The sequence below is a fragment of the Electrophorus electricus genome, chromosome 1 (assembly GCF_041902795.1).
Source record: "Electrophorus electricus isolate QZ-2024a chromosome 1, ASM4190279v1, whole genome shotgun sequence".
NCBI lineage: Eukaryota > Metazoa > Chordata > Actinopteri > Gymnotiformes > Gymnotidae > Electrophorus > Electrophorus electricus.
In genome coordinates, this window is record NC_137497.1 from 12,164,411 (window position 1) to 12,278,720 (window position 114,310).

Below are 114,310 nucleotides of genomic sequence, written 5' to 3' on the forward strand. Positions count from 1 at the left end.
AAAAGCACAGTGGAAAAAATATTATTTCTTAATAAAAGTGAATAAAGTCACCACAGTATTCATAAGCATAACCATTTTTCCCATCTTTGAAAAACACTGCAACAGTCTTAAAAACATCTCAACATAAACATCTCATGTCCTATTTGGTTTATTTAAACATTGACTGAAATCAACCTGTTTTTTGACACTAGTAGACCTCCAAAACCATTACCTACACATCAAAAACAGATTAGATGAATGAATGAACCACACAAAATCATATTAAGGTGTTTTTATTTCTATTGTTGGCAGTGACTATTCCCATGCTGTCACTGGTGCAAAACAGCCAAGAGATCCATCACAAATAGTTGAAATGACAATAAAGGTTTAGCCAGCAGGGGGGTTTGTGTGCACATGAAGCCTCCAGATATGAACCTTTTTTTGAACCAATTGGATGGAAAGCTTCAAGGATTCATCTGGCAATCACTACAAAAACAAACAAAAATGTTTTAAAAAATAGAATTTAGCATTTACAAGTTACAAGTTCAATAAAAGAAAATCAGCAATCATAAATTCTCCAAAATAAGTCAACATCAAAACTCCACTCTTGAAATTTCCTTTGGAAACTAATACAAGGAAAAACAGGAAATTGGGTGATGTCACTTCCTGTCTTTAAGCAGGACAATTCCCCATAAAGCTCCCCTTCAAAGACAACATGGAAGACTCTCCACAAAAAAGTCACAGGTAAGTTCATTTTTTCTTAATATACTTTTGTTTTACCTACTTTGTTAAAATATACCAACTTTTCTGTGTTAATCCTGTGTTTTAATTTACATACATATATATACACACAGCATATGTGCATTTCAAACCCACAGTCCATGAACACACTGTGGTGGAGGGTAACTATCACAAGACATTACACTCATACTGTGTGCATCTGTGCCTGTATCACTCCACCACACAGAAAACAGCATGAAAAACCTTTCCCAGTTTCCAAAGATTTCCAACTTTAATGTGTTGATTTGTACAGAGACTTCTACATGTGTAACTTGTAGAACAGCGTGTATCATATGTACAGAAATAAACTGCAGCTGAAGAGTCCTTTAGCATCATTTATTGTGCATGTGTTTTTTTTGGGGACTTCTCACTGGTGCTCACAATTTATTATTACATGGGTAGTACACACACACACACACACACACACACACACACACACACACGCGCACACACATACTAACAAGCAATTTTTACATGTTTATATGTCATCAAAGGTACAGAGATATTATTGTTTATTTAATGTTTCTTTTGAAAATGTTAGTTTGCTAATCGCAATGTCATGAAATCTTGTATCCTGTGTAAAAACCCCAGCTGCTGTGGTTGCTATGGTGACAGCGATGCTTGTTAATGTTAGCGCAGATCTTTTCGACATGTTATTATGTTGTTTTTTGTTGTTGTGATTTTCTATCTTTCATTGGTTAAATGATAGAATATGGGTTTTCTGGTTAAGTTTCACTTTCTAAATGTTTACTCGATTTGTAATCAACTCGTTATTTTTAGTATTTTAACATGCTGTTTGTAGTGGTTGATCATTCCTGTTCATATTTGTTATTATGACATTAGGCTACTTACGTTATTTATGTGACCTACAGGACATTGTTGTGCTGCGCTTAACATTACACAGCACAATATAGCAACTTAGATTTCCAGATGAAATTTTTTTTTTACTAACGGACCTTGAGGGGAGGAGAGTCTGCCAGTCTCTCTCTCTCACATGCACACACACGCACGCAATTTCATTTTTCCATGTTTTTACAGTAAAGGTTCACAGACCCAGTACTGCCGCTTGCCTCGTGATGTTAACAGTGCCAGAACAAAACGCAGCATCACAGCGAGTAGACAGAATTGTCGGGGTACACAAGCTGGCTTGGTATTGTGAAACAGTGCGGTTGTGCACAGCTGGATCTCTTGAGTTGTCGCGTATTTGTTCACTGAACGTATGGATGGACAGGTAGCTAGCTCACGTTAGTTGTAGGAACTAAGCACAGCTTAGCTTGCTCTAGCTAGAAGTGTCCAATACAGCGATACGCTGTATAATGATCCCATAAAGTAAACTTCATATCATTTTAAGCAACGGATCATCCAGCATATTGCAGAGAGGAAGAGCATGTTAAAGCAATGAAAAAAAGAAAGCAAAAACATGAAGGCATTGTGTAAGGCATTGTTTTATCGCTTCGACAAGAGCTTAATCGGGTGATTGTGTCTGTAGCCACGCTGTCGATGTATTGCATAAAGGCGCATTTTTCGCCGCTTTCATCGCTTACGGCCATACCACTCTGAACACGCCCGATCTCGTCCGATCTCGGAAGCTAAGCAGGGTCGGGCCTGGTTAGTACTTGGATGGGAGACCGCCTGGGAATACCAGGTGCTGTAAGCTTTTCTTCTTAGCTATGTTTCTTTTCATTTTTGCCTCTTTTCACGTACAACGTGGCTTCATTTCTTTAGGGTTTTATTTTATGCTTTCTTTCTTGCTTTTAGGTTTAGAACTGTAGCATTTTGGAGCTTAGTAAGTGCACCGGGTTCTCATAAACGTATGTATGTTTGTCTTATCAATTTCACCAAAACAACTCCATGTTTCTTTACTTTTACATCTTTCTCTTACCTTCATGTATTATGCCGTTTGTGTGTGCGAACACTTTCGGAGCAATTATCTAGGTGCGTTGGACCGCACGCCACTCAAAGCTTTTATTAACGGAACTGGAGGTTGGTTGCGTCGAGTTCAACTCCGTCCAATCATTTTGGGATTAGAACATGGTTTTACTCTTGAATCCCTTTCGACATTATATGTGCTATGTACATTTTAATGGGTGTTGTTTTGGGAAGGGATAGACTAATTTTAGTTACTGCAGCCTTTCTTTCGTTTGCTAACTATATTCATTCTGTTCCTTCTACCAGGGGAGCCAAGTCTGTCTCTCACTCATACATACACACACACACACACACACACACACACACACACACACACACATTAACAAGCAGTTGATTTTTTACATGTTTATATATCATCACAGGTACAGAGATATTATTTTTTATTTTATGTTTCTTTTGAAAATGTTAGTTTGCTAATCGCAATGTAATGAAATCTTGTATCCTGTGGAAAAGCACAGTGGAAAAAATATTATTTCTTAATAAAAGTGAATAAAGTCACCACAGTATTCATAAGCATAACCATTTTTCCCATCTTTGAAAAACACTGCAACAGTCTTAAAAACATCTCAACATAAACATCTCATGTCCTATTTGGTTTATTTAAACATTGACTGAAATCAACCTGTTTTTTGACACTAGTAGACCTCCAAAACCATTACCTACACATCAAAAACAGATTAGATGAATGAATGAACCACACAAAATCATATTAAGGTGTTTTTATTTCTATTGTTGGCAGTGACTATTCCCATGCTGTCACTGGTGCAAAACAGCCAAGAGATCCATCACAAATAGTTGAAATGACAATAAAGGTTTAGCCAGCAGGGGGGTTTGTGTGCACATGAAGCCTCCAGATATGAACCTTTTTTTGAACCAATTGGATGGAAAGCTTCAAGGATTCATCTGGCAATCACTACAAAAACAAACAAAAATGTTTTAAAAAATAGAATTTAGCATTTACAAGTTACAAGTTCAATAAAAGAAAATCAGCAATCATAAATTCTCCAAAATAAGTCAACATCAAAACTCCACTCTTGAAATTTCCTTTGGAAACTAATACAAGGAAAAACAGGAAATTGGGTGATGTCACTTCCTGTCTTTAAGCAGGACAATTCCCCATAAAGCTCCCCTTCAAAGACAACATGGAAGACTCTCCACAAAAAAGTCACAGGTAAGTTCATTTTTTCTTAATATACTTTTGTTTTACCTACTTTGTTAAAATATACCAACTTTTCTGTGTTAATCCTGTGTTTTAATTTACATACATATATAAATATATATACACACAGCATATGTGCATTTCAAACCCACAGTCCATGAACACACTGTGGTGGAGGGTAACTATCACAAGACATTACACTCATACTGTGTGCATCTGTGCCTGTATCACTCCACCACACAGAAAACAGCATGAAAAACCTTTCCCAGTTTCCAAAGATTTCCAACTTTAATGTGTTGATTTGTACAGAGACTTCTACATGTGTAACTTGTAGAACAGCGTGTATCATATGTACAGAAATAAACTGCAGCTGAAGAGTCCTTTAGCATCATTTATTGTGCATGTGTTTTTTTTGGGGACTTCTCACTGGTGCTCACAATTTATTATTACATGGGTAGTACACACACACACACACACACACACACACACACACACGCGCACACACATACTAACAAGCAATTTTTACATGTTTATATGTCATCAAAGGTACAGAGATATTATTGTTTATTTAATGTTTCTTTTGAAAATGTTAGTTTGCTAATCGCAATGTCATGAAATCTTGTATCCTGTGTAAAAACCCCAGCTGCTGTGGTTGCTATGGTGACAGCGATGCTTGTTAATGTTAGCGCAGATCTTTTCGACATGTTATTATGTTGTTTTTTGTTGTTGTGATTTTCTATCTTTCATTGGTTAAATGATAGAATATGGGTTTTCTGGTTAAGTTTCACTTTCTAAATGTTTACTCGATTTGTAATCAACTCGTTATTTTTAGTATTTTAACATGCTGTTTGTAGTGGTTGATCATTCCTGTTCATATTTGTTATTATGACATTAGGCTACTTACGTTATTTATGTGACCTACAGGACATTGTTGTGCTGCGCTTAACATTACACAGCACAATATAGCAACTTAGATTTCCAGATGAAATTTTTTTTTTACTAACGGACCTTGAGGGGAGGAGAGTCTGCCAGTCTCTCTCTCTCTCACATGCACACACACGCACGCAATTTCATTTTTCCATGTTTTTACAGTAAAGGTTCACAGACCCAGTACTGCCGCTTGCCTCGTGATGTTAACAGTGCCAGAACAAAACGCAGCATCACAGCGAGTAGACAGAATTGTCGGGGTACACAAGCTGGCTTGGTATTGTGAAACAGTGCGGTTGTGCACAGCTGGATCTCTTGAGTTGTCGCGTATTTGTTCACTGAACGTATGGATGGACAGGTAGCTAGCTCACGTTAGTTGTAGGAACTAAGCACAGCTTAGCTTGCTCTAGCTAGAAGTGTCCAATACAGCGATACGCTGTATAATGATCCCATAAAGTAAACTTCATATCATTTTAAGCAACGGATCATCCAGCATATTGCAGAGAGGAAGAGCATGTTAAAGCAATGAAAAAAAGAAAGCAAAAACATGAAGGCATTGTGTAAGGCATTGTTTTATCGCTTCGACAAGAGCTTAATCGGGTGATTGTGTCTGTAGCCACGCTGTCGATGTATTGCATAAAGGCGCATTTTTCGCCGCTTTCATCGCTTACGGCCATACCACTCTGAACACGCCCGATCTCGTCCGATCTCGGAAGCTAAGCAGGGTCGGGCCTGGTTAGTACTTGGATGGGAGACCGCCTGGGAATACCAGGTGCTGTAAGCTTTTCTTCTTAGCTATGTTTCTTTTCATTTTTGCCTCTTTTCACGTACAACGTGGCTTCATTTCTTTAGGGTTTTATTTTATGCTTTCTTTCTTGCTTTTAGGTTTAGAACTGTAGCATTTTGGAGCTTAGTAAGTGCACCGGGTTCTCATAAACGTATGTATGTTTGTCTTATCAATTTCACCAAAACAACTCCATGTTTCTTTACTTTTACATCTTTCTCTTACCTTCATGTATTATGCCGTTTGTGTGTGCGAACACTTTCGGAGCAATTATCTAGGTGCGTTGGACCGCACGCCACTCAAAGCTTTTATTAACGGAACTGGAGGTTGGTTGCGTCGAGTTCAACTCCGTCCAATCATTTTGGGATTAGAACATGGTTTTACTCTTGAATCCCTTTCGACATTATATGTGCTATGTACATTTTAATGGGTGTTGTTTTGGGAAGGGATAGACTAATTTTAGTTACTGCAGCCTTTCTTTCGTTTGCTAACTATATTCATTCTGTTCCTTCTACCAGGGGAGCCAAGTCTGTCTCTCACTCATACATACACACACACACACACACACACACACACACACACACACACACACACACACACACACACACACACACACACACACACACACATTAACAAGCAGTTGATTTTTTACATGTTTATATATCATCACAGGTACAGAGATATTATTTTTTATTTTATGTTTCTTTTGAAAATGTTAGTTTGCTAATCGCAATGTAATGAAATCTTGTATCCTGTGGAAAAGCACAGTGGAAAAAATATTATTTCTTAATAAAAGTGAATAAAGTCACCACAGTATTCATAAGCATAACCATTTTTCCCATCTTTGAAAAACACTGCAACAGTCTTAAAAACATCTCAACATAAACATCTCATGTCCTATTTGGTTTATTTAAACATTGACTGAAATCAACCTGTTTTTTGACACTAGTAGACCTCCAAAACCATTACCTACACATCAAAAACAGATTAGATGAATGAATGAACCACACAAAATCATATTAAGGTGTTTTTATTTCTATTGTTGGCAGTGACTATTCCCATGCTGTCACTGGTGCAAAACAGCCAAGAGATCCATCACAAATAGTTGAAATGACAATAAAGGTTTAGCCAGCAGGGGGGTTTGTGTGCACATGAAGCCTCCAGATATGAACCTTTTTTTGAACCAATTGGATGGAAAGCTTCAAGGATTCATCTGGCAATCACTACAAAAACAAACAAAAATGTTTTAAAAAATAGAATTTAGCATTTACAAGTTACAAGTTCAATAAAAGAAAATCAGCAATCATAAATTCTCCAAAATAAGTCAACATCAAAACTCCACTCTTGAAATTTCCTTTGGAAACTAATACAAGGAAAAACAGGAAATTGGGTGATGTCACTTCCTGTCTTTAAGCAGGACAATTCCCCATAAAGCTCCCCTTCAAAGACAACATGGAAGACTCTCCACAAAAAAGTCACAGGTAAGTTCATTTTTTCTTAATATACTTTTGTTTTACCTACTTTGTTAAAATATACCAACTTTTCTGTGTTAATCCTGTGTTTTAATTTACATACATATATAAATATATATACACACAGCATATGTGCATTTCAAACCCACAGTCCATGAACACACTGTGGTGGAGGGTAACTATCACAAGACATTACACTCATACTGTGTGCATCTGTGCCTGTATCACTCCACCACACAGAAAACAGCATGAAAAACCTTTCCCAGTTTCCAAAGATTTCCAACTTTAATGTGTTGATTTGTACAGAGACTTCTACATGTGTAACTTGTAGAACAGCGTGTATCATATGTACAGAAATAAACTGCAGCTGAAGAGTCCTTTAGCATCATTTATTGTGCATGTGTTTTTTTTGGGGACTTCTCACTGGTGCTCACAATTTATTATTACATGGGTAGTACACACACACACACACACACACACACACACACACACGCGCACACACATACTAACAAGCAATTTTTACATGTTTATATGTCATCAAAGGTACAGAGATATTATTGTTTATTTAATGTTTCTTTTGAAAATGTTAGTTTGCTAATCGCAATGTCATGAAATCTTGTATCCTGTGTAAAAACCCCAGCTGCTGTGGTTGCTATGGTGACAGCGATGCTTGTTAATGTTAGCGCAGATCTTTTCGACATGTTATTATGTTGTTTTTTGTTGTTGTGATTTTCTATCTTTCATTGGTTAAATGATAGAATATGGGTTTTCTGGTTAAGTTTCACTTTCTAAATGTTTACTCGATTTGTAATCAACTCGTTATTTTTAGTATTTTAACATGCTGTTTGTAGTGGTTGATCATTCCTGTTCATATTTGTTATTATGACATTAGGCTACTTACGTTATTTATGTGACCTACAGGACATTGTTGTGCTGCGCTTAACATTACACAGCACAATATAGCAACTTAGATTTCCAGATGAAATTTTTTTTTTACTAACGGACCTTGAGGGGAGGAGAGTCTGCCAGTCTCTCTCTCTCTCACATGCACACACACGCACGCAATTTCATTTTTCCATGTTTTTACAGTAAAGGTTCACAGACCCAGTACTGCCGCTTGCCTCGTGATGTTAACAGTGCCAGAACAAAACGCAGCATCACAGCGAGTAGACAGAATTGTCGGGGTACACAAGCTGGCTTGGTATTGTGAAACAGTGCGGTTGTGCACAGCTGGATCTCTTGAGTTGTCGCGTATTTGTTCACTGAACGTATGGATGGACAGGTAGCTAGCTCACGTTAGTTGTAGGAACTAAGCACAGCTTAGCTTGCTCTAGCTAGAAGTGTCCAATACAGCGATACGCTGTATAATGATCCCATAAAGTAAACTTCATATCATTTTAAGCAACGGATCATCCAGCATATTGCAGAGAGGAAGAGCATGTTAAAGCAATGAAAAAAAGAAAGCAAAAACATGAAGGCATTGTGTAAGGCATTGTTTTATCGCTTCGACAAGAGCTTAATCGGGTGATTGTGTCTGTAGCCACGCTGTCGATGTATTGCATAAAGGCGCATTTTTCGCCGCTTTCATCGCTTACGGCCATACCACTCTGAACACGCCCGATCTCGTCCGATCTCGGAAGCTAAGCAGGGTCGGGCCTGGTTAGTACTTGGATGGGAGACCGCCTGGGAATACCAGGTGCTGTAAGCTTTTCTTCTTAGCTATGTTTCTTTTCATTTTTGCCTCTTTTCACGTACAACGTGGCTTCATTTCTTTAGGGTTTTATTTTATGCTTTCTTTCTTGCTTTTAGGTTTAGAACTGTAGCATTTTGGAGCTTAGTAAGTGCACCGGGTTCTCATAAACGTATGTATGTTTGTCTTATCAATTTCACCAAAACAACTCCATGTTTCTTTACTTTTACATCTTTCTCTTACCTTCATGTATTATGCCGTTTGTGTGTGCGAACACTTTCGGAGCAATTATCTAGGTGCGTTGGACCGCACGCCACTCAAAGCTTTTATTAACGGAACTGGAGGTTGGTTGCGTCGAGTTCAACTCCGTCCAATCATTTTGGGATTAGAACATGGTTTTACTCTTGAATCCCTTTCGACATTATATGTGCTATGTACATTTTAATGGGTGTTGTTTTGGGAAGGGATAGACTAATTTTAGTTACTGCAGCCTTTCTTTCGTTTGCTAACTATATTCATTCTGTTCCTTCTACCAGGGGAGCCAAGTCTGTCTCTCACTCATACATACACACACACACACACACACACACACACACACACACACACACACACACACACACACACACACACACACATTAACAAGCAGTTGATTTTTTACATGTTTATATATCATCACAGGTACAGAGATATTATTTTTTATTTTATGTTTCTTTTGAAAATGTTAGTTTGCTAATCGCAATGTAATGAAATCTTGTATCCTGTGGAAAAGCACAGTGGAAAAAATATTATTTCTTAATAAAAGTGAATAAAGTCACCACAGTATTCATAAGCATAACCATTTTTCCCATCTTTGAAAAACACTGCAACAGTCTTAAAAACATCTCAACATAAACATCTCATGTCCTATTTGGTTTATTTAAACATTGACTGAAATCAACCTGTTTTTTGACACTAGTAGACCTCCAAAACCATTACCTACACATCAAAAACAGATTAGATGAATGAATGAACCACACAAAATCATATTAAGGTGTTTTTATTTCTATTGTTGGCAGTGACTATTCCCATGCTGTCACTGGTGCAAAACAGCCAAGAGATCCATCACAAATAGTTGAAATGACAATAAAGGTTTAGCCAGCAGGGGGGTTTGTGTGCACATGAAGCCTCCAGATATGAACCTTTTTTTGAACCAATTGGATGGAAAGCTTCAAGGATTCATCTGGCAATCACTACAAAAACAAACAAAAATGTTTTAAAAAATAGAATTTAGCATTTACAAGTTACAAGTTCAATAAAAGAAAATCAGCAATCATAAATTCTCCAAAATAAGTCAACATCAAAACTCCACTCTTGAAATTTCCTTTGGAAACTAATACAAGGAAAAACAGGAAATTGGGTGATGTCACTTCCTGTCTTTAAGCAGGACAATTCCCCATAAAGCTCCCCTTCAAAGACAACATGGAAGACTCTCCACAAAAAAGTCACAGGTAAGTTCATTTTTTCTTAATATACTTTTGTTTTACCTACTTTGTTAAAATATACCAACTTTTCTGTGTTAATCCTGTGTTTTAATTTACATACATATATAAATATATATACACACAGCATATGTGCATTTCAAACCCACAGTCCATGAACACACTGTGGTGGAGGGTAACTATCACAAGACATTACACTCATACTGTGTGCATCTGTGCCTGTATCACTCCACCACACAGAAAACAGCATGAAAAACCTTTCCCAGTTTCCAAAGATTTCCAACTTTAATGTGTTGATTTGTACAGAGACTTCTACATGTGTAACTTGTAGAACAGCGTGTATCATATGTACAGAAATAAACTGCAGCTGAAGAGTCCTTTAGCATCATTTATTGTGCATGTGTTTTTTTTGGGGACTTCTCACTGGTGCTCACAATTTATTATTACATGGGTAGTACACACACACACACACACACACACACACACACACACGCGCACACACATACTAACAAGCAATTTTTACATGTTTATATGTCATCAAAGGTACAGAGATATTATTGTTTATTTAATGTTTCTTTTGAAAATGTTAGTTTGCTAATCGCAATGTCATGAAATCTTGTATCCTGTGTAAAAACCCCAGCTGCTGTGGTTGCTATGGTGACAGCGATGCTTGTTAATGTTAGCGCAGATCTTTTCGACATGTTATTATGTTGTTTTTTGTTGTTGTGATTTTCTATCTTTCATTGGTTAAATGATAGAATATGGGTTTTCTGGTTAAGTTTCACTTTCTAAATGTTTACTCGATTTGTAATCAACTCGTTATTTTTAGTATTTTAACATGCTGTTTGTAGTGGTTGATCATTCCTGTTCATATTTGTTATTATGACATTAGGCTACTTACGTTATTTATGTGACCTACAGGACATTGTTGTGCTGCGCTTAACATTACACAGCACAATATAGCAACTTAGATTTCCAGATGAAATTTTTTTTTTACTAACGGACCTTGAGGGGAGGAGAGTCTGCCAGTCTCTCTCTCTCTCACATGCACACACACGCACGCAATTTCATTTTTCCATGTTTTTACAGTAAAGGTTCACAGACCCAGTACTGCCGCTTGCCTCGTGATGTTAACAGTGCCAGAACAAAACGCAGCATCACAGCGAGTAGACAGAATTGTCGGGGTACACAAGCTGGCTTGGTATTGTGAAACAGTGCGGTTGTGCACAGCTGGATCTCTTGAGTTGTCGCGTATTTGTTCACTGAACGTATGGATGGACAGGTAGCTAGCTCACGTTAGTTGTAGGAACTAAGCACAGCTTAGCTTGCTCTAGCTAGAAGTGTCCAATACAGCGATACGCTGTATAATGATCCCATAAAGTAAACTTCATATCATTTTAAGCAACGGATCATCCAGCATATTGCAGAGAGGAAGAGCATGTTAAAGCAATGAAAAAAAGAAAGCAAAAACATGAAGGCATTGTGTAAGGCATTGTTTTATCGCTTCGACAAGAGCTTAATCGGGTGATTGTGTCTGTAGCCACGCTGTCGATGTATTGCATAAAGGCGCATTTTTCGCCGCTTTCATCGCTTACGGCCATACCACTCTGAACACGCCCGATCTCGTCCGATCTCGGAAGCTAAGCAGGGTCGGGCCTGGTTAGTACTTGGATGGGAGACCGCCTGGGAATACCAGGTGCTGTAAGCTTTTCTTCTTAGCTATGTTTCTTTTCATTTTTGCCTCTTTTCACGTACAACGTGGCTTCATTTCTTTAGGGTTTTATTTTATGCTTTCTTTCTTGCTTTTAGGTTTAGAACTGTAGCATTTTGGAGCTTAGTAAGTGCACCGGGTTCTCATAAACGTATGTATGTTTGTCTTATCAATTTCACCAAAACAACTCCATGTTTCTTTACTTTTACATCTTTCTCTTACCTTCATGTATTATGCCGTTTGTGTGTGCGAACACTTTCGGAGCAATTATCTAGGTGCGTTGGACCGCACGCCACTCAAAGCTTTTATTAACGGAACTGGAGGTTGGTTGCGTCGAGTTCAACTCCGTCCAATCATTTTGGGATTAGAACATGGTTTTACTCTTGAATCCCTTTCGACATGATATGTGCTATGTACATTTTAATGGGTGTTGTTTTGGGAAGGGATAGACTAATTTTAGTTACTGCAGCCTTTCTTTCGTTTGCTAACTATATTCATTCTGTTCCTTCTACCAGGGGAGCCAAGTCTGTCTCTCACTCATACATACACACACACACACACACACACACACACACACACATTAACAAGCAATTGATTTTTTACATGTTTATATATCATCACAGGTACAGAGATATTATTTTTTATTTTATGTTTCTTTTGAAAATGTTAGTTTGCTAATCGCAATGTAATGAAATCTTGTATCCTGTGGAAAAGCACAGTGGAAAAAATATTATTTCTTAATAAAAGTGAATAAAGTCACCACAGTATTCATAAGCATAACCATTTTTCCCATCTTTGAAAAACACTGCAACAGTCTTAAAAACATCTCAACATAAACATCTCATGTCCTATTTGGTTTATTTAAACATTGACTGAAATCAACCTGTTTTTTGACACTAGTAGACCTCCAAAACCATTACCTACACATCAAAAACAGATTAGATGAATGAATGAACCACACAAAATCATATTAAGGTGTTTTTATTTCTATTGTTGGCAGTGACTATTCCCATGCTGTCACTGGTGCAAAACAGCCAAGAGATCCATCACAAATAGTTGAAATGACAATAAAGGTTTAGCCAGCAGGGGGGTTTGTGTGCACATGAAGCCTCCAGATATGAACCTTTTTTTGAACCAATTGGATGGAAAGCTTCAAGGATTCATCTGGCAATCACTACAAAAACAAACAAAAATGTTTTAAAAAATAGAATTTAGCATTTACAAGTTACAAGTTCAATAAAAGAAAATCAGCAATCATAAATTCTCCAAAATAAGTCAACATCAAAACTCCACTCTTGAAATTTCCTTTGGAAACTAATACAAGGAAAAACAGGAAATTGGGTGATGTCACTTCCTGTCTTTAAGCAGGACAATTCCCCATAAAGCTCCCCTTCAAAGACAACATGGAAGACTCTCCACAAAAAAGTCACAGGTAAGTTCATTTTTTCTTAATATACTTTTGTTTTACCTACTTTGTTAAAATATACCAACTTTTCTGTGTTAATCCTGTGTTTTAATTTACATACATATATAAATATATATACACACAGCATATGTGCATTTCAAACCCACAGTCCATGAACACACTGTGGTGGAGGGTAACTATCACAAGACATTACACTCATACTGTGTGCATCTGTGCCTGTATCACTCCACCACACAGAAAACAGCATGAAAAACCTTTCCCAGTTTCCAAAGATTTCCAACTTTAATGTGTTGATTTGTACAGAGACTTCTACATGTGTAACTTGTAGAACAGCGTGTATCATATGTACAGAAATAAACTGCAGCTGAAGAGTCCTTTAGCATCATTTATTGTGCATGTGTTTTTTTTGGGGACTTCTCACTGGTGCTCACAATTTATTATTACATGGGTAGTACACACACACACACACGCGCACACACATACTAACAAGCAATTTTTACATGTTTATATGTCATCAAAGGTACAGAGATATTATTGTTTATTTAATGTTTCTTTTGAAAATGTTAGTTTGCTAATCGCAATGTCATGAAATCTTGTATCCTGTGTAAAAACCCCAGCTGCTGTGGTTGCTATGGTGACAGCGATGCTTGTTAATGTTAGCGCAGATCTTTTCGACATGTTATTATGTTGTTTTTTGTTGTTGTGATTTTCTATCTTTCATTGGTTAAATGATAGAATATGGGTTTTCTGGTTAAGTTTCACTTTCTAAATGTTTACTCGATTTGTAATCAACTCGTTATTTTTAGTATTTTAACATGCTGTTTGTAGTGGTTGATCATTCCTGTTCATATTTGTTATTATGACATTAGGCTACTTACGTTATTTATGTGACCTACAGGACATTGTTGTGCTGCGCTTAACATTACACAGCACAATATAGCAACTTAGATTTCCAGATGAAATTTTTTTTTTACTAACGGACCTTGAGGGGAGGAGAGTCTGCCAGTCTCTCTCTCTCTCACATGCACACACACGCACGCAATTTCATTTTTCCATGTTTTTACAGTAAAGGTTCACAGACCCAGTACTGCCGCTTGCCTCGTGATGTTAACAGTGCCAGAACAAAACGCAGCATCACAGCGAGTAGACAGAATTGTCGGGGTACACAAGCTGGCTTGGTATTGTGAAACAGTGCGGTTGTGCACAGCTGGATCTCTTGAGTTGTCGCGTATTTGTTCACTGAACGTATGGATGGACAGGTAGCTAGCTCACGTTAGTTGTAGGAACTAAGCACAGCTTAGCTTGCTCTAGCTAGAAGTGTCCAATACAGCGATACGCTGTATAATGATCCCATAAAGTAAACTTCATATCATTTTAAGCAACGGATCATCCAGCATATTGCAGAGAGGAAGAGCATGTTAAAGCAATGAAAAAAAGAAAGCAAAAACATGAAGGCATTGTGTAAGGCATTGTTTTATCGCTTCGACAAGAGCTTAATCGGGTGATTGTGTCTGTAGCCACGCTGTCGATGTATTGCATAAAGGCGCATTTTTCGCCGCTTTCATCGCTTACGGCCATACCACTCTGAACACGCCCGATCTCGTCCGATCTCGGAAGCTAAGCAGGGTCGGGCCTGGTTAGTACTTGGATGGGAGACCGCCTGGGAATACCAGGTGCTGTAAGCTTTTCTTCTTAGCTATGTTTCTTTTCATTTTTGCCTCTTTTCACGTACAACGTGGCTTCATTTCTTTAGGGTTTTATTTTATGCTTTCTTTCTTGCTTTTAGGTTTAGAACTGTAGCATTTTGGAGCTTAGTAAGTGCACCGGGTTCTCATAAACGTATGTATGTTTGTCTTATCAATTTCACCAAAACAACTCCATGTTTCTTTACTTTTACATCTTTCTCTTACCTTCATGTATTATGCCGTTTGTGTGTGCGAACACTTTCGGAGCAATTATCTAGGTGCGTTGGACCGCACGCCACTCAAAGCTTTTATTAACGGAACTGGAGGTTGGTTGCGTCGAGTTCAACTCCGTCCAATCATTTTGGGATTAGAACATGGTTTTACTCTTGAATCCCTTTCGACATTATATGTGCTATGTACATTTTAATGGGTGTTGTTTTGGGAAGGGATAGACTAATTTTAGTTACTGCAGCCTTTCTTTCGTTTGCTAACTATATTCATTCTGTTCCTTCTACCAGGGGAGCCAAGTCTGTCTCTCACTCATACATACACACACACACACACACACACACACACACACACACACACACACACACACACACACACACACACACACATTAACAAGCAGTTGATTTTTTACATGTTTATATATCATCACAGGTACAGAGATATTATTTTTTATTTTATGTTTCTTTTGAAAATGTTAGTTTGCTAATCGCAATGTAATGAAATCTTGTATCCTGTGGAAAAGCACAGTGGAAAAAATATTATTTCTTAATAAAAGTGAATAAAGTCACCACAGTATTCATAAGCATAACCATTTTTCCCATCTTTGAAAAACACTGCAACAGTCTTAAAAACATCTCAACATAAACATCTCATGTCCTATTTGGTTTATTTAAACATTGACTGAAATCAACCTGTTTTTTGACACTAGTAGACCTCCAAAACCATTACCTACACATCAAAAACAGATTAGATGAATGAATGAACCACACAAAATCATATTAAGGTGTTTTTATTTCTATTGTTGGCAGTGACTATTCCCATGCTGTCACTGGTGCAAAACAGCCAAGAGATCCATCACAAATAGTTGAAATGACAATAAAGGTTTAGCCAGCAGGGGGGTTTGTGTGCACATGAAGCCTCCAGATATGAACCTTTTTTTGAACCAATTGGATGGAAAGCTTCAAGGATTCATCTGGCAATCACTACAAAAACAAACAAAAATGTTTTAAAAAATAGAATTTAGCATTTACAAGTTACAAGTTCAATAAAAGAAAATCAGCAATCATAAATTCTCCAAAATAAGTCAACATCAAAACTCCACTCTTGAAATTTCCTTTGGAAACTAATACAAGGAAAAACAGGAAATTGGGTGATGTCACTTCCTGTCTTTAAGCAGGACAATTCCCCATAAAGCTCCCCTTCAAAGACAACATGGAAGACTCTCCACAAAAAAGTCACAGGTAAGTTCATTTTTTCTTAATATACTTTTGTTTTACCTACTTTGTTAAAATATACCAACTTTTCTGTGTTAATCCTGTGTTTTAATTTACATACATATATAAATATATATACACACAGCATATGTGCATTTCAAACCCACAGTCCATGAACACACTGTGGTGGAGGGTAACTATCACAAGACATTACACTCATACTGTGTGCATCTGTGCCTGTATCACTCCACCACACAGAAAACAGCATGAAAAACCTTTCCCAGTTTCCAAAGATTTCCAACTTTAATGTGTTGATTTGTACAGAGACTTCTACATGTGTAACTTGTAGAACAGCGTGTATCATATGTACAGAAATAAACTGCAGCTGAAGAGTCCTTTAGCATCATTTATTGTGCATGTGTTTTTTTTGGGGACTTCTCACTGGTGCTCACAATTTATTATTACATGGGTAGTACACACACACACACACACACACACACACGCGCACACACATACTAACAAGCAATTTTTACATGTTTATATGTCATCAAAGGTACAGAGATATTATTGTTTATTTAATGTTTCTTTTGAAAATGTTAGTTTGCTAATCGCAATGTCATGAAATCTTGTATCCTGTGTAAAAACCCCAGCTGCTGTGGTTGCTATGGTGACAGCGATGCTTGTTAATGTTAGCGCAGATCTTTTCGACATGTTATTATGTTGTTTTTTGTTGTTGTGATTTTCTATCTTTCATTGGTTAAATGATAGAATATGGGTTTTCTGGTTAAGTTTCACTTTCTAAATGTTTACTCGATTTGTAATCAACTCGTTATTTTTAGTATTTTAACATGCTGTTTGTAGTGGTTGATCATTCCTGTTCATATTTGTTATTATGACATTAGGCTACTTACGTTATTTATGTGACCTACAGGACATTGTTGTGCTGCGCTTAACATTACACAGCACAATATAGCAACTTAGATTTCCAGATGAAATTTTTTTTTTACTAACGGACCTTGAGGGGAGGAGAGTCTGCCAGTCTCTCTCTCTCTCACATGCACACACACGCACGCAATTTCATTTTTCCATGTTTTTACAGTAAAGGTTCACAGACCCAGTACTGCCGCTTGCCTCGTGATGTTAACAGTGCCAGAACAAAACGCAGCATCACAGCGAGTAGACAGAATTGTCGGGGTACACAAGCTGGCTTGGTATTGTGAAACAGTGCGGTTGTGCACAGCTGGATCTCTTGAGTTGTCGCGTATTTGTTCACTGAACGTATGGATGGACAGGTAGCTAGCTCACGTTAGTTGTAGGAACTAAGCACAGCTTAGCTTGCTCTAGCTAGAAGTGTTGTCCAATACAGCGATACGCTGTATAATGATCCCATAAAGTAAACTTCATATCATTTTAAGCAACGGATCATCCAGCATATTGCAGAGAGGAAGAGCATGTTAAAGCAATGAAAAAAAGAAAGCAAAAACATGAAGGCATTGTGTAAGGCATTGTTTTATCGCTTCGACAAGAGCTTAATCGGGTGATTGTGTCTGTAGCCACGCTGTCGATGTATTGCATAAAGGCGCATTTTTCGCCGCTTTCATCGCTTACGGCCATACCACTCTGAACACGCCCGATCTCGTCCGATCTCGGAAGCTAAGCAGGGTCGGGCCTGGTTAGTACTTGGATGGGAGACCGCCTGGGAATACCAGGTGCTGTAAGCTTTTCTTCTTAGCTATGTTTCTTTTCATTTTTGCCTCTTTTCACGTACAACGTGGCTTCATTTCTTTAGGGTTTTATTTTATGCTTTCTTTCTTGCTTTTAGGTTTAGAACTGTAGCATTTTGGAGCTTAGTAAGTGCACCGGGTTCTCATAAACGTATGTATGTTTGTCTTATCAATTTCACCAAAACAACTCCATGTTTCTTTACTTTTACATCTTTCTCTTACCTTCATGTATTATGCCGTTTGTGTGTGCGAACACTTTCGGAGCAATTATCTAGGTGCGTTGGACCGCACGCCACTCAAAGCTTTTATTAACGGAACTGGAGGTTGGTTGCGTCGAGTTCAACTCCGTCCAATCATTTTGGGATTAGAACATGGTTTTACTCTTGAATCCCTTTCGACATTATATGTGCTATGTACATTTTAATGGGTGTTGTTTTGGGAAGGGATAGACTAATTTTAGTTACTGCAGCCTTTCTTTCGTTTGCTAACTATATTCATTCTGTTCCTTCTACCAGGGGAGCCAAGTCTGTCTCTCACTCATACATACACACACACACACACACACACACACACACACACATTAACAAGCAATTGATTTTTTACATGTTTATATATCATCACAGGTACAGAGATATTATTTTTTATTTTATGTTTCTTTTGAAAATGTTAGTTTGCTAATCGCAATGTAATGAAATCTTGTATCCTGTGGAAAAGCACAGTGGAAAAAATATTATTTCTTAATAAAAGTGAATAAAGTCACCACAGTATTCATAAGCATAACCATTTTTCCCATCTTTGAAAAACACTGCAACAGTCTTAAAAACATCTCAACATAAACATCTCATGTCCTATTTGGTTTATTTAAACATTGACTGAAATCAACCTGTTTTTTGACACTAGTAGACCTCCAAAACCATTACCTACACATCAAAAACAGATTAGATGAATGAATGAACCACACAAAATCATATTAAGGTGTTTTTATTTCTATTGTTGGCAGTGACTATTCCCATGCTGTCACTGGTGCAAAACAGCCAAGAGATCCATCACAAATAGTTGAAATGACAATAAAGGTTTAGCCAGCAGGGGGGTTTGTGTGCACATGAAGCCTCCAGATATGAACCTTTTTTTGAACCAATTGGATGGAAAGCTTCAAGGATTCATCTGGCAATCACTACAAAAACAAACAAAAATGTTTTAAAAAATAGAATTTAGCATTTACAAGTTACAAGTTCAATAAAAGAAAATCAGCAATCATAAATTCTCCAAAATAAGTCAACATCAAAACTCCACTCTTGAAATTTCCTTTGGAAACTAATACAAGGAAAAACAGGAAATTGGGTGATGTCACTTCCTGTCTTTAAGCAGGACAATTCCCCATAAAGCTCCCCTTCAAAGACAACATGGAAGACTCTCCACAAAAAAGTCACAGGTAAGTTCATTTTTTCTTAATATACTTTTGTTTTACCTACTTTGTTAAAATATACCAACTTTTCTGTGTTAATCCTGTGTTTTAATTTACATACATATATAAATATATATACACACAGCATATGTGCATTTCAAACCCACAGTCCATGAACACACTGTGGTGGAGGGTAACTATCACAAGACATTACACTCATACTGTGTGCATCTGTGCCTGTATCACTCCACCACACAGAAAACAGCATGAAAAACCTTTCCCAGTTTCCAAAGATTTCCAACTTTAATGTGTTGATTTGTACAGAGACTTCTACATGTGTAACTTGTAGAACAGCGTGTATCATATGTACAGAAATAAACTGCAGCTGAAGAGTCCTTTAGCATCATTTATTGTGCATGTGTTTTTTTTGGGGACTTCTCACTGGTGCTCACAATTTATTATTACATGGGTAGTACACACACACACACACGCGCACACACATACTAACAAGCAATTTTTACATGTTTATATGTCATCAAAGGTACAGAGATATTATTGTTTATTTAATGTTTCTTTTGAAAATGTTAGTTTGCTAATCGCAATGTCATGAAATCTTGTATCCTGTGTAAAAACCCCAGCTGCTGTGGTTGCTATGGTGACAGCGATGCTTGTTAATGTTAGCGCAGATCTTTTCGACATGTTATTATGTTGTTTTTTGTTGTTGTGATTTTCTATCTTTCATTGGTTAAATGATAGAATATGGGTTTTCTGGTTAAGTTTCACTTTCTAAATGTTTACTCGATTTGTAATCAACTCGTTATTTTTAGTATTTTAACATGCTGTTTGTAGTGGTTGATCATTCCTGTTCATATTTGTTATTATGACATTAGGCTACTTACGTTATTTATGTGACCTACAGGACATTGTTGTGCTGCGCTTAACATTACACAGCACAATATAGCAACTTAGATTTCCAGATGAAATTTTTTTTTTACTAACGGACCTTGAGGGGAGGAGAGTCTGCCAGTCTCTCTCTCTCTCACATGCACACACACGCACGCAATTTCATTTTTCCATGTTTTTACAGTAAAGGTTCACAGACCCAGTACTGCCGCTTGCCTCGTGATGTTAACAGTGCCAGAACAAAACGCAGCATCACAGCGAGTAGACAGAATTGTCGGGGTACACAAGCTGGCTTGGTATTGTGAAACAGTGCGGTTGTGCACAGCTGGATCTCTTGAGTTGTCGCGTATTTGTTCACTGAACGTATGGATGGACAGGTAGCTAGCTCACGTTAGTTGTAGGAACTAAGCACAGCTTAGCTTGCTCTAGCTAGAAGTGTCCAATACAGCGATACGCTGTATAATGATCCCATAAAGTAAACTTCATATCATTTTAAGCAACGGATCATCCAGCATATTGCAGAGAGGAAGAGCATGTTAAAGCAATGAAAAAAAGAAAGCAAAAACATGAAGGCATTGTGTAAGGCATTGTTTTATCGCTTCGACAAGAGCTTAATCGGGTGATTGTGTCTGTAGCCACGCTGTCGATGTATTGCATAAAGGCGCATTTTTCGCCGCTTTCATCGCTTACGGCCATACCACTCTGAACACGCCCGATCTCGTCCGATCTCGGAAGCTAAGCAGGGTCGGGCCTGGTTAGTACTTGGATGGGAGACCGCCTGGGAATACCAGGTGCTGTAAGCTTTTCTTCTTAGCTATGTTTCTTTTCATTTTTGCCTCTTTTCACGTACAACGTGGCTTCATTTCTTTAGGGTTTTATTTTATGCTTTCTTTCTTGCTTTTAGGTTTAGAACTGTAGCATTTTGGAGCTTAGTAAGTGCACCGGGTTCTCATAAACGTATGTATGTTTGTCTTATCAATTTCACCAAAACAACTCCATGTTTCTTTACTTTTACATCTTTCTCTTACCTTCATGTATTATGCCGTTTGTGTGTGCGAACACTTTCGGAGCAATTATCTAGGTGCGTTGGACCGCACGCCACTCAAAGCTTTTATTAACGGAACTGGAGGTTGGTTGCGTCGAGTTCAACTCCGTCCAATCATTTTGGGATTAGAACATGGTTTTACTCTTGAATCCCTTTCGACATTATATGTGCTATGTACATTTTAATGGGTGTTGTTTTGGGAAGGGATAGACTAATTTTAGTTACTGCAGCCTTTCTTTCGTTTGCTAACTATATTCATTCTGTTCCTTCTACCAGGGGAGCCAAGTCTGTCTCTCACTCATACATACACACACACACACACACACACACACACACACACACACACACACACACACACACACACACACACACACACATTAACAAGCAGTTGATTTTTTACATGTTTATATATCATCACAGGTACAGAGATATTATTTTTTATTTTATGTTTCTTTTGAAAATGTTAGTTTGCTAATCGCAATGTAATGAAATCTTGTATCCTGTGGAAAAGCACAGTGGAAAAAATATTATTTCTTAATAAAAGTGAATAAAGTCACCACAGTATTCATAAGCATAACCATTTTTCCCATCTTTGAAAAACACTGCAACAGTCTTAAAAACATCTCAACATAAACATCTCATGTCCTATTTGGTTTATTTAAACATTGACTGAAATCAACCTGTTTTTTGACACTAGTAGACCTCCAAAACCATTACCTACACATCAAAAACAGATTAGATGAATGAATGAACCACACAAAATCATATTAAGGTGTTTTTATTTCTATTGTTGGCAGTGACTATTCCCATGCTGTCACTGGTGCAAAACAGCCAAGAGATCCATCACAAATAGTTGAAATGACAATAAAGGTTTAGCCAGCAGGGGGGTTTGTGTGCACATGAAGCCTCCAGATATGAACCTTTTTTTGAACCAATTGGATGGAAAGCTTCAAGGATTCATCTGGCAATCACTACAAAAACAAACAAAAATGTTTTAAAAAATAGAATTTAGCATTTACAAGTTACAAGTTCAATAAAAGAAAATCAGCAATCATAAATTCTCCAAAATAAGTCAACATCAAAACTCCACTCTTGAAATTTCCTTTGGAAACTAATACAAGGAAAAACAGGAAATTGGGTGATGTCACTTCCTGTCTTTAAGCAGGACAATTCCCCATAAAGCTCCCCTTCAAAGACAACATGGAAGACTCTCCACAAAAAAGTCACAGGTAAGTTCATTTTTTCTTAATATACTTTTGTTTTACCTACTTTGTTAAAATATACCAACTTTTCTGTGTTAATCCTGTGTTTTAATTTACATACATATATATACACACAGCATATGTGCATTTCAAACCCACAGTCCATGAACACACTGTGGTGGAGGGTAACTATCACAAGACATTACACTCATACTGTGTGCATCTGTGCCTGTATCACTCCACCACACAGAAAACAGCATGAAAAACCTTTCCCAGTTTCCAAAGATTTCCAACTTTAATGTGTTGATTTGTACAGAGACTTCTACATGTGTAACTTGTAGAACAGCGTGTATCATATGTACAGAAATAAACTGCAGCTGAAGAGTCCTTTAGCATCATTTATTGTGCATGTGTTTTTTTTGGGGACTTCTCACTGGTGCTCACAATTTATTATTACATGGGTAGTACACACACACACACACACACACACACACACACGCGCACACACATACTAACAAGCAATTTTTACATGTTTATATGTCATCAAAGGTACAGAGATATTATTGTTTATTTAATGTTTCTTTTGAAAATGTTAGTTTGCTAATCGCAATGTCATGAAATCTTGTATCCTGTGTAAAAACCCCAGCTGCTGTGGTTGCTATGGTGACAGCGATGCTTGTTAATGTTAGCGCAGATCTTTTCGACATGTTATTATGTTGTTTTTTGTTGTTGTGATTTTCTATCTTTCATTGGTTAAATGATAGAATATGGGTTTTCTGGTTAAGTTTCACTTTCTAAATGTTTACTCGATTTGTAATCAACTCGTTATTTTTAGTATTTTAACATGCTGTTTGTAGTGGTTGATCATTCCTGTTCATATTTGTTATTATGACATTAGGCTACTTACGTTATTTATGTGACCTACAGGACATTGTTGTGCTGCGCTTAACATTACACAGCACAATATAGCAACTTAGATTTCCAGATGAAATTTTTTTTTTACTAACGGACCTTGAGGGGAGGAGAGTCTGCCAGTCTCTCTCTCTCTCACATGCACACACACGCACGCAATTTCATTTTTCCATGTTTTTACAGTAAAGGTTCACAGACCCAGTACTGCCGCTTGCCTCGTGATGTTAACAGTGCCAGAACAAAACGCAGCATCACAGCGAGTAGACAGAATTGTCGGGGTACACAAGCTGGCTTGGTATTGTGAAACAGTGCGGTTGTGCACAGCTGGATCTCTTGAGTTGTCGCGTATTTGTTCACTGAACGTATGGATGGACAGGTAGCTAGCTCACGTTAGTTGTAGGAACTAAGCACAGCTTAGCTTGCTCTAGCTAGAAGTGTCCAATACAGCGATACGCTGTATAATGATCCCATAAAGTAAACTTCATATCATTTTAAGCAACGGATCATCCAGCATATTGCAGAGAGGAAGAGCATGTTAAAGCAATGAAAAAAAGAAAGCAAAAACATGAAGGCATTGTGTAAGGCATTGTTTTATCGCTTCGACAAGAGCTTAATCGGGTGATTGTGTCTGTAGCCACGCTGTCGATGTATTGCATAAAGGCGCATTTTTCGCCGCTTTCATCGCTTACGGCCATACCACTCTGAACACGCCCGATCTCGTCCGATCTCGGAAGCTAAGCAGGGTCGGGCCTGGTTAGTACTTGGATGGGAGACCGCCTGGGAATACCAGGTGCTGTAAGCTTTTCTTCTTAGCTATGTTTCTTTTCATTTTTGCCTCTTTTCACGTACAACGTGGCTTCATTTCTTTAGGGTTTTATTTTATGCTTTCTTTCTTGCTTTTAGGTTTAGAACTGTAGCATTTTGGAGCTTAGTAAGTGCACCGGGTTCTCATAAACGTATGTATGTTTGTCTTATCAATTTCACCAAAACAACTCCATGTTTCTTTACTTTTACATCTTTCTCTTACCTTCATGTATTATGCCGTTTGTGTGTGCGAACACTTTCGGAGCAATTATCTAGGTGCGTTGGACCGCACGCCACTCAAAGCTTTTATTAACGGAACTGGAGGTTGGTTGCGTCGAGTTCAACTCCGTCCAATCATTTTGGGATTAGAACATGGTTTTACTCTTGAATCCCTTTCGACATTATATGTGCTATGTACATTTTAATGGGTGTTGTTTTGGGAAGGGATAGACTAATTTTAGTTACTGCAGCCTTTCTTTCGTTTGCTAACTATATTCATTCTGTTCCTTCTACCAGGGGAGCCAAGTCTGTCTCTCACTCATACATACACACACACACACACACACACACACACACACACATTAACAAGCAATTGATTTTTTACATGTTTATATATCATCACAGGTACAGAGATATTATTTTTTATTTTATGTTTCTTTTGAAAATGTTAGTTTGCTAATCGCAATGTAATGAAATCTTGTATCCTGTGGAAAAGCACAGTGGAAAAAATATTATTTCTTAATAAAAGTGAATAAAGTCACCACAGTATTCATAAGCATAACCATTTTTCCCATCTTTGAAAAACACTGCAACAGTCTTAAAAACATCTCAACATAAACATCTCATGTCCTATTTGGTTTATTTAAACATTGACTGAAATCAACCTGTTTTTTGACACTAGTAGACCTCCAAAACCATTACCTACACATCAAAAACAGATTAGATGAATGAATGAACCACACAAAATCATATTAAGGTGTTTTTATTTCTATTGTTGGCAGTGACTATTCCCATGCTGTCACTGGTGCAAAACAGCCAAGAGATCCATCACAAATAGTTGAAATGACAATAAAGGTTTAGCCAGCAGGGGGGTTTGTGTGCACATGAAGCCTCCAGATATGAACCTTTTTTTGAACCAATTGGATGGAAAGCTTCAAGGATTCATCTGGCAATCACTACAAAAACAAACAAAAATGTTTTAAAAAATAGAATTTAGCATTTACAAGTTACAAGTTCAATAAAAGAAAATCAGCAATCATAAATTCTCCAAAATAAGTCAACATCAAAACTCCACTCTTGAAATTTCCTTTGGAAACTAATACAAGGAAAAACAGGAAATTGGGTGATGTCACTTCCTGTCTTTAAGCAGGACAATTCCCCATAAAGCTCCCCTTCAAAGACAACATGGAAGACTCTCCACAAAAAAGTCACAGGTAAGTTCATTTTTTCTTAATATACTTTTGTTTTACCTACTTTGTTAAAATATACCAACTTTTCTGTGTTAATCCTGTGTTTTAATTTACATACATATATAAATATATATACACACAGCATATGTGCATTTCAAACCCACAGTCCATGAACACACTGTGGTGGAGGGTAACTATCACAAGACATTACACTCATACTGTGTGCATCTGTGCCTGTATCACTCCACCACACAGAAAACAGCATGAAAAACCTTTCCCAGTTTCCAAAGATTTCCAACTTTAATGTGTTGATTTGTACAGAGACTTCTACATGTGTAACTTGTAGAACAGCGTGTATCATATGTACAGAAATAAACTGCAGCTGAAGAGTCCTTTAGCATCATTTATTGTGCATGTGTTTTTTTTGGGGACTTCTCACTGGTGCTCACAATTTATTATTACATGGGTAGTACACACACACACACACGCGCACACACATACTAACAAGCAATTTTTACATGTTTATATGTCATCAAAGGTACAGAGATATTATTGTTTATTTAATGTTTCTTTTGAAAATGTTAGTTTGCTAATCGCAATGTCATGAAATCTTGTATCCTGTGTAAAAACCCCAGCTGCTGTGGTTGCTATGGTGACAGCGATGCTTGTTAATGTTAGCGCAGATCTTTTCGACATGTTATGTTGTTTTTTGTTGTTGTGATTTTCTATCTTTCATTGGTTAAATGATAGAATATGGGTTTTCTGGTTAAGTTTCACTTTCTAAATGTTTACTCGATTTGTAATCAACTCGTTATTTTTAGTATTTTAACATGCTGTTTGTAGTGGTTGATCATTCCTGTTCATATTTGTTATTATGACATTAGGCTACTTACGTTATTTATGTGACCTACAGGACATTGTTGTGCTGCGCTTAACATTACACAGCACAATATAGCAACTTAGATTTCCAGATGAAATTTTTTTTTTACTAACGGACCTTGAGGGGAGGAGAGTCTGCCAGTCTCTCTCTCTCTCACATGCACACACACGCACGCAATTTCATTTTTCCATGTTTTTACAGTAAAGGTTCACAGACCCAGTACTGCCGCTTGCCTCGTGATGTTAACAGTGCCAGAACAAAACGCAGCATCACAGCGAGTAGACAGAATTGTCGGGGTACACAAGCTGGCTTGGTATTGTGAAACAGTGCGGTTGTGCACAGCTGGATCTCTTGAGTTGTCGCGTATTTGTTCACTGAACGTATGGATGGACAGGTAGCTAGCTCACGTTAGTTGTAGGAACTAAGCACAGCTTAGCTTGCTCTAGCTAGAAGTGTCCAATACAGCGATACGCTGTATAATGATCCCATAAAGTAAACTTCATATCATTTTAAGCAACGGATCATCCAGCATATTGCAGAGAGGAAGAGCATGTTAAAGCAATGAAAAAAAGAAAGCAAAAACATGAAGGCATTGTGTAAGGCATTGTTTTATCGCTTCGACAAGAGCTTAATCGGGTGATTGTGTCTGTAGCCACGCTGTCGATGTATTGCATAAAGGCGCATTTTTCGCCGCTTTCATCGCTTACGGCCATACCACTCTGAACACGCCCGATCTCGTCCGATCTCGGAAGCTAAGCAGGGTCGGGCCTGGTTAGTACTTGGATGGGAGACCGCCTGGGAATACCAGGTGCTGTAAGCTTTTCTTCTTAGCTATGTTTCTTTTCATTTTTGCCTCTTTTCACGTACAACGTGGCTTCATTTCTTTAGGGTTTTATTTTATGCTTTCTTTCTTGCTTTTAGGTTTAGAACTGTAGCATTTTGGAGCTTAGTAAGTGCACCGGGTTCTCATAAACGTATGTATGTTTGTCTTATCAATTTCACCAAAACAACTCCATGTTTCTTTACTTTTACATCTTTCTCTTACCTTCATGTATTATGCCGTTTGTGTGTGCGAACACTTTCGGAGCAATTATCTAGGTGCGTTGGACCGCACGCCACTCAAAGCTTTTATTAACGGAACTGGAGGTTGGTTGCGTCGAGTTCAACTCCGTCCAATCATTTTGGGATTAGAACATGGTTTTACTCTTGAATCCCTTTCGACATTATATGTGCTATGTACATTTTAATGGGTGTTGTTTTGGGAAGGGATAGACTAATTTTAGTTACTGCAGCCTTTCTTTCGTTTGCTAACTATATTCATTCTGTTCCTTCTACCAGGGGAGCCAAGTCTGTCTCTCACTCATACATACATACACACACACACACACACACACACACACACACACACACACACACACACACACACACACACACATTAACAAGCAGTTGATTTTTTACATGTTTATATATCATCACAGGTACAGAGATATTATTTTTTATTTTATGTTTCTTTTGAAAATGTTAGTTTGCTAATCGCAATGTAATGAAATCTTGTATCCTGTGGAAAAGCACAGTGGAAAAAATATTATTTCTTAATAAAAGTGAATAAAGTCACCACAGTATTCATAAGCATAACCATTTTCCCATCTTTGAAAAACACTGCAACAGTCTTAAAAACATCTCAACATAAACATCTCATGTCCTATTTGGTTTATTTAAACATTGACTGAAATCAACCTGTTTTTTGACACTAGTAGACCTCCAAAACCATTACCTACACATCAAAAACAGATTAGATGAATGAATGAACCACACAAAATCATATTAAGGTGTTTTTATTTCTATTGTTGGCAGTGACTATTCCCATGCTGTCACTGGTGCAAAACAGCCAAGAGATCCATCACAAATAGTTGAAATGACAATAAAGGTTTAGCCAGCAGGGGGGTTTGTGTGCACATGAAGCCTCCAGATATGAACCTTTTTTTGAACCAATTGGATGGAAAGCTTCAAGGATTCATCTGGCAATCACTACAAAAACAAACAAAAATGTTTTAAAAAATAGAATTTAGCATTTACAAGTTACAAGTTCAATAAAAGAAAATCAGCAATCATAAATTCTCCAAAATAAGTCAACATCAAAACTCCACTCTTGAAATTTCCTTTGGAAACTAATACAAGGAAAAACAGGAAATTGGGTGATGTCACTTCCTGTCTTTAAGCAGGACAATTCCCCATAAAGCTCCCCTTCAAAGACAACATGGAAGACTCTCCACAAAAAAGTCACAGGTAAGTTCATTTTTTCTTAATATACTTTTGTTTTACCTACTTTGTTAAAATATACCAACTTTTCTGTGTTAATCCTGTGTTTTAATTTACATACATATATAAATATATATACACACAGCATATGTGCATTTCAAACCCACAGTCCATGAACACACTGTGGTGGAGGGTAACTATCACAAGACATTACACTCATACTGTGTGCATCTGCGCCTGTATCACTCCACCACACAGAAAACAGCATGAAAAACCTTTCCCAGTTTCCAAAGATTTCCAACGTTAATGTGTTGATTTGTACAGAGACTTCTACATGTGTAACTTGTAGAACAGCGTGTATCATATGTACAGAAATAAACTGCAGCTGAAGAGTCCTTTAGCATCATTTATTGTGCATGTGTTTTTTTTGGGGACTTCTCACTGGTGCTCACAATTTATTATTACATGGGTAGTACACACACACACACACACACACACACACACGCGCACACACATACTAACAAGCAATTTTTACATGTTTATATGTCATCAAAGGTACAGAGATATTATTGTTTATTTAATGTTTCTTTTGAAAATGTTAGTTTGCTAATCGCAATGTCATGAAATCTTGTATCCTGTGTAAAAACCCCAGCTGCTGTGGTTGCTATGGTGACAGCGATGCTTGTTAATGTTAGCGCAGATCTTTTCGACATGTTATTATGTTGTTTTTTGTTGTTGTGATTTTCTATCTTTCATTGGTTAAATGATAGAATATGGGTTTTCTGGTTAAGTTTCACTTTCTAAATGTTTACTCGATTTGTAATCAACTCGTTATTTTTAGTATTTTAACATGCTGTTTGTAGTGGTTGATCATTCCTGTTCATATTTGTTATTATGACATTAGGCTACTTACGTTATTTATGTGACCTACAGGACATTGTTGTGCTGCGCTTAACATTACACAGCACAATATAGCAACTTAGATTTCCAGATGAAATTTTTTTTTTACTAACGGACCTTGAGGGGAGGAGAGTCTGCCAGTCTCTCTCTCTCTCACATGCACACACACGCACGCAATTTCATTTTTCCATGTTTTTACAGTAAAGGTTCACAGACCCAGTACTGCCGCTTGCCTCGTGATGTTAACAGTGCCAGAACAAAACGCAGCATCACAGCGAGTAGACAGAATTGTCGGGGTACACAAGCTGGCTTGGTATTGTGAAACAGTGCGGTTGTGCACAGCTGGATCTCTTGAGTTGTCGCGTATTTGTTCACTGAACGTATGGATGGACAGGTAGCTAGCTCACGTTAGTTGTAGGAACTAAGCACAGCTTAGCTTGCTCTAGCTAGAAGTGTCCAATACAGCGATACGCTGTATAATGATCCCATAAAGTAAACTTCATATCATTTTAAGCAACGGATCATCCAGCATATTGCAGAGAGGAAGAGCATGTTAAAGCAATGAAAAAAAGAAAGCAAAAACATGAAGGCATTGTGTAAGGCATTGTTTTATCGCTTCGACAAGAGCTTAATCGGGTGATTGTGTCTGTAGCCACGCTGTCGATGTATTGCATAAAGGCGCATTTTTCGCCGCTTTCATCGCTTACGGCCATACCACTCTGAACACGCCCGATCTCGTCCGATCTCGGAAGCTAAGCAGGGTCGGGCCTGGTTAGTACTTGGATGGGAGACCGCCTGGGAATACCAGGTGCTGTAAGCTTTTCTTCTTAGCTATGTTTCTTTTCATTTTTGCCTCTTTTCACGTACAACGTGGCTTCATTTCTTTAGGGTTTTATTTTATGCTTTCTTTCTTGCTTTTAGGTTTAGAACTGTAGCATTTTGGAGCTTAGTAAGTGCACCGGGTTCTCATAAACGTATGTATGTTTGTCTTATCAATTTCACCAAAACAACTCCATGTTTCTTTACTTTTACATCTTTCTCTTACCTTCATGTATTATGCCGTTTGTGTGTGCGAACACTTTCGGAGCAATTATCTAGGTGCGTTGGACCGCACGCCACTCAAAGCTTTTATTAACGGAACTGGAGGTTGGTTGCGTCGAGTTCAACTCCGTCCAATCATTTTGGGATTAGAACATGGTTTTACTCTTGAATCCCTTTCGACATTATATGTGCTATGTACATTTTAATGGGTGTTGTTTTGGGAAGGGATAGACTAATTTTAGTTACTGCAGCCTTTCTTTCGTTTGCTAACTATATTCATTCTGTTCCTTCTACCAGGGGAGCCAAGTCTGTCTCTCACTCATACATACATACATACACACACACACACACACACACACACACACACACACACACACACACATTAACAAGCAGTTGATTTTTTACATGTTTATATATCATCACAGGTACAGAGATATTATTTTTTATTTTATGTTTCTTTTGAAAATGTTAGTTTGCTAATCGCAATGTAATGAAATCTTGTATCCTGTGGAAAAGCACAGTGGAAAAAATATTATTTCTTAATAAAAGTGAATAAAGTCACCACAGTATTCATAAGCATAACCATTTTCCCATCTTTGAAAAACACTGCAACAGTCTTAAAAACATCTCAACATAAACATCTCATGTCCTATTTGGTTTATTTAAACATTGACTGAAATCAACCTGTTTTTTGACACTAGTAGACCTCCAAAACCATTACCTACACATCAAAAACAGATTAGATGAATGAATGAACCACACAAAATCATATTAAGGTGTTTTTATTTCTATTGTTGGCAGTGACTATTCCCATGCTGTCACTGGTGCAAAACAGCCAAGAGATCCATCACAAATAGTTGAAATGACAATAAAGGTTTAGCCAGCAGGGGGGTTTGTGTGCACATGAAGCCTCCAGATATGAACCTTTTTTTGAACCAATTGGATGGAAAGCTTCAAGGATTCATCTGGCAATCACTACAAAAACAAACAAAAATGTTTTAAAAAATAGAATTTAGCATTTACAAGTTACAAGTTCAATAAAAGAAAATCAGCAATCATAAATTCTCCAAAATAAGTCAACATCAAAACTCCACTCTTGAAATTTCCTTTGGAAACTAATACAAGGAAAAACAGGAAATTGGGTGATGTCACTTCCTGTCTTTAAGCAGGACAATTCCCCATAAAGCTCCCCTTCAAAGACAACATGGAAGACTCTCCACAAAAAAGTCACAGGTAAGTTCATTTTTTCTTAATATACTTTTGTTTTACCTACTTTGTTAAAATATACCAACTTTTCTGTGTTAATCCTGTGTTTTAATTTACATACATATATAAATATATATACACACAGCATATGTGCATTTCAAACCCACAGTCCATGAACACACTGTGGTGGAGGGTAACTATCACAAGACATTACACTCATACTGTGTGCATCTGCGCCTGTATCACTCCACCACACAGAAAACAGCATGAAAAACCTTTCCCAGTTTCCAAAGATTTCCAACGTTAATGTGTTGATTTGTACAGAGACTTCTACATGTGTAACTTGTAGAACAGCGTGTATCATATGTACAGAAATAAACTGCAGCTGAAGAGTCCTTTAGCATCATTTATTGTGCATGTGTTTTTTTTGGGGACTTCTCACTGGTGCTCACAATTTATTATTACATGGGTAGTACACACACACACACACACACACACGCACACACATACTAACAAGCAATTTTTACATGTTTATATGTCATCAAAGGTACAGAGATATTATTGTTTATTTAATGTTTCTTTTGAAAATGTTAGTTTGCTAATCGCAATGTCATGAAATCTTGTATCCTGTGTAAAAACCCCAGCTGCTGTGGTTGCTATGGTGACAGCGATGCTTGTTAATGTTAGCGCAGATCTTTTCGACATGTTATTATGTTGTTTTTTGTTGTTGTGATTTTCTATCTTTCATTGGTTAAATGATAGAATATGGGTTTTCTGGTTAAGTTTCACTTTCTAAATGTTTACTCGATTTGTAATCAACTCGTTATTTTTAGTATTTTAACATGCTGTTTGTAGTGGTTGATCATTCCTGTTCATATTTGTTATTATGACATTAGGCTACTTACGTTATTTATGTGACCTACAGGACATTGTTGTGCTGCGCTTAACATTACACAGCACAATATAGCAACTTAGATTTCCAGATGAAATTTTTTTTTTACTAACGGACCTTGAGGGGAGGAGAGTCTGCCAGTCTCTCTCTCTCACATGCACACACACGCACGCAATTTCGTTTTTCCATGTTTTTACAGTAAAGGTTCACAGACCCAGTACTGCCGCTTGCCTCGTGATGTTAACAGTGCCAGAACAAAACGCAGCATCACAGCGAGTAGACAGAATTGTCGGGGTACACAAGCTGGCTTGGTATTGTGAAACAGTGCGGTTGTGCACAGCTGGATCTCTTGAGTTGTCGCGTATTTGTTCACTGAACGTATGGATGGACAGGTAGCTAGCTCACGTTAGTTGTAGGAACTAAGCACAGCTTAGCTTGCTCTAGCTAGAAGTGTCCAATACAGCGATACGCTGTATAATGATCCCATAAAGTAAACTTCATATCATTTTAAGCAACGGATCATCCAGCATATTGCAGAGAGGAAGAGCATGTTAAAGCAATGAAAAAAAGAAAGCAAAAACATGAAGGCATTGTGTAAGGCATTGTTTTATCGCTTCGACAAGAGCTTAATCGGGTGATTGTGTCTGTAGCCACGCTGTCGATGTATTGCATAAAGGCGCATTTTTCGCCGCTTTCATCGCTTACGGCCATACCACTCTGAACACGCCCGATCTCGTCCGATCTCGGAAGCTAAGCAGGGTCGGGCCTGGTTAGTACTTGGATGGGAGACCGCCTGGGAATACCAGGTGCTGTAAGCTTTTCTTCTTAGCTATGTTTCTTTTCATTTTTGCCTCTTTTCACGTACAACGTGGCTTCATTTCTTTAGGGTTTTATTTTATGCTTTCTTTCTTGCTTTTAGGTTTAGAACTGTAGCATTTTGGAGCTTAGTAAGTGCACCGGGTTCTCATAAACGTATGTATGTTTGTCTTATCAATTTCACCAAAACAACTCCATGTTTCTTTACTTTTACATCTTTCTCTTACCTTCATGTATTATGCCGTTTGTGTGTGCGAACACTTTCGGAGCAATTATCTAGGTGCGTTGGACCGCACGCCACTCAAAGCTTTTATTAACGGAACTGGAGGTTGGTTGCGTCGAGTTCAACTCCGTCCAATCATTTTGGGATTAGAACATGGTTTTACTCTTGAATCCCTTTCGACATTATATGTGCTATGTACATTTTAATGGGTGTTGTTTTGGGAAGGGATAGACTAATTTTAGTTACTGCAGCCTTTCTTTCGTTTGCTAACTATATTCATTCTGTTCCTTCTACCAGGGGAGCCAAGTCTGTCTCTCACTCATACATACATACACACACACACACACACACACACACACACACACACACACACACACATTAACAAGCAGTTGATTTTTTACATGTTTATATATCATCACAGGTACAGAGATATTATTTTTTATTTTATGTTTCTTTTGAAAATGTTAGTTTGCTAATCGCAATGTAATGAAATCTTGTATCCTGTGGAAAAGCACAGTGGAAAAAATATTATTTCTTAATAAAAGTGAATAAAGTCACCACAGTATTCATAAGCATAACCATTTTCCCATCTTTGAAAAACACTGCAACAGTCTTAAAAACATCTCAACATAAACATCTCATGTCCTATTTGGTTTATTTAAACATTGACTGAAATCAACCTGTTTTTTGACACTAGTAGACCTCCAAAACCATTACCTACACATCAAAAACAGATTAGATGAATGAATGAACCACACAAAATCATATTAAGGTGTTTTTATTTCTATTGTTGGCAGTGACTATTCCCATGCTGTCACTGGTGCAAAACAGCCAAGAGATCCATCACAAATAGTTGAAATGACAATAAAGGTTTAGCCAGCAGGGGGGTTTGTGTGCACATGAAGCCTCCAGATATGAACCTTTTTTTGAACCAATTGGATGGAAAGCTTCAAGGATTCATCTGGCAATCACTACAAAAACAAACAAAAATGTTTTAAAAAATAGAATTTAGCATTTACAAGTTACAAGTTCAATAAAAGAAAATCAGCAATCATAAATTCTCCAAAATAAGTCAACATCAAAACTCCACTCTTGAAATTTCCTTTGGAAACTAATACAAGGAAAAACAGGAAATTGGGTGATGTCACTTCCTGTCTTTAAGCAGGACAATTCCCCATAAAGCTCCCCTTCAAAGACAACATGGAAGACTCTCCACAAAAAAGTCACAGGTAAGTTCATTTTTTCTTAATATACTTTTGTTTTACCTACTTTGTTAAAATATACCAACTTTTCTGTGTTAATCCTGTGTTTTAATTTACATACATATATAAATATATATACACACAGCATATGTGCATTTCAAACCCACAGTCCATGAACACACTGTGGTGGAGGGTAACTATCACAAGACATTACACTCATACTGTGTGCATCTGCGCCTGTATCACTCCACCACACAGAAAACAGCATGAAAAACCTTTCCCAGTTTCCAAAGATTTCCAACGTTAATGTGTTGATTTGTACAGAGACTTCTACATGTGTAACTTGTAGAACAGCGTGTATCATATGTACAGAAATAAACTGCAGCTGAAGAGTCCTTTAGCATCATTTATTGTGCATGTGTTTTTTTTGGGGACTTCTCACTGGTGCTCACAATTTATTATTACATGGGTAGTACACACACACACACACACACACACGCACACACATACTAACAAGCAATTTTTACATGTTTATATGTCATCAAAGGTACAGAGATATTATTGTTTATTTAATGTTTCTTTTGAAAATGTTAGTTTGCTAATCGCAATGTCATGAAATCTTGTATCCTGTGTAAAAACCCCAGCTGCTGTGGTTGCTATGGTGACAGCGATGCTTGTTAATGTTAGCGCAGATCTTTTCGACATGTTATTATGTTGTTTTTTGTTGTTGTGATTTTCTATCTTTCATTGGTTAAATGATAGAATATGGGTTTTCTGGTTAAGTTTCACTTTCTAAATGTTTACTCGATTTGTAATCAACTCGTTATTTTTAGTATTTTAACATGCTGTTTGTAGTGGTTGATCATTCCTGTTCATATTTGTTATTATGACATTAGGCTACTTACGTTATTTATGTGACCTACAGGACATTGTTGTGCTGCGCTTAACATTACACAGCACAATATAGCAACTTAGATTTCCAGATGAAATTTTTTTTTTACTAACGGACCTTGAGGGGAGGAGAGTCTGCCAGTCTCTCTCTCTCTCACATGCACACACACGCACGCAATTTCATTTTTCCATGTTTTTACAGTAAAGGTTCACAGACCCAGTACTGCCGCTTGCCTCGTGATGTTAACAGTGCCAGAACAAAACGCAGCATCACAGCGAGTAGACAGAATTGTCGGGGTACACAAGCTGGCTTGGTATTGTGAAACAGTGCGGTTGTGCACAGCTGGATCTCTTGAGTTGTCGCGTATTTGTTCACTGAACGTATGGATGGACAGGTAGCTAGCTCACGTTAGTTGTAGGAACTAAGCACAGCTTAGCTTGCTCTAGCTAGAAGTGTCCAATACAGCGATACGCTGTATAATGATCCCATAAAGTAAACTTCATATCATTTTAAGCAACGGATCATCCAGCATATTGCAGAGAGGAAGAGCATGTTAAAGCAATGAAAAAAAGAAAGCAAAAACATGAAGGCATTGTGTAAGGCATTGTTTTATCGCTTCGACAAGAGCTTAATCGGGTGATTGTGTCTGTAGCCACGCTGTCGATGTATTGCATAAAGGCGCATTTTTCGCCGCTTTCATCGCTTACGGCCATACCACTCTGAACACGCCCGATCTCGTCCGATCTCGGAAGCTAAGCAGGGTCGGGCCTGGTTAGTACTTGGATGGGAGACCGCCTGGGAATACCAGGTGCTGTAAGCTTTTCTTCTTAGCTATGTTTCTTTTCATTTTTGCCTCTTTTCACGTACAACGTGGCTTCATTTCTTTAGGGTTTTATTTTATGCTTTCTTTCTTGCTTTTAGGTTTAGAACTGTAGCATTTTGGAGCTTAGTAAGTGCACCGGGTTCTCATAAACGTATGTATGTTTGTCTTATCAATTTCACCAAAACAACTCCATGTTTCTTTACTTTTACATCTTTCTCTTACCTTCATGTATTATGCCGTTTGTGTGTGCGAACACTTTCGGAGCAATTATCTAGGTGCGTTGGACCGCACGCCACTCAAAGCTTTTATTAACGGAACTGGAGGTTGGTTGCGTCGAGTTCAACTCCGTCCAATCATTTTGGGATTAGAACATGGTTTTACTCTTGAATCCCTTTCGACATTATATGTGCTATGTACATTTTAATGGGTGTTGTTTTGGGAAGGGATAGACTAATTTTAGTTACTGCAGCCTTTCTTTCGTTTGCTAACTATATTCATTCTGTTCCTTCTACCAGGGGAGCCAAGTCTGTCTCTCACTCATACATACATACACACACACACACACACACACACACACACACACACACACACACATTAACAAGCAGTTGATTTTTTACATGTTTATATATCATCACAGGTACAGAGATATTATTTTTTATTTTATGTTTCTTTTGAAAATGTTAGTTTGCTAATCGCAATGTAATGAAATCTTGTATCCTGTGGAAAAGCACAGTGGAAAAAATATTATTTCTTAATAAAAGTGAATAAAGTCACCACAGTATTCATAAGCATAACCATTTTCCCATCTTTGAAAAACACTGCAACAGTCTTAAAAACATCTCAACATAAACATCTCATGTCCTATTTGGTTTATTTAAACATTGACTGAAATCAACCTGTTTTTTGACACTAGTAGACCTCCAAAACCATTACCTACACATCAAAAACAGATTAGATGAATGAATGAACCACACAAAATCATATTAAGGTGTTTTTATTTCTATTGTTGGCAGTGACTATTCCCATGCTGTCACTGGTGCAAAACAGCCAAGAGATCCATCACAAATAGTTGAAATGACAATAAAGGTTTAGCCAGCAGGGGGGTTTGTGTGCACATGAAGCCTCCAGATATGAACCTTTTTTTGAACCAATTGGATGGAAAGCTTCAAGGATTCATCTGGCAATCACTACAAAAACAAACAAAAATGTTTTAAAAAATAGAATTTAGCATTTACAAGTTACAAGTTCAATAAAAGAAAATCAGCAATCATAAATTCTCCAAAATAAGTCAACATCAAAACTCCACTCTTGAAATTTCCTTTGGAAACTAATACAAGGAAAAACAGGAAATTGGGTGATGTCACTTCCTGTCTTTAAGCAGGACAATTCCCCATAAAGCTCCCCTTCAAAGACAACATGGAAGACTCTCCACAAAAAAGTCACAGGTAAGTTCATTTTTTCTTAATATACTTTTGTTTTACCTACTTTGTTAAAATATACCAACTTTTCTGTGTTAATCCTGTGTTTTAATTTACATACATATATAAATATATATACACACAGCATATGTGCATTTCAAACCCACAGTCCATGAACACACTGTGGTGGAGGGTAACTATCACAAGACATTACACTCATACTGTGTGCATCTGCGCCTGTATCACTCCACCACACAGAAAACAGCATGAAAAACCTTTCCCAGTTTCCAAAGATTTCCAACTTTAATGTGTTGATTTGTACAGAGACTTCTACATGTGTAACTTGTAGAACAGCGTGTATCATATGTACAGAAATAAACTGCAGCTGAAGAGTCCTTTAGCATCATTTATTGTGCATGTGTTTTTTTTGGGGACTTCTCACTGGTGCTCACAATTTATTATTACATGGGTAGTACACACACACACACACACACGCGCACACACATACTAACAAGCAATTTTTACATGTTTATATGTCATCAAAGGTACAGAGATATTATTGTTTATTTAATGTTTCTTTTGAAAATGTTAGTTTGCTAATCGCAATGTCATGAAATCTTGTATCCTGTGTAAAAACCCCAGCTGCTGTGGTTGCTATGGTGACAGCGATGCTTGTTAATGTTAGCGCAGATCTTTTCGACATGTTATTATGTTGTTTTTTGTTGTTGTGATTTTCTATCTTTCATTGGTTAAATGATAGAATATGGGTTTTCTGGTTAAGTTTCACTTTCTAAATGTTTACTCGATTTGTAATCAACTCGTTATTTTTAGTATTTTAACATGCTGTTTGTAGTGGTTGATCATTCCTGTTCATATTTGTTATTATGACATTAGGCTACTTACGTTATTTATGTGACCTACAGGACATTGTTGTGCTGCGCTTAACATTACACAGCACAATATAGCAACTTAGATTTCCAGATGAAATTTTTTTTTTACTAACGGACCTTGAGGGGAGGAGAGTCTGCCAGTCTCTCTCTCTCACATGCACACACACGCACGCAATTTCATTTTTCCATGTTTTTACAGTAAAGGTTCACAGACCCAGTACTGCCGCTTGCCTCGTGATGTTAACAGTGCCAGAACAAAACGCAGCATCACAGCGAGTAGACAGAATTGTCGGGGTACACAAGCTGGCTTGGTATTGTGAAACAGTGCGGTTGTGCACAGCTGGATCTCTTGAGTTGTCGCGTATTTGTTCACTGAACGTATGGATGGACAGGTAGCTAGCTCACGTTAGTTGTAGGAACTAAGCACAGCTTAGCTTGCTCTAGCTAGAAGTGTCCAATACAGCGATACGCTGTATAATGATCCCATAAACTAAACTTCATATCATTTTAAGCAACGGATCATCCAGCATATTGCAGAGAGGAAGAGCATGTTAAAGCAATGAAAAAAAGAAAGCAAAAACATGAAGGCATTGTGTAAGGCATTGTTTTATCGCTTCGACAAGAGCTTAATCGGGTGATTGTGTCTGTAGCCACGCTGTCGATGTATTGCATAAAGGCGCATTTTTCGCCGCTTTCATCGCTTACGGCCATACCACTCTGAACACGCCCGATCTCGTCCGATCTCGGAAGCTAAGCAGGGTCGGGCCTGGTTAGTACTTGGATGGGAGACCGCCTGGGAATACCAGGTGCTGTAAGCTTTTCTTCTTAGCTATGTTTCTTTTCATTTTTGCCTCTTTTCACGTACAACGTGGCTTCATTTCTTTAGGGTTTTATTTTATGCTTTCTTTCTTGCTTTTAGGTTTAGAACTGTAGCATTTTGGAGCTTAGTAAGTGCACCGGGTTCTCATAAACGTATGTATGTTTGTCTTATCAATTTCACCAAAACAACTCCATGTTTCTTTACTTTTACATCTTTCTCTTACCTTCATGTATTATGCCGTTTGTGTGTGCGAACACTTTCGGAGCAATTATCTAGGTGCGTTGGACCGCACGCCACTCAAAGCTTTTATTAACGGAACTGGAGGTTGGTTGCGTCGAGTTCAACTCCGTCCAATCATTTTGGGATTAGAACATGGTTTTACTCTTGAATCCCTTTCGACATTATATGTGCTATGTACATTTTAATGGGTGTTGTTTTGGGAAGGGATAGACTAATTTTAGTTACTGCAGCCTTTCTTTCGTTTGCTAACTATATTCATTCTGTTCCTTCTACCAGGGGAGCCAAGTCTGTCTCTCACTCATACATACATACACACACACACACACACACACACACACACACACACACACACACACACATTAACAAGCAGTTGATTTTTTACATGTTTATATATCATCACAGGTACAGAGATATTATTTTTTATTTTATGTTTCTTTTGAAAATGTTAGTTTGCTAATCGCAATGTAATGAAATCTTGTATCCTGTGGAAAAGCACAGTGGAAAAAATATTATTTCTTAATAAAAGTGAATAAAGTCACCACAGTATTCATAAGCATAACCATTTTCCCATCTTTGAAAAACACTGCAACAGTCTTAAAAACATCTCAACATAAACATCTCATGTCCTATTTGGTTTATTTAAACATTGACTGAAATCAACCTGTTTTTTGACACTAGTAGACCTCCAAAACCATTACCTACACATCAAAAACAGATTAGATGAATGAATGAACCACACAAAATCATATTAAGGTGTTTTTATTTCTATTGTTGGCAGTGACTATTCCCATGCTGTCACTGGTGCAAAACAGCCAAGAGATCCATCACAAATAGTTGAAATGACAATAAAGGTTTAGCCAGCAGGGGGGTTTGTGTGCACATGAAGCCTCCAGATATGAACCTTTTTTTGAACCAATTGGATGGAAAGCTTCAAGGATTCATCTGGCAATCACTACAAAAACAAACAAAAATGTTTTAAAAAATAGAATTTAGCATTTACAAGTTACAAGTTCAATAAAAGAAAATCAGCAATCATAAATTCTCCAAAATAAGTCAACATCAAAACTCCACTCTTGAAATTTCCTTTGGAAACTAATACAAGGAAAAACAGGAAATTGGGTGATGTCACTTCCTGTCTTTAAGCAGGACAATTCCCCATAAAGCTCCCCTTCAAAGACAACATGGAAGACTCTCCACAAAAAAGTCACAGGTAAGTTCATTTTTTCTTAATATACTTTTGTTTTACCTACTTTGTTAAAATATACCAACTTTTCTGTGTTAATCCTGTGTTTTAATTTACATACATATATAAATATATATACACACAGCATATGTGCATTTCAAACCCACAGTCCATGAACACACTGTGGTGGAGGGTAACTATCACAAGACATTACACTCATACTGTGTGCATCTGCGCCTGTATCACTCCACCACACAGAAAACAGCATGAAAAACCTTTCCCAGTTTCCAAAGATTTCCAACTTTAATGTGTTGATTTGTACAGAGACTTCTACATGTGTAACTTGTAGAACAGCGTGTATCATATGTACAGAAATAAACTGCAGCTGAAGAGTCCTTTAGCATCATTTATTGTGCATGTGTTTTTTTTGGGGACTTCTCACTGGTGCTCACAATTTATTATTACATGGGTAGTACACACACACACACACACACGCGCACACACATACTAACAAGCAATTTTTACATGTTTATATGTCATCAAAGGTACAGAGATATTATTGTTTATTTAATGTTTCTTTTGAAAATGTTAGTTTGCTAATCGCAATGTCATGAAATCTTGTATCCTGTGTAAAAACCCCAGCTGCTGTGGTTGCTATGGTGACAGCGATGCTTGTTAATGTTAGCGCAGATCTTTTCGACATGTTATTATGTTGTTTTTTGTTGTTGTGATTTTCTATCTTTCATTGGTTAAATGATAGAATATGGGTTTTCTGGTTAAGTTTCACTTTCTAAATGTTTACTCGATTTGTAATCAACTCGTTATTTTTAGTATTTTAACATGCTGTTTGTAGTGGTTGATCATTCCTGTTCATATTTGTTATTATGACATTAGGCTACTTACGTTATTTATGTGACCTACAGGACATTGTTGTGCTGCGCTTAACATTACACAGCACAATATAGCAACTTAGATTTCCAGATGAAATTTTTTTTTTACTAACGGACCTTGAGGGGAGGAGAGTCTGCCAGTCTCTCTCTCTCACATGCACACACACGCACGCAATTTCATTTTTCCATGTTTTTACAGTAAAGGTTCACAGACCCAGTACTGCCGCTTGCCTCGTGATGTTAACAGTGCCAGAACAAAACGCAGCATCACAGCGAGTAGACAGAATTGTCGGGGTACACAAGCTGGCTTGGTATTGTGAAACAGTGCGGTTGTGCACAGCTGGATCTCTTGAGTTGTCGCGTATTTGTTCACTGAACGTATGGATGGACAGGTAGCTAGCTCACGTTAGTTGTAGGAACTAAGCACAGCTTAGCTTGCTCTAGCTAGAAGTGTCCAATACAGCGATACGCTGTATAATGATCCCATAAAGTAAACTTCATATCATTTTAAGCAACGGATCATCCAGCATATTGCAGAGAGGAAGAGCATGTTAAAGCAATGAAAAAAAGAAAGCAAAAACATGAAGGCATTGTGTAAGGCATTGTTTTATCGCTTCGACAAGAGCTTAATCGGGTGATTGTGTCTGTAGCCACGCTGTCGATGTATTGCATAAAGGCGCATTTTTCGCCGCTTTCATCGCTTACGGCCATACCACTCTGAACACGCCCGATCTCGTCCGATCTCGGAAGCTAAGCAGGGTCGGGCCTGGTTAGTACTTGGATGGGAGACCGCCTGGGAATACCAGGTGCTGTAAGCTTTTCTTCTTAGCTATGTTTCTTTTCATTTTTGCCTCTTTTCACGTACAACGTGGCTTCATTTCTTTAGGGTTTTATTTTATGCTTTCTTTCTTGCTTTTAGGTTTAGAACTGTAGCATTTTGGAGCTTAGTAAGTGCACCGGGTTCTCATAAACGTATGTATGTTTGTCTTATCAATTTCACCAAAACAACTCCATGTTTCTTTACTTTTACATCTTTCTCTTACCTTCATGTATTATGCCGTTTGTGTGTGCGAACACTTTCGGAGCAATTATCTAGGTGCGTTGGACCGCACGCCACTCAAAGCTTTTATTAACGGAACTGGAGGTTGGTTGCGTCGAGTTCAACTCCGTCCAATCATTTTGGGATTAGAACATGGTTTTACTCTTGAATCCCTTTCGACATTATATGTGCTATGTACATTTTAATGGGTGTTGTTTTGGGAAGGGATAGACTAATTTTAGTTACTGCAGCCTTTCTTTCGTTTGCTAACTATATTCATTCTGTTCCTTCTACCAGGGGAGCCAAGTCTGTCTCTCACTCATACATACACACACACACACACACACACACACACACATTAACAAGCAATTGATTTTTTACATGTTTATATATCATCACAGGTACAGAGATATTATTTTTTATTTTATGTTTCTTTTGAAAATGTTAGTTTGCTAATCGCAATGTAATGAAATCTTGTATCCTGTGGAAAAGCACAGTGGAAAAAATATTATTTCTTAATAAAAGTGAATAAAGTCACCACAGTATTCATAAGCATAACCATTTTCCCATCTTTGAAAAACACTGCAACAGTCTTAAAAACATCTCAACATAAACATCTCATGTCCTATTTGGTTTATTTAAACATTGACTGAAATCAACCTGTTTTTTGACACTAGTAGACCTCCAAAACCATTACCTACACATCAAAAACAGATTAGATGAATGAATGAACCACACAAAATCATATTAAGGTGTTTTTATTTCTATTGTTGGCAGTGACTATTCCCATGCTGTCACTGGTGCAAAACAGCCAAGAGATCCATCACAAATAGTTGAAATGACAATAAAGGTTTAGCCAGCAGGGGGGTTTGTGTGCACATGAAGCCTCCAGATATGAACCTTTTTTTGAACCAATTGGATGGAAAGCTTCAAGGATTCATCTGGCAATCACTACAAAAACAAACAAAAATGTTTTAAAAAATAGAATTTAGCATTTACAAGTTACAAGTTCAATAAAAGAAAATCAGCAATCATAAATTCTCCAAAATAAGTCAACATCAAAACTCCACTCTTGAAATTTCCTTTGGAAACTAATACAAGGAAAAACAGGAAATTGGGTGATGTCACTTCCTGTCTTTAAGCAGGACAATTCCCCATAAAGCTCCCCTTCAAAGACAACATGGAAGACTCTCCACAAAAAAGTCACAGGTAAGTTCATTTTTTCTTAATATACTTTTGTTTTACCTACTTTGTTAAAATATACCAACTTTTCTGTGTTAATCCTGTGTTTTAATTTACATACATATATAAATATATATACACACAGCATATGTGCATTTCAAACCCACAGTCCATGAACACACTGTGGTGGAGGGTAACTATCACAAGACATTACACTCATACTGTGTGCATCTGCGCCTGTATCACTCCACCACACAGAAAACAGCATGAAAAACCTTTCCCAGTTTCCAAAGATTTCCAACTTTAATGTGTTGATTTGTACAGAGACTTCTACATGTGTAACTTGTAGAACAGCGTGTATCATATGTACAGAAATAAACTGCAGCTGAAGAGTCCTTTAGCATCATTTATTGTGCATGTGTTTTTTTTGGGGACTTCTCACTGGTGCTCACAATTTATTATTACATGGGTAGTACACACACACACACACACGCGCACACACATACTAACAAGCAATTTTTACATGTTTATATGTCATCAAAGGTACAGAGATATTATTGTTTATTTAATGTTTCTTTTGAAAATGTTAGTTTGCTAATCGCAATGTCATGAAATCTTGTATCCTGTGTAAAAACCCCAGCTGCTGTGGTTGCTATGGTGACAGCGATGCTTGTTAATGTTAGCGCAGATCTTTTCGACATGTTATTATGTTGTTTTTTGTTGTTGTGATTTTCTATCTTTCATTGGTTAAATGATAGAATATGGGTTTTCTGGTTAAGTTTCACTTTCTAAATGTTTACTCGATTTGTAATCAACTCGTTATTTTTAGTATTTTAACATGCTGTTTGTAGTGGTTGATCATTCCTGTTCATATTTGTTATTATGACATTAGGCTACTTACGTTATTTATGTGACCTACAGGACATTGTTGTGCTGCGCTTAACATTACACAGCACAATATAGCAACTTAGATTTCCAGATGAAATTTTTTTTTTACTAACGGACCTTGAGGGGAGGAGAGTCTGCCAGTCTCTCTCTCTCTCACATGCACACACACGCACGCAATTTCATTTTTCCATGTTTTTACAGTAAAGGTTCACAGACCCAGTACTGCCGCTTGCCTCGTGATGTTAACAGTGCCAGAACAAAACGCAGCATCACAGCGAGTAGACAGAATTGTCGGGGTACACAAGCTGGCTTGGTATTGTGAAACAGTGCGGTTGTGCACAGCTGGATCTCTTGAGTTGTCGCGTATTTGTTCACTGAACGTATGGATGGACAGGTAGCTAGCTCACGTTAGTTGTAGGAACTAAGCACAGCTTAGCTTGCTCTAGCTAGAAGTGTCCAATACAGCGATACGCTGTATAATGATCCCATAAACTAAACTTCATATCATTTTAAGCAACGGATCATCCAGCATATTGCAGAGAGGAAGAGCATGTTAGAGCAATGAAAAAAAGAAAGCAAAAACATGAAGGCATTGTGTAAGGCATTGTTTTATCGCTTCGACAAGAGCTTAATCGGGTGATTGTGTCTGTAGCCACGCTGTCGATGTATTGCATAAAGGCGCATTTTTCGCCGCTTTTATCGCTTACGGCCATACCACTCTGAACACGCCCGATCTCGTCCGATCTCGGAAGCTAAGCAGGGTCGGGCCTGGTTAGTACTTGGATGGGAGACCGCCTGGGAATACCAGGTGCTGTAAGCTTTTCTTCTTAGCTATGTTTCTTTTCATTTTTGCCTCTTTTCACGTACAACGTGGCTTCATTTCTTTAGGGTTTTATTTTATGCTTTCTTTCTTGCTTTTAGGTTTAGAACTGTAGCATTTTGGAGCTTAGTAAGTGCACCGGGTTCTCATAAACGTATGTATGTTTGTCTTATCAATTTCACCAAAACAACTCCATGTTTCTTTACTTTTACATCTTTCTCTTACCTTCATGTATTATGCCGTTTGTGTGTGCGAACACTTTCGGAGCAATTATCTAGGTGCGTTGGACCGCACGCCACTCAAAGCTTTTATTAACGGAACTGGAGGTTGGTTGCGTCGAGTTCAACTCCGTCCAATCATTTTGGGATTAGAACATGGTTTTACTCTTGAATCCCTTTCGACATTATATGTGCTATGTACATTTTAATGGGTGTTGTTTTGGGAAGGGATAGACTAATTTTAGTTACTGCAGCCTTTCTTTCGTTTGCTAACTATATTCATTCTGTTCCTTCTACCAGGGGAGCCAAGTCTGTCTCTCACTCATACATACAAACACACAAACACACACACACACACTAACAAGCAATTGATTTTTTACATGTTTATATATCATCACAGGTACAGAGATATTATTTTTTATTTTATGTTTCTTTTGAAAATGTTAGTTTGCTAATCGCAATGTATTGAAATCTTGTATCCTGTGTAAAAACCCTAGCTGCTGTGGTTGCTATGGTGACACAACAGCATGCCTGTTAATGTTAGTGCAGATCTTTTCGACATGTTATTGTGTTGTTTTTTGTTGTTGTGATTTTCTATCTTTCATTGGTTAAATGATAGAATATGGGTTTTCTGGTTAAGTTTCACTTTCTAAATGTTTACTCGATTTGTAATCAACTCGTTATTTTTAATATTTTAACATTCTGTTTGTAGTGGTTGATCATTCCTTTTCATATTTGTTATTATGACATTCATTAGGCTACTTACGTTATTTAAGTGACCTACAGGACATTGTTGTGCTAAGTTTAACATTACACAGCACAATATAGCAACTTAGATTTCCAGATGAAATTTTTTTTTTTACTAACGGACCTTGAGGGGAGGAGAGTCTGCCAGTCTCTCTCTCTCTCACATGCACACACACACACACACACACACACACACACACACACACACACACACACACACACACACACGCACGCAATTTCATTTTTCCATGTTTTTACAGTAAAGGTTCACAGACCCAGTACTGCCGCTTGCCTCGTGATGTTAACATTGCCAGAACAAAATGCAGCATCACAGCCAGTAGACAGAATTGTCAGGATACACAAGCTGGCTTGGTATTGTGAAACAGTGCGGTTGTGCACAGCTGGAGCTCTTGAGTTGTCGCGTATTTGTTCACTGAACGTATGGATGGACAGGTAGCTAGCTCACGTTAGTTGTAGGAACTAACCACAGCTTAGCTTGCTATAGCTAGAAGTGTCCAATACAGCGATAGGCTGTATACTGATCCCATAAACTAAACTTCATATCATTTTAAGCAACGGATCATCCTGCATATTGCAGAGAGGAAGAGCATGTTAAAGCAATGAAAAAAAGATAAGCAAAAACACCAAAGGAATTGTTTAAGGCATTGCTTTATCACTTCGAGAAGGGCTTAATCAGGTGAGTGGGTCTGTACCGACATATTCTGGAGGAGGAGTGGACGGCATGCCACACCCACCCTCTATACTAACCTCAACTCTCTATAGCAGGGTGAAACTTTGGAGCACGGCTCCATCCCCCATGAATATTTCTGCTCCATTCATGATGCTGGTTGAGAAACTGTAGGGTTATGCCTCCTAACATGACTGATATCAAAAATAGGCAGCTATCACATTTTTCTAGATGGCCCATGTTTTAAACTGTCTGACCGTTTCAACCGGTTATTGTGTCTGCTCTCTGCCTAACCTCATTTGGGCGGCTTACTCTCTCCCTTACAGGTCTGCTCAAGAATCTGAGCTGATGCTGTTGACCAGGGTCTGCCATCTACTCCAGGATCAGGTTGTCACCATCTACACTGATTCTCATTCTGCATTTGGGGTTGCTCATGACTTCAATAAGATTTGTCACTCCGGGGGTTTCGTGTCTTGGAAGGTAAGCCCATTTCTAATCCAGGACTAGTGTCTGAAACTTTGTCTGCATGTACACTACCAGCTTGGCTGGCTATCATAATGGTCAAGGGTCATGACTCAACCTCTGAGTCTGACACGGCCACTGGCAATGCTTCAGCAGATGAGATTCCACGTTGGGCAGCTGTTAATGCCCCCTCATGCCCATACACTATATCCTCGATGTGTGAAGCTATCGCCATGTTTTCTCATTGCTTTGTGCCGAATAATATCAACCTGCATTTCTTACAAACTCAGAGTACACAACAGGACTGCTCTCACTGGGTTGATTAGGGCTGTAGTCCTGATTAAAATGGTCTAATGGCGTGTCACCCTTCCTAAATCTATTTTTCCATTTCTTGTGCGTCATTTTCATGGGATTTCACATGTTGCACAAAGGGGGAGTGATGGCTAGCATTCAAAAAACAGTTTTGTATTCCTGCAAAACGTCTCACTGTAAAACTCCTCCTAGATTGCTTTTTAACCTGTGCCAGAAGCAACCAGGGTAAAACACAAGCCAAATATGATGCCTTACCGGCTCCAGAATATCGCTTTCAGTGTCTACAGATAGACTTTATGCACATTCCACCTTGTGGTCAGTTGAAGTACTTGCTAGTGATTGTAGGCAGGTTTTCCAAGTGCACTGAGGCATTTCCTTGTTCTAAGGAAGACTTTCAACAGGCCTGTCATCACACTGGAACTTACACTAACTTCATTTAGATTTAAAAAACTGATCAAAATGTTTCCTCCTTCATTTAAATCATCACATCCGTGTTCAGGGAATTCTTGCATCCTTACGGGACTCCCAGGAAGTTCAAGAAACACGTGTAAGAGCCCTGCTGTTCACACTGCTTTTTGTAACCCTATTCAGATATTTCTATCAACAAAAATTCAAAAGAAAAAGAACAACAAAACTCCCCAAAACTGTGCAAACCATCTTAAAACAATAAAGCTGTTCTAGGTACAGCTGCAATTTAGCGAATCCTGAAAAATGTATTTCATCAGTTCCACTCCTTGGGCCTCTGTGTTTCTTTGCTCCTATAAGGCTTGTCTTGTACATATTTGTTTGTTGGTGGAGTTGTTTGTGTTAACATTGCTTGTTTACACTCACCTGCTGTCAGAGGGTATATGTATTTTTTCTGTCATTTAGGCATCTGATAAAGTGACAAAAGAATTAATCTACAAAACCAGACTGAGTCGATCTACTAATAGGTGGTAGCGTTGTAACACTGACAGTGGTAGAAAAGAGAAATTTTTTAAAACCAGAATTTATTTTTCACGTTACATTCTATATTAAATAAAAAATAAATTTACTTCAGATCTCAAGGCACAGCTGTCTACTGTATGGAAAATAGTAAATTGTTAATAAATAGATTTAATTAAGTATTGAACGCAGAACATTCGCATTGGCTGAATGAACCTTTCACTCTTCTGTCATGTCTATCTGCCTAACTATCAGGTGTTTGTGTGTTTTTACTCACTCACTCACTCACTCACTCACTCACTCACTCACTCACTCACTCACTCACTCACTATCTGTCTCTCTCAATGTCACATTCTCTCACTCTCATTCTTGCATGCTGGCCTTCGGTAACACTGCCCTCCACCACCTGCACCTCCCGTTCTCCACCTGTACCTTGTGGCCTCTGCCCCCTGCCCTTCCACCCCACCTGGCTGACTGAGAGAGTACTTGGCCATTCCAGCCAATCCAAGCATCAGGGTCAGCTGTTACAGAGGACAGACGAGTGTCACACAGTACACTGATCTAAGCCCTCTATTCACCCCTACACTGATCTAAGTCCTCTATTCACCCCTACACTGATCTAAGCCCTCTATTCACCCCTACACTGATCTAAGCCCTCTATTCACCCCTACACTGATCTAAGCCCTCTATTCACCCCTACAATGATCTAAGCCCTCTATTCACCAGTACACTGATCTAAGCCCTCTATTCACCCCTACACTGATCTAAGCCCTCTATTCACCCGTACACTGATCTAAGCCCTCTATTCACCAGTACACTGTAATGATACATTGCAAACTGCCCTGACTGCCTCTGTCCCAAATGCAGAGCTCCAGTGTGAGATCTGTCATCAACTCCACTAGCCAGCAGTCTGGCAGGAATGATCCACAAAGCATCAGCTATTATGGATCTCTGTATGGACCTCCATTCTCAGACGAGGACCATGGCAAGACTTTAAGGCCCATGCAGTCAAGAGTTTGCCAGTCTAAGACCACATCTTGTTTTATTAATGGACTAAACAAGGTGCAGTTTGTTTGAGTCGAAACATCTGGTTTATGAAGCTCATGTGATACACCCATCATCTTTAACCCAAACTGGATCAACTGCACCAGTCATTGAAGCTATGGTGGCATTCACAACAAATAAACAAAGAAGGATATACGACTGGAGCGGCTCAAAGTGGTGTGTGTTTTACTGCTTGCGGTGAGCTAGAAGAGTGGTGGATGTTGTGTCATAAGTATCTGGCGAAAAGCCTTTATACAAGAGTATGTGTCCCTGAACTATTTCCCTAAGGAGAGAGAGCATGAGGGGCAAACAAGAAAGAAAAGAGCCTGAGATTTGGAGAAACATGTTTACCCTCAGCACATCTTTGTCTGGCTTCCATGAACAAAGTTGAAGCTCTCAGATGAATACAATCTTCTGAAAGGCACAAACAGGGATTGAAACTGTGGGCTTTGGTTTATAAAACTAACACCTTGCCACTTGGCCATCATGCCTTAGAAGCAAGTCATGAACTGGTCTTTAACAATGCACGAGCTTGCACCTTAAGTCTGACAGTAGAAAAGCCTTGAAAGGGTTGGAAGTTACTAAAATATTGACAGCCTTCTGACTCATGAGTAACTGTCATTGGAAGCTGATCGTGCACTATCGATAGCATCAGCGTAAAGCACAGCTGTATATGCTTCCAAAATGAACCCCTTCTAGAGAGGATATATCTAAATTCTAAAGCACATGCAGTTGTTCTAAAGATCAGTCAACTAGGCTGGAGGTGCTGAGTATGGAACCAAGGACCTCTGACATGCAAAGTATGCACTCTAGCACTGAGCTACACTCCCGCCACTCTCAAACTTTGAGGTAGTAACGCTAAAAAGAATATCTGCAACTGTTTGTCAGCTAATTTGCAGGAGTCAAATGTGTAGCAGAAACGTTGTGTTGGGTGCCTGAGGACTGTTCAATTTCTCAATCAACATTTTGGTGTAGTCAACCAGGATCACGTCCATGTCACCTCAAAGAGAAACACCTGGGTTACCTCTGCCACATGGGGTGGTAAATAGTCTACCATAAATTACCGCAAATGGTGACAATTTGGTGGTGGCACTGGGCGCCATTCTGATCTCACAACACTGCTGACCACCTTGTGGTCAGATTCAGAGGTTGTGTCATGACACTTGACCTTTACGATAACCAGCCGAGCTGGTAGTGTACATGCAGACAAAAGTGCAGAGACTAGTCCTGGATTAGATATGAGTTTACCGTCTGAGCTGCGGAACCTCCTGGAGTGCCAAATCTTACCCAAGTCATGAACAACCCCAAACGCATAACAGGAGTCAGTGTATATGGTGACAAACTGATCCTGGAATAGATGGCAGGCCCTGGTCAATGCCATTAGTTCAGCTGCTTGAGAAGACCTGTAAAGGAGAGAGTGAGCCTCCCAAATGAGGTTACGCAGAAATCAGACAGAATAACCACAGACAATTTCAGAGTCAGACGGTTTAAAACATGAGCCATCTACAAAAATGTGATAGCCGCCTTCCAGCAGCGTGCTAGAAAGTTCAGAACGCATGCTAGAGGACTCATGGATAACCTCCATGCAGTCATGGGGCACAGAGTCAGCAGAATGATTTAGCGATGTCAAAAATGATTGTAACAGACTAGCAGGTGAGCGCAGGGTCATGTGTGATTTAATGGTTACGTTCCGAGTGGCACAGAGGATGGCCTCAAGGCCTGAACGTTGCTGTGCTGTCATGTGCTGTGTTTTAATGTTATTCAGAATAGTAATAACTTGATGTGAAGTGTGAAGAACCATTGGATGAGACAGTGCCAATTTCTCGACGTCAGTGACCAGCAGGGCAGAGGCAGCCACGGCGCGTAAGCAGGCCGGCATGCCTTGAACGACCAAATCAAAAGGTTTGGAAAGGTAGGCCACAGGTTGATAACTGCCACCATGCTCCTGGGCCAGGACACCCATGGCTGTGGAGCCGTTTTTAGAAACGTAAAGGTGGAAGGTCAGATTATAATTTGGTAGGCCAAGTGCTAGAGCAGAGCACAAGGCCAATTTCAGATTCCTGAATGAGTGATACATGGGTTGAGTCCAGACCAATGTATCAGTACAGTTTTTTCCACAGCCGTTCCTGAGGACTTTATCATGAAACTCAACATGGGTTGTTTTGTGTTGGGCGGAGGGATGTCACGTATGATTCCCCACACTCATTAGAGAAAGGTACTGTAAGTATTTGAGATTAAATATTGTTCTTATAATTTTGTTTCTGGAGTTTAAGTTTAATGTTTATCTTGCCAGGAAAGTTTGTTTATTTTAACTAAGTAGGTAAAACAAAGTAGATCAAGAGAAAAATTAACTTACCTGTGATTATTTTTGTGGAGAAGCTTCCATGTTGTTTTAGAGTGAAAAGAAACTGTAGCCTCTGTTGAAGGGGACTTTTATGGGGAATTTTCCTTCCCAAAGAAAGGAAGTGATGTCACATAATTTCCTGTGGTGATGTTTCCTTATATATGTTTCTAAGGGAAAATTCACTAGAGTTGTGTTTTGAAGTTGATTGATGTTGGAGAATTTATGATTGCTGGATTTTTTCTCCTTGAACTTGTAAATACTTGTAAATACTGCATTTTCCTTTTTTTGAATATTTTTGTTTGTTTTTTATTGGATATGGCTTTTTGTTTGCACTGGACTACTGAGAGCCAATAAATACCTTTTCTTTTGTATCCACTAGGAGTGTATCCGTGTGTCTTTACTAGTGGACCATTGCAATGATATTTCCATATGTGCAGGATTAAAATACTCTACAAATAAATGCTCTTAAAATAGTCCATAAATAAATATTCTTAAATACTCCACAAATAAGTACTCTTTAAATACTGTACAAACAAATAATCTTAAAATACTCCACAAATAAATGAGTCCAGTCTATGTTTGAAGAAAGCAAGAGTGTTAGTTCGTCCCTGCATCTGGGAGACAGGTCAGAGAAGAGGGAATGGAGAGGGCATGAAGCATTTAAGGCTCACACTTTATAATAACGATAGTTTATAGAGCATTTATATGCTTGTAATTCATAATGAACTAATCATGAACTAATGAGTTAGTGTTATTCATCATGAATTAATATATTAGTGATCATTTATAAGATGTATCTAAGCTCTCACTTCATAACTATCTGATCATGAACAGATCAGGAAGTGAGATGTTATGCTTAATTGGGTTTTTAAGTGCTATTCTTTATTAGATAATGAATTGTGCCATTGCATACATGCAGGAACAATGGAACTGCATTTAGTTCAAGTAAATGTTCAGAATGTTGTTAGGTTACTGTGTGTAGGGTTTGGAGTTGGGGCTCCAGGGGCTTTAGGTGGCAGGTCGTTTTTCCTAGAATAACAAGTGGACCAGTGGAGTGGAGCTTCAGGTGCAACCTGCTTAACTTCCATCCTTTAAGAGGCCTGGAAGACAAGCATCAAGACTCCGTGTTGTAGCCCTGCAGGTGGTGAAGTTTCTCTGGTTGTCTGAACACCAGAGTCCCTCATTGTCTTCATACGCCGACTGAAGATGCACTTACCTGAACATTAGTTTTGCACTTATTAAATCTTATTAAAAAATAAAAAAGTTTTAATTGCATTTATGAAATATGCTATTGTGTTATGCACAAAAAAGTCACTCTGGATAAGAGAGTCTGCTAAACACCTTAAATGTTAATGTAAATATGTATGTTACAATTTCAGAATTAATGGTGACCAATTCAGGAATTCAGAGGATATGCACCATTAGTTAATATATTATTAAAATGACAGCTTTATTAATCCTGGCTCCTAAGAATCTTTGTGAACCTGTTAAAATAATTAAAAAGTGTAGCCATACAAATTATTTGTTAAACAGTAACAAACAGCAGCTGTAGTTTCTAAATTACTTGTCATATAGAAATTATCTGTAGCATTTTACAGCCGCTAAGGTGAAAACTATTCAATATACACGAATATCTATAAATGTCTGTAGGCCATTTATAAACGACACACTTTCAAATAAACTTATCATTTGAAGTTGTCTGTTAAGAAATGTATAAATTACTTGGTAATATTTTATAAAACACACATTAAAAAAAAGACTTGATGTCTTCAGACTAATGTGCTTGTTAATAAATATGCATAGTAGGAGTTCTCATTCATGGAGTTTTCCAAGGTCATGAATGAATCGTCCTAGAGGACCATTATTGTGTTTTTTTGCTAGCCGTTCATACATTTCTATTCACTGTCCAGTGATCCTTTACCAGCTCCTCTCTCCGGTTACCTCTAAGCCTCCAAACAGTTTCCTTGTATGTTCTCCAGGCCCTCCTTATATTCTACGTGTGAGCCCCTGTAGGAGCATCCATGTATGATATACTGTGGTTAACTGTGTAATGTCTGTAGCCAAGCTGAGACAGAGCCTGCCGGTAGACACGCCACTCACCACTGAGGATTGTGGATCGCCTCCTTACATGCTGAATGATAAGTGGCACTAGTTCCCTTCTGGACCTTCTCTGAACTAGGTGAAGAACTGGCTCTCTTTGTTTAGTGTGGACAGCATTTTCACCCAGCATCCCAGAGACCCACTGCCTCCTCCACAACGCCCGGCCATCCGCCCTCTTCCATACCGTGTAACATAAAAAGTAAAGCATTATTACATTAATTAAGAACTATTAACAAGATGAAAGAATTACAGGTATGAAGCATGAAGACTTGTGTGTCCATTATACATTATTAAGACTATACAAAATTCTATACCCACATAAAAGATGCACCTGCATTTCTTCTATGCCTGAAGTTACTCTCATCTATGACAGTGAGCTGTCTGCATCCTCCTTTCCTTCTTCTGAGTTCTTCCATCGCCACCACACAAGCCTCTCTCACTTTCTTAGACAATTTTGACAAGTAACTTGAGAAAACCTGAAGGGACATAATGGTGCTAAATTGATTATATAACTGAAGAAATGTATTTAACACTTTCTTACTAAGATATTGAATGTACTCAGTAAAATTGTGAAGTTTATTTGTTAATTAAGTTAATTTGTTCATGTGAACTGTTCTGGTTATTTTGCTTCTTTTAATCAAACAATTGACTTGATTTGAATAAAACCAATTAACCTGCTTGTTACACATGGATGTTTGAGATTGCACCATTAAAATATTTTTACACTACAGAAAGTGTCTAGATGTGCTGAACAAAAATCTGTTTGATTACAGTTCAAATGGCCACTCAGTTCACACTTGTTGTATAAAGTAAGACACATAAGCCTGCGTGTGTTAGCTGCTCCCTCCTGTACACAGATGTCATCCATTTGAAGAGAGACACTTCAGAACACTAAACACAGAGTTGTGTCTGATTGATCTCCTCGTCTGCCTTCCCCTGAGCACAGCACGTTGACACCTCCTGTATGAAAACAATAATATGTACCAGGATAACGATCTGTACAGAGTCTAACAGTCTAGACCCAACGTTACATGTTCTGCCTATTTAACACACTGTTAAATTACTATTCGATGTAAGAATGTGCCAAAGTCACAATGAAAAATGCTTGCAATTAATCTCTGCATTCTTTAAGGGACAACGTTATTTGATAAAATCTACGTTAGCTAGAAAGTTTAATTTAAGATAAAGTTACAGTAACAGTTACAGCTTACATCGTTAGCCTACCATTCATAGCAGTCCCATCAGTCGCTGTTGTGTAGTTTTATTTTGTGGTGACAAAGATCGCATTTCATATTTCTTTGTAGTACTTTCTTATTTTGCAGCCACTTTATTAATTTTAAATGTTTTCTTTTTGATTTCTTGCCCTCCATCAGCTTCCTCTATTTCTTCGGCATTTTGGCCCAATTAAAACCGGATGCCTCCCCTTTACATTTGTTATACTGGAATTTATGGCATTCCACATTATCATCGAGCTTTTAAACTTAACAATACAATGAATAATACATATAAATGTTTTTTTTTATATTGTGCATGCTTATATTCAGCAGATACATTAATATTTTCTGGACAAACAGCTCTTTGTGAATTTCATATAAACCATCAACAGTAAAGGTGGAGCGTTCGTGGACGTTGGAGTTCATTCAGGTCTGCGCCTCTAATGAGGAGACGCCGGTACAGGTGTGTTTGGAGTCGGATGACAGTGGAGATCAGCACAGCACCTGACACTCCTCCACACAATACACAAAGAAGAAGAGAGTTCACAGTTCAGAGAGAAAGCCAGGGCAAAAATCATCATCAAAAAACAAAACAAAACAGCCAAGACACTGGAGAGAAATAAAGATGGAGAGGCTGGAACAGGTCAATGCTGTACTGTACTGTAGCTACAGTGCAGCTAAACTAGCGTTAGCTAGAAATCAACATTAGCAGATGTGTTTTCAGTAGCTTTATTGAATACTAACATTAGTGGGTTATGCTTGAACAACGGCAGTTTACCGTCTTTATGACCTTTAGTACATTTTATTCAGTATGAGTGGAATCTGGACACATCCGCTTTGTTAGATTACTCTGAAAGAAAGCTGTCGTACGTTAGCCAACTAGCTAGTAAACTAGCGCGACTGGAAAAGGTGCCGAACACCAGCTGACTGTCTCCGGATTACAGTGGAGATCAGCACAGCCGGTTTCTCCTGTTGTCTGAAGTTTAGCCCTTCGAGCCGTTTTCGGTAGGTTTTACGCTCTGGTTCTTTACCTGGCTTTTATTCCCCGTCTACGTACGTCAAGAATGTACATCAGCAGGCTCGACCGACCGACCGACCGAGCTAGCTCGCTAAATCGGTCGCTCGTCTCGGTCATTTATGTGTAAAATACAGAGTGTCTGACTGTCTGGCTAGATGACATTAAAATGGCTGATTAAATGCACCCAGTTAGCTTGCATGCGCGTCCGAAGTGGTGCTTCACAACTCGAGATCGACAGTATTGCGGTATTGTCTGTATTGCAGACGTGCAGCGGTGTACCGCGTTCATTGTAAGTGTTCACTAAGCAAACCGCGACCGTGTCGGTACTATTCTATATGTGGCACTGATGTGTGTGTTCTTCTTTCTACAGTTTGGGTATTGACTAGGGATTCAAGTAAGTAGCCTGTCAAAGATTTATGCGTGCGCATGTCGTATTTTGTCTCCACAGACGTGCGTGCGCACGATGTCTCTTCCTCTCGTTACCTTTTGGACAGAATTGGACTGCTCAGTGGCCCAGCGTCAGCCACCTTGTCCAGGCCGTGTGCCTGGTGCTTTGTCCACTTCACCTGGCCGGTCAGACCATCGTCAGGGTGAACAGGTGGGTTGTTGCCATGAGGGACTACAGTGTCATCTAGGACGTAGTCCTCAGCAGCCCCGGCCTCATGGCCCAGACCCGTATTCAACTTTTTGAGTTGAATCAGCAGACACTGACCCAGTGCTGAGTTTACCGGGTTTTATATTGACCTTATTGGCACTGTGAACTATACAGGCTGAGCACTAATAGGCTGGGCTGCATTTTTTATTACGGGTACAATGCCAGGAAGAAAAAGCAGGAGCAGGATGTTCTGCGCTTGAGCGTTGGCCAGTCCAACACTCCCATGTTGGCCCTGAAACTTCGCCCTCCTGCGCTGAGTAAACTCCCAGAGCGTCTGACTCACGGGCACCCTGCCTTTGACTTTAACATCCAGCAGGATGTGTCTGGGCAGGCTTCTCAGCGTGTCAGAGGCCAGCCTCCTCTTCCTCTCGGTGAGACCCCGAGGAGCTTTGGTCCAGAAGGAGATGCGGCTTCTGCCACCATTGCCCCTGCCGCACTGGCCGGTCCTGAAGTACTCCAGACCACAGCGTGGTGTTGGAAGAAAAAGGCAGACGCCTCTGCTGCCACTGCGCATGGACAGGCCGTCACCCCCGAAGCGGCGCAGGCACGAACACCAAGCCTGCAAACCCAAGACCAAACAGTTTGGCCACAGCGGGTTTCGTGGGGTGCACTTCTGTGCGGCAGCAGCAGGGAAGACTGAGGAGGTGCTGGACAGGGTCAGTGATCTGCTGACCACCCCACTCACTCCTTTGTAAATAGTTGTACATAGTTTTATATTTATCCCAATTTTCATTATTTATCCTGTGTGTTGTGAATGAGCACTTCAATATTATATTATACGTCACAAAGTGAATGAGCACCGATTTTAAACCACTTTAATAAAGTGAATAACTTGTTGGTAATTAGACACATTCTTACAAAAAATGCATTTGTTATTTTGATACTATTTATTTGATGAACAATAAACAAGTACTATTCAGAGTTCAGTTTCCTGTATATAAATGATTCAGTTAAATTAATTCAATTAACATTCAATTAAGTCAGCATTATTATTGTTATTATTATTAATCTTATTCTTGAATGAACATCCACTTTTAACAATATATATATATATATAATGATGGGATATATTTTTTTTAAATGTGGAAAAACAATATGAAGACAGTAAAATTGACAACCTGTTGAATGTCTGAATTTTTGCATGCAATCTTAATCATGATTAAAAATGAATATAATTACACACAGATTAAAAAGAAAAAACAGTCTAATAACATGAAACACATGGCTACTTGACATGCATGCTCAACTGCACATGGCTCCATAACATGCGAAACAACCTGACCCTCTATCCCATAGTCCCGCGTCCTTGCCGGAGAGGTCACAGGGATCACCTGGGACAGGAATTTGGGCAGATTCTGTGTTCTGGGTGAACTGTGGTTCCGGGAACACTGGGGAGGGTGCAGATGAGATTGCGTGCCGCCGAAAGGGCCATGCGGGTGGGGGGGGGAACAGTGCTGGAGGGGCCCTGGACTGGCCACAGAATGACCACTGGTAGCAGTTAGATAATCTCCACCTGCCCCCAGTGAGCTCTGTGCCTTATAGTCCCTATGACCTTGTCTAGACCTTAACCCTATAAAAACCTTCCCTCTGCTGCTGATGGGTTGGGGGCCAATCTTCTCTGTGTCCAGTCCAGGACCCCTCCAGAATCCAGAACTGTGGTTGTACAGTGGAACTGCTCTTTGTCTTGTAGAATATCTCTCATATGTTTGCTTCAGAATCTCGGACATTTCAAAGCCTTGTTTTAGTGGCTCTTATAGTTCTTTATAAACTACAGAGAACACTCCAGAAATTTAATCCAGCTCCAGATTCTCATCTTTTACATCAGTTACCTTAAAATCTACCCCCTCTCTCTCGCTCTCTGCCAGAGGTATTTATTAGGTACACTATATCTATAGGCTCTCAGTACTTTTTTTGTCAACTTTGCAGTTTGCCTCCGGGGCTTTGGGCAGACCCCTCCAGTCTCGCTGGTGAGTCCGCTGAAGGGAAGGGACACGGGCTTCAGCTCTGCCCACTGGAGATCCCGATGGGTCCACCCAACCGCCCTCTTTCTGGTTGTTGTGGTGCATTTCGGTCTTCCTCGGTCTAGGCTCAAGGCCCTCCCTAGCCCCCCCCAAGAATTTCTTGGGGGTGTTCCCCTCCACTTCCGGGGTGGACACAGACACCAATCACGGTCCTCTCCCCAATCTCCTGGGATCCAGGCAGCAGGGCGGGGCTGCCTACGCATCTCCCGCTAGGAAGTCCGTCTTTAGCTGAAGGACCTGGCGTCCTGTGGTGGTTGGTCATTCTGTAACACGTTGGCCCGTGTGCTGAAGGGCGTAGAGCAGGATGCACAGACTCTCTCGACGTGGACAAACATTTATTTACATAAAACATAAAGACTATAGTGGCACTCCCGTGTAACACAAACAGTGAACATAGAGACACTTAGCACTAACGATTTTTAACATTAACACAAGGTAGACAAAAATGGTTATGAATGTTACATTTAGACATTAACTCACGCACCTCCTGCTAGGAAGTCCGTCATTTACGGAGGGAGTAAGCGTCCTGTGGAGGTTGGTCATTCTGTAATGTTGCTGCTGGCCTGAGCGCCATAAGGCGTGAGCCAGGACACACAGACTCCCTTGACTTTGTGAAACATTTATTAACATTAAACACAGAAAACACAAGTGGCAATCACATACAACTATAACAGTGAACATTATTAAACATTTAACACTAACGATCTACACATAATACGGAAACAGTGAAAACAAACACAGACGTTACTTGCAATGTTTTTTTTTTACACAAGAGACTCAAGAGACTAAGCTAGAGACAATGACCAACAACGGTGCACACACTGACAAGGGTTTAAGTAGACAGACAGTAAACCCTGTGGAGGTGTGTGCCAACCATTGAAGCGTGGCTACAAAACAAACATGCAAGATCCCCCCACTGCACGCGGCAGGCCAAACCACTTGACTCGTGACAGGTGAGCATTCTGTGACGTTCGGCTTGTGTTGGCCCATAAATTAATCTATGAGCCCAACCCCCTTCCATCTTATAAATTAAACAAGATCTCCATTTTTGAGATTTTTTGCTTCAGCATTACAGAGTATAAAATAAAAAGATTTTAACTCTTCATCAAAGTAACATGCTGTTTTACAAGATGGAATATTTGTCCTGGAGATTCCTGAACCTTTCTCATGTTGATTATCCTGCTGCTGGACATTGTTTCCTCTGATTGTTTGCACAGACCTGAAGGTTGCTCAGTGGAATGAGTATGTAAATAAAGCAGGAAGTCTGTCTGCATTCAAGATGTCAGGGGGAAAAGTGAAATAATTAAATGGATGAAATAAAGCCCTACCAGAGAACTGTGTCAGAGTGTCTGGACTTGCCACAAGTGAGTTGCTGGACTTTGTTGTTTCTGTTCAACAGATGGGTTGTGGGGTAAAAGGAAACGAGCAGCAACTTTAGATAAATTGTTCAGCTATTTTGTAATTCAACAAAACAACAATAAAGAATCTTGAAAACTTCTAAGCCTCATCCTACTCTTTGAGCAGCTGCCCAGATTCACAACACAACAGCAACTGCAAAGCAAAAATGATGAAATTAGAGAAGACATCATTAAGTGACAACACACATTAGTGTTAAGCCACAACAAAAATGTGGCACATTGACAATCTTTAATTTTGGTTGATGTGTTTGTGCTGTGGCTGAATTAATGACTTTCCAGTGAAAAACAAGGATTTAAATGTCCAAATGTCTTGCTAGCAAACCTATCTAGTTAACTAGCAAGATTCCAACTAGATCATAAAGATAAGCATGAAGAGTAACTGTTAAGACAAAATTTGGAAACTATAACAATTTCCTGCCCAGCAAAATAGTATAAAACTCACTTGTATAACTTTTATATAACATTAATCTTTCCTGTCACTAGCCATTTTAGAGGTCTGCAGAAGTGAAGATGAGAAAGTTTGTACTCAGAGGCTCCTCAGTGCAGTGAGGAGTGGCTCACGGGTTCAAGGAGGACTCAGAAGCTGAAGTGAGTATTCGAGTGCAGCATGTTATGCTTGTGAGCTGAACATGGCCACGATCAGAAGAGAGTCTGAACACAATCTTCAAAACCAATTTCACACTGGCTTGCAGCAAGCAGTATTCAATTTAAAGTTAGGCCTGCACTGGTTTTGCACCAAGTAGATGCAGAAACCAATTTACACACCGCAAGGCTTTAGTGGGCCATTCGATCTCAAAGCAGAGTCGCAAACAACTGGAGGATAACATCAGAAAAAGCACCTGATGTTTTATTCTACCAGGGAAGCTGCGTCGTCCAGAGGAACTTAGTGGCCCTACCGGCAAGACAACCTAAAACAGATGTCAAATGAGCAGTGTGACAACCATTAGCATTGCTCAAGGGAGGGCTTTTTGTCATCTGCTGGCTAGGAAAGCATTCCTGAGGGAGAAAACAGGATGACTTTCTATTTTCCTTCACTCTGCTCTAAAAAATAAAGAGGGTGTTACAATCAAGCCAACGCAGGAGGGCAGCTCAACAGCACAACAGTATGCTGCCAAGCTGAAGACCAAAATGGCTGCCTCTGAAGAAGGGCTGTAAGCTGTGAAGTATGCTTCCCTCTTCAGAGGCCCACAGCATCAATATCAGAAGCCATAGTTTATTAATACTAAGCCCTCTTTAAGAATGAGTCGTATATGATGTGAACTAGCACTGCAAATGCTTCTTTGTAGGATTGACATGCCATGGTCAGGATGACTTTTTACTGCTGGTTTTGTTTTGTATTTTTTGACATGCAAAAATAGTTTAGAAGTAGGAAGAGAGGTTTCTGGATTGGTTACTAAAAACCCTGATGAAGCCAAAGTTTTTAACTGCTTATCCTAGAGCCCAGGACAAGTACAGAGACTTTTTTCCTCAGAGCATCTATATTTGTGATCACTATGAGGACTTAGAGATAATTTATTCAGTGTTCTTAAATGAACATTTCTTACAATGGCTATTAGAAAGTATTATAATTTAGTACAAAAGGTATATGCTACTCCGGTGCCACATATTTTTTCAAGCATTACCTATAAGTATTTTTAAGGATACATATTTATAATATTGTATATCGTATACATCATTCTTATTAGATTGTTACAGACCTTTGGCATATGTGGGGGAAGCAGTGTGCATGTAGAAGGCATGGTGGGCCATTTATGTGAACATGATAAGAGCTTGCAAATGATATGCTCTGCTTGTTACTGTTAATGTGGTCAGGATTTAAAACATAACTTGTGTAACTTGTGGATGACGCATGCTATACTCTAACTCCCCATACTTTTTTGAACATGGAAATTGTTTGGTTTACATTTTTCTAGGAAGTGATTGTCCATAGTGCTGGTTTCTAATGACTTGTTCTCTTAGTACATCAACATTTAATTATTTGCAGGTGATATAAAGAAACAGATGGAATCCCCAGAGGGCTGAGAGGGTAGTTGCAAAAACAAATTGAAAGTGAAAGTGACATTTTATAAATTGTAATCACCATGTTCAGATAAAGAATAGTACCAGCTTGTAGCCTATTTCAATCAGTGTTTCCACTGACATCACTGAGCACCATGGACAGTGACACTGCCATAGTGGACCTCCAACAAACTGAAAAAAGACAGAAAGAGAACGAGAGAGAGGCTCTCATGTCACTGCTGCATGACCCAGTACTCTTCAAAAAGCACAATGCTGCCTCTATATACATTCAACTTGGAGCACCCTGCTCATTGCAGTGATAGCAGGAGCTAGCTTTTTGATAGCATGTGACTCAGGAATGGAGCTGGTAGAGATGTGGTCTGCAACCTACAGATCAATGCTGGACCCTGCTCTTTAAGAAAATGAGCTTCAACATGTCAATAAACAGATTGGGTTCTTGTTGGGTTAAAAACATTTTCTATATCAAGCTGAACTCAGAGGCCTTCAGATGTCTCTGCAGATTTGTTAGCTAGGCAATAAATAATGAAAATGCCTCAGAGAGAGAGAGAGATAGAGAGAGATGGAACGAGAGAGAGAATGGACTCAATAAATCTCTCAGTCCATGCTTTTCCTATGACTAGTTACTTACTTTTCATATCCTACTCTAGGTCCAGTTCAGACAGTGCACCATTTGTGTATAGCATCTAGCACCAAGGGCTTATTGAGCTGGTGCTTTCTAAGTTATGAAAGATCCATCGATGAGACTGGCTGTGTGCTGGGCTGGTGACATAGATGGAAAACTGTATTGTTTTTGTCATGGTTTTAAAAATGATGTGCAGTGAAATGTACTACTGGGTCAAATTGCTTAGCTATAGTATGAATCATCTGATTATCTGCTGTTTCTCAGCAGGCTGCAGCGCTGGTACAGGTGCAGATTGTCTGCACGCAGCTTGTCTTTAGTTATCATTACCCCTGCCAGAGCTTTCCGCTTGTTGCCGATCATTGCCTTTATCTTGGCCAGATTGGCTAGTTTGGCCTGGATCTCCAGCTCCACAAAGTTGATCGTTTCTTTGAGATGTGACTGGAACTGAGAGTGGAGGTACACAATACTGAGATTATTTTCTATGCCTTCAAGACTCTACTACTGTACAATACATCTTCCCATCCTATTCCGTGGCAATAAATTTACTGCATTTTCAGTTTTAAATGGGGGCTCGAAATTTCCAAGTTTTGTGATGGGATTTATGGGATGGGTCTTGTTATGTTTTCAAGTCTACTTGACAGTTTCATGGCTATCTAAAAAATCAACAGAAATTGCACCCACATTAGTCTTAATCTACTGAGTTTAACAGGACGTCATACCTCTCTAGTGCTGGTAATTCCTTTCTTTATTCGAATAATCTCCTCTTCATACTCCAAGATCATAGTCTTATAATTCTCATTTTCAAACTTCAGTTTTTCACACTTTGTCCTCTCCTCCAGTTCTCTAATAGATTCTTCCCGGCTTTGTACCCTCATCTGCAGCGCAAGGTTCCGTATTTTTGCAGCAGTGAGCTTATTCTCCGTCTTCTGCTCAGCTGCAAGGAGCCGTTTCACCTCAACAAGAGCTGCCCGCTTCCCCAGCCGCCGGGCGAGAGCCGCAACGACTACCGGAGTTCTTCAACTCGCTGCTGGTAGAGCTGTGATTTGCGCTGCCACTGCAACTTTAGGTCCTCTAGAATTTTTAGCTGGTCCTGGTAGCCATGGCGACTCCGCCTTGTACACACAGGCATTGGCACGTTTTCCCTTTCCAACCAGTAAGCTATTATCATCTGCTGCTCGCTGATCAACTGGCAGAGTTCATCCCTTTCTGACAGGAGGCTCTGCAGGAGCGCTTGGTGTTCCTTATACTCAGCTTCAAGGTTACATCTCTCCATCTCCAGCTGCTCTTTGGAAGCTTCAATGTCATGATATCCATCCAGACCAGTCTTCTGCAGCTGCTCATCTGAACCTAAAATTACAGGGCAGAGTTATACTAAAGAATCATCCAGTTATATTAATTAACAGATGGCAACAGCTGATTTTGCCCTCTTGACATTGAGCTATGTTCAGATGAGAAGGCTCAGTTTAAAAATATATTATGACTCTTCATATGAAACCATGTGTTAAAAACCAACAGGAATGAATTGCCATGTAATTTTCTCTAGAATGTATAGACTTTATAGTTCTTTACCTTTTTTTCTCTGAAATGGTAGTGGATGGCTACCATTGATTGGAGGTAGAACAAGTTGAGCAAAATGTGTGCTGCCTCTAGTTTCTGGACTGTGCACACCCACATCAAGAGCCTAAACAAAGTATACAAGGTATTTTTCACACAAGAATCTACATACTGACACACAAGCACACATAACCATACACAACCTTCCATTATAGCCAAACAACGTTTTATTAAAATGTACTAAAAATGTATTTCTATTTGTTTCTTACTTGAGGCACCAGTACAAATATTTTTAAGGTATCCCATATAATTTAAAGATTCAAAAACACATGCTCCTTCATTTCAGCATTTAAATAAAATGTGTATACACGTACCTGAACGTTGTTTGCTTTCTGAGCACTGTGGTTTGGTCTTATTGGTGGCAGCTTTGTGCAGCCACCTTTCCTCTGTTCCATATCTACTGGCGCCTCTCGTCTTTTGATGTGAATTCTAAAGATCGATAAGCCTTTTAGTTTTTGGGGAACAGACCTCAGCCAATTACAATAAGCAGCAACGAAGCAAATGAGTACTATGGGAATGGTGACAGGCGTGATTAATGTGATAACTTGTGTGACTTCACAGCCCCTTTATTACATCATAATTATGACACAAGTACCATCTCTACATCAATATCAACTTGCTAAACCTGTTAAACCTTGCACGGTTCAAGGTTTTTTCCCCTTTAGATTTTAATCAATTTATCTGCTCATTCAACCACACAGAAATCAAGCCAACGTGTATCAGAAACAGTACACGCTGTAAACTTCACACGTGTAAAACCTAATAATGAAAGTTGACAATCTGCAAAGGTAGCTAAGCTAGCTAGCACAGTACTGCAGCTAATATTAGCTACCTATACTAGCCAGTTAACTCTATTGTAGCGTCAGTACTTTTTAAACCTTCTAGTTTAAAATATTTTAATGACCGAGTATACGCACACATACACACAGAGAGGAATACAACACCTTACATTACAGCAACAGAAGTAACTATAGCAACAGCAGTATTCCCCAGAGGAATACAACACCTTACATTATAGCAACAGAAGTAACTTTAGCAGCAGTAGTATTCACCAGAGGACTACAACACTTTACGCTATAGCAACAGCGGTATTCTCCAAAGGACTACAATACTTTACATAACGGGTATCCATAGCAATAGCAGAATTCTCCAGAGGCATACAACTTCAGGCACATATCCTGTCATTAATCTTGCCACATTGCATTACTTGAAGCACAAAACCTGATAATCTGAGATTTATCTGGGATTGGATAGGTAAAAGGCATACTTGAAACTTACTTGATACTTAAAGCCAAAAGACCTAGATGTGCTTGCACTTGTTTTCTGTAGCCACCACATTTTTTGTTGTGCGTGTCTGTATATGGTCTCATTAATGGGTGTGTAATGAAGACCATCAATAAGGAAGGTTAAATGGCTACTCTATCTTCTGTGCCACAGAGCTGGCTCTTTGATCTGGTGGTCAGGGCACATGTTTGTTATGGATGTGGATGTGGATTTGCTACCACACTGTCCTCAGCCTTCATGTCTTTACTTTTTTTTAAAGATTGGAGTTCTGTTATGGTGGTATGTTCATCAGACTTGAGGTGCTTGTTAAGGCATCATACAATTTTTTAAAACAATTAGATCTGCAGCAGATTATATTATTTGTGATACCTTTAAAGGGTAACGAGTCAGACTGTCAGCGCGTGAATCAAATGAAAGCATACAACATAAAGCATACAGTCGTGGCCACACATTTGAGACTAGCACACATTTTGGTTTTCACAAATGTTGCTGCTTTAGTTTTTATGGTAGCAATTTCCATTCTACATCGTGAAGAGTGATTAGATGAATTGCAATTAATTGCAAAGTCATTCCTTACCATGAAAATGAACAATCACAAAAATTACTGCATTCAAGCCACTGCATTTCAGCCCTGCCACAAAATGGCCTGCTAACATAATTTCAGTGATCATATCAGCTACTCACCACTCTGGTGGGTTTATTTGTAAACATATCAGCTACTCACCACTCTGGTGGATCAAAGCAGATAAAACCACACAAGCTGAGGTGTTATCCAGCTAGGAGTGTGTCTTTAGCTAAACCCCAACTTGTGGTAAACACCCACGTGCGGTAAACCCCATTTTATGGTCATAACATCTGGTGCACGTCACGCCGTGCTGTCACACATCTGCACTGAAGGCTTCGGCGCGAGCCTACATCTTGTGTTGTGATCATCCGTAGGGGTTTCTTGTTCTTTTAGGTAAAAATCTAAAATAAATGTGTTCTCCATCTTAATTAATCATATCTTGGGTCTAATGCACCTAAAGAAAATGTGTGTTAAGGCATATGTAGAACAGAAAAGTTTCATTTTTTGGAAATTCAAACCTTCCCTTTTTCTGTTAAATCCACTACATTTATAAAGATCACTTTCTTAGCTACTCATAAGGAAGGTGGATAAAATATAGAGCAATACTGTACAAATAGCTAATCAGTTCACTATATTATATTTTGAGATCACATGAAAAAAAATCTAATTATCAATTCACTGTGATATTCTTGGAAAACACTTTGCAACATATTCAACATATGACAGCAATGTTTTTACTGTAGGAATTTGGAGTATTTGGATGGCAAGCTTGTGTAAAATGTCTCTTTGGATCACTAAATACATAGCACATATTGAATTTTTATAAAATAAACAGATCAACTAATCCATTAAATTCGTGAAATACACTCTCTTATGTAGTTACTTTTAGTATGACTAAGTTGTTTTTACTGTAGAAATTTGGAGTAATGGGATGGCAATATGCTGTTAAATGTGTATTCAATTCACTATATATCACTACTTGAAGCTCTATAATAGTCTGAAATAGTTGCATGAAACAGTAATTTCGCATAAGTGGCGGTATTCCTAACGGACCTGCTAAAGCCACAAACTACAGGAACCGCTGTGGCTGTGGTTATATATCTAGACACAACTCATAATTTTAACTAATCATCCCATCGTAAATATCTTAGCCAGGTTAGTGCCTGGCCTGTATAAGAAAGCTAGCCAGCCTAGCTAAAATATCGTAGCCAGGAAACTGAAAGTAACGTTTACTCGGAACTCTGCTGAATATTGGTATCTTATGGGTTAGTTAGACTTAAGATAACCGTGTAGCTGTCCTAATATTCATGAATATTATCCTATGAGAGCTATCTATGCAGTTAACACTAGCTTACTATATTACTAGCTAGCATTAGCTGAACAGTTATATATAGTTAAGGTAACGACCGCAGCCGCATATATCTGAATTAACCTTGTTCAGATGACATTGTTGTGTTAAACAGGTCACACACGATGTCAAGTTTATGGTTAGTTAGCTATTTTTATTACATTACTGTTATAGAAGCACCAAACCAAAATTATTTTTAGCTGGGTGGCTAACTGTTTATTGTTATGCTAACTGGGCGTTTTCACAGATGTGCCTTTACTCATACCAGGTGAGAAACAGCTGCTCACTAAGACTTTGACCTTTTGAGTGTTTCGCATTTTCCTATGGTATTGGTGAGATGGCGATGGATCAGAGCTTCACAACATTATTGTGCTGTTAAGTGTCTATGTTTGCACGTGTGTGCTGACTGACACAAGCTCCTGAGCTCTGCATGTGGCCTGCCTGGCAGGATGTCGTGTGTGAGGATGGCTTGGAGGACTACTACGCACAGTCATCTCTGGCTGACTGGATCCAGCACGTGCTCAACCACCTGAACTCATCACCATGGTCCTTTGAGTCAGACATTGATGACATCATGCCCACACGGAATTACTGTGTGACCACAGTGGAGACGCTGCTACAGGAGCTTGTAGAGCTCATTTTCACACAGGTACACACACAGATGACACCAATAATAAACACTGATCACATATGTACTATTTAACCCTTTAAAGTCAAGTGAAAGTACGGACAAATGAAATTCACACAGCTGTTGGATGATCTGAAAATGAGCGCTCTCACTGAAAATGAGTGCTCTCACACAGTACCTGTGTGTCTCTCCCTGAGCTTCCCAGAGTAGCAGTACCTGTGTGCCTCTTCCCGAGCGTCCCAGAGTAACAGTAGCCGTGCGCCTCTTCCCGAGTGTCCCAGAGTAACAGTAGCTGTGCGCCTCTCCCTGACCGTCCCAGAGTAACAGTAGCTATGCGCCTCTCCGCGAGCATCCCAGAGTAACAGTAGCTATGCGCCTCTCCCCGAGCATCCCAGAGTAACAGTAGCTATGCGTCTCTCTTCGAGCGTCCCAGAGTAACACTAGCTATGCACCTCTCCCCATTCTACATAGGCAGAATGCTCTGGTATGAATGAATCAATGAATGAATGAATGCCTGCTCTGGTAGTAAACAAGCTATACACACTACATGGTGTGATGAAACAGATGCTGTACTGCTAATTTTAGGACAATATATGGTAATTGGAATTATCTGTTAATCTGTGTTGAATAAATGGACTGGCTAATCTCACCTCCAGATTGCTTTACTATTAGTCACAAATACTTCCTGTTACAAAGTTTTTAAATGTGGTAGTGCTGTGGAAGTAAAATTACAAAATAAAAGCCACAGTAAATGTGATAAAGTGATGGCCCCTGTTGTTCAATGTATGTGTGTGTACTTGTGTGTGTGTACATATCTGCGTGTGTGCACGCATGTGTGTGTGCATATGTGTGTGTGTGACAGGAACCAGCTGTGTTGTGGGAAGCACTACTGCAGAGAGGTAGAGGGGCAAGAGGCACGTTGTTAATTTGTTAGATGTTTAGATGGTTGAGATTCATATTGTGTCTCACTCTCGCTCTCTTTCTCTCAGTGCTGCACTCTTATCTGGTTAAAGTGTTGAGGGGTGTGGTGAAGGAAACAGATGCAGCACACACTCCTGCCACACAGGTGTAGTATAACACATCCACACACTACTTCTGTGTGTGTGTGTGTGTGTGTGTGTGTGTGTGTGTGTGTGTGTGTGTGTAGTATAGCACCAACACACTGCTCCTTTGACTAATGGTGTGTTCTGTTTAGACTGGTGAGAGGTTGGTAGTTTGTAGTTGTAGTTGGTAGTTGTGCATGTGTGTGTATGTATGTGAGTGTGTTCTGTTCAGGCTGGTGAGATGAAGGTGATTTTATTGTTGTGTATGTATGCAGGAGAGGATCATGGGTAAGGTGGACGTAGCCAGAGTAACTTCCTGTTTCAGAAACGCCTCGTGTCCTTGTGTCACGTCCACAGACCGGAGCGTTCCCCGTTTCCCGGGCAACCTAGTTATTTCTGGGTTTATGTCAGTTTCTGTGGTTATCTGTCTCCTCTCCTTAGTCTCCAGCTGTTTTGAGTTTGTCCCTAATTGTAATTTTATAAAAACCCCGTCCCTACGTATCCTGTTTGTTGGTCATTGTCTTAGTGTGGCTCGCATGGTTTCTGGTCAGTTCTCGTTTGGTCGCTATCATTGCATTTCTAGTCCGATCTCATTGTTTGGTTACTCTTGCTGCATGTTGCTTTCCTTGTTTAGTTCTGTATCTTCCTGCTCAATATTGTTTGTTCATCTTATATAGCCTAGTTCTGTGTTCCCGTTTGTCTGTCTTTATGCTCACCGTTATCTTATATTATTGTTGTTCTGTTAGTCTTTCTCTAATGTTTTATTCCCTCATTGCCCAGTTCTCGCCATCACCCTGTTATCATCTTATTTTTCTGTTAGTCTGTTTGTTCTTCATTCTATTCTATATTGTTAGTCTGTGTTGATTATTATTAAATGTATTATTTGTTTATTCTAGTCAATCAGTTTGGTTTGTTATGGCGTCGTCACTTCGCACGCGTGTTCGCTCTCCACCCCCTCCTGCGTTACACCTTGATGACTCGCCAAAAAAGCCCCCTCACAGGAGACATGTTCATCGACCTCTTCAACAGATTCCCTGTGAGAGAAAACACACACACCACTTTCACAAACAGCCTCACATACAAAGGGGTACCACACACAGACATATAAATTCAGCACATACTCAAAACATGCAAAAACACACATTTGTTCATATTTGGTACCTACAGAATTGAATCTATTCTGGTCTTATTGTTGAGTTACTGTAATATAATAACATTCAGGTTCTGCACCTGCATCTGCTGGTGATGGCTCTTTTAGAATAATGTTACACAACAGGGTTAATGCTCTACATAACAGTAGTGTAGTGGGTTAGCCACCTTAGCCAGTGCTGAACAGTGCTGTTGAAATGTGAGTTCTCACGAATGCCTTTATACTAAAGAATATGTGTGGTTTATGCAGTAAATAAGTTCATTGGTGAAAAAACTACTAATCCCTTTCCCTTTTGATTTCATTGCATGGGACAGCTAGTCTATTTAATGTTTTCAGGGGAGAGTTTTACTAAAGTTTGGAGTGTGAGGGAAAATGAGATAATAATTAGATAGTACGCCTAATCACTAGTGGACAATAGTAGAAACACATTATCCTGAGTACACAGGAGAACCTAGCCTTCATAATCATTATAAATAGTTGTGCAGAGGAAAACGAACTCACCTTACCTACAAGGCAGTAGTTAAGAGGTAGGGGGCTCTACAAGAAGAAAATCTGACATTCTTCCATTAGTGCTTATAAATGGAATGTAATACATTTTCAGTGCAAAAATATACCTGCCTGTAAATATTTTACAAAACCTCTCTAGCTTTGTCTGATCATAATTAAAATATACTGTATTTAGAAACAAAGGTAAGACAACAGTGGTAAAACATTCAGTGATTAGAAGTTCATCATAATGAATTGCTGGCTGGTAACATTACCCAAAAAGTTGGGTGTTTTGTTTTTTAAATAAACACCCTGCTGTGACACAGCTCACAGGTGATGGTACTAATCCTCCCCAGAAAGCAAGACTTAGAGAATGTATGTGTCCAAGTTGAAACCTAAGAGATGATTGCCCCTTTTCTAAATTTATTTCTACTCCATAAAAAAAAAATTTGTTTTACACAGACCAAGGTGTCATGTTCCCTTCAATAGTTGTTACAAAGGCACTTTTGATCATTTTAAGAAAGAAATGTTGATATGTAAATATGTAAATACTGTTTGCATTAGTGATAAAAGTGGGATTGATTATTTTATCACCTAATCAGTGTGTGTGTGTGTTTGTAAAAGCTGATATCTATCCGTAAAGCATCCTTGAGTCTGAGAAATATATATAAATGTATATATTATTATGTAACTAATAAGAAGAAGAGGAAGAGGGAGGAGGAGGAAGAGTCTACTCTGATGTGCAGGATCCCCTCCACTAGAACTTCATGTAGGAGACGTTCTACTGTACAATGTACAATCAGTGTAGATGGACCACACACAGGTGATGTATTTTCTGTTTATTAAGTTACTTAAAACAATAGGAACGGTTCATATTACTGGTCAGTAAATGCGTTTATTATTCAAAACAGTGAGTTTCACTATATTTTGATTGTCTTAATACTGAAGTATACAGTTCAAACTAATGAAAATACAAAACAGCAGATTATAATAAATACTCACCTTTTACTGGAGCCAAAGTCATGTCGGTGTCTGTGTTCTTTCCTACAACGACAGCAGACTTATAAGCAACCAAAAATCACACAGATAGAAACATAAAGAAAATAAAATTTACACATGAGGTTACCTGAGAGTATCCTGAACATGACTGTGCTCAGGCAGGTTAAAGTCTTACCTTCTACGGTGACCCTAAAGGTGAATACAATCTCCTTCTTCTTGATGTCCCATATGATGTAAACGCCACTGTCAGACTCTTTCAGCTGCTTCAGCTGCAGACTGGAACTGAATGACACTCTCTGCTCATACTCAGAGACACACTGACCTGACTGCGTTTGGACTGGTGTCACTAGTCCTGTTAATAAACATCTCAACTGGCACTGAGATGGGAACAACCAGGATAAGAGATTCTCCAGGGTTAAGCTGCCTGGAAACCTCAGGAGCAGCAAGGACACACACACACACACACACACACACACACACACACACACACACACACACACACACACACACACAGATTACCACCAAATGGACTTACCTTTTTTATTCTCCAGTTGCAAATATTTAGTAAGGAAAATAAAGGAGGACACTTACCCTCTATCCGTAGACACACAGCACAGATCCCTACACCATCAGCATATAATTTAACATATCATTTTTCCATCAATGACTGATCAGGTGAAATAAGTCAGCATGAAAATGACAAAACGCCCAGGTCTGGCTGGCAAGTCTGTGTTAACACTAGCTAGTTAGCAAACACTAGCTAGCTAGCAAAGTATTGACCAGAACATTTCCTGCTTGTATATTAATCCAACGAGTCAGAGGGTTTTTCTAAATTTGTTTTTAAAGATTTGCTTCGCTTGGTATGTAGTGTATCTCAAGGAAATCAAAGCAATTTTGTTCATTTGTACTGGAATAAAAACCCTTTTATGCTGAACGACGTTAACTCGCTGTTAATGGAACTGTACTGTTAGCAGATAGCTAAGTTACACAGCATTAAATAGTAAATCTACTAGTCTTTGTGGCCTTCACAAATACTTGATGAAGTTGTCGATGCCTTGTCTGTCATCTTTGGACTGAAGAATCTACATGTCATCAGCAGACAGCTTTATAAATCACAGAGACAACACATTACTGTGGTGACCCACTTCAGGTAAGCGGTGTAACGGAATTAAACGTGAATGACAGACGGAGAAGTTCGCACGGTATACACACAAGACTGCAGCCCTGAGAAGCGGCAGCTTTGGTGACTACATTTTCATTCATCTTAGGGCCAAGTCACTTTATTCCATTTTTTAAGTAAGTGAGAAGTCAACAAATTTACAACTGGACTCCCCCCAAATTAATATACAGCACTCGATGTCAGTGGGTGAATACAATACACAGCGCCTCCATTTTGGAGGTAACTCAAACTCTTTTTACAAGTATCCCAGTAGTGCACCGTGATGATAAAGACTTAATATTCATACATACACCGTACACGTCGCTATATATGTCTGAGAACAGAGTTCAAAGTAAGCTAAATATCAAGCATACCATTTCAAATAAAACGATAAAGGATTCTGGTACTTAATTTTCAAATGACGGTTAGAAATTCCAGATACCACACAATATAAGCATATATAAACCTGACATATGATAGATCATTTACACAGTAGTAGTTTCTACTTGAAACGTGTTACAAAGGGACCCTGTTGTTGTTCTTCATTCGCCGCTATTCCGATATGCGTCTGTCAAGGCTGTTGTGCGTTTGGAAGCGGTCTCAATGTCCAATCTCTGCTCATCCCAGGAACTGCTACCATTACCAGCACATCAAAAATCCTTCCACTGTCTACATGTTGTAAACACCTTAAAGAGAATTTACATACTGAAACTTGTTCTATGAAATTTACGTGTTTATGGGTTTTATGGTGCCTTATTCTCTCTCTACATGTGTCTATATATCCTGTCAGATAGTGACTGAAGTGACTGGTCTACATTTTACATCAGTACATCTTTATTTATTTCCACATTTTTTAAATATGGAACTAATTCTTCATAAAGGAGAGCATAAACACATCCTCACTTGTGAAGTGTTTACTTTTTATTTTTTAAACATGGAGCTTATCCTCTGTGAGAAAGAGCTCTGACATCTTCTCCAGAGAGTTCGGCTTCTGGTGTAGATCTAAAACAAGGAGAAAGAAATACCATCAGAAACAAAATGGTGTTTAACATTCGCGCTTTCTAAAAAGCAAACTGTTTTTCTCTGCTTCTGAAGAGCCTTACTTTTATGCACACCAGAACTCAAAGCTTGGTCTTGTTCCTCCATGGACTGTCATGCTACTAAATTCATTAAGAAAATAAATATATAAAATAGACCACTACTTTACCTTCCTGACAGTTCTTGAGATCCTCCCCATTAGGCAATGTATCCAGTGTGTCTGCCTGGTCTTAGCTTCAGCCACACCAGATACAATGGTCCTTACTGTTGTTGGCTTTGCAGATCCGGGGCCGTCTATGGAGGGACAGTAGAGGAAATGGGCCACATCTTTCCTCTGTATAACCTTAACAAATGATAAAGCTCCTCCAAGGACCAGACCACCACTGATGAATGCTTGGGTCACATTCACATTTTTCCTGGCCTTAATTCTTCTGAGGAGCTCATCATACACAGCTTCAATGACTGAACTGTGGAACTCCTCAGGGAGGTCCATCCTATCCTCCACATGCACTCCAGTTGCACTGAACAAAAGTCCATGCACACATTCAGCTGCAGAGGTAAAATGGCCACTCCATGGTTCTATCACCTGTGACCCAGCAATACCTGTACAGAATTCCTTTTGTACCTTCAGGAAAACTGTACGAAGACAGTGGTGTACTGCACAAAGTGAGACAGTAGGGACCCCAAAGCGTGTTGTGCTCGTTTGGGGTTCTAAGCCATATGAGGTTCTTTCATTGGTGGAAGCCGTTGATTATTTTACATCAATCTTCTGTAACTCAGCATTACAAACACCAGTGTAAACAGAATAGTTTCAAGTCAAAAGGCTGAAAAATCGACTGCCGAAAATGGGCGGGGCTACATAATGAAAATACAGTGTCAATACAGGAGGCTAAACTAACTCTAGCCACATGTTTGGGATAATGTTAGCTAGCTAGCTAATATTAGATATAAAATGCCTAAACCCTACCGTTAGTTAACAAGCCAGTTAGCATATATATATATATATATATATATATATATATATATATATATATATATATATATATATATATATATATATATATGTGTGTGTGTCCTATATCTACTATATAAATATACAGGATGACAGGGAAAAGTGAGGAATGTTCTAAGGCTCTACATAGAAAGGAAAGAAGCAGGTTAGTAAAGATTAGATGCAGTCAGCATGACCCAGCCATGAGCTGCTCATGTATGTAGAGAGAGATGGGGAGAGCAAAAGAGAAAGGGAGGGGTAAAGTATGCAAGAAGAGGGAGCAGATGACCTCGAGTTAGGAGCTCTCGGTCAAGCAGTTACATTATGGCTGATAAGCAGAGACGTTGCGTTGGGGTCTACCAAAATTTACTTCAAATGGAGACAATTTGGTGGTGGCACTGGGCGTCATTCTGATCTCACACAACACTGCTGGCAGTAGATCTATCCACTTCTTTCCTGTTTCCATCATGACCTTTGTTAACCTTTCTTTCAAGGTATGATTCATTCTCTCAACAATGCCAGATGACTGAGGATGATAAGAGATGTGAAACTTCCAGTCAATAGTTAGGTAGGTGCATAGTTTCTGAATTACCTTAGAAATAAAACAGGGTCCCTGATCCGAATCTATTACCCGAGGCACACCGTACCTCGGTATTATCTCCATGGCCAGGATTTTAACCACAGTGCAGGTGTCTTCCTTAGAACAAGGAAACGCCTCAGTCCACGTGGAAAACCTGTCTACAATCACTAGCAAGTACTGGCAAAATAGATTTAGGAAGGGTGATACGCCCATCCGGGTCACGGATTAGACCATTTTTATCAGGACTACAGCCCTAATTAACCCAGTGAGAGCAGTCCTGTTGTGTACCCTGAGTTTGTAAGAAACACAGATCGATATCATTCAGCACCAAGCAATGAGAAAACATGGAGACAGCTTCACACATTAAGGACATAGCGTATATGCATGAAGGGGCATTAACATGAATCATCTACAAAAATGTGATAGCCACCTATTTTTAATATCAGTCATGCTAGGAGGCATAACTCTACACAGTTTCTCACCCAGTATCATGAATGGAGTAGAAATATTCACAGGGTGGCTGGAGCCGTGCGCCGAAGTCTCACCCTGCTGTAGAGAGGCGAGGTTAGTATAGAGGGCGGGTGCGGCTTGCCATCCGCTCCTCCCCCAAAAGTCCCCCTCTCAGCTTCCTGATTCAGCTCAGATGTGTGTGTGGCCTTTGACACAGAAACATCTGCCTGAGTGGCAGCTTTTCTTATCAGTGCATGCTTCACAAGTGGAGGAGGAGATCCTTTCAGCTGTGTGGCAGCAAAAATGACTATTTCAGACCCAGGAGTCTTATTGGGTTTTACACCATGCGGCTTGTCCCACACTGGCTTGGCCTTACTCCAGGTCTGCCAAGAATTCTTCATATATTGAAAATCCCAGCTAGGCTCCCCATATCACTCATAAATAAACATAGCACTAAGCACTATAAACTCCCTTTCAAACGAGCCTGTACATGGATAGTGTCTAAACCCAGCACATTCAGTCCAACCAGCCAGACTATCAATGTACAGCTCACAATGTGTGCTCAAACCACACCGAAACATCCAATCCTTTGGGGTTTCCCCTTTTTTGGGTTTTACATAACCAACAACGGAACCCATGGGTCACCCAACAAAATCACAACCAGTATACAACTATACAAAGAGCTCTCAAATAGGTACAGAGGAGGGAGGGTTCACCAATAAACAGTAAATTGTGTTTCAATAAGTCTCAGGCAGGATAACAAATCTTTACACAGTGTACACAAAATTCAACTCGTGCCAATAGATGAGACTTCCTCCACCTTTTCAACAGGCAGGATAACAAATACAAAATTCAACATTCAGCTCGTACTAATGGACGAGACTTCTTCCACCTTATTTGAGATAAAAACGCACCTAAACTAAATTTAAACTAAATTTAAGCACAGAGATATTGAGCAGGAAGAAGACACATTAAATATTAGGCTGTCACTTACCTGCACAGTATCCCACTTCTGACCAACACTGTTAGAAACTGGTTCAAAGTGACCAGTCCTTCAGGTCTGATCTCTTCCAAGTTACCCTATGCCCTCCATCCTCTGTAGTCGGATCGATCTGGGGAAGTCAAGAGACACTGACACCAGGGTAGTGAATCAAGAGAGTTCCACTTTATTGAGGAAAGCACAGAGTATATATCTGTCCTATATCTACTATCTAAATCTACAGGATGACGGGGAAAACTGAGGCATGTTCTAAGGGTCTACGTAAAAACAAAAAAGACAGGGTTAGTAAAGATTAGATGTTCTCTGCATGAACGAGCCACAAGCTGCTCGCATGCCAGCCACGAGCCACTCCTGTGCTTAGAGAGAGACAGGGAAAGAGAGATCAGAAAGGGAGGGGTAAAGGAGACAAGAAGAGGGAGTGTATGACCTCGGGTGGCCAGCTCGCAGTCAAGCAGTCATGTCATGGCTGATAGGCAGAGAACTTGTGTTGGGTGCCTGAAGACAGAAAGGCTCCAGTATCTAACAATGATCTAAGTCACAATTATAGACAAACACAGTCTACCTTGATAGATAAACACACACAAATGCACAGTTGTACTGATCATGTCTGTTATTAAGCGCAGTGAGTAAACATCCACAGTGTTGGCCAGAAAAGGTCAATGCACAGTTAGATTTAAAAATGTACACCCAGGGGCCTGTTTCAGAAAGTGGGTTTAGTGAAAACAGTGAAAATTGCACAGAATATGGAGCAGTCCCCATTTATTGGATGTAAAAGTAAAAGATGTCAAAAACAGACGTCTGTCTTAGAAAAGCAATGTTAATCACCTCAAAAATGATGGATGTGCTAATAGCAGTTTTCCTGCATGCACTGCCTTTAGCAGAATGCGTGCCAACAGTTTGGAGTTACTCATCCATGCAGTCTGTACTTCACATGTGGACTTGCTATACAAATTTTTTTCATTTTTTTCTTTCTTTTTTCCATTTTCATTCGATAAAGCTGTGATTGCATATGAGGTAATGTAAGCCAACAAAATTTGCAATTTCCAGGACAACCTCAGCCAATGGAATGTTTGCTGAGCGAATATCTGACAACAGTTAACCAGGCTTGAATATCTCTACAGTTAACCCGGTCTTCCTTGCACTTGGTCAGCTTCTCTAACTGCACAGTATTGGCTTTCAAAGTGTTCTTCCAGTATATCATATAACAAATTGCACGTTAATGTTTATTTTTTGTGTGGTTTCTTCTTCAGTGTCCAGGCTGTCCTGTTTTAAGAAGTCTGCTTATTTCAGCGACATCGTTAAGGTTTTACACACTGGAGAATTTTTACAACATATTTTTATTCATATACGGTATGAGCAACATCTATTTAACTCATATCTGCACCAAATACAGCCCCCACCACCACCAACACCACCACTGCTAAAAAAAAAAAAAAGAAAAACTTGCACGTCCTCTTACCCTTCTCTCTCTCTAGCATGCCCTGCTTACTGGACAAATGGGTCTTTCTAGTAAAATTGATCAGTCGGGGACAGGTGTCCCAACCGCAGCTTCAGTTTGAGCAGTGGCTCAGTGTTTACTGCTGGTTCACGGATGCGCTAACATAAATATGCGCCACAACCTGGAGTCCCACAGAGCCACATTCAACAACACCGACAGACACGTGTGTGCACACTCACTGAGTCAAAACGTACTTTCACCTTTGGCTTGAAGATGAATCCCTGCGGTCAAGAACAAAATCTAAAACTCAAACAAAACGCTATGACTAACAATGATGGCGTAATTTCATTTGAATAGCAAAATACTATTATTGTATAAATGCATAAATGTGGCAATTTTCTATCTACGGATGAGCGACAGGTAAAATGACATCTGTGAGATTAATTTCAAATGAATTTAAGTTAACCTAAGGTAACGGAGTACCTTAATTCAAATATTTGCCATCTAAGACTGCTGAAAGTGCAAAGAATAGTCTCTTCCACATAGCTCTAACTGGTGTTTCTGATCTTTCTTCCGAGTCGGGTCGGCCAACAACAGGCTGTGTAAACATTGTTTTTTTCTTTTGTTTTGTTTATAATTCCACTCATAATGTTACATCCTATTTTAACAGAAATTATTCAAGAGAAATAAAACCTAGTATATTTCATGTATTCAATTCTTGTATGCACTCTCAAAGGTTCTAAAGTTGCCTGAGATACCGAGTTTTTGTGTAACTGATCATTATTACGTAGTAAACTAAGTCACGCAACAATATGATATGTGCTAAGCATTTAAACCAAAACACTAAACAATCTTCATTCTTGTCGGTGGCTTTATCGATAACAAACCAAGCTGAAAGCTACAGTGAAAGGTACGTGCACTAAAAAGTACTGCACTAAATGTGTTCAGATTGTATACATTTTAAATCCTTTATCACAAATATTTAATCCAATACATGTTGACGTGTAATTTGGCTACCACCGATAGCGAATGTTCTATAAAGTAAACAGTCGTAATGCAGTTACTTTGAAATTCAAAATATTCCTGCCCATACAAGAAAGAAAAATTAGTGTAGATTCTGTAAACCTTTGCATGTGCAGTTCCTTTATACTCCACCGTTAGGGAGCGAGCATTATTAGATTAAGCGCGTTAATGTCGTGCCAGTCTGATCATTTAGAAACAACCAAATGCGACGCAAAAGGAGGAGTTTTTGGCAACTGTCAAACCCCATCCTGGACAGCTATCGCCTTTTCATCTGCCTCTGCGCGCACATTACTTTTGTTCAAAGGCTGCGTCTTTTAATTAATCTATTTCGCTGTGCAAAATAAGTCGGTTAGATAATTATTTGTTGTTGATGCGGAAAAGCTTTGGAACAATGCTGTGCTGGCTATCTGCACTTTGTTAGCTAGCTAGCTATAGCGGGCGGTAGATTCTCTGTTATTTGTTATCATTATTTATTTTTATTTTGTTAGCTAGATAGCGATAGCAGGTGGTAGATTCTGTATTATTTGTTATTATTATTTATTGTAATTGTGTTAGCTAGTTGGCTATAGTGGACGGTAGATTCTCTATTATTTGACTGAATGCCTTCCTGTGAAGCCAAAATTGAATGACGTGAGTAGCAAACTAAGTGCATGTAAAGCTTTCATCTACCCCCAGAACTGCCCCCACCAGCACCCACTCCTCCCCTTCACCACAAGCACTACCACCTCCCACCCTCCACCACCATTAGCCACTCCCCCATCACTACCACCCGCTACCGCAACACTTCAGAGATGGCACTACTGTTTAGTTCTGGATTAGGCCAGGACTAGATTCTTATCTAGGAAAACCACGCTTATTCAGCCTGCAGAGAAGCCATTCATGAATCGCAGGAAAGGACGATTCTGAGTCTGACTCCCATGCTATTTAAATAAAATTGAATTATTTAGTAAGTACATTTTAGTGTATGTCCTATTCATTAATGTAACGTTCAGATGGAACTTCATGCCTATATTCCTGGAAAGCCTATATGAATAAATGAAAACATTAGATCCTTTTAACTGACTGATTGGTTGACTGATTAATTAATTATCTCTTCATGCAGAGATGTCAAGGCACAGTGCACGTTTACTAACAAGTGGGTACTACCCCCACGATGATGACGCTGCAGGAGCCTGTTCTAATGGATCTACTCGACCCATCTCTTACAAAGAGACCCCCTTCAGGTGTGTGTGCATACACGTGTGTGTGTGTGTTTATGTGTGTGTGTGTAGGAGTGCACGTGTATTTGGTGTACATCAGCCTCTTTCTCACCCTCCCTATTTCTCTGCCTCTGCCTATTCCTCTTTCTCTGTTTCTGTCTCTGTTTCTCTGCAGGGTCTTTAAGAGGAAGGCAGGCAACCGCAGGCTGGTCAAGTCCTCCCACACCTCAAGCCATGATGGCAGCCTCAGCCAATCACATGGCCCATACTCCAGTGAGCTCATCACGGAGGCCGAATTTACAGGTCAGTGCTGATTTCATATTCAACTGTTTATAACCAGTTTATGAGAAGCTATAATCAGTGTTTCTTCTTACCCACACACACACACACACACACACACACACACACACACACACACACACACACACACACATTCATGGAACTCTGTATGTATTATAGCCATGTATGTACTAAATTAGTATTACTGTAATAAACTTTTTAAACAGATTGTCAATACATCAATTAATTTACTTAATACTCACCATATACCTAATACTCATCATATACCTCTTGTGCACCAGATACTTAAATTCCATCTCCAACTCCCCTAGTCAGATTGAATTTGCTTCATTGTACTTCATTGAACTGTTACTAAAGCAGTGTTAAAGCGGCACTAACGCTATTCTAAAGCTATTCTAAAACTATACTATAGTTATACTAAAACAATGCTAAAGCAGTAGTAAATTAGTACTGCAGTAGCATCAGCTTGTCCCATGTTTTCATGAAACGTTTACCTTCTGCTGTATTTTGTGGTTATTGTGGAAAAAGCATCATTATCACTTGTTTTAATGATGTATTGTTTGTTTGTTTAGCTCGTGCCTTTGTATTGCTCTACCGGTGGCTGGGAACAGCATGGCACAGCCTGACCTCTGAAATCTCTCCACTTAATGTTTTTCTGCTCAGCAGGTAAGTTTGTGTGTGCATGTGAATGTGTATATGTGTGTACACGAGTGTGTATGTGCATGTTTGTGTTTGTATAGACAACGCTGTACTCTGCATTGCTATGTTCTCCCTCTGTCTCTCCACAGACACACTGCAGGTGTGAGGAAGGCTATCCTCCTCCTCCTCCTCTTCCTCCTCTTGCTGCTTTTTGGTGAGTGCTTTTCTGAGTCACTACATTTCAAATCATCTCATGTCCGAGCTCCTGTGTGGTGAAAAAAATTTACATGCAGCACACAAAAAGCACAAAGACAGAAACACACATGTACCGATGCAGTGTAAGATAACAGGTGTGCTGGAACAGTTAGTAAACGACAGCAGGTGTATTCGTAACAGATGATTTGATGACTACAGCGTTAGTGACGTGTGTAGCTGACAGGTGCTTTAGTGACAGGTGTGTTATTTTTTACAGGAGCATGGTACTGGTACCCTTTTGTCAATACTCAAATGTTAGACACTGAAGAAAAGACCACAGTTGATCCCACGCAGCTCAACACACCTGTCCAAGCCCCTCTGGATGTGAGTACTCTCATTGGTTGAAGAGTCACTGGAGGACTGACACCACACACGTTTATTGGATGCCTCCTATGTCCTAGAACAAATACTGTTTTATACTACTCACAGGTAATAAATCCACTATTTCAACATTCTTCTCTCTCTTGCTTTCTCTCTCGCTCTCTCTCTCTCTCTCTCTCTCTCTCTCTGGTGCTGCTTGCAGAATCATGTGCTCAGTGTGAAGTTGTCAGCTATTAGGGACGAGATGATGAAGTGGTCTGAGGACAGAGCGAGAAACATGGAGGCCATGCTGGTGATAAAATGAAAGAGAGAGAGAGAGAGGAAAAGAGTGAGAGAAAGAATATGAGAAACAGTCAGAGAGGGAGAGAGTCATAATAATTCATTGGAGCACAAAGGATTATTTTTCAAATGAATGGTGTGGACTGTCAGGTGTACAATATAATAAAATCACTCTACAGTATCATCCAGCAGAATACAGAATACAAAACAAATGAGTAAAGCAAGATATCCTGAAATAAAAAATAATGTATCACTTAGATGACAATACCAGCCAGAGAATTACTTTAGTACTTGTAAATTACTGTAATGAATTGGCACTTGAACTAAAAATGTAAAAAAATGCAAAAAAGGGTGTGACAGCACCAATATCAGATATAATTCTCTGAAATGACTGTGTGTGTATTTGTGTTTTTGTGTGTGCAGACACTTCAAAGAAATATGCAGGCACTGCGAGTTAAAGTGAAGAAGTAAGAGGGCCTTTTCTCTTCCTTTATCTCAGCTCACTCATTAAACCACTTATTGCGCGAATGTTTAGGACTTTTTGCATTTTGTCCCCCCAGTATCAACTCTCAGCACCAGCGTCAGATTTTCCATCTGAGATCCAGCCTCCAGGCAGCTTTGGAACAGCTAAAGGCATCATCTCCTCCCCACCTTGTCACAGAGCCAGCAAACTTCTCCTCAGGAAAATCCTCATCAGAGGATGGCGACTACCCACAGAGCACACAGTCCAGTGAGTGTGTGTGTGTGTGTGTGTATGTGAGAGAGAGAGAGAGAGAGAGAGAGAGAGAGAGAGAGAGAGAGAGAGAGACAGTTAGACAGAGAATCTAACTTCTCTCAGGTTCTGTTCAGGCTTCAGCTGAGGCAGAGTTTGGGTTCTGAAAAGCGCTCACTCCTCACCATATTAAACAGACCTTATCATCATCATTATCACCTGTTTGAATGATGTATTGTTTGTTTGTTTGTTTAGCTCGTGCCTTTGCAGTGCTCTACTTGTTGATGGGAACAGCATGGTACAGTCTGACCTCTGGAATCTCTCTGCTTGATGTTTTTCTGTTCAGCAGGTACATTTGTGTGTGGACATGCGTGTGTGTGCATGTGAACGTGTATATGTGCGTGTCTGTACGTGAGTGTATATGAGCATGTTTGTGTATGCAACTCTGCACTCTGCATAGCCATGTTCTCTCTCTGTCTCTCCACAGACGCAGTGCAGGTGTGAGGAAGGCTCTCCTTCTCCTCCTTTTCCTCCTCTTGCTGGGTTTTAGTGAGTCTGCATTCCTGAGTCACTACATCTCAAATCATCTCATGTCCGAGCTCCTGTGTGGAGAAAGAAATTTGCACTCAACACACAAAAGACTCAATGACAGAAACGCACATGTACTGATGCAGTGTAAGCTGACAGGTCTGCTGGTAGCAGTTAGGAAATGACAGCAGGTGTACTGGTAACAGATTTTTTGATGACTGGCATGTTAGTGACGTGTGTAACTGACAGGGGCTTTAGTGACAGGTGTGTTATTTTTTACAGGAGCATGGGACTGGTATCTCTTACTCACTGCACAACTGTTGCACACTGATTGATCCCACGCACCTTCACACATCTGTCTGAGCCCCTCTGGATGTGAGTACTCTCATTGGCTGAAGAGTCACTGCAGGATCGAAACCACACGTTTATTGGATGCCTCCTATGTCCTAGAACACATACTGATAATAAACCTACTGTTTCAAAATTCTTCTCTCTCTCTCTCTCTCTCTCTCTCTCTCTCTCTCTCACTCTCTCTCTCCAGCCTGAGGTCTACGCTGTTAACTGCCGGGCGGTCCGTGGTTCCCAAAGTTTCCTGGTTATCGCTCTGTCCTACCCCGTCCAGATTACCCACGTTACCTTGGAACACATCCCTCGTAACGTGTCACCCACTGGACACATAAACAGCACTGCAAAGGACTTCACCATTCATGTGAGTCATGAAAAACACACACATACCCGCACACACACAACACCAATGTTGCCTGAGGCTGCTGTAATGATTTTGTTATGCATGTGCATCTAATTTTATGCATTATGGGGTTTTTAAAATAGTGTATTTTAACCAATGATAAATACATGTAGCCAATGAAAGCACAATAATAGTTTTAATTAATAGTTTTAATTAATAATGTCATCTCGTGATAGAGCTGCTCCTGTTTAAGGGGTTCCAGGGTGTAATGTGACACAGCCTAATTCTTATACACTCCTGCACTTCCCTTGAACTGACACATGAAAACGTGGAAGGAAAACCTCTTGGAACATTTACCTATGACCAAGATGGAGAAACCATCCAGATCTACCAACTTCCTGTAAGAAAGTTGTACAGTCACTCACCAAAACACAGAAAGATGGAAAATGTACACATCACTTTTTATTCCAATAATGTTAGCACTGTTGTAATGCTAGTAGTGTTAATATTATTAATACTGTATTATTGGTATTAGTGTATTTAATGTATTTATATATACTTTACATATTCACACACACACACACACACACACACACACACACACACTACTATAAGTAATATCTGCTGTACATATAACTGAGTAGGTATGTGTGCAGTATTTGTATGATAAGTACAATACTTATGTGTTTTATATTATGCTGTAAAATATGGATTTTATGATGATAAAATATTGACAAAGCATTTACTGCTGCTCTTTCTGTCCTCCAGAAAATATGTAAAGAACAATGCATTACAGTGTGTGTTTGTGTGCAAGCACATGTGTGTGCATGTGTGTGTTTGTGAAGGGATTATGTGTGATGTTTTATAGTGTGTAGTCCATGTTATAATGTTATATAATATTGTAGTATGTAGTGATATATTAGAGTAGGATGTGTTGTTTGCAGGAGTCTCCCAGTGAGGTGTACTGCCTGGTGGAACAACTGGTCCACAGTAACTGGGTTCACCCAGAGTACATCCGTCTCTATCGCTTCTGGGTCCACGGCCTACCCTGCAGCATCTGACAGGCAGAACACAGAACATGAGAATTAATAAATAAATTAATAAATAAGCCCCCTTTCATTCTGTTTACCATCACATGACAAGTTCAGGTCATGACTGGGTGTCACTCTTTTGTACTCAAGTTGATAACATTCATTGACACAATGGCCCTTTAAAACATCTACAGTAATACATCCCCCCTCTAGTGGACAAATTAATGTACCACATCCCAAATGCATGTCAAAAGAACAAGTTCATCCTTGTTTCACTGATCTTAGGCCAGTTTTGCTGTTGCTCCACTTAAGAATAAAAGAATTATGGACAAAAATTTGTACAACACTCAAAAAAAAAAAAAGAACATAAATGGTGCCACACTAAGCTTGTAGTCTTCCAGCTTGCATGGAAGGAGAGCTTTCTCAAGTACAGAAAAGCACTTATGAACACTCCAACCGCTTATCTCTTGACCCTAATAGAAAATAACCAAAATAATCCTATATTTCTTTTTAGTACAAATGCACATCTACTTAGAAATAAAAGTCACACCAATACTCAGATTACAACATCACATAGTAGTAATGAGTTCATGAATTTCTTTAATGAGAAAAGTAAGCACATTAGAGATAACATTAATAGTATTAAGATGACATCGAGCAGCTACTTAGAGATCAGAACAACCAAGCCAAAACGACTCTAGAATCCTTTACACCAATCCAAGACCCAGAACCTACATCTCTGATCTCGTGCTCAAAATCCTCCACTTGCTTACTAGAGTCACTGCCCTCACACTTCCTTAAGGAAATCCTACCTGAAGTAACTGAACCTTTACTAAATTTAATAAACTCCTCCTTGAACATTGGCTATGTTCCTAAACCATTCAAATGATCAGTAATTAGACCATTTATCAAAAGAATGTGAGCTGTCAAACTACTGGCCAATCTTAAACCTTTCATTTATTTCCAAGATCCTAGAAAAAGCTGTAGCTCAGCAGCTAAGGTCATATCTGAATCTGAATCAGATAAATTAAGCCTTTCAGTCAGGGTTTAGGCCTAATCATAGTACAGAGACAGCACTAATTAAAGTAGTCAATAACCTGTTGTTGGCTTCTGACCAGGGTTATGTCTCTTTGCTTATATTATTTGACACTAGATCACATCATTTTACTACATAGACTCAAAAATGTTGTTGGGATTAGGGGAATAGCCCTTTCCTTATTTAAATATTATCTAGCCAGTCGCTACCATTTTGTTAACATAACTGGAGACTTCTACATCAATGATGTAGAACCTTTGTTTTTTTCTTTATATATGCTACCTCTTGGTGACATTATACGTAAACACTTCTACTTTTCACTGCTATGCAGATGATACTCAGCTATATGTCTCAGCCAAACCACAGGACCTATTTCATCTTAGCATTATTGACATATACATAAAAGATATCAGACGCTGAATGTTGAGGTAGTTTCTCTTACTTTATCCTGACAAAACAGAGGTGCATTTATTAGGCCCAGAGACAGCTAGGTCCTTGCTCTCTAATTACTCAGTGAACTTCAATGATCTCCCAATCACATCTTCTCTGTTAAAGATCTTAAAGTTATTATGGATCCCAGTCTCTCGTTCAAAGCTCATGTAAATAATATTTTTAGGACCACCTTTCTTCACCTCAGGAACATCTCAAAGATTAGGAACATGCTCTCCTCACATTGGACTACTGTAATGGTTTACTATCTGACTGTACCATTAAGTGCCTAAACAAGCTTCATCTAGTTCAAAATGCAGCAGCCAGAGTTCTTACTAGAACTAGAAAATTTGATCACATCACTCCTATTTTAGCTACTTTATATTGGCTCCCAGTAAAATTTCATGTTGATTATAAAATACTTCTAATGAACTACAAAGCACTGAATGGTTATGCCACACAGTACCTAGAGAACTCCTAGTGCATTACGATGCACCACATCTGCTTAGATCAAAAGGTGCAGGCTCTTTACTAATACCAAGAATAAGAAAATCTACCACAGGCGGCAGAGCCTTTTCCAATAAAGCTCCCACACAAGGCAAAAGTGATAAGTGGCTCGGTGAACAAAAAATTTGAATTTTGGGCCCATGGCCAGGAAACTCCCCAGATCTCAATCCCACTGAGAACCTGTGGTCTATCCTCAAAAAGAGGGTGGACAAACAAAATCTGTGATCAACTCCAAGCACTGATTAGGCAAGAATGGGTTGCCATCAGTAAAGATTTTGCCCAGAAGCTGATATCCAGCATGCCGAGGTGAATTGCAGAAGTCCTAAAAAAGGGTCAACACTCTAAATGTTAAGTCTTTGCTTAAACCAATAAAAAGTTAAAAAATAAAAAAATTAAAATTATGAAATGTTTATAATTGTACTTCACTGTACCATATAAACATCTGACAAAAGGATCTAAAAACTTGTGAAACCCAACATTTGTCAATCTCACAATTTTTGGCCACGACTATTCACATACTCACACCTAGTGTACGTGTATATAATGCATAGTAACATACCTCAATCACACACGCTATGGTTTTTACCAATGAAGGATGTGCAAAATGTCTGCTATTGTCGAGACTGCAGAATTGACCAACCATAACAGGATCTGCAGTTCCCAGATATGAAGTAATGGATGTAACTTCATCCCCAAAGTAAAACATCCAGATGAATCTTTCTCCTGTTTTCTGCATTTGTAGGTGGGTGGGTTTGATGGTGCCGATCACTTGCGTAGAGGCCTATGGCCTATGTCCCCATGACCAACATGTGGAGAGACATCCCCACGGTGCTCAACCCATGAAGCACACACTCTCTCACCAACACACACACACTCACTCACAGAGGTGATGATGGTGATTGTTTGGGGTTTTTTGTCACATAAAACAGTCTCACAAAGAGGACTGTATACAGGTGTATGCAGGCACAATAAAGGAAGACAACAGTCTTCCCCATTTCATTAAAAACAGTGGATACACTGTCACACTTAAAATACACTACAGTTAACAGTTTTAATAAAGGTTTAATGGAGGACAAACCTGGAGAGACCTGTAGCTCATCTAAGTGCAGGTTGTGTTGGCTACACTCTTGGTTGGATTTGATTGGCCTGACTAATGATTTAAATGAACTGAAAAGCTACTAAAAGTCTTTACATTTTTTATATATCAGCTGTTCTTAGTGACACATACTCAGAAGATGATTTGAAAAAAATATTATCTGGCATATTAATACAAGCACAAATACTGGCTTTAACTGTTTATCAACAGTTTTCACTCATCAAAACATTTTGTCATCTGACATTTTGGAAATATATGAAGAGGTTTCTTTGAGAGGTAATTTAATTTATTGAAAAAGTGTAAAGAAAATCACATTCACAAATCCAAAGAAATAACATGGACTGGGATTGGTGGGGGACAGTTAGGTGTGTTAGATCAGGGTCAGAGTGAATGACAGTGTTAGGTGGACAACTTGTATCTAGGTGTCGTGTGGGAGAAGTGTGGCGTGGGGTACTAGTGTCGGAGACATGTGGCATGGGGTACTGATATCAGGGAGTCATGTGGCGTGGGGTACTGATATCAGGCAGTCGTGTGGCGTGGGGTACTGATATCGGAGTCGTGTGGCGTGGGGTACTGATATCAGGGAGTCGTGTGGCGTGGGGTACTGATATCAGGCAGTCGTGTGGCGTGGGGTACTGATATCAGGCAGTCGTGTGGCGTGGGGTACTGATATCAGGGAGTCGTGTGGCGTGGGGTACTGATATCAGGGAGTCGTGTGGCGTGGGGTACTGATATCAGGCAGTCGTGTGGCGTGGGGTACTGATATCAGGCAGTCGTGTGGCGTGGGGTACTGATATCAGGGATTTGTGTGGCGTGGGGTACTGATATCAGGCAGTCGTGTGGCGTGGGGCACTTCAATGTAGGAAAGTGGCTGCTGCAGACATTTTAATGGCAGGATTGGCGCTCTGATGTCGAGCTGTATGTGTGCTGTTGTGACCACAGTGAAGACCCTGTTTCAGTCTCTCTGCTTTAGTGCATCCATGGAGACAGTCACCATCACCCGTCCTTGGCCCTTTTCCTACCACCAATGCCGGGAACCTCTATGTCCTCATGGCTATGGACAGATTCATGAAGGTTCAACACCTTTAACATTATTTGAATCTTTTGTTACAGGCATTGTTAATTGGTTACTTACTTAAGATCATTTGAAATGGAATGTATAGATTGGAGTTTTTGTATAATGATCATTCTTAAATTGGGAAAAAACTGACAATGTTTAATGACCCGTTATGTCATGGGACTGATTGCTGAGTGACTTTAAATGAACTGCAGTGAACTGAAAATGAAATGAAATGCATATTTACCATATATTAGTACTAAAAAGACGTTTCCAAAACATCATATAGTCCAGAGAGCATGTATCTGACCACAATGGTCAAGCCTTTAATGGTAGCCCATGGACTAATGGGAGTGATGTAGAGCTCCATTATTTTGTTCCTTTCATTAGTAAAAATATATCTTCATATATTTTTACTGTTCATGTGCAAGTGCAGTAGATCAAATCCAGCTTGTGCAAGAGAAACATGGTGAGGTCCAAATGCACCAGCTAACTGACAAATTTATTATATGGAGGTTTGTTATTTTGTAGAGGTCCATTTAGTTTAAAGTATATTGATTGAAAAAAAAAGTTTAATCTTTGGTGGCTGTAACTTTCACCTGGTGCTGAATTTCACTCGGACATTTATTCGTCTGGTTTAAAAGACTTATTTTTTTCTTTGTGTTTTTCCCTTTATCTCAACACAGATTTGTATAGACATGTTTTACACTGTCGGGATCCTACCCTTTAATGGCAATGCATTTTATACTGTAGCTAATTCTGTACAATGAAATTTAGGAGTATAGGTCTTACTTTGAGGACACTAGGCTAATTTGAAATTTGTCTGTATGTCATTTTCAGTAGGAATAACCTGCTTCTCAGGGAACATCAGCAGAGATGAGATGGCCAGTGGCAGAGGGGAGATTGATGAGACCTTCCCAGCACTACCTTGGGAGGGACCAGAGAGTTCAGGCAAGAAAAAAAAAAGATTATTTGGTCCAAAACAAACCATTCACCAACATGTTTACTGTTGCAGGTTTTTAATGAAAAAATATCAGATCAGTATTGATATTGGGTGACATTAAAACACAGGATGTTGACATTGGAATGGTACAGAAAAACTGGTATCATGCCATCGCTATTATTTACAGCTGTGTGATAACAGGCTGAAATCGTGAAGAGCTGATAAAGTCCTCGGGCATCAGATTCAGTGATGATGACACCTACTATTACAACGTCCTTCTAATGACCTACAAAGCACAATGGTCTTGCTCTATAGTACCTTAGCAAATTCATGAGAACAGGAGAGAATATACAGCAGTGCCATGAGTTCTATATGGCATCAGGTAAAATTGACTTTTTTGGGTATTAAAAGCAAAAAACAAAAAACAAACTCTATTCCTGATGCTACTTCATTATGTGTGTGTGTGTGTGTGTGTGTGTGTGTGTGTGTTTGTGTGTGTGTGTGTGTGTGTGTGTGTGTGTGTGTGTGTGTGTGTGTGCGGGTGCGCGTGCGTGTGTGCGTTTGTGCGTGTTTGTGTATAATACAACATTTAAGCTACCTTGGTCTTTCCTTGTGTTTCCCTTCCTTCTACTTTCACTTCTGTTTGCTGGTTTTCTCATCACTCTTTTACAGCTTTGTTGCCTAGCCAAAGCTGTTATAGTGCTCTGATGAGCTAAGTCACAATTATAGACAAACACAGTCTAACAATAATTAAAAACACACAAATTCACAGTTGTACTCATCATGTCTGTTAGTAAGCATATTGAGTAAACATCCACATTGTTGGCCAAAAAAGGTCAGTGAACACTTAGAACACTTAAAAATGTACAACCAGGGGCCTGTATCAGAAAGCAGGTTTAGTGAAAATTCAGTTAGTTGGCTTAGAGTTGAAACAAACTTGAGATTTTCTGTTTCACAAAGAGGGTTTGGCTGACTGGGCTCACTGCACAACACCGGGTATTTGCTATTTATTTGATGAGCTATTTATTTTTATCTGATGGATGAGCAGCCAAGACAAAATGATGCTGTACCTGTAATCCTTAATCAAAACCTGCACAAAGGAAAATGTTTTTAAGGTCCAGATTTAAATAAAATGGAGCAGTCACCATTTATAGGATTTAAAAGTAAAAGATGTCCAAAACAGATGTCTGTCTTAGAAAAGCAATGTTAATCACCTCAAAAACGATGGACGTGCTAACAGCAGTTTTCCTGCACGCACTGCCTTTAGCAGAATTATTTTTTCTTTCTTTTTCAATTTTCATTTGATAAAGCTGTGATTGCATATGAGGTCATTTAAACCTAAACGTTTGTAATTTACAGGACAACCTCGGCCAATTGAATGTTTCCTGTCTAACACTGAAGCTTGAATATCTGACAACAGTTTACCAGGCTTGAATATCTATCTCTACAGTTAACCGGACATTGAGAGCGCTTCCAAATGCACACGGCCTTGACAGACACACATGCCTGCTCCCTGCTTTCATAGACCCAGTCAGTGCAAACACAAGGAAATAAAGGTAGAGGCATATCAGAATAGCACCAAATGAATAAGAACAACAGGTGTCTTTGTAACACATTTCAAGTAGAAACTAGTACTATGTAAATTATCATATATCAGGTTTGTGTTGGTGAAGAGCATGTGCCATAATCGGTTTGTCCGTCTGCTTATGCTGTGGTGTCTAGAATGTCTCACAGTCATTATAAAAATAAGTACCAGAATCCTTTATTGTTTTATTTGAAAGTATGTGATCTGAAATAAATAATCTAATTGTAGGTATTTAGCTCAAAACTAAAGTTGTATTATATAGAATGTCATTAGATTGAATGGGGATGTAAAATAGTAGCTAGTGGGACCTCTGTGTTCCGTCCCACTCAATGATGCACACCAGGTTGTGGATAAAAGGGGTTTCCTTTTATTTTCCACACTATAACAAGTTCAGCAACCACATTTAATTTCACTGAGGGGTCAGCTAGCAAGGCCACAGGAGGTATGTCTCGCTCTGCCATGCACCTCCCAGTAAATGTTACAACTTCTTCCATAATAACAATATAATAAAATATTTAAATTAAAGGAAGCTGTTGTCATATAGTGTAGTCGTTTGATTATAAATAATGATCTCATAATAATCTTATCTACATATTCTTATACATTTACAGAGTAACATTCACTGATATACTCAAATTTCATATCATACATAGAAAACGTCCATCTCATCCATTGTAGTTTTTTTTTCCTGATCAATAATACAAAAAAAAAAAAGAACAGCACCCAGCGATGAACCTGAGTTATGTCAAGCTAACTATAAAACAGCTTAAGTCAGTGTTAGCTTGCAGCTAGAACATAAAATGTTCAGATTAATGCATCTGAGTTAAAAATTAATTAAATCAAATTAAATTGACTCACCTGCAACAAGTTCAGCAATTACATTTAATTTTACTGAGTGGTCAGCTAGCCAGCCTATACAAAACAGGCTATTGTTAGAAATTCTGCACATGTAATTCACTTAGCTTCACATCTCACACTGCTTATAATTATAAGATAATGTGTCCACATTTGTAATAATGTGATGAAATCTGCTAACAATAGTGAGACTGAGCATATTAAATAATAAGACAAACTGATCACTTAGTCCACATATTTCTAAATGAGAAGAAAAGTTCTTACAAACAATATAAAGCATACAATTATATATGGGAAACAGTTACATTTGTCATTAAGAGAAGCACTACTTTATAGATAGAAAGCACTACGTATTACACAAATGTCATAACTGTCCTAATATTAATAGTTCAACAGTCTTCCTCTGTCTATTATGCACACTGTACACATGTTAAATATCTGCCTTGCTGTTACAATGAAATGACTTCCGGCACCCTGAAAATTGTTTTACACACACGCAGCTGTAACGAGGTGGCCTGAGTACCGAGGGCAGGGAGCAGGATGCACAGACTCAATCGACATGGACGAACATTTATTACATACAACATAACGGCACTCACATATAACATGAACATGAATACGTTTAACAATAACGAGACTAATCTTGACATCCACAGGCTACACCAACAATGATCAACAATGCTGTACACACTAACAAGGGTTTAAATACACAAACAAGATGAGCTACAGGTGTGTGCAGGCATGGCCATAAACATATACTCCCAAGTCACGTGGCGGGCCAAACCCTGTGCCTCGCGGGAGGCGAACGTTCTGTGACAGCAGCCACGCTCATACACACACAAGCACAGTGCAACTCTGTGTTTAAGCATCAGTGATTGAATGTGCAAGTGCATGTATATGCAAGTTTAAATTATTATGCACAAATGTAAGTAGTAGGCTATTTATGTGAAAATGTTTCATATGTATGTGCAAGTACAGTTTCCCTGATTTCTCTTTAAACAGGCCCTCATAGTTCAGCAGTAATGAGGCTAGTTAGATTTTGCTCAGAATTACACTTTGGAATGTTATATGTATCACAGTCTCCGGTGGTGAGCCATACATGGTTAATCAATCCAGGTTGAGGAACCTGTTAGAGTCGCTGCATTAATGACATATCTGTTTGCATTGTCAGTTGTTGCTATGGCAGCAATTAAATTAGGAAATTCAAAGAAAAACAACTCATCTCCACCCTTGGAACTTTAGAACCCCATATGTCCCGTGTCATAATGTCACACATGAGGGGAATCCCATGAACACCTTTACAGATCAGTCTGTGGAAAGACACTGAAGAGGACAGATCGAACAATGAGGCGTTTCTGGAGCTGGTGTGCTGGAGGTATCGAGAATGAATATATTGATACAAAGGAGGTGGAATCCAGGAGAGACCTAATAAAGAAAACCAAAAGAGGAAAGCAGAAGTGGAATCTGAAAAAATTGAAGATAGAGTGGAAAAAACGTCCTACAGTTGGTATGGATATTTGATTATTTTTTCTGCTTTTTGGCCTTGTCTTTCTAAAAGGATTAATCTAAATCTCATGTATAAAAAAAACACAGTAAACTAAATAATTTTTACAATAAGGGACAAAAACTGACTTATTGAAAATGCTTTTATCCTCTGATCATTGATGACTAAAACTCTCATTTAAAATATGCAACACCACTTGAAGTATTAGTGCATTATTAATCTATTACAAGGTTTTAGGCTCATCAGGCTGTATGAAGTACATACAATATGTGTTCCATATATATCCAGAAGTAATGATACTTGCTCCGGCAGATTTGAAGATGGCCCATGAACGAACTGAAAGGACTGTGGCAGCATGTCTGAGTGAAGTGACTGATGGATATGACTTGTACAGATCAGCCAGGACCAAGCAGAGGCACTCTGTGGCACCTGCTTCACCAGCCCTGATAAGGGTCAACAAAGACACCAAACCAGGTGTGGATGCAAAGCAGTCAGTCATCTTCCCTCTAGGGCCAAGAGAACATGAGTGGCTTGTGAAGTGTGCTGCAGGACAGCAGGATCAAATCTGCGAGCTTCTGCTCCAGGACATCAAGCTGGCAGAGAAGAGAAATTTCATTTCTGGCTTCACAGTACTTCACTGGGCTGCTAAACAAGGAAACAGTGAAATGGTGCGCAAGATCTTTCTTCTTTCACAGCAAGGTGGGTCAGGGGTTGACGTTAACACAAAGAGCTACGACGGCTACACCCCACTACATTTGGCTGCTATTCACAGCCATGAATCAGTCCTGAGTGTTCTGGTGCATGATTATGGTGCCAACTGCAACATACGTGACAACAGTGGCAAAAAGCCCTATCACTACTTACACAAGGACGCCTCACCCAAGGTGAGAGAGATGCTCGGAGACCCTCACGCTGCGGATTACAAGCCCTCAGGCCATAAGCAGCACTTTTCAGATCCGCCCAAAGGGTTCAGCACTTGGAGTAAACTATTTCAGTCCAAGCACAGAAAAATACTTAGATGCGGATCAAGATTCCACTCAGCCTTGAAGCAGCTTCACCAGCCTTGACCAAGATGAGGACAGGATAGACTACATTAATTTCCAGAATGTTTCCCTACAATGAACTTCCCAAATTAAATAGCATATCCTCAAATAAACATTTTCTCTTACTTGTCTTTCACTCCTGATTTCTGTGATCAAAACCTTAAGCTTTGAAATAAATCATTTACACATACATGTTTGAAATATTGCATAGTCATCTCTGCCTTGAACCATTGTCTGTTTTCCTTGAATATTCTCTAATGTTTTGTCTTTGAGTAATGAAATGTTTTTGAGGTCTTTCATCAGCTGTGTAAGCAAAGTGCTTCTGAATTAGTAGTAGGAGAAGCCAGTTTATATATGAAAAATTAGTAGTGTGCTTTATATTGTTTGTAAGAACTCTTTCTTTGTATTTATAAATGTGTAGACTAAGTGCTGAGGTGAAATTAGTATGACAAAAATGTTCCAACCTATTATGGCTTAAAAGACAATTATCACCTATCCCCAAATATCAGTATTTAAATTTGCTCTTGTGTTCCAGTTGTTTTGTTTCCCTCTTTCTGTTCTTTTAATGTACTATATTGAATTAATTTATGTTTTGTAAGGTAACTCGAGGTAAATGCCTGACACAATCAAAGCCTAAGACTGAGACAAAGAAGCTATAAATTTGCATGAACACATCTGTTGAGCCTTTCCTTCTTATGCCACCCCTGAGATCAGTAGTTAAAAACTGATTTCAGCAGAGTAATTTCAAACAGAAGTAACTTCAAGTCTAGAACCTCTCACGAGAAGAATATTGTACTTAGAATAGCGTCTTATTTTATATGATTGTCAGATACCCAGTTTGTTAGTCTGTCTAAACTTGATTCATTTGCTTTTCACTATTCAGTCAACTTAAGGTCATCTTCTTTTGGCATTGGTAGAATTTGGATTAGTACTGTTTGGCCGACAGTAATCACCTGATTTGGTTTTCCAACAAACTGGTATGTATGGCAGGAATGGCAGTATCCAACATCACTCCTAATCGATGGCCAAAAGAAATGTTGTAGAATGTGGTGAGTGGTTTTTCTGATACCTCGATGTCCAGACAGGGGATGGCCATGGGCTAGTGATAATATGTGTGATCGGTATGACGTGGGAACAACTATCTGGGCTTACACTCCTCAATCAGACTGAGCTCATGTCCTTAATAAAATACCATCTCAAATGAAATACGTGTTCCGATAACCTGACGGTTTGTTTTCCCTGTCAACTAACTTAAAGCAATGTGTCAGGGATTCGTCAGATCTCTGAGCAGCAGCTAAGTCAAACTGACACATCGGATAAGGCAACACGAGGGTGGTCGAAGTGGGCATAACATTGTTGGGCACATGAACGGACACAGCTACTTCCGGATCATCGGTTAACTTCCTCATAAACGTATGAGATAGATCACCTAACCTACGTGCCTGAGCACGGGTTAGCACACAAACAGGAAAGTGATTTAAAACTAAGTTCCATACGTGGTCATATAGATGGTGAACAGTCACAAACACTACAATGTGTCAAGAAAAGAGTGAGAAAAATTTTAAGCCACAGGAACATCAGGACATTTTATAAGGCAACTGAGCTTTAAGGGTCTTGCTTAGGGGCCCAACAGCAGGAACCTGTCAGTATTGGGTTTTGAACCAGCACATTTCTGATTGGTAATCAAGTACCTTAGCCATTGACTGACACTACTCTGGAAGGTAAAGGCTTCTCTTTATTAAGTAAGAAGTGATAAGACAGAGATCATCCTGTTGATGGCTAAAGTAATTGGACAACTAATTCACTTTGTTTAGTCTTTGTCAATCTTACCCTAGAAAATCCTATTTTGGCTTTTGGACAAAGGGAAAAAGGCACACTGAGTAGGACAATAAAACACTGTATCTGCTTACATACATAAACACACACATCAGTTACATGTTCCAACAGCCTGTTCCTGAGAGCCATAACAACAGAGTCTCCATTCTCCTATTGGACCCCTCAGTTTTCTGCTTGATGTCTGTGTTCAATTTATCAGAATGTTGCCTTAATCTCTCTGAAGAGAGAACTGGTCTAAAACATTATGGGTAATAAACAAATATCACAAAGTAAAACATTTTATTTGCCAACATATTAAAATAATGTCATTCTTTGTTCAGATTCTAAAGCACTGCAGAAAGTGAAAGTCAAGACTGCTATGTGTTAGACACTGGAGCCTTTCTGTCTTCAGGCACCCAATGCGAGGTCTCTGCTTATCAGCCATGACATGGTCGCCCGAGGTCATCTGCTCTCTCTTCTTGTCTCCTTTACCCCTCCCTCTCTCTTTCTCTCTGTCCCTCTCTCTCTATGCACAGGATTGACTCATGGCTGGCATGGGAACAGCTCATGGCTCGTTCATGCAGAGAACATCTTTACTAACCTGCTTCTTTCCTTTCTACGTAAACCTTTAGAACATTCCTCACTTTTCCCCGTTATCCTGTAGATTAGATAGTAAATCTAGGACACATATATACTTTATGCTTTCCTCAGTAAAGTGGAACTCTCTTGATTCCCTACCCTGGTGTCAGTGTCTCTTGACTTCTCCAGATCGATCCAGCTACAGAGGACGGCAGGCAGAGGATAACGTAAAGGAGATCGAACCTGAATTACTGGTCACTTTGAACCAGTTTCTAACGCTATGAACATTACACACACATACAGTCTAAAGTTTAAATGATGTAGCAATTTTGTGTCATTGTAAACTACCTTAGTTCACATTTCTTTCTATGACAAATGACTGCAGCATGCAGTGCCTGAACATCCCTCTCCATGTTGCTGTGTGATGCAATGAGTGCTGATTTGATGAAAGCATATTTGTGTCACACTGTCTCGGTAACATGTGGGGCACAACAAAAACAACCATCTAATAAACCATATATAATGACCTAAATAACTGCTGCAGCTAGGATTAGTAAGCACAACATCCAAACAGTGTCATCTGAAGTCCAGGTTTACCATGCTCTGTGTTGTGGCCTTGACATTATGTGTAATTGAACAGTACCATTAGGTGCACTAAGCCTAGTGTGGTAGTCATATGACGTTGGAGTCTGAGGTTGGCTGACTGACCCTCTCCGACAGGTCACATCAATCCAAACTTTCACTTTCATTGCACATCTGCCATCATTAGGTGCTGCACTGGCCAACATGAAACCCATCCAGGAGAGTAGGTGCCATGCACAAAGTCAAACATACACACACGCACATACAGTCTAAAGTTTATTCGATGTAGCAATTTTGTGTAAGTGCCATTGTTGACCTTAGTTCACATTTCTCTCTATAATAAATGACTGCAGTATGCAGTGTGATAGATGAGGGCCAGGGTTACAGGCAGCCCCGCAGGCCTGACAGGGACTCATCACTGGGATCAAACTCAGCTCACTCTCCTGCCCTGTACACACCTCCAGTGGCCAGCCAAGTTTTGATCAACACAAAGCACACACAGCACCCAAGCATAGTATGATGAAATGTTTGACTGTGAAGGACAACACCTCCTTAATCAGCCCGTAATGTATCATCAGCAAAACTCTACATCTAAGGGAAGAGAATGAAAGAAAAGAAAAAGAAAAAATACAGAGGTCATATACAGCAAACTTGTAGTGTTACCATCTGAACATGATGCACATATAACAAGTTTAAAAGCAGTTTGTGAGAATTTCAAATCACTTCTTCTCATGTCAAGCACCTTTGTGTTTGTTCTTTCCAGCAGGATGGATGTCATGTTTTCTGTTGGAGGCTGTTCACCTGTGACTCCTCTGTAAATACGGAATGAATAAGACTTAAGAATAATGTGAGGTCTTTCACTTCTCTTCTGCCAATCACCTAGGTGTAGGTTCTACTAGGTTTTGCTGTTATTGTCTATATCTATGAAATACTTGTTAGATAGAACTACATATACACATTAGTTGGGGAAAACAGTACAGTCTTTGGTAAATGTAGCTTTAAAATTGTCATGTAGCTTATGGCAGACATAAATCAAGCATTCACGTCTATGCAAACCATTCATGAAAATATTCAACCATGTTCCTGCATTGACCAATGCAGAACATGAGATGAAACTGGAAAACACAGCAGGCATCGATCCGCAAATCAATTCTTCTTTATATAAAATAGGATAAAGCATGCGTTTCCATTGGACTTCCATTACATTTCCAAGAAGTCATCCCTAGGGAAATGCATTTGTGCTTAATTATGTGCGCTCAATTGAAAACGTGGCAAAAGAAGAGCCTTTCTAAAGAATATACATAAAGCCCAAGAGCGGAAAAAATATTATTTACATCAAAGTTGGAGGTGGATTCACGCTCCACAACTACGGTTGCCAGGAAGACCCATCGCGCTGCAAATACATAAAGCACATTCATCAAAATGACAACACTTGTGATACATTTCACAAACGTGCCACAAATACACAAAGCAAATTAATCAAAATGACAACACAACCCGGTGCAAATTCAGGAAAACTTATGCAACTTCAGAAGTGCTGCAAATCCAGTCACAACACAATGGAGGTTTGCCACAACAACAGAATTGCTGTTTGCAGAGTACACGGGGAAGAGATGGACTTCTGAGATCAGCGGCAAGTCTTTTGGAAGTGAAAAGTAAGTTTTTCGGTTACCATGGTTTTATTATGATATACGTGATACAGAATGAAAGACCAACCTATTCGTGCATATTTATTTATGCTAGGCTGTAGGCAGCCTTAAAAATGATGATTAAAATCCAAAATACCTACAATTAGATTGTTATTTATTTCAAATCACATTTTGTATGCATGTAGCTATAAACATCACACTTCAGATAAGATAAGAACAAGATAGTTGAGCAGCATGAGCAATAACCAAACTGGTCGACCAGTATAATCAGATTTAACCAGTATGACCCTGCTGATTATACTGGTTGAATAGCTTGGTCAAGTTGTTTATACTGCTGGACCCACCGTCCAGTTGGAAACTGTAGCTAAACCATCAAACTTGAACCAAAACATAGCCTTTGTTGGTCTACCAGATGGTTAATCAGATGGTTTGACTGCATAAGGTACATCTATTGCCTGGATGTCCAGCTTTTCAACTATCTTGACCATCATTGACCAGATTAGTTCATCTGACAGCAGCAAATTAGCTGGATTTTGTAGCTAGGGCTGTAGCATGCCTGTTACTGAGGTCCAGTTTACCATAGAGATATAGAGATCTATTCTAACAGTGCAAACATATATAATAGGAAAGTAATAACATAATTTCGGTATTTAAAGAAAACATTAGAATTCATGAAAGAGAATGTCCCTGCACAGACTTCCTCGACATGGACGAACATTTATTCCAACAACATAAAAGATAAATGTGAAAAACAAACAATGAACATGAGCACACTAAACGCTAATGACCTTTAACATTTAACACGATAATTAAACAAACAGTCAAGACTCGATACATAGTTACAAACACGCTACACTAACAATGACCAACACACTGCACACCTTGACATGATTTTAAATACACAGACAAGACGAGGTACAGGTGTGTGCAGGCATGGCCACAAACATCCTCCCAAGTCACGTGGCGGGCCAAACCCCGTGACTCGCAGGAGGCAAGCGTTCCGTGACACCTCAAAATAGTTTTATTGACTTTTAAAAACAAATTATTTAATTGAGAAATATTCAAGTGATTAAAGTAAATGAAAGTTATGAGTCTTAAATGAATACGTCCCAGTCTTTAATGTCTGCTCTGCTCCGCTGCCGGTCATGTACTGATACTCAAACACGCGTATTGGTCTTGATTGTGTGTCTCTGTCTCTGTCTCTCTCTCTCACTCACCCACTTACTCACCCATCCCACTCTCTCCCATTGGCTGATTCTCTAAGAAGTCACACCTCCTCACAAGTCCTCCCCCTACCATGCAGTAAAAACTTTCTGACAAAATTGATATAAGGTGTCCTTCCCCCTAAAACCAAACTCCTCCAAGAGACAGGACTAGGCCAGAAAGATCTAATTTTGCCACCTTTTCTTTCTACCCTACCAATCGGTCTGACCAATCCTGTACAGTGTGCAACTCCTCCCACAAAACCAGACCCTTGCACCCGCTCATTTAAGTTTAGTTGTACCCCCAATGTTTAAGTAGAAATCATTGAAATAATTTAATAGTGAAATAATGTGATTAAAGTAAATTAAAGTTTTCAGTCTCATACTACACCAACTTTTCTCCACTTTTGCTTTCTATTCAGTGTCCTCTCTGATACACACTCTGCAGAGAGATCATTGATTCTCACTCTTTCTCTCTCTCTCTCTCTCTCACTCACACACACACACACACACACACACACACACACACCTCTCCCCGACACCTCTTCACATCTTATCTGCCATATGTACTCAAACAGGGCAATAAGCAAACTTTTCAGAAAACATCACAAAGTTTCCATTTATTTATTTTTTCTCTGATCTCTAACCAATTCGGTTACTCTATAAGTTTTATTACACAAGGTTTTTGTCCATTATCACACGTTGTACTCTTGCCACTTTCGGTGCATTCCACAACTGAGAGAGGTGTTGGGGGAGGGACGTAATTTACAACTTTTATACGAAAACCATTTCTTTCCCCACCGACTTTTTCTTAAAGCCATATATTCAGTACTTCACTCCTTTAGGTCACAGCCATAATTGTAAGCGATACATCTGAAAACTTTGCCAAGTCGTCTGAAAGAACATGGACATGGATCAACCGTTATCCTTTTTTTATCAGCAGGTAAGCAATTCAGTAATGCCTAACTAATTCATGCTAAACCTTATATTAGTATAAGTTACTAAAAAGGCTGATGTGTATTTAGCTATTTATTTAGCTAATGGTTGAAATACTTTATCGTGCATTGCATGATTTAATTCGGTGGAGCTTAGCGTCGTAATTAATTTCAGGTCTAGATAAAACATACATTTTAACAAACAATCAATACGCATTATCTACAAGCTATCATAACTATTCTTCTGCGAGCTATCTAGGAAAGGATATTGTCAATGTCTTTATTCTAATGATTATTGGTCAATATGTAATATGACCATTGTGCTATAGAGTACATGAAACATTTTGATTGACGGCTATTCTTATTCTCAGGGGTAGCTAAATAGTAAAACTTTAACTTCGAAGTCGGTTAATCTATTTACTTAAATTAACCAATACATAATGTAACATCATTGCGGTTTTGGTATAAAGGATACCATCATGGTGATCTTTTCTACTCATGGTCTATAATTCTGTTTTATGTGTTTTCATAGCTCCACTTCAATACATTTGACCTCTCCTCCACATACAAACACACAGACACACACAATTCAGCACAACAACCATGACACAAAAGTAACCACTAGTATCCCTCCCAACTGTTATTGGTAATATACATTCATAGAAACAGTCCTCAGTGTTGATCTGTCTGCAAAGTTAATGTTGTCTTTCAACTCGAGTTTAAATGACCATGATAGTTATAGGGAAAATGTATGAATTAATGTTGTATAAGACAAATTCTGAAATAAACTGCTATATTGAATAAAATATATATTAAAATAATAATAATAATAATCTCTATTAAGAATAATATATTATTATTATATTATCAGTGGTATTATTATTAATAAGAATTATATATATATATATATATATATATATATATATATATATATATATATATATATATATATATATATATATATATATATATAATTATATATATATCATTTTTTTTTACTGAACATATCTGTTGTTTGAATATTTGGTCTGATTATCTGATTATGTATCATTCCACAAAATATCGCTACCCATGAATTCATCATCATTATCTTATAGATTCTAAGTTTTTATTTGTGATAATCACATCTTTTAGCGCATGCACATGGAAAATATGTACAAATCAAATTGCAAATTAAGACATTTCCCAGCTTTAGCTTATTATTTCCCTTATGTATATTTTCACTATGAATTCACCATAATATTCACCCTTATTATTCATTATTACATTTCTTTAATTTCAAATTTATACTGCATTCCAGTCTTCTATGACTGGATGATTCTTTTCTTGAAGGGCAACAATGATGGCTCATGAGGCATTTCAGGATCTATGGGAGCTTGTAGAGAACTAGCAAATCTTTTAGTTCCAATTATCCAAAAGGGATCTGTCATATCGCCTGATTCCTCATCTCACTACAACACCCAGCAGGCAGTTCGTCACCCAACCCAGCACCCCACCAATCCTGAACTTCACATCAGATCATCATCACCTGAATATTGATTTCACCTGTGTACTTGGTTATTTAAGCCTGTCTCTCACATTTGGATTTTGCGAAGTATTGCCACTAGTTCTGACTGTGCATACCGAGTGTTATTTCCTTGATTGCTTTCCCGTGTTTTTGCTCTCCGGACTACTGATTTTTGCCTACCCCTTTTGTATTGTTTGCCTGATTAGTTTTTTGCTCGCTGGTTATTGGACTGATTACCTACATGATTTGGATTACCTCTATATTGGCTTTCCTGGTTTCGACCCTGGCTCGTTCACCCATTACGAAGTTGGAACATCATAAATCTATCTATCTACATCCGCGAGCATCTGGCGTTCTTTGTCACGTTACAGGATCTGACAAATCCTATTCTGGTCTGGGATGTGCAGTTGTTTTCCAATTTTTCTCATTACATTTTCTTATTTTTTTCTCATTAAAATTTTACTTTTTCAAAACATTTTCCAGTCTTTAATTTTTTATTTTTTTCCCATCATTTTAATAAAATTTCCAGCTTTTCTATTTTCTGTGATGTTCGGGATCCAACCGAAAGTGGGTAATAAAGGTTGACACCTTTGGTGTCAGGTTGGTGCAGTTTCTCAGCTGAATTTGGAGCACAATAGTGGTACCAGGAGTGGTATATTACAACTTAGTCAGACTTGTTCCACAAAACCAGCTATCTGAGGGATGTTTTATGTGGGGCTGGATGGTATGGGAATCTGATATATTTATTATTTAGTTGGGTTATGGCTGATAACCAAGCCTGTTAAATATTGGCTGTCCCATCAACTAGTGGTTGGAGCCTGTTGCAGAAAACTGAGAAAAAAATACAGAATGTCACAGAAAATAGAAAAGCTGGAAATTTTATTAAAATGCTGGAAGCACAGCCAAAAACCTTTATTTTTAGAAACTGCAGGATCTACCAGAACTATCATATGTAAAACAGCTAACTCAACATCCTGCAAAACAACTTTCCTTCAAACTTGAGTAGTGTGCAGAATATGTTTGTGCACATTCTAGAGTATCTTTCTCTGGAACAGTTGGCAGTGGCACTGAGTTGGACATAAATATCAATTCAGCCTTTATTTTTAATGGAAACTTCTCGCAGACCTTACTCATGTGGGTTAGATATTTTGTTTCAGTGCACAGTAACAACAACAGTAACAACAACCTAACACTACTCTGTAACAATGAAATCATAATTATGCAAATATATGCATAAAATGATTGAGTATATGTGTATAGTAGAGAGTGTGTATGCTGTATATGTATATGAGCTTTGCTCATCAAAGCTGGGAAATGCCTTATGTATAGAGCTTGGTTCAAAATTCGTCACCATTGTCCTGAATATTATAAACACAGACTTGAATAATATTTAAACCCTACAAATCCTTCTGTCGCCTGCTTCATGTTTTATCAAGTAAAATGATTCAATTTTATTTCATTGCAACCTGAAAAATTTACAAATGTGAATATTATTCAAGGTAATAATTTAAACACAAAGCTCTTGTGGGCTGTTTTTGCATGTTCACCTTTCAGAATTTACCTTTACAGCATTTAGCTGACACTTTTATCCAAAGTGACTTACAACTATGACCGCATATAACTTGAGCAATTGAGGCTCAGGGACCTAACAGTAGCAACTTGGCAGTGGTGGAGCTTGAACCAGCAATCTTCCAATTACAAAGCAAGTACCTTAACCACTGAGACACCACCGCTTTACTGATATTCATGATTTACATGATTTACTGATATTCTATGCTAGTATCATGAGGGATGGACCTTTCAGAGTACCTGCAAGTAGGGTACATGAGCACTGTACCAGTATGTGAAGGAGTGCAGGGCTGGTGAGGGGTGTTACAGCATGACACATTAGAAGACAACACTGCACTAGTATGACATAGTAGTAGACAGCACTGCTCTAATATGACACAGAAAACAACACTGCACTGGTATTACTGGAAGTCAGCACTGCACTAGTATGATTAGAAGTCAGGACTGCACTAGTATGACACAATAGAAGACTTCCAGTGCTCACTTTCAGCAGCAACCACTGCCTGCAAGATGTCAGGGCTTTTTATTAGTGTTTCCAAACCTGCCTCCTGTAGCTTGTATTCTTTTCAAACAATGATAGGATGCTGCTTACTGGAGTTTACTTTAGATGTTACAGTGACAATAATGGTGATATAGATTAAACATTGACTACAGCAAGAATCAGCTGCCTTAGGATCTCTCAAGACTAAGGTTCCTTTACACTCCACATCAAGCAGCTATGTAACTAACTGAGAGTGATTCAAGAATTATTTGCAATACCAAACTTATGAAGCAATGCTAAACATTACATTCACATACAGATTACATTTATAATGTTTGGCACTCTTAGCCAGAGTTGCATACATATATTACTTACATAAGATAAAATAAGATGAAAATAAATACATAAATGAAAAAAATACACAACACCAAGTCTCTCCAGTTCATTTATCCCCTGACAAAACGTCACATGTACCCATAATCATTTACATGACCATCAGTTCCTCACTGCACATCAACATCAGTGTGCACAGTCAAAAACCTTTATTTTTAGAAACATTTTAAAGTGGGCATGTAAGATGGACCATTTTGAAGTTAATTAGGTAAAATCCATTTGACATCTAGGAGAGAAAGTCTTCTCAGTACTACTCTCAGTGTTCTCATACAACCAGTAAAGCACCGTGATTGCTCCTGCACTGCACTGCATCAGACTATGTAGTTCATAACTGACCCTTCATTTTGTCACTTCAATTAAATGATCAGATATATTAGTCATCTTATATCTAACACGCTCATCCTGAATAATTATATCTGTAATGTATTAGGACTAATAAATAAGAGAGTACATTGCATGACTAGCCATTTAACAATGGCAGAACCCATTGGAATATTACTTTAGAATCAAGTATAGTCTACAAGATGAATGACATGGGAAAACTTTAAAGTTGCCAGGGTTAAACCAAAGTATCTACTCATTGCATTTGTGTACGCCATATATAGTAGTGTATGATCCTGGAACGACGTCACTGCTAACTAAACACATTTGATAACAGCTTTAGGAACGAAATGGAAAAAATATGGATTATTTTCAGTAATTAGTTACAATTCTTTATCAGACCACTCACATGATGGGGGAGGCGCGCTTAAATCAGAATCCCAGTCGAACAGACTAAAGTCCTGATCCCCGTCGTCTGAGCCATCTTAGAAAAAAATCAACACATTTGATTCACTTATTCTAGTATAAATGTGATTAATAAACATGCTTTTAAAAATACTTTTACGTGGAGAAGGTGGCCTACAGGTTAGTGTGGTTGAACAGTGTGAATAGACCTGGAGTTATTTAGACGTATGTTATAAGCCAAAGTGACCTCTGTATACGTTTCTATAGATGTCGCTGGTTGCACGCAGTCCCCTGAAAAACTTGTGAGCTCTGCCTGAGGGCTCGATGAATAGTGGATGACGGTAGAGGGATTCACCCCTTCTGTCTCTGTGTGACAAATTAACGCACTGTATAAACTTTTAGACATAAAGCCGACTTTTAACATATGGTAGATGCACTCTAGAAATGATTACCTTGTAACAAATCATTCAGTATCTGAACTGTTTTATCAGCTTGTGTCCTTATATCTGCAAACAAAAAGTAACAAAAAATTTAAATGATAAATAAAATATATAAAATTAAAAGTTTGTATAAAAGTTCACAAATAAGAAATTACCTTGGTCGGCAATTCTCTCCACAGATTCAAGGAACTCATGAATGTCGGAAACTACGGAAATACATAAAACAGAATTATAGACCATGAGCAGAAAAGATCACCATGATGGTATTATTTTATACAAAAACTGCATTGATGTTACATCATGTATGGGTTAATTTAAGTAAATAGATTCACCTACTTCGAAGTTACAAGTTTTTCTATTTAGTTACCCCTGAGAATAAGAATAGCCGTCGATCAAAAGAGTTTTAGTCAAGCAAAATGTTTCACGTACTTTATGGCACAGCAGTCATATTGCATACTGACCAATAATCATCAGAATAAAGAGACTGACAATACCCTTTCCTAGCTAGCTCACAAAAGAATAGTTATGATAGCTTGTACATAATACGTATTGATTGTTTGCTAAAATACATTTAAGTTATGCAACCGGTAGAGATATCCTATCGGCTAATTCATAAAATACTTTCGTGAAAGAACGTTACGCCACCCATCCCGAACGCCCATCCTGAGCCTGTTCCTGGCCTAGTGGTGGCCTCCTGGCCTGTCCCCACCACCCAAGAGGTCTCTCAATCCCTGTGGGTACACCCCTGGATCTCCCTGCAGCACCACTGACTGTCGTAGCCTCGACTCCAGACCCAGCAGCGCCGCTGAGCAGTGCAACCCCAACTTTGGGCCTCGTGGACCCGCCGCTGACCAGTGCAGCCGTGCTTCTGGACCCGCTGACCCCCACAGCCGCGCCTCCTGGACCCGCTGCCACTGACTGCCACAGTTGCGCCTCCAGACCCTGCAGCACCGCTGAGCAGCATAGCCTCGTCTTCGGGCCTCCCGGACCCGTCGCTGACCAGCACAACCACACCTCCAGACCCGCCACACCTCCAGAACGCCTTAGCTGTGCCTCCGGACCTCCCGGACTTGCCGCTGAACACCACAGCTGTGCTTCTGGACCTCCTGTACTCGCCACTGAACACCGCAGCCGCACCTCTGGACCTCCGGGACTCGCCGCTGAACGTCGCGTCACTGGGCCTGGCTGTTCCTAGAGTGGAGGAGGCCACTCCACTAGTTCCAGCACCATGTGCCGGGCCTGTCCCAGCATCACGTGCCAGACTTGTCCCAGCGCCACGTGCCAGGGCTGTCCCCGTGGTCGCTCCTTGAGATGTGGCCCCTGTGGCTGCTACAGGTGTGCATCCGATGACATTTGGGACTCCCTCAGTCACGCCTTGTGGTGAGCCGGTGACCCTTGAGGCCCCTCCGTCAACCTCCCAGACCCATACGAAATCTTTGGTTATGCCGGGAGTCACTTTTGAAACTCTGCTCCCCGAGGCTGCTGCGCCAGCCCCCGTTACAGCTCCCATGTCTGCTTCAGTGTCCCCAGTTCCTGTGTTACCTGCTCCTGTTCCCAGTTTCGTCTTTGTTCCTGTCTGTACATCCATGCCTGTTTATGTCAACCTGGTGAGACCTGTTATCCTGCCATGCGGCATTTCCTTGCCTGTCCCAGTGCCTGTATCCGTGCCAATTGTGTACTTTGTTCCTGTGTCAGTCATCCTAGATATACGAGTCTTTGGTTATGTCCCTATTTCCACATCTGTGCCTGCTACCAGCATGTCCCCTCTCCTCTCCTCTCCTGACTCTACACCCTCCTCCTGTTCCAGCTGCGTTACTAGTCCGCCTGCTTTCCTCTTCCTTCTTCTGTCCCTCGAGCTACCTGGACTCCTGTACCCATCCGGGGCTTAGCATTGGATCCTGTGTATGCCCTTAGTCCTGCCACTAAGCCTGTCTGTAGTCCTGCCCCTGGACCCGTCCCTTCTTTGTTCACTCCAGGTGTTTCCCGATCTGCTTCCTGTTCTGTCTGTTCTGCCGGTTCTGCTCCTTAGTTTTGTTTTTGCTGCCCCTAGTCTGTTCTTTCATTCCAGTCTGTGTTTTGGTTCTCCCTGTTCAGCTAAGTCTGTTTAGTGCATGATTGTTTTGGTTATTCATACCCTGTGTTTGCTCTTCTACTTTGTCAGTTATTTTGCTAAGTCATGTTCCCTCTGTCATGTCTATGTTACGCTTCCTGTACTGTCGTCACCATTGCTTAGTTTGTGTATTATTTTGTCTCAGTGTTTTCTCCTCACCTTCGGTTTGTTCTAACCTCAGTGTTTGTATTTCCCGTGTTTATAAACTGCCCCCTACACATACATTCGGCCTCGCGCTTGTTCCGATAGGAATCGTTACAATTACTATTTTCCTCCTAGTTTAGCTAATATGTGGCGGTAAAAAAAAAGACGACTGAACAACGTGCTCATTTTCTAATACGATTAATAATTTTCAGATCCTGACAGCGCAGACCTTGTAGGTTTTATCTAGACCTGAAATTAATTACGACGCTAAGCCCCACTGAGCTAAATCATACAACGCACGATAAAGTATTTCAACCACTAACTAAATAAATAGCTAAATATACATCAACCATTTTAGTAACTTATACTAATATAAGGTATAGCATGAAATGTCAACTGTCAATGTGGAATGCACTGAAAGTGGAAAGAGTACAACGTGTGATAACGGACAAAAACCTTGTGTGATAAAACTTATAGCGTAACCACATTGGTTAGAGATCAGAGAAAAAATAAATAAATGGAAACTTTATGATGTTTTCTGAAAAGTTTGCTTATTGCCCTGTTTGAGTACATATGGCAGATAAGATGAGAGAGAGAGACTGTAGTCTGCTATAGTCGGCTAAACATTTCTGATGGACTGAGAATAAATCACACAAATTGACAATCATCGGCCCATGTGTTGCGTTCTCTGTTATATCTGTGCATGAATGTGTGATTCTACGCATGCATCTCAGTTCAGTTCAAAGTTTGTCACGTACTTAGTCACACATGGTATAACTCGCAGTGAAATGCTTTTGTAACTGTTCTGTCCGAGCTGAGGAGAGACACAGAGAACTACAGGGAAATGGATGAAATGGAAAATGGAAACGGACGTGGTTTGATAGTCTCTGCATGAGACTATATCGTCTGTGTGTGTGTGTGTGTGTGTGTGTGTGTGTGTGTGTGTGTGTCTGCACAAATTTAAGAGGCCAATTATTTGCACTTTTTGAACAAAAGGATAAAAATACACTCACCAAGAGGAAGGATAAAAGACCTCAGACTTAAGGTTTCAAGTGTTCTCGAGGAACTCCTTTGTAGTAAATCCTGCTTGTGTCACTTGTACAGAAGTTCATCTGATTTTCTGGACCATCCTGAATGCTGACTCTCATTGCTGTTGAGTGCTTTGATTTTTTGCACATATCAAATAAAGACATAGTGCTGCAATGTATATGTGTGTGAGAGAGATGGAGAGAGAGAGAGCGTGAGGTGTAGTGTGTGTGTGTGTGTGTGTGTGTGTGTGTGTGTGTCAGTATGTGAGAACCAGGTATAGTATGTGTGTGTGTGAGAGAGAAGTGTAGTGTAGTGTGTGTGTGTGTGTGTGTGTGTGTGTGTGTGTGTGTAAAAGGATAGTGGGGTGAAATCAAACAGAGCATGATTCCGGTAGTAATTAAGCCAATAAGGGAGATTTATTTTCCTCAGAAAGACCAGTGACAGGGGCATGATGCCATAAGCAGACAAAAAAAATTATTCCAAAAAAAACCAACAAAAAAAGAAATCCAGTAATCCACGCCAACACAGATTAACCCAAAATAAGGCAATTTAACAGGCTCCCAATTATGGTATTCAATCAACGCATCTCTCTTGCATTCCAATGCCACTCTTTATATTTAATCTTCGCCCCTTAGACCGAACCATTCTAGATACCTAATTTATTAAATTCATAATATTTCTCCCCTATGGTTCAACACAAAGGCTATCATTTAAAACATTTTCCCATTATCCAAAAATTATTAAAATAATAAGAGGGATGCGGTCATGTGCTTCCTTCAGGCTTTTTTCATGGTAAAAGCTTTCCGTTCTTTCTCTGCCACTTCTTTTCTCAGAGAACTTTCAGAGCTGCATATTTGTTTCCTTTGGTGCCATTATCCCTCAAACCTAAATACCCCCAACAGCCAAAGAGCCCACCATCAGCCTCACAACAGCTACGCCATCAGCCAAATTGCCCTCAACCACTTCTCACGCAGATTAATACCCCTAAACAACAATCACCCCTTTAGACTAACAGCCCTCAACCACAACTAACCAAACAGCTAAATACCCCCTCAAACTTCTCCAACTACCCCACAGCTGTAGCAACACTCTAGCAACCACTTAGCAAGACGATAACAACCATATGGGACCCCAAAAGCAACCACTTGGTAATTCCCTAGCAACCACTTGGGACCCCTTAGCAACCACTTGGTAACACCCTGGCATGCACATAACAACTACGTGGGAATGGCTTAACAGCTCAACGATATTTCAGGATTCCATTTTACATGCAAACTGCATTTAACATCATTTCATAGTATTTATGGTGTTAACATTAAACAACCCCTCATCCTCATCTACCCCACAGCCAAAGAACCCTCAACCAAAATTACCCCCACAGCAAAATCTCTCAACATTTACCCTAGCAACACCCTAGCAACCACATTTATTACACTAATAATCCATCATTTGTCATATAAAATAAGAATAAACTGATTTTAAAATCTACTCTACATCACACGATGTCAATGATTAAATGTTAAATGTAATCCTGCAATAATGCTGAAATCCTTAAATACTGTTAAATGCTATTTAAACATGAAATGTAATTTGCTGTGGAGTAGTTGAGGATGGGAGGATTTTTAGCTGTTGAGACATATTGTAGTTAACTTTAAATATAATGTCACCAAATTGCACCCTTTCATAACCAGTTACACTCAATGTTTCTATACCTGTAATTTGTCTTTTTTCCAATGTCACTGAATAAGAGAAATAATTTCCCCACATTATGGTGTCATTGTAGAAATACTTCAAAGAAATGTTTGTCATTTACTTCATTTAAATCATCTTAGATTCTGACTGGCTGCAGTTGCTCTAGTCGCTGAATACAGAAGGTTATGATTTAGAAGGTAAAAACCAATGCCAGTTTTATGAAGTATTTAAGAGGAAACAAAGGCTAAGCCACAAATTTAATTATTTAACTTACTTAGAGGTGATGTGAGATAATCTGAACCTACAGAAACACAAATGTGGACATCATTGTACATTTACAGCATTTGGTGACTTATAGAAGTTCATTATAGTCTCTATCAAATACAGATGTTCATGTGAAAATAGAGAGGTCAGTGTCAGTAATACTCGCACTAAAGTCCTGCCTAGAGTAGAACCTGGATGTGGGCCAAAATGTTAT

At 39.1% G+C, this 114,310-nt stretch overlaps 15 non-coding genes across 15 annotated transcripts; all 15 read left to right on the forward strand.

Annotated features, from left to right (window-relative positions):
- Positions 1 to 2,297: 2,297 nt before the first annotated feature.
- LOC145659818 (5S ribosomal RNA) lies at positions 2,298 to 2,416 on the forward strand. The gene has a single exon (XR_014125953.1). It is a non-coding gene; the product is annotated as a 5S ribosomal RNA (ribosomal RNA).
- Positions 2,417 to 5,439: 3,023 nt separating this feature from the next.
- On the forward strand, positions 5,440 to 5,558 carry LOC145659819 (5S ribosomal RNA). The gene has a single exon (XR_014125955.1). It is a non-coding gene; the product is annotated as a 5S ribosomal RNA (ribosomal RNA).
- Positions 5,559 to 8,619: 3,061 nt separating this feature from the next.
- Positions 8,620 to 8,738, forward strand: LOC145659820 (5S ribosomal RNA). The gene has a single exon (XR_014125957.1). It is a non-coding gene; the product is annotated as a 5S ribosomal RNA (ribosomal RNA).
- A 3,049-nt stretch (positions 8,739 to 11,787) lies between these two features.
- On the forward strand, positions 11,788 to 11,906 carry LOC145659823 (5S ribosomal RNA). Its single transcript, XR_014125958.1, has one exon. It is a non-coding gene; the product is annotated as a 5S ribosomal RNA (ribosomal RNA).
- A 2,995-nt stretch (positions 11,907 to 14,901) lies between these two features.
- LOC145659824 (5S ribosomal RNA) lies at positions 14,902 to 15,020 on the forward strand. The gene has a single exon (XR_014125960.1). It is a non-coding gene; the product is annotated as a 5S ribosomal RNA (ribosomal RNA).
- A 3,044-nt stretch (positions 15,021 to 18,064) lies between these two features.
- On the forward strand, positions 18,065 to 18,183 carry LOC145659825 (5S ribosomal RNA). The gene has a single exon (XR_014125962.1). It is a non-coding gene; the product is annotated as a 5S ribosomal RNA (ribosomal RNA).
- Positions 18,184 to 21,178: 2,995 nt separating this feature from the next.
- LOC145659827 (5S ribosomal RNA) lies at positions 21,179 to 21,297 on the forward strand. Its single transcript, XR_014125963.1, has one exon. It is a non-coding gene; the product is annotated as a 5S ribosomal RNA (ribosomal RNA).
- Positions 21,298 to 24,336: 3,039 nt separating this feature from the next.
- LOC145659830 (5S ribosomal RNA) lies at positions 24,337 to 24,455 on the forward strand. The gene has a single exon (XR_014125965.1). It is a non-coding gene; the product is annotated as a 5S ribosomal RNA (ribosomal RNA).
- A 2,992-nt stretch (positions 24,456 to 27,447) lies between these two features.
- Positions 27,448 to 27,566, forward strand: LOC145659832 (5S ribosomal RNA). The gene has a single exon (XR_014125967.1). It is a non-coding gene; the product is annotated as a 5S ribosomal RNA (ribosomal RNA).
- A 3,040-nt stretch (positions 27,567 to 30,606) lies between these two features.
- LOC145659837 (5S ribosomal RNA) lies at positions 30,607 to 30,725 on the forward strand. The gene has a single exon (XR_014125971.1). It is a non-coding gene; the product is annotated as a 5S ribosomal RNA (ribosomal RNA).
- Positions 30,726 to 33,743: 3,018 nt separating this feature from the next.
- On the forward strand, positions 33,744 to 33,862 carry LOC145659839 (5S ribosomal RNA). Its single transcript, XR_014125974.1, has one exon. It is a non-coding gene; the product is annotated as a 5S ribosomal RNA (ribosomal RNA).
- Positions 33,863 to 36,878: 3,016 nt separating this feature from the next.
- Positions 36,879 to 36,997, forward strand: LOC145659841 (5S ribosomal RNA). The gene has a single exon (XR_014125977.1). It is a non-coding gene; the product is annotated as a 5S ribosomal RNA (ribosomal RNA).
- A 3,010-nt stretch (positions 36,998 to 40,007) lies between these two features.
- On the forward strand, positions 40,008 to 40,126 carry LOC145659843 (5S ribosomal RNA). The gene has a single exon (XR_014125978.1). It is a non-coding gene; the product is annotated as a 5S ribosomal RNA (ribosomal RNA).
- A 3,014-nt stretch (positions 40,127 to 43,140) lies between these two features.
- LOC145659845 (5S ribosomal RNA) lies at positions 43,141 to 43,259 on the forward strand. Its single transcript, XR_014125980.1, has one exon. It is a non-coding gene; the product is annotated as a 5S ribosomal RNA (ribosomal RNA).
- A 2,992-nt stretch (positions 43,260 to 46,251) lies between these two features.
- Positions 46,252 to 46,370, forward strand: LOC145659848 (5S ribosomal RNA). Its single transcript, XR_014125981.1, has one exon. It is a non-coding gene; the product is annotated as a 5S ribosomal RNA (ribosomal RNA).
- The last annotated feature ends 67,940 nt before the right edge of the window (positions 46,371 to 114,310 follow it).